This window comes from Drosophila ananassae (assembly GCF_017639315.1).
Source record: "Drosophila ananassae strain 14024-0371.13 chromosome 4 unlocalized genomic scaffold, ASM1763931v2 tig00000256, whole genome shotgun sequence".
In the NCBI taxonomy this organism is placed as follows: domain Eukaryota; kingdom Metazoa; phylum Arthropoda; class Insecta; order Diptera; family Drosophilidae; genus Drosophila; species Drosophila ananassae.
In genome coordinates, this window is record NW_025319050.1 from 249,874 (window position 1) to 394,052 (window position 144,179).

Below are 144,179 nucleotides of genomic sequence, written 5' to 3' on the forward strand. Positions count from 1 at the left end.
GTATTTAAGTTTAGGTTATTTGGTCCCACGAAAAAAAGTGTAAACAGAGGGAAACAATTTGGCGGAATTAGACCGATTTGCGCCATCACAATAAGAGGGAAGAGAAACTGCGGTAGGTTAAAGACTAAGTAGTTGTAAAGACATGTAATTAATGTAACTCTTCCAGAATAAAACCATCAACAAACACAGAACTGTTGTCCAGCACTAGTGTTTAAAGTGTTTAAAGGCATTCCCCGTGATCGGCCAAGCGGCGACATTTTCTTTTATTCGCACTCTGCAAGAAGCATTTGCCTCGGCGGAGCCCCAGGCTGGAAGCCTCGAGCCCCAGGCTGGAAGCCCGGCAAGCTCTGCGAATGTGGCTGGTGATCGGCAGCGGCCACAGACTCCGAAGGAAAGTGGAACAGCCGCCAGGAAAGCGGCAAGTAACCTGCAGCCCGAAGCAACGGGGCAGATTACAGACCCCACAACTGTACAAGTGGCGGCCCTGATGGAAAGGATCGCACGTCTCGAGTCGGAGCTCGAAAAGGCAAGGGCAAGTTGAGGACAAGCAGAGGCCGCCAGGAATCCCGTTGGAATCGGGGCACGCGGCGTTGGAGCGAGCGGTGCGACAAATACACCGCCATGTTTGAGTGGAATGCTGCCACGCAACAGCAGAGTTTTAGTGGAAACCTGCAAACGGAGCTTGGAGTGACGTCATCGCTGCAGTTGCCGGCACAATTGAGTGCAAGTTTGCCGCCACAATGAGTGGAAATTTGGCGCCGACGCTGGGCGGCCATTATGCAAACGGGCAACCTGTCACACGAACATACACACCAACAACAACAGTGGGCTATTCTCTGCCATTTTGTGTGACCGCCACGGCGCAGCCTGTGCTAGGTTATGTCCATCCGCCACGGGAGCCGACACACAATTTGGAGGTATCTGTACCATCGCACCTGTCATATGAAGTAGCGACGGCGAGCATACCTGGATGGACGCCACGTAGATTGCCTGATCTTCGCGACTTCGAGGGTCAGCCAGAGGAATGGCCAATATTCCTGTGCGCGTTCACGGAGACAACGGCAGCCTACCGGTGTACACAACTGGAAAACAACCAGCGGCTAGTGAAAGCCCTGGAAGGCGACGCCCGAGACACAGTGAAGTCGTTGCTCATCCATCCCAGCAACGTAGAAGCCGTTATGGAGCAGCTTCAATTTCGGTATGGACGTCCGGAGCTACTCATCCGTAGCCAACTGGATAGCGTGCGCGATGTGCAGCCAATTCAGGAGGCCAACATCGCAAGGATCGTCCCGTTCGCAACGAAGGTGAGCAACCTGGCAGCGTTCCTGCAGTCAACCACGATCGGCAGCCAGCACCTAAGGAACCCAACCCTAATGGAGGAGCTGATCGCCAAGGTGCCGCTGAGCAAGAGGTTGGACTGGGCGAGGCACGCGGTCACGATACAACTGTATCCGACAGGTGTGCACCTGAGCGAATGGCTTCATGAATTCGCAAGACTGGTGTGCACTGTCACGGACGTTGGAGCCAAGGAGCATCCGAAGCGAAGGATCCTGCACGCGAATAGTGTTCGCGAGGAGGAGCGGTATGCCGACCGCCCTAGATGTTGCCCTATATGCGAGGGACAACACCAGATCAGGGACTGCAAGGAATTCAACGGCGTTTCTACGACGACGCGGATCGAGTCAGCGAGGAAGTTGAGGCTATGCTTCTCGTGTCTGGAGCCCGGACACATGTCCCGGTTCTGCAGGAAGAGCCGCGGATGCAACGTCCACGGATGCCAAATGAGGCATCACTACCTTCTCCACGTCACCTGGACATCCTAGACAGCCGTACGTCGCAGAGGGAGGCCGCAGGAGCGACCAGAGAAGCAGCAGCAAACGGAGTGGAATGCCACGACCAGTGGATTCCAACGAGAGGAGCCGTCCCACGTCAGCCGCAGTTATAGACGCGGGGCGTGAGCAGGATGAAAGGCGATCCTAGACAGCCGTACGTCGCAGAGGGAGGCCGCAGGAGCGACCAGAGAAGCAGCAGCAAACGGAGTGGAATGCCACGACCAGTGGATTCCAACGAGAGGAGCCGTCCCACGTCAGCCGCAGTTATAGACGCGGGGCGTGAGCAGGATGAAAGGCGATCGACGTGTGACCGCCACGATTTGACGCACCGAAACCTGAGCTGCGTTGATTCGATTGGATGCCACCTACTATTCCGGATTCTACCCGTGACGTTGTACGGGGAGAATACGCAGGTCGATACCTATGCACTGCTGGATGAAGGATCGTCTGTCACGCTCATCGATGACGAACTCATCCGCAGCCTGAACCTGAAAGGCGAGAGTCGCCAACTGAACGTGCAATGGTTTGGTGGGAAATCTGCCAAAGAGCACACGAAAGTGGTCAGCCTGCTGATCAGTGCAGCGGGCAAGCCTAAGCGCCATGGGCTGAAGAACGTGTACGGAGTAGCCAATTTGAACCTTCCGATGCAGAGCCTGCGTCGGGATGATGTACAGGCAGTGGAGGCGAATGCGCGCCTGCCTGTGAAGCCGTACAACAATGCGACGCCGAGGATCCTAATTGTACTGGATCATGCGCATCTTGGAATACCCCTCAAAACAAGAAGCAATGGATCTGGAGGACCATTTGCAGCAGCCACCGCACTTGGATGGGTGGTGTATGGACCGGTGAGCGGAAAGGTGAGCTCACCGCTTCAGAGTTCGTGCCTCCTTGCCGTGCCCCAGGATAATCTTCTGGAGAAGATGGTCAGCCATTATTTCGAGATCGAGAATTTCGGAGTAAAGCCGGCACAGCCAGTCGCAGCTGGCGGAGTGGAGCTGGCGCCGTCAGTCGCAGATGGCGGCGATGCACGGGCCCTGAGAATCCTGGAGGAGACGACTAAGCGAGTAGGTCGACGATATGAAACCGGGCTGCTATGGAGAGACGACGAGGTGAGACTGCCGGAGATCTACAATATGGCGCCCAAGAGACTCGTCCACATCGAAAAAAAAATGAGGCGCGACGTGGACTTCGCGCGGGCCTTTAAAGGATTGATGGATGATTACGTGAAGAAGGGGTATGCACGACGACAGGAGCCCCAGGAAGTCCAGAGGTTCCAGGAAGGCAAGTTATGGTACCTGCCGCATTTCGGGTGGAAAACCCGAACAAACCTGGAAAAATCCGGCTGGTCTTCGACGCGGCTGCCAAGGCGAACGGAGTGTCCCTCAATTCAGCGCTACTGAAAGGCCCACAGCGCTACAATCCACTCCCTGCAGTGCTCTTCCATTTTCGGGAAGGAGGAGTTGGGGTTTGTGCAGACATCAAGGAGATGTTTCATCAGGTACTGATGCAGCCACAGGATAGAGGTTCCCAGAGGTTGCTGTGTAGGAACGGAGATGACCAGCGGAAACCGGACACATACGAGATGCAAGTGATGACGTTCGGAGCAGCTTGCTCACCATGTTCGGCGGACTATGTGAAGACCTTGAATGCCTCGCAGTACAGCAGCACAGACCCGCGAGCATCCCTGGCCATCAAGGTCGACAGTTTCACCTGTGAAGAAGAAGCTATCGCCGTTTCGACACGGGTGAGAGAAATTCACGCAGATGCAGGATTTGACTTGTGTCGATTTACTTCCAGTTCGGAAAGTGTGGTCAGAGCGTTGAACCCACTTGAATCCATCGCGTCAGATGGACCGAAGCTGAGGAGAAGGTACTAGGAATGTACTGGCAGCCGGCTACAGATGACTTCAAGTTCGGCATCAAATATCATCGAGTCCCGAGAATCGTGATGACAGGGGAACGCGTTCCGTGATGACAGGGGAACACGTTTGACCCGATTGGATTCCTGAGCTGCTACATGGTGACTGCCAAATTGCTAATGAGGGAGATTTAGCGGAAAGGAGTCAACTGGGACGAGCCGCTACCAGCTGATTTGGCCGCAGCCTTTGAGGATTGGCGGCAAGAAATGAGCAAGATCGAAGAGTTCCGATGTCCGCGCCACTACTTCGGCGGTGGACGCATGCAGATGCTACAGCTGCACATCTTTATGGACTCCAGTCAGTCGGCGTTCGCAGCAGCGGCCTATTGGCGGGCCACTTACGAGAACGGAGACGTGCAGGCGCATTTCATAAGCTCCAAGACGAAATGCGCTCCGATGAGGACTATGTCGATCCCGCGACTGGAACTTCAGGCAGCAGTATTGGGCACGAGACTGATGGACACCGTCAAGCAAGAGCACGGTGTGGCGATCAGCAGCTGCGTATTATAGACGGACTCTAAGACTGTGTTGCACTGGATAAGCAGCACCCACCGGAGATACAAACAGTTCGTCGGTAATCGAGTGGCGGAGATCTTGGAATCCACGGAGGCGTCCCAGTGGAGATGGATTCCGTTTGGCGAAAACGTGGCAGACGACGCGACGAGGCCGCGCAAGGCCATGGACCTGAGCATCGGTTCGAGATGGCTAAGCGGTCCACCATTTCTTCGAGGACCAGAGGAGAGCTGGCCAAGATCGAGCGAGGGGTGGATCCCTCCGACGCCCGACGAAGAGGAAATGAAATGTGTAGAAGTTCTGGATTACAAACTTACGGAGGCTGCTACGAAGGGTAGTGAGCAAATGCAACGTTTGCAAGCTGCGAAGGGCACGACCAACTCAGCCCGAGATGGGTCCCCTACCAGAGGACCGGCTGGAGGCCAACGGATGGCCCTTTAAGTTCACCGGATTGGACTATTTTGGACCGCTATTTGTGACGGTTGGACGACGCACGGAGAAGAGGTGGGTGGCACTGTCCTGGATGTGGTGAATGCGGCTGCTTCACGGGGGTGGGGATGTCGCGGAACGGATTAGGGTTATCGATAGTTAGTTAAGTTTAAACTCAGCGCCGCAGTATTATTTGTGTCGATAGCTTTGGTATTTAAGTTTAGGTTATTTGGTCCCACGAAAAAAAGTGTAAACAGAGGGAAACAATTTGGCGGAATTAGACCGATTTGCGCCATCACGATAAGAGGGAAGAGAAACTGCGGTAGGTTAAAGACTAAGTAGTTGTAAAGACATGTAATTAATGTAACTCTTCCAGACTAAAACCATCAACAAACACAGAACTCCAACTGTTGTCCAGCATTGGTGTTTAAGGTGTTTAAAGGCATTCCCCGTGATCGGCCAAGCGGCGACAGCAATGATAAACCTTGTTAAAATATTTAAAAATCTGAAATAGAATTATACAATGAACTACAAATTGTTATCAAAGAATTAAAATAATAATATTTTTCTAATATTGAAGAAAAGAAATTTATAAATTTAATACAAAAGCAAATGTACACATATACATAATATACAGTCCGGTATCTGGTGTTATCAAAGGACAATATAATGAATCTAAAAAATATAGAAATGTACACCTTTTTTGTTGCTCCATGCAGAATGTATTGAACACGATAAAAATTCCAAAGATAGAATGTCAAGAGATCGGACCCATGGGAATACCTGATTAACAGCATGGTTTAAAAATGATCTGCAGTCTAAACAAATATGGGCACTTGAAGCACTTAAGAAAGGGTCACATAGCATGTCAGCGTGCAGTACGTTGATAAGCAGTTTTAAATAGATTTAAGATTTTCATGTATCTTTCTTGTAATATAATTGTATTAAATAAACACAGTTTTAAAACAAAACTCATTGGAGTAACACCATTATTATAAGGGGCTCTTCTTAACAAACATTATGAATTTGGAAACTTAGTACACTAAAAAGAAAGTTTTGTAGCGCAAGCAAGTTCAGTTGCACGAACTTCCACGAATTCGGATGTGAACTCTACATGAACATTTGTGAATGTGGTCAGGCTGAGGTTGATGTGCGGGAATGAGGGTTGAGGTCCTGTTGACTGGCCTAATAAGTTTCAAATGACCGATTTACGTGAATTAGACAAATTATGCAAAATAAAGTAATGGCATAAAAATTGATTAAGTTGATGGAGTCATTCGGCAAATTTTAAAAATTGAGAAAATTTTGACAAAGTACAAGTTAGACTATACAGCTCTGCAAGCTGAAGAATTATGTAATGCATCGCATAGAAACTTCATTGGCTATTTAATGTACATTATATACATGGCCCGACTTAGGTACTTCAATAAATATTCTAAGCAGATATACAACTAACAAGAATAATGAACTATAGCAATGCCTTAAGAGAGTCCTTAGATACCAGATGATCGTTTAACCTCAAGCTTAGATTCACGAAAGAAACTAATGTTAATAATATTCTTACAGGATATATAGATTCCGATTGGACTGGAAATGAAACTGTGAAGGAGAAGGAGACAAGCATGCCCGTCTGTCTGTCTGTCTGCATCGACTTGAAGCTTTGGTTTCATAAGGATCTCATAAGGATTTCCGGTCTATATCCTATAGCTTCCATGTAACTGAACGATCGGAAGTGGATTGTGCATTGCAATTTTTTAAGATGCTTGGGGCTATTTTTAACATGTTTATGATCCAACAGGGTGCTTAGCAGTGCCGGGTGATAACTCCTCCCCCTCTAAAAGTCTGCGTCCCGCAGATCAATTGGCAGACTGGTGAGTTGTTGTCGATGTCTTCTTTGGGTTTTCCAGGTCCTCGATTATAACCATCGTGGTTGGTATTCCTTTGGTGGAGGTCAACTTCCTCCAGATGATAAACAGTATCGAGAAGACTACCATTGTTAATGAAGCCTCCAAGACAAAGGCGTAACCTTTTGCCTCGTGAAACGCCAGACACCATCTGTAAATTTTGGGCGTTTTGATAAGCGAAGGTCGATAGCCGGTTACTGTTATGTTTTTCAGTACTGGTGGTAAGGCCATTGGGTGGCTTGCAGTATAGGCAGTGAATTGTTTGTTGCGGACTGTGATGGTTTTGCTGTTAAACTGGGCAATAAACTGGGCAATAAATGTTCCTTCCAGTTGGTAATTTTTTTCGGACGTTGTTATTGAGCCATTATAGTTGGAGAGGAATAGTGTCCCATTCTTGACCAACTGCACGACCTCTTCATTACTCCGAAGGTATGAGCAGGATGCATGGCCGCCCTTCAGGAGCCGAGGGATGCATGAGTTTTCCTCTAGTCTCGTCAAATCCTTTTCGGGGCAGAGTTTTGATAAGGGAGGTTGTTGACTTCTGCGAGTATCTTTTCGATTTCCTCGTGATCCAGGAGGTTTGTATTTGCCACTCCAGTTTTGGCAAGTTGGCATGCCCTTGTGACTTCCGCTACCTGGTCAGCCAGGATGATTGACTTGTGTAGTGTTGCCGTAACTGCATAAAGTTCGCCGTCTATTTCATTGTAAAAATAAGTCGACTGGTTTTTTGTACGTCACTGTACGTTATTCACATAACTCGATTTCCAATGTCTGAAGGTAGTTTTATAGTTGGGCAAAGGAGACCTCATTCGTCATCAGACACTATCATTCTAGGCACCGTAAAGTAATGTAGGGCCTCTAACAGAGTTTCGCGGAGGTGGATTGACGCCTTGGAATGTAGGGGGAAAAGTTTGACGAATTTAGTAAATTTGTCAACACAACTTAGATAAACCCGTCTTTCTAGGCTGACTACATCAATATGCTATATTTCACATGGGTAATTTGGGATGGGTGTCGGTTGTAACTCTGGTTTGTTGGGATGACGCTCATACTTGAATCGTTTGCAACAGTCACACAATGATAACTGAGCACAAATCGTGCTCAACATTCTGGGAAAACAGAATTTCTCAAGAATTTGGATGGGGACTTCTTTCGAACCTCTGTGTGCTCTGCGATGATGCTTTTCTTATAGCCTCAAAAATCTGCTCTGAATCCGAAAAATCTTTCATCAATCTCTGCGTTATTCGAATTTTATCGAGCTTAAAATTTTCAAAGCATGTGGATTGGAAGAATGGAAGGTAGGTTTCGGCAATCTTTACCCCATTAATTATGGAGGGTTTAAGATATTTTCCGAGTATACCTATTAGATCGGACATAGTCTCATTGTTAAGTGGAATTAAGTGACGGACGTAAACAACTTACGGGTGCTCACATGAGTACTCAGTTTGGTTTTCGTCGAAAACCAGTTAATTTCTAAACGCATTGATCAGCGCTTCTACATGTGGTATCAGTTGGGAAGCATCTTCAAGCGCGCTGTGAACGGGTGCCATAGAGTCATAGAAGGGTGGATTAAACGTGAAAGGGAGAAGGTAATGGGAGGTAATCGCCGAAGTGTTTAACTTGTTGCCATTCTTCGTGATGTATTCTATGTATGGCACGCTGGATAGGCGTCTGTCATAAGGGGTTTGAACCAGGCGCGGTATTTGAGGACCTATCATCAGAGTCGTTTCTACGGCGTACGCCAAAGCCGGACTGATAAGACTGGCCACACCGGTTTGACCCAACTTAATGGCTGGTCGTGGTCCTTGGAATCTATTGAAACCTCGAGTGTTACCGAATGAGTTATCGTTAAAGTTCATGCCCGCCGGTGCTCTTATCGGTGATTGGAACGAAGACGAATATCGTGGGAATGTTATTGGGGACGCATAGCGTGATACGCTTGTTGGGTAACGGGGTTGAAGAAATGGGGTGAACCTATTCGTGTGTTCCGTACGTACATTTTCCTTGACCGATACGTTCTGCAGCTCTATGCAAAACGAATATGCCTCAGGCAAATTTTTCGGACCTCGGGTAATCAGTAACCTAGAGGCATCGTCGTTGAGCCCCCTTACAAAAACATCCAACGCCTTGTCTCTATACATTTCAATTAGGACGCTGGCCACGTTAGGAGCACGATCTGATTGTTTTAATTTATTCAGAATCAAGAAAAAGTGATTATTGACCTCGTTATAAAATTGTTCCAGGGTTTTATTTGTTTGGATGTCTCGCTTGCCTTGCGCCCTGTTAACCCAGGATAAATATGTCCTGGGCTCCCCCTCAAAAGTATGGAGTAGATGTTTCTTTAAGCTCGTATTCAGTGCGGGTTCAGGAACGGGTTGGGTTAACTCCTATTACTTGGTCTAATAGGGTCTTAAGGCTTTCATCGCATTTTTGTAAGGTGGATTTGATTCTTCCATTCCAGGGAGAGAGGGGAAATAAATTGTATTCGGAAACTTATAGAATCAGTTCCAAGGAGAATGACGTGTAAAATTGTATAAAAATAGGGTAATTCAATTCTTTTAAATTTTTAGTGATTTAATTCAGTATTCGTAACTTTAGTTATTATTGTTAAAGCGAAAAGAATTTTCAATCTTTATTTAGTTTGACTTGAGGGAAAAGGGAGGAAGCGCTTTACTCACCCTTTACAAGGTATAGGTGTATGGATTGTGTTCGGGTTTGTGTTCGTCTTATTTAAATTCTTTTGATTATGGAGGAAAAAAAAGATATTTTAATTACGAAGAATAACAGAATGTAATATTTTTTAATAAGTGTAGGGTGTAAAGTGAACGTGTGTTATGGATGCTATTTTGTTGCATATTTTGATATATTCTTTTACTTTTTTCTGTTGCATATTTTTAATTTTACCTGTGTTGCATATTTTTAATTTTTTCTGGGTTGCGTACTTTTAGTTTTTTCTGTGTGTGTATTTTGTGAGTTTGGTTTTTTATGTTCTTTTTATACCCTTGCAGAGGGTATTATAATTTTGGTCAAAAGTGTGCAACGCAGTGAAGGAGACATCTCCTACCCTAAAAAGTATATATATTCTTGATCAGGATCACCTCCTGAGTCGATATAAGCATGTCCGTCTGTCCGTCGGTCTGTCTGTCTGTCGGTTTCTACGCAAACTAGTCTCTCAGTTTTAGAGCTATCGAGTTGAAACTTTGCAAATATCCTTATTTTCCTTGCAGGTAGTACATAAGTCGGAACGGCCGGGATCGGTCGACTATATCCTATAGCTGCCATATAACTGATTAATCGGAAATGATATAACTTCGTTGTTTTTTAAGATAGAGGGTTGGGACTTTCCACACATGTTATATTTGACCAACATATCTTATGTACAAAATTTCATAAGGATCGGCCGACTATATACGATCTTCTATATATCTAATAATATAATATGCGTTGCGCTACCTAGCGGACTGCGAATGAACTGCAAGGGTATATCAACTTCGGCTCCGGCCGAAGTTAGCTTTCCTTTCTTGTTTTTGTTTTCGATTTATATTTCTTGCCACTCGCGAATGTCTTCACGGTGGTTTTCTTATTTTTATACCCTTGCAGAGGGTATTATAATTTTGGTCAAAAGTGTGCAACGCAGTGAAGGAGACATCTCCGACCCTATAAAGTATATATATTCTTGATCAGGATCACCTCCTGAGTCGATATAAGCATGTCCGTCTGTCCGCCTGTCCGTCTGTCCGTCGGTCTGTCTCTCTGTCGGTTTCTACGCAAACTAGTCTCTCAGTTTTAGAGCTATCGAGTTGAAACTTTGCACACATCCTTATTTTCCTTGCAGGTAGTACATAAGTCGGAACGGCCGGGATCGGTCGACTATATCCTATAGCTGCCATATAACTGATTGATCGGAAATGCCATAACTTCGTTGTTTTTTAAGATAGAGGGTTGGGACTTTCCACACATGTTATATTTGACCAACATATCTTATGTACAAAATTTCATAAGGATCGGCCGACTATATACGATCTTCTATATATCTAATAATATAATATGCGTTGCGCCACCTAGCGGACTGCGACTGAACTGCAAGGGTATATCAACTTCGGCTCCGGCCGAAGTTAGCTTTCCTTTCTTGTTTTTGTTTTCGATTTATATTTCTTGCCACTCGCGAATGTCTTCACGGTGGTTTTCTTATTTTTATACCCTTGCAGAGGGTATTATAATTTTGGTCAAAAGTGTGCAACGCAGTGAAGGAGACCTCTCCGACCCTATAAAGTATATATATTCTTGATCAGGATCACCTCCTGAGTCGATATGAGCATGTCCGTCTGTCCGTCTGTCCGTCTGTCCGTCTGTCTGTTTCTACGCAAACTAGTCTCTCAGTTTTAGAGCTATCGAGTTGAAACTTTGCACACATCCTTCTTTCCTTTGCAGGCAGTATATAAGTCGGAACGGCCGGGATCGGTCGACTATATCCTATAGCTGCCATATAACTGATTGATCGGAAATGCCATAACTTTGGTGTTTTTTAAGTAAGAGGGTTGGGATGTTGGGATGTCACACATGTTATGTTTGACCAAAATATCTTATGTACAAAATTTCATAAGGATCGGCCGACTATATCCTATAGCTGTCATAGAACGATCGAAATTGGCATAGCTTTGGTGTTTTTTAAGTTAGAAAGATGGGATTTGGTACAGATTCTATTTTGGGAAAAACAATCTGATCTGCCAATTTTCATAAGGATCGGCCGACTATATATAACTATATATATATATATATATATATATATATATCATATATATATAGTCATATATATATATATATATATATATGACTATATATATATAAGATGCGTGGCGCCACCTTGCGGACTGCGATTGAACTGCAAGGGTATATCAACTTCGGCTCCGCCCGAAGTTAGCTTTCCTTTCTTGTTTCTTATGAAGCAATATTTTAACACTCGCGGATATGCCATGGTGGCAAGCCGCCGCAGTGCATAGTTGCTTCATTACTTTTATTTCAACTCAAATTTTATTTCATTTTTCCTTTCATTATGCAACTTTTCATTTTTACCATTTCATTCGCACTTTTATATTCTCTTCTCTTTTTAACCTATTTTTATACCCTTGCAGAGGGTATTATAATTTTGGTCAAAAGTGTGCAACGCAGTGAAGGAGACATCTCCGACCCTATAAAGTATATATATTCTTGATCAGGATCACCTACTGAGTCGATATGAGCATGTCCGTCTGTCCGTCTGTCCCACTGTCCGTCTGTCCGTTTCTACGCAAACTAGTCTCTCAGTTTTGAAGCTATCGAGTTGAAACTTTGCACACACCCTTCTTTCCTTTGCAGGCAGTATATAAGTCGGAACGGCCGGGATTGGTCGACTATATCCTATAGCTGCCATATAACTGATTGATCGGAAATGCCATAACTTCTTTGTTTTTTAAGATAGAAAGTTGGGACTTTCCACACATGTTATATTTGACCAACATATCTTATGTACAAAATTTCATAAGGATCGGCCGACTATATCCTATAGCTGTCATACAACGATCGGAATTGGCATAACTTTGGTGTTTTTTAAGTTAGAAAGATGGGACTTGGTACAGATTCTATTTTGGACAAAATAATCTGATTTGCCAAATTTCATAAGGATCGGCCGACTATATACGATCTTCTATATATCTAATAATATAAGATGCTTGGCGCCACCTAGCGGACTGCGACTGAACTGCAAGGGTATATCAACTTCGGCTCCGCCCGAAGTTAGCTTTCCTTTCTTGTTTATTCTCTTATTTATTTTTTTCTTTTTCTTTTTTCTGATTTGTGAAAAACCTTTGTTAACACCCATAATTCACATTCACTTTACTTATCTGCTCGGGCGCCAGTTAAGGTGTCCATCCATTGATCACCTGATGATGAGTAGTCGGGTCATTTTTTTATATCGTTGGAAATACAATTTTATTCTTAAAGTCACTTAAATTAACATTTAATTCGGAAAAGTTCCTTAATTAAAAGATGAAAAAGTAGTTTAATATAACAATTCCTTGTGGGGAAGTATTTTTGGGAATTTTAGAGAAGTTTCAACTTGACGTTTTGATGGTCCAAAATAGACTGACTGCACTGAGTTGTGGCCCTCCGGTCGTTAGTTCAATATTGCTCGATTTGGTGCCTTTTAAGCTAGAATGATGGGACTTTCTACGGATTCTATTTTGGGCAATGTAATTCGACCTGCCAAATTAAGGGCCGACTATAGGATCGGCCGACTATATCCTATAGACGACATATAACTGAACGATCGGAAATGGAACAACCTTAACTGCAAGGGTATATCAATTTCTCTGATTCTATTTATATTCAATTTAAGGTCCTTTCTTTATAGCTCTTTTCTTCATTTTCTTTTATAGCATATATAGAGTTTAAATGATAAATGTTTATTATTATAACTGACAAAGGTGCGTCTAAATTTAGCCTTTTTCAACATAACAGTACTTTCTAGTTTTTTCTTCGACGACTTCATTGACCGACTTGCCGCATTGCTGATCCACGACACTCTATTCAAACATGCTCGCCTCTCTAAAGATTCCGATGCAACCTCAACACACCAACGGGTGCATTCGAATCTGCATAATGTTACTACTTTTCATTCGACCATCCTTATCATAATCAGACCCAGATGACAAAATTTTTTCGTTTTCTGCTGCATATATCCACAGCTTCATATTATCACAACTGGTTAATGTGACATTAGGACCTTCAGCATATGCGACTTTTCACACATCGTATCTCTCTTAACGTTTGTTGCCTCATAAGAACAACAAAACTGACTAGCTAGTTTGTGTTCTGCAACGAACTGCGTCCTTTGGATAGCTACCAGATCATTCTTATCGTAATTGCGCTCCAAGCCTCCTGCGCCTAAAAAATGCGTTATTTCGTCAGGCACTATCTGCAACTCTAAAGGACATAGCTTGACCCTACTCCATCATTTTTTTCGATCATTTTCTTCACAACTTGACGAAATTGGAAGAGAGCTTCAAAGGGTGAGGATTCCACAACGTTATACACATTTGCCCGTGACTTTAATGGTACAAGATCCATCTCCTTTGGTAAGAACATACATCTTTCTGCATTCACCAAAAGGCGACAGTTCTTTAATGAAACCATGGCCCAATAATGCGTCTATATAATGCCCAATATGACTCATGTCTGTGTGGCGAACTACCAAGAAATCATTCTCTGCTTTGATTTCATTGACGTTAGCTTCGGCGAAAAAATATCCAATCGGCTGAGTTTCTTTATTTCCCAGACCTTGTAGTACTTTTTGACTGCTTTTTATGTCGACTTCTTCATTTTTTGGGTTATGTGCTGTTTTATTTTTGACAGTTCCGATCGAGTGTCCACCAAGCATAACACGTCCATGTTGTTTTTGTTTACCATCTTAAAGGAGTTTCGATCAGAAACTACGAGCAGAGCTCCCACTCTGCTAGGACAGCTATGCGAGATATGCTAATGCACTTTTTATTTGCCGAACAATTTTTTGGCATGTGCTCATCAGATTCGCAGTTAAAACGGCGATTCTTCTTTTTTCTTTCCTCTTCTTGCCCTGACCCTCCTCTTTTAGCTTCTTTAGGCACTTGTAGCGCATTTTTGTACGCCCTGTAGCAACATCATGTATAAAAACTATTTATAATATTTTTTTACCGTTGTTGAAATGGAAAAAAACAATATTTGAACTTTTAGTTCCAATACTAATTATTCAATGAATTTTACATACTAACAATTTTGGTACCAGTCATAGAAAATATCATTAAGTGATAATTATATAAATTATAATTTTTCAATTTTTTACTTTTTTAAATTCTCTGATAATATACATACTAATAAAATCATCAAAACCAAAAATTCGTACGCCTTTTCATTAATCTACAACAAAAATACAAAGCTAGCCTCATTTTTGTCCGTAATGAGGAAACCCTTAAGCATTTTTAGTAGCGACGCTCTTTTTGTCCGATTGTTCATCGCATTCACTTACAACATCCTCAAACGCTTCCGCTGCCATTCTTGTTTGCGTTTCTCGTTTTGCTTCCCATTCCAATTTTAGGGCAACCAATTCCATAACTGCTCTATTTTCTTCTTTATTGTCGCCCTTTCGTTGTGCACACTTTTTTTCTTCTGCGGCTTCATTGTCGCTTTTCAAGCTAAGCTGAAGTTCCATCTCGCTCTCTCGTTTTTGCCGGTTCCTATTCTGACGCCTTCATGGCTCCATACTCTCTGGCTTACTCTCTCTTGACGACGGAATCACAATTGCGCCATTTTTTTGGCTACTGTGGTGAATCCTTTAACGGCATTTTCCTTTAACGGCTGGTTCGGACGAGCCCTCAAATGCAGAGCTCATTTCTAAATTATAAATGTTTATTATATTAATAGACAAAGTTCTGTACCCATTCAGTCAATTTAAACTTAATAGACAGGTCGGTAGGAGGGGCAACAACTGGGGCGAAGAGTTTCGCACGGCCGTGCACGGAAGCAGAAGAAAGCAAAGACGACGCGAAACGTAACGGTACTCGGAGGGTCAGCACGGAGACAGCGTGGAAAGTAACGGTTCCCTGAAGCCGCGGTGTTTAGAAAGTTCGAAGGAAGAGAAACTCTATCGGAAGGGAAGGGGGTACGGAGTGGGGCGATCCCTGGAAGGGGCTTCCGTGCCCCGCGTAGCAACTGCCAAAGAGCGTGTGGCGTTATTCTGGAAAGAAAAATTAACTGAAGGGATCTCTAACGACCGGAAGGGACATCAAGGAGGTTTAACGTCCGCCACTGGCGCTATATAAGGAGGATCGCTAGGCGATTCGAGACCGACTATTTTAGGGAAGCTGAGTTGGAGTTGGAGGACCACCTTTAGAGAGTCCGACAATCAAGCAGGAAAGCGTTCTTGGGAGAATTAGAAGTAATAGGCTAAAAGACCCCCGCGGTAGACTTACCGCGTTGGACTCAACAGTGCGAGAATAAAATCGAGTGCGAAAGGATCTGTGATCCGTGGTGCAAGGATCCCTCGTGGAAAAATCCGGCAGCCTTAGAGTTGAGCGCGAGTATAAGGAAGTGAGTGCGGATCTTAAAGGATCCGTTATCATTGGCTGTAACGAACTGTTTTTGCTATATTTTGTTCGCAACAAATGCCGCGACTACCTCACAGAGGTTGAGGGTACGTTCCACCGAATTTATGGATTCGACGTGATTGCCCGAGCCCAGAAATAACACGGAATGCTTCGTTTCAATCAAATCCCCTTTATTGTCTTTACTTTACAACGAATAAAAGAATCTTACCGGCTGTTTGGCTCAGCCGACCGACCGCTCGCCCTCCCGTCGATCCCTGATCCCCGCTCCGGGTTGGTGCCAATACACACGCCCTCCCAAAGCTTGCGCCCGGCAGGTCGTGTGGTCTTGGTGCCTGGCACCGAAACGGCTCACGGTTCCCTTCGTTCGGACTCACGGACTCTGGTTGCGGGGCCTGTGTTGTTGCTGCCGTCTTCTGCGCTGGTCTTCCGCTGCCGCTGCTTGTCCGTCGCCGCCGCTCCCTCGTCATCGCTGCTCCTCTGACGCTGATGCTCCCTCGTCGATGCTGCTGCTTCCTTGTTGTCGGCTCTGTTGTTGCTGCTCCTCCTTTATGGGTGCCGTGGACCTCCGGAAACTTTGGCTCGCTGCACTTGCCCTTTCGCCGTGGCCGGCACCTAATCCGTGTTAACAGGCCGAGTGGCTCACCTCCCAGGCATACGCCGGGCAGGATATGCTCCTCGCTGCTTAGCGGCCGGATCAGGGCACCTACCTACCGCACAGGACACGCCCCCGGTCGCGTTCGCCACTCGCCTCCAAACACCTGCGTGCCTACGCCCCGCAGGATCTATGGTAGACCAGAGGTTTGGGCGTCGCGTCTCCTTTGACTCCAGGTGATACGCTGTGCATATGCTCCAGCGCCTGGATCAGGATTCTCTTGACTTTCCCGGGGTGTCCCTGCGTGGTTTTACTGTTGGGCTTGAGTTCCCGAGCTGGCTATCCCTCGCGTTACAGGATCACACCTGGATCGAACGGTCTGGAGCAGGCAAGGCGTACGCCAGGCTGATCCGTCGTTGCCGCTACTACACCAGGATACCTGTTGTGTCCGGGAATAACTCCACCCGACTCGTTTACCCTTGGGCCTCAGTTTGCCGCGGATCCTTGATCCTTTCCCCTTACTCCTTGCTGGTTTCGCGTACCGCCGCCGGACTTACCCACAGGGGGTCCTTGAGCTATTGGTCGAATATCCTTGCTCACTCGCTTAAAAGCCCGCACTTAAGACTGTCGGACTTACCCACGGGGGGTCCTGCAGCCTGTACTCCTAATTCCTCTAAGGAAACTTTCCCGCTTGAATGTCAGACTTACCCACGGGGGGTCTTTCACTCAACTCTTCCAGCTTCCCTAGAAGACTCGGTCCCGATTTGCTCCAGGGGCCATCCTTATATAGTGCCAGAGGCGCCCGTTAATCCTTGCAAATCTACTTCCTGCCGTTAATCCTCCGCTCATTTACTTTCTCCGTTAGCTTTCTCCAATCCCGCCGTCTTTCTATCGGTGGGCTTTCTTTATTTTCCCTCCCCCGATTGCCCTGCTTGGTCCTCCGATCCGCATTGTTTTTGTGCCGGTCATCGGACTTCATCCCGATACCCCGCGATCCCCCCCTGGACATTCCAAATGCACTTCTGTGTTTTGTGCATTTTGTAAACACAGCTGCGCCGGAACCGTTACGTTCCACGGTGATTCCTCCTCCTTCTTTCGTGCGCGACGCCGTGCGAGTGCCTCTTGCCCCCGCTGCTGCCCCCGCATGCCGTCTGTGCTCGACGCATTTCTCCCTTTCCGTTTTTCTAAACACAGCAGCGCTGGCCCATCCGACGCTGCCGTGCTGACTTGCTTGCTCCCCCCCCCGCTGCTGCCCCTCTTGCTACCTGTCTTGGCGTGTGGGAGATCTAATCTCCTCACATGGCGTAATTAAAGTCCAGGGAAAAGGAATCGGGTTGGGTCATTGCCAAGACATAGCAGGTAACCTGGTACCGAAGCATAGAGATGGTTCGGTCTGTCTCTTGACCGCAACGACCAAGCGTGATCCTGCAAAGCGAGGGCGGCCATGTCGGGAACTAAAGCCCAACAAAAGAACCAATTGGGGGAACCACGTTTCAATCCAAAGACTCCTGATCCAGGCTCGCTGGGGCGTATGCACAGTGATCACTGAAGTGAAGGCGGCGCGACGCCTAATCACCAGTCTGTCACAACATCTACAGAGCGTATGCATGCCGGTGTGAGGCGACAAGTGGCAAACGCAACCGTGAGTGTGTCAGGCACCAAGAACCGAGCATAAGCAACCGGAGGAACAGGAGGAGGAGTCGACTCCGGTAAGATCCACAATCATAATCTGAACATTTGTAATCAACCAAGGATTAGAATAAAGGGGAAATTATTGTAAAAAATGCTATTGGTGTTATTTCTGCGTTCTGGGTTATTTCTGGTGTTATTTCTCGAATCAATTAATTCGGTGAAACGTTTCCACAAACTCTGTGAGCTAGCCGCGGCAATTGTTGCGAGCACAAACTAGCAAAACAGTTCGTTACAACTTCCTTGACCCACTTGCTTCACTGCTGATCCACGACTTTCTCTTCGAACTTTCTTGCCTCTCTAAAGATGCCGATGCAACCTCCACACACCAAAGGGTGCTTTCGAACCTCCATGATGTTACTACTTCACATACATATATATATTTTGTGTATTCGACAACACAACTTATTAATTATTTCGTTCTCCCACAATATACAAAAAAAAAAGATTTTACCAAAATGGATTTCATTCGCTCATTTAAATTCAAGAATAGTTTCGTGTTTTTTACATATTTGGAGTTTACCCTCTTCTATTATCTTTTTACACTTAACTGTGCTATTTTTTAGCTCTTTCGATCTCTCTTCTTTACTAACTTTTGCCTCTATTTACTTTTTATTAACCGTATTTGTAGAGTTGATCCACGCGCAATGATGCAACCACTCGTTTCCATTGCTAGCTCTCAAAAAACGCAAAAAAAAATTCGGCTCCCGAATTAGCCGTTAATGAGCAAACTTCGTCCGCCTTGACCCTCATGGCATCACTCCAAATGATACCAAGGAATCCCCTAGAACTAACCCCCTTAGCATCTACTTAACAGGATAACCCACTGCCCGTAAACCTGGACTGATGTCGCGGTATTACCGACGGTGGCACCAAAACGTGATCCCACACGTGATCCCACCTTATAGACAAATATGTGCTTTTCGCATTTTACCCTTCACGATAAGTGTGCCTATGTCGATGTTTGCGACGCTATGTACGCCTAGCTTCTAGTCCTCTGGTCGTACAAATGAATCAGCCGAGTACGGTTAAGAAAAAACATTCTAAGCCTGTTGGAGTCAAGCTCCCAACATCTGTATGATTTTTCAAAAAACTTACAAGTTCTATCAATCTTACCTGTCAGAATTTTAGGGGCTTATGAAGTAAGTAGGGGCCTCTAATCTGGTAGACTTTCTTCTGTGTCACAGACAATAACGTGTCTTTACCAAAATCTGGTAAAAGCCGGAGATCGTTAGCATTTTTAGCACTTTTGGACGTGACCGACTTTTGATTATATTCTGGCATGCACCGATATTAAAATAGCACCAAAGGAAAATATTAGCCCGGTATTATAGGATATTCGCTGCTACCGGATTCCGTTCGCTTAGGATCCGAAACAGTTTAATAAATTTGTAATCACTAAGCGTATATTTACGTAAGCAAATATTTTCGACCTATTTTACGTATGAAAATTCATATGCAACCGCCGATCAGACCATTCCCGATTTATTCGCAAAATTTGTACAAACAACTTATCTCCATCAACTACCTAATTGGAAGAACACAAAGAGTTTTATTAGAAAATGTACATTCCCGCTTAGTTTGTGCTACATGTGGAGTCCTCCAAGGAAACCATCTCGGCCGGTTACTATATGCTCTTTTTATTAATGACTTGACTCCAGCTTTAACATAGTAATTTACGACTTTCAGATGATGATAAGCTTTTTCTGCAATACAAATCCTCTTCTGCCCAATGCAAACTTCAATCCGACCTCGATAATTTTCACAAAAATAGTGCTTGGTTGATGATTTAATACTTAACGGAAATTTTCCTACCATTTTTCTGCGCGCGGTTCCAGCTGCAAACTTATTTTTTCCTAAGGTACACCACTTTTAGACGTGACCGAATTTTGATTGGTCCAATATTCTGACAAGCACCCACCCAAAAATAAAGCGTTAAGGATAAAAGGTTTTAGGTTATACATTGAGCAAACTGATAAGATATGGAAAAGACCATTGTAGTCCGATCATAATACCCTAAAGGGATCGTGTTGGACATATGTTTCTAGTCTTTCTAATATGAACGTTATGAACGTATGTACTTATAAGAAGCGAATGATTAACAGAGTCAAATGCTTTACTGAAGTCAGTGTAAATTCTGTTTGTATTTTGTAATTCCCATTCCAGAACCCATCCGTGACAAAAGATGTTAGCTTCAATGAGTTAGTCGCTGTGAAATTGTTAACAATTTAGAGATGCCACCATAATGAACAGCGTCGGATTTTTTTCCCCTTTTATGCAGAGGAATAATGAAAGATTTCACATGAGTGGAAAGATCGAAGTCTCCATCGATAAATAAATGAGTTTGAAGAGCTGTTTGCACAGTGCCTCAGCGTAGTTCTTCAGAACATAGCCTAGTACTCCTTTGGGACCTTAACAAGATCCAATTAAGATCCACATTTATCGACCATTACCTGATCAGTTTTCGCATATGAGTTTTTAAACATAAGTAAGTAAGATACGTGTTTACTCTTAGTTTTTACAAAGTTATAAAACTACTTCGGATCCCGAGTAAACTGAATACGGCAGCAGCGTATATAACTCCAATAACATTCTGGGTTATGCACGGTAAAATTGGACCGAGCTTCTAAATATCTTAAAAAAATTAACTGTACAGTCAGATAATTGATGTTTATGGAAAGCAATGTAACATGCCAGTTGGTCGGAGAAGTCAAAATCCAAAATCCACCGAATTGCGGCGTTGATCGGGAACGGTGACTAAGGATTATGTTGCATCCTTATGTTGCCGCCCTTATCAAAGGGAACATCCATGGAACAAAGGTGCAAAACAAGACTGAAGAGCACTTCCGAACCGTGTCCAAATATATGGACAATGCTTAGGAAAACTGTTACACATACCAACTGAAAAGCAGCAAGGGCATACAAGAGGTAGTAAAGGGAATCGAACCCGATGTTACCGCCGCGGAAATAAAAACCGACCTTAAAGAAAAAGGCCTCGCCGAAAAAAATATTATTAACATTCGAAAAAAAAATAAAAAGCCACAACCCCTTTTCAAGGTCGAGCTCGAGCCAGAAAGCAGGTCGCTGAAGAAGAACAAAGTCCACCCAATCTACAAGCTGCCATATCTTTTGCATCGGAGAATCACAGTTGTAGAGCCACATAAACGCAAAGGTCCAGTGCAATGCACTAACTGCCAAGAGTATGGACACACTAGGTCATAATGCACACTTCGGGCTGTCTTTGTAGTCTGCGGGGACGCCCATAACATCCACTCACTGCACTACATGCAATGACAGTACCGTGAAGAAATGTGGAAGCTGCGGAGGCAACCATACGCCAAACTATAGAGAATGTATGGTGTACAAAGAATTAAAGAGTTCGGTCCCCTCAACACCATCAACGGCTTCTCTTATGCCGATGCCCTATGATCTGGAATGGAAAATCCAATTCAGCCTTACTCACAAAGTGCTCAACAGGCCCAGAACAGCCACATAGCAAAACGGAAACTAAAATGCTTTCCCTCCAACAAAGCATGATGAAGCTTAGTCATTCATGAAAACGACCATGCAAACACTTGTTCAAAATCAGAACATGGTAATACAGCTGCTCGTAGCACAACAGTTTAAATAATTTATGCAAACTCTACGAATATCAATGTGAAACGCCAAAGGGTCTCACGGCATAAAGAAGAATTGTCACGATTATTGATCGATTCCTCTATTGACGTTATGCTACTGGTGGAAACGCATCTTACAAGCAAATGCAACTTTCAGATAAGAGGCTATATAATCTACCCCACAGATCATCCAGATGGGAAAGCACACGGCGGAACTGGAGTTCTAATCAGAGAACGTTTAAAACACCATTTTCCCAAAAGGTTTGCAACAAACTTCTTGCAGGCCACATCGAGACAAATTCAGTCAAGAAACGAGAGCCTTTCAATCGCGTCCGTTTACTGCCCTCCTCGTTTCTCAATCTCGGAAGGACAATTTATGGACTTCTACAATTCACTTGGTGATCGTTTTATAGCCTCAGGAGACTACAACGCCAAACATTCGCACTGGGGACACGTCAAATGACTCCCAGAGGAAGGAAATTGTACAATGCAATTATAAATGTGAAAAATAAACTGGACTATGTTTCCCCTAGAAGTCCCACATAGTGGCCAACCCACCCACGCAAGCTCCAGACCTTATTGATTTTGCGGTGACAAAAAACATACCTTGCAATCTAATAAGTGCCAAAGCAGTCTCGGACTTATCATCAGACCCCTCGCCTGTGTTTTTAACACTTCTTTAAAGCCCAGAAATAACCGAACACCCCCTCAGCCTGAAATCGCCAAAAACGAACTGGCCTAAATACGAAAAGTACGTGAGTGCCCACATAGAACTCGCCCCGAAGTTTAACATGGAATCGGACATCGACTACACTACGAGCGCCATGGAAGAAGTACTCGTTGCGGCAGCTAAAATCTCTACTCCTCAAGGGAAAGAAGTAGACCGAAACAAATACTACAAATCCAATCAGCAAATCGAACAGCTCGTGCGAGAAAAGAGGCGCACGCGTCGTGATTGGCAAAACAGCAAATCACCAGCATCAAAGCAACGCCTTAAGGAAGCAACACGATCACTCGACGAGGCTCTTCACCAACAGGAAGAAAATGCCCAGCTGAGGTACATCCAGAATCTTTCACCAACAAGCACAAAGTATCCCCTGTGGAGGGCCCACCCGAATCTTAGCGCCCCAATCGAAACGACCACCCGATAAGAAACTCTTCGGGACGCTGGGTTCGCAGCGACGAAGACCGAGCTGAAACATTCGCTACACATCTCCAAAGTGTCTTCCACCCATACCCTGCCTCAAATTCATTCCTCCTGCCAGTCATTCAGCCAGAGGCTACCCCACAGCCAACTGCACCTTCACTATCAAAGTCGTCTGCAAACAATGGTATCATTAATCTTGGCTATTTCCCAAAAAGTGGAAGAAATCCATCATTTTAATGATACCGAAGCCTGAAAAAGACCACACAACTCCGTCAGCGTACAGCGAGAACTGGGCATCCTTGCAGTGAAAGACGAAATCCAAAACAAAAAGAGTCCGACAAAGAAAAGCTGTCCTCGCACCCAAATTTCCTCGCTCGGGGATTGACCCGGGTTTCTAGCGGATCCCACCTGCGACGCAAAGACCTTCCAACCCAGCAATCGATTTTTAGGGCCATCGAACTCTATATCAGGTAATATGATTGTAAGATAAATTAAAACTATAAGATTTGATACACCTCTTGTTAGTCTCGCAAAGAGAAGATTTAGAAAATAGAAGCAACTTAAAAAAAAAAAAAAAAATATAGCGGAAAAATGTTGCCAGTATGTGGGCGGCTCGGACGAAAGTGGTATATAGGAACAGGTAACAAAAATTTAAGCAAGTTTCTGTAAAGACTATAATATGGGATGCAAAGGAAAAACTATCAGAGTACAGTTTGGGAAGTTAGCTAAAAACTAACTTATCTAGTTAGTAAAGAAGATAGTTTTTTCATTCAGTGGATGTAACATGTGGGTGCTTCACTCCCACGGACGAAACATCTGCACGGACACGCGTGTTTTGAAAGATGACGTGTGCCTGGTGTAGGTGTATTTCAATTAGGTAATATCTGCCAACTTTATGTCAGCATTTGTTTTGTCTTTGATGTAAGCCAAGGTATCAATCTCAGATGTGTCAAGGGCAAGCCGAACAACAAAAATATTTTTCAATGAAAGGGTTTTATTGTCGCAGATACTAAAACTGAAGCATCAATTTGTACCGGGGGTCCGGACGGCTGTTGACTGAGTAGGCTGAAGGCTTACGCTTTGTAGACTCGTTTAGTAGCTAAAGACTACTAGGAAGAGTTGGTCATTGATTTTGCGTTTTTGAGAGCGATTAGTATGGTTTATTAAAACTGAATTGACAGAATAATGAATAGAATAGACATAAGAATCTCTAATGAGCTACAATCGACGCAATACAGAAAAAGATGAAGAAGCAGAGCAGAGCTCTTAATTTGCTTAGAAGAAAATTTATAAATTTATTGTTTTACCCCCAATGCACACCCGAAGCAATAAGGATATTTAAATTATATCAACATTTGAATATAAATATTAATATACATAAATAAGCACCGGATTTTTAAAGACTAATAAAAGAATAAATAAAAACGCAGTGAGCAAAAAAAAACACGTCCATTCACTTTAAGAAAAAGAGAAGAAATGACGCTTCAGTTACCGATCGTTTTCGGGAGCTTTATTTAATTTACCAAATCTAGGCTTTAAAAAAAAAAAACTTAATCTTCTACATTAATTCTACACCGGCCCCGTTGAAGGCCTCCATAAGGCTTCAACCACTGGCAACCTCGCCAGCTTGTGGACTGCTCTCCTGAAGACTGCTCCTGCACTAGTCCTGACGTCGGCGACCTTGACCCTTCCGTCCGCGCCGGCGTGAGTCTCGACGACCCTGGCGGTGATCCACTGTTGGGGCGGCTGGTTGTCCTCGGCGACCAGGACCAGATCGCCCTTCCTGGCGTCCTCCTGCTCCCGCTGCCACTTCGACCGCGCCTGTAGGCCCAAGACGTACTCCCGGGTCCATCGCTGCCAAAACGTTTGCTTGATTAACGAGACAAGCCACCATCGCCGCAAGCACGTTAGACCCTGCTGGTCCGGGGTCCGCGGTGCTGGTGGGGCGATTAGCGGCCCGCCTGTCAATAGGTGCCCGGGAGTCAACGCCTCGCCATCGCTTGGGTCCTGACGGAGGGCGCCCAGGGGCCTCGAGTTCAGGACGGCCTCGACTCCAACGAGGACGGTCTGCAGCTCCTCTGCGGTCAACTTCGCGCCCACCGCTCGTAGGAGTAGGTGCTTTGCAGACTTCACACCTGCCTCCCATAGTCCGCCCATGTGCGGAGCCCGCGGCGGTATGAATGCAAATACGCATCCTTTTCTTGACGTTTTGCCGCAGCTCGACCGCCTCGTAATCGATTCACTGCCGCAGTGCCGCGAAGTGGCGACTCGCTCCGACGAAGTTCGTCGCGTTGTCGCAGTGCACGATCTGCGGACATCCTCGGCGCCCAACGAACCTTTGGAAGGCCAATAAAAAGGAATTAGTTGACAAATCGGAAACTACTTCTAAATGTACTGTCTTGGACGCAAAACAAACAAAAAGGGCAATGTAAGACTTGTAGGGTGGTCTACAACGAATTGTCAACGTCGTTTCAATAGGGCCACAGAAATCCACGCCACATATGGAGAATGGGCGGAGAGCACGGATTTAATCTAAGGCTAAATCTCCCATGATTTGAGTCATCAGATGAGGCTTGCATTTGAAACAACGTATGCATGACCGCACTATCTGACTGCAGACTTCCTGCGCGTTTACTATCCAAACGCGCTGTCGCAAAAGACTCACTCGTGCAAGTATCGGACGTAGCTCTGAACAAATTAAGAGCGCTTCGTCAACAATACTGGAAACTTGGCATCGTACGAAATAGGAGGGCTCGTTGGCCACTTATCTTCCGGCTCCGTTAAAAACTATGGACCTGTGAACCAAATTGATTCTATCGTTTCCTTTACGTCTCCACCTCTTGACACAATATCTGCCGGGTTCTGTTTAGTTGGTACATGCCGCCACGTGCTATCCTCTGACCACTCTTGAATCTCAGCAACTCTATTTGATACGAACGTTGACAACGACGATGGATGAGAACGAATCCAATGAAGACAAACTTCCGAATCTGATCAATATACACTTCGTTCGATCGGTGCTTTGATAAGAGGTTTTATTTTGAGCGGCGCTACTTTCGACTTTTCAATCAACAATGAGACTTTACTACCTTCTGCAGATTTGCAACGGATATAGACGCAGGCTCCATAGGCTCTCATCGATGCGTCAGAGAAGGCATGAATTTCAATTGGTGACATTGGCTCACTCATGACAAATCTCGGTATTGAGATCTCTTCTAAATGTGACAAGGCAAGCTGAATTTTGTTCCATGCGGTTTCCAAGTGCAGTGGAATGGACTCATCCCAATCTAGCTTATTAAGCCAAAGTTTCTGTAACAGGATCTTTCCTTTAATAAGCATCGGGCTTAATAAGCCAAGGGGGTCGAAAAGCTTTGATGTCACCGAAAGAATATTCCGCTTAGTAGCCCTTTGACCCATGACTGACATATCAATTTCGAATTTAAACACGTCATCTTTAGGAATCCAAACGATTCCTAGTGTTTTTGTCAGCTCTGAGTCCGAAAGTGTTATTGGCTTAACCGTGCTCTCGGATGCAGTAACTTCAGGCGAGTTTGAAAACCACTTACTCAATTCAAACCCAGCGTTTTGAAGAACCTGAGTAACTTCAGACTTAATTGTTTTTAGCTCCTCCACGCAACCAGCAGCTCGAGGGAATTTATTTTTCGCGGATTCACTCAACCTCTTCAAACACCTTATGGCCAGGAATGAGGCTGGTGCAGTGCCATAAGTAACGGTGTTGAGCTTGCACAATTTCAAGGACTCAGACGGGTCTTTTCTCCACACTATCAACTGGTATCGTCGATCTGCTTCATTTACCATCACTTGACGATACATCTTTTTTATGTCGGCTACCAGAGCGAATTTGTTTAGCCGAAATCTAAGAAGAGTTGAGTAAAGCTCTTCCTGAATTGTTAGACCCACCATCAACAACTCATTTAAACACTTCTGTGTGGATGTCTTGCAGGACGCATCAAAAACGACTCGGAGTTTGGTCGTTGTACTTTGAGGCCGTAAGACACACTGGTTTGGAATAACGTAGTGTGGAGAAGCAAGAACGTCATTGCTTGCAGGGGACATATGGTCTAGGGATTCTTATTCTTCCATAAATTCCAAATACATTTTCTTTAAGTTCGGATCTCGAGATAATCTTCTCTCGAGCGACAGAAATCGGCGTTTGGCTATCTCGAATGAATTGCCCAAAACGCTTGGATCCGACTTAAATGGAAGTTTAACTTCAAATCGACCTGAAGACATATTCTTGTAGTCTTCCGATAATGTTCCTCACATAGCTCTTGTTCTGGCGTCAACATCTTTTTAGAAGATGGAACTTCTTCCAACGACCAGAATTTTTTCAAGTTTTTGTCTTTTGACTCTAATATTTCCTCTTGGCAATTCAGACTAGAGACCGGCTGTGGAGGAATTGAGGAATTTGCCAGATATTTTCCCGATACTATCGACCCAAGGAGAGTTTTTTGAAGGATGGGATGGTTCGGACCTTGTTTAATTTGGCCAACGGACAACAGTTCGAAAAATGACTCAGCTCCAATTAGCATGTCTATCCGCTGAGGTTTGTAAAAATATGGGTCCGCTAACGGCAAGTTCTTTGGTAGGGTCTGTTGGCACCTAGTGCCAAGACCTACTACCCTATTTGCACACTTGGTAATTTGATCCAATCAATATGCATCAGCATGTCGCAATATAAATATCCACTAACCGATTTTCTCACCTATAAACAATTAGTAATAAGCATAAAACTATATCCAACCTATTAACCCAGCACTAGTAGACGGCGCCAAAAGCAGAAGCAGCATATCAGCGGGAAGAATGACCGACTGACCGATGCAAGTAAAAACCAGCCATCTAAGCCGAAATGCGCAAGCAGTACATGAACAAACAATCTGAGTCAGCAGACTCAGAGGTGGGTGACCCTGGCATTAACCTTAGTTTAGCACGTCCAGAACTTTGACCTTTCTTAGATTTAATGATGTATAATTTAGCATCTTATATAAGAGTTATTCTTTTGAAATAAAGACAGTTCCGAAATCAGAGTCAATCGTCTCGTTACTCAGTGTCTGAACCACGGCACTTAAAATCAACCTACTTCTCGTGATCCTGTGTAAAACGGTTCACGAGTTGGTCCCGCGGCATACCAGTCTACTTCGAGTGTTGCTCCCGTGAAACGGACCGCCAGTAGACCCCGCGGTACCTAACTACTCCAAGTGTTGCTCCCGTGAAACTGACCACGAGGAGACCCCGCGGCATACCAGTCTAGCTCGAGTGTTGCTCCCGTGTAACGGACCACCAGCAGACCCCGCGCTATCTAACCTACTTAGAGTGTTGCTCCCGTGAAACGGACCGCCAGTAGGACCGGCCGATAAGGAATCAGCCGAACCACCATACCACCGGTACTTGAGGAAAACCACCCCAGGACTTCAAGCACATCAACTCCTGCCTGATCACAGCAAGCGTCTGGCCAACCCGAGCAGTCCCTTGCAGAATCCAGGTAAATTTAGTCAGGACTATTTACGGTTTTGACTACGACTCCGGGACCTACCGTTACTCCCGTGAGTTCAAGTTTGACGTAGTTGCCGCATAACGCTCTACGGACGAACATTTGGTGACCCCGACGTGATCCTTTAGGATCACAACTTGAACACAAACCTCAACGCAATTTAACTCAACGAAAGAAAAAAAAAAAAAAAAAAAAAGGGAGAGAGGAGAGATACATTGCAACAATGGGATCAGAATCAGACCCCGTAATCCAAATGCTCATTGATGAGCAAATTGAAAGCAACATAGTCATCCAAAGGCTAATAAGAAACTTCACTAAGGACTCCGCAGAGCGTAAACTCAAGGGAGGATACTTCGAAGAGAAACTCAGACAGCTCACTCACTCATGGACCCAGTTTAAAAAAAATGATGCCAAGCTCAAGGAGCTAGCACTAAGTCCTGAGAATGAGTATTTCACAAAGGCCAAAGCGCTAGAAGAGCTTGTGAAAAAATATGAAGCAATATTTTCGGATGGAATCCCATCAGTGTCAGGCCTGTCACAAAGGCCCCGGAAAACAGGCGAAAATCTCGAGCCAAAGGCACAATCATCACGAGGAAACGAAGGAGAAGACCTTCGATTAACATCATTAAAACGAAGACATGAAGGACGATTAGACGATATGGAAGACTTGCTGTGCAACCGCACCGAAGGACGGGAAGTGTCCACACACGTCAGACAACACATGAAGGAGCTATGGAAGGAAATCGTCACGGGATACCATGATCTCATCGACCTGGAACCAGCCATAAAAAATGATGGACACACCGATGACAGATTTCAGGTTGTACGAGCAGAATATTTTTCGTTTTTGAGCGAAGAATCGAAATCAACTTCAGCATCAACATAAAAACTCGCGATTGCACCTCCGTTTGTAATACCACCAGTAGAAATTCCAAAGTTTGACGGAGACTACCGGCATTGGCTACGATTCTACGAAATTTTTACGGAATGCATCCACGATCAAGACTACAGTGATGCAGTAAAATTCCGTCATTTGGAGAATCATGTAACAGGTGAAGCACAAAACCTAATCGCAACGTCGATTGGCGGACAGACCAGTTACCAGGATGCATGGCAACGACTAAAGAATCGATACCACAATGAACGGCTGTTGATTAAATCCGCGATTCAAGAGCTTTTCGGACACCCCAGAACAAATGGATCAGCGGACCAGCTGCGCAGCTTACATGATACCGTGCTCCGAACGGTCGCCACTCTCGACGCACTCAAAGTGTCAACAGACAACTGGGACCCAATCTTGATACACATCATTGAGGAAAGATTGGATCCACACACGCTGTCAGCTCTAGAACTAGCCGTCAACGATCCAACCAATCGACAATCTCTGAAGCAGATGTTAGAAAACCTTGAGCGTCAGGCAACCAGTCAAGTAACAATGCAGAAAAATACGTCGGCGGCTCCACTTCGATCCAGTTCATCACGATGGGTGTGTTCAGCCACAGCCCTGCTTACAGATAAGCCCACCGTTCTTTTACCAACCGCCCAAGTGGCAATACATGGCCCAGCCGGAACCCATCAGCAATGCCGCACACTCCTAGATTCTGGATCACAGATTAACATAATCACCAGAAGGATGGCTGATACACTTGGACTACAATTGGAGCCATCAGCCCTGAACATTGCTGCACTGGGAGGAACAACAACAAGATTAGGAAAAAAGGTTGTGGTGACCCTATCATCGTTAACCACTGACTTCGAAGATCAAATCAACGTCGTTGTACTACCGGAAATAATGCCCAATCAACCATCCCACCCTATTCAAGCGCCCAGAAATATCTCACCTCAGTTGCGCTTAGCCGATCCTGAATTTACGCAGCCCCAGAATATTGATCTGTTGTTGGGCGCCGAAATCATCTCCCAGCTTATGAGGCCACAACAGACATATTTGGGAGAAGGACAACCACTACTAAAAAATACCGCGCTTGGATGGATTGTGATGGGGCCAGTGCGACCGGAATCAGCTCCTAATGGCAAGGCAGAACAAGTCGTCGGTAATACGACGGCTTGGACACCGGAAGCTAACGAGCCACGACATAGTTTAATTGCATGCATCGGCAAGGAGCAAATAGTAAAATCCGGAAGAGTACATAGTTCCCCACTCATTGCGGATCAACAAGAAGCTAACGAGCCACGACAAGATCAACAAGGAGAGCCGCAGACGGACCCCAATCCACAAGCCCAAGGTTGTCAACTCACAACTGAAGAGCACAGAGTAAAAGGGCCAGTAACCAAGGAAATTCAAGGAGTAGAAGTCACCTCCTATCTGGCATGGGTAACATGCATCTCCGAAAGGGAGCAAGAAGCAAGGTCAAGAGAGGACCAAGAGTCCTGTATGCGCACTGACCAACCAGAAAAAAGGTGTAGTACTTCATGGGATGCCCAAGGAGAATGGTTACGAGGGCGCGCAACAAGGCGAAGGAGACAACAGGTCGGATAGAATTATCGTTGGTAGAGATCTCACCCACATGATTCAAAAATTTTTTTTTGTAGTAACTTTAGATTTTTAGTAATTAGTTTTAAGATACACAATATTTTCTATCGCAAGGGTACACATCGGTTCACTAAGACGGTCCAACAACAACGCACAGCCCCTATTATTGAGTACCTCAATGGGGGGGGAGAATGTTGGCACCTAGTGCCAAGACCTACTACCCTATATGCACACTTGGTAATTTGATCCAATCAATATGCATCAGCATGTCGCAATATAAAAACCCACTAACCGATTTTCTCACCTATAAACAATTAGTAATAAGCATAAAACTATATCCAACCTATTAACCCAGCACTAGTAGACGGCGCCAAAAGCAGAAGCAGCATATCAGCGGGAAGAATGACCGACTGACCGATGCAAGTAAAAACCAGCCAGCTAAGCCGAAATGCGCAAGCAGTACATGAACAAACAATCTGAGTCAGCAGACTCAGAGGTGGGTGACCCTGGCATTAACCTTAGTTTAGCACGTCCAGAACTTTGACCTTTCTTAGATTTAATGATGTATAATTTAGCATCTTATATAAGAGTTATTCTTTTGAAATAAAGACAGTTCCGAAATCAGAGTCAATCGTCTCGTTACTCAGTGTCTGAACCACGGCACTTAAAATCAACCTACTTCTCGTGATCCTGTGTAAAACGGTTCACGAGTTGGTCCCGCGGCATACCAGTCTACTTCGAGTGTTGCTCCCGTGAAACGGACCGCCAGTAGACCCCGCGGTACCTAACTACTCCAAGTGTTGCTCCCGTGAATCTGACCACGAGGAGACCCCGCGGCATACCAGTCTAGCTCGAGTGTTGCTCCCGTGAAACGGACCACCAGCAGACCCCGCGCTATCTAACCTACTTAGAGTGTTGCTCCCGTGAAACGGACCGCCAGTAGGACCGGCCGATAAGGAATCAGCCGAACCACCATACCACCGGTACTTGAGGAAAACCACCCCAGGACTTCAAGCACATCAACTCCTGCCTGATCACAGCAAGCGTCTGGCCAACCCGAGCAGTCCCTTGCAGAATCCAGGTAAATTTAGTCAGGACTATTTACGGTTTTGACTACGACTCCGGGACCTACCGTTACTCCCGTGAGTTCAAGTTTGACGTAGTTGCCGCATAACGCTCTACGGACGAACAGGGTCCAATCTTTTACGTTCACTGACTGGTCAGGGTGATAGCCTGAAATGGTTTTCAAAACCCAAAAATCGAACGGAAACTCGCTACCATTGACTCTCGACTTCACCACGGTGTGTATCTTCTTCTTGACTTTTGAATTAGTTTGACCAATTCCAAGCAAGTTGATGCACGATTCCTCCCTACGGATCTGTAAGCGTTGAGCAAGATCTTCTGTAATAAAATTCATTTGTGACCCAGAGTCAAGTAATGCTCGGGCCAATATGTGCTCACCATTTTTTGTTCAAACGCTTACGATCGACGTTGCTAACAAAACCCTTTCTACAGACGACGCATGCAAAGCATGTGAAGTAGAAGGGCCATCATTTGTTAACGCTGGAGGAGGACTTTGTATGGGTGGTGGTAACGCTAAGTTTCAGTCACTGTAAATCGGTGCAGAAGTTTATGGTGCGATCTTGCACAGATTTGACACCTGGTCGATTTGCACTTCGCTACCATGTGACCTTTTCGCAGACAATTCAAACATAGGGAGGCTGACTTAACAAACTCAAAACTTTGCATTACAGCAAGGCGAGCGAACGGACTGCACTGGGCCAAAAAATTGTTGTTAGCATTACAATAACTGCAAGCTGGTTTGGCGTTGGTATTAGAACAAGCCAACGAGGTTCTATTCAGCTGCTTGCTGAAACCAGTTTTTTCTTATTTTGGGTTGCCAGTCTCTTCAGCGGACAGATGCTGGTATCTACGATTTAGTATTTTTTCGAAATCAGACCACAGCGGCAATTCCTCATAATCCAGTGACTCTTCCCATTTTTGCTTGGTCACTGGATCCACTCTACTCAAAACTAAATGGATAATCATTGAGTTTGCAATTTTAGTACCATCTCCTATGGATAATAGTGATCCATAAATTGATGACACAGTGTCGATGAGACCCCTTAACAACGACGCAGACGGCTGGGAAATTTTCAGAAGGCTAAACAGTTGACGTATTTGGTTCGCAAAGATGAGACATTCGTTATCATAAACTCTTTTTAGACTAGCGATAGCTTTGTCGTAATTACTCTCGGTGACTTGGAATGCTTTGATAGTTTCTAAGGCTTCACCAGAGAGGCAAGAAATTAAGTGATTAAATTTCTTACCAACAGGAATGTTTACATCATTGTCAACTAATGTCTCGAAAAGACTAATGAAAGTTTTGAAATCCGAATAATTTCCACTGAATTTTGGCTATGCCAAACTGGGAAGTCGAGCTCGAGCTGGGGCTGCAGAAATTGCAGTAGCTGGACGGGAGTCTTCAGCTGAATTAAAGGCATTACATAAGGACATAATCCTTGCATTGGTAGTTATTCATAATTCTTCCAACTCGGCTCCGAAATCATCCAATTCATCTATTTGCTCGATCTGGTCTTGCAACTCATTTGCTTTAGAAATTGCCTCATCTAAAACCTGAAGCCTGTACTCTAGCTCGGTTTTGTTTAGAGCAAGTGATCCATCTTCCAAACGTTCCTCCAACCGGCGAATGCTTTTAACTTTGACATTTAATCTTCTCTTTAAGTCAATCAGAGTTGTGGAATTAAGTTTTTGTTTAGTACTTTCCATTATAAATAATTTATTTTTTCAATACAAAAACGAAAACAATGCAAATTTAAGTGTCGTCTCTCGGGTGGGAGGTGCCTTCAACATACGGCGGCGATGGAGCAACCCGACTCTAAAACACAAACCAATGTGTATGCGTATAACGTATGTTTTATTCTAATGGGGATTACATGTTAGAGTAAGAAAGGGTGATAAAATTACAAAATCTTACCGCAGTTTAACCTCCCACACTCTATGGCATCGACGACAAATTCACCACACGCGCCATTATTTTCTATCCTCGTGTGCCGAATCTCCTCATGAGTGCACAATAACAAAATTCTAATTAAATACTAAATATCGATAATCGATCCGCGACTTTGAAGCGGGGCGCATTATCCAGCGAGTCCGATCTCCATCCATGATCCTAACGCGGGCTCGTCTGACCTCACCATCCGTTCCAGCAAAGGTCTCCTCCACGACGCCTTTCCGCCAGTCTCGACGCGGAACGGCTGAATCGGCTTCTCTCTGCGGCACCACTTCTCTCTCCGTGTCAGCGTGGGTAGGTACTCCAAGACCCACCTCTTCCAGAATCGGTTCCTCAACATCCTTGCCACGCGCCACTGCTTTCGCGTAGCTCCTTCCTTGACGAGGCCTCCATCTAGGCCGGGGGTATCCGGTGGGCAAGCTGCTCCATTGAGGAGATCATTGGGCGTAAGAGGGGCTTTCTGGTCCGCACTCACTGGCAAATGGGTGAGCGGACGAGAATTAACGAAATTCTCCGCCTCTATCAGGGAACTCTCCAGGACGTGCTCCTTCGGCGCCACTTCCTTAACTGTGTGGCGTAGCACCCTCTTCACGCACTGCACCATTCGGTCCCAGACTCCACCTTCTGACGGGTTCGCTGGGCAGTTGAAGATCCATTCAATTCCCTTGCTTGACAGCTCCGACTGGATCCTCTCGGGTTCGAAGATCTCCGCAAATCTCTTGGCCTCTCTGTCTGCTCCAACGAAGTTCCTGCCATTGTCGCTGCGCAGTCTATGTACAGGCCCTCGACGGCAGATGAAATTCCTGATTGCAAGTATGCAGAAATCAGTCGACAGGTCATGTGCCAGTTCCAGATGAATCGCCCTGGTCGTCAGGCACGTAAAAGCCACCCACCGTTTCTCTTGGTGCCGAGCGGATCACTGGCCTCCTGGCGCTGTACGGTACATAGCGCCGCATCGATCCTGCCATACGCTCGCAGGACTCCATTGCCATCTAGGTATGGCGCCAGTCCACATATGTTCCTTCCAAGCCCTTCTCTGCGGCCTGCATCTCATCGGGAAACGCCTCACGTTGTGCTCTACGGAATAACAAGTCCTCAGCTGCTTCATACTCAGCTACATTGATGCCGTAGTTCTCCAGCTCATCTCGTTGTCCACGGCATCGACGTATGAACCTTAGGACCCAGGCCGTAGTCCTCAGCAATCGCCTGTAGCTTGGGAATCTCTCCAGCGATATAAACGGGTCGCTCGCGCCAACAAGCACGAACTCACTCGGCATCTCCTCTTCGTCTTCTGCATCCGCTTCGTCGGTGGGTGCAGTTCCTGGCCAGCTGTCCGCTGGTCTCCTCAGGAATGCCGGTCCTCTTAACCAGCGTGACTCCTCGCTTAGGTCCACGCTGCGTTGCGCCCGAGTTGCCTCATCTGCCACGTTGTCGGCGGATGGTAGCCATCTCCATTGGGCCACCTTCGTTGACTCCAGAATCTCGGCTACTCTGTTCCCTACGAACTGCTTGTAGCGCCTGTGTGTGGGTGGTGGTTGCCGCCAGACACATGGTTCCAATATAGCAAGAGCGGATGAGGTTGGTCGGTGCCATTGCGATTGCCTTAACTGTAGCCGGTGTCTGGGGTTGCTTGTCGTTTGTTTACATTTTGGGGGTTTCCCAAAAGTCTTTGCACATACCGAAGGCCGTGCGTATGAGCGGAACCACCCCATGCGCCATGTGGCCCAGAGTCAGTGCGCCAATATAGGTCGGTGGTGACTCTGGTGCTCTGGGTGTGTTCTGCTGTGAGCTGAGCTCAACTGAGCCTCGGTGGTGATTCATTTTGTTTATAAACATTGCGCAAAAACAGCTGATTTTCGGCCATCCCCCATGTGGTGCTCGTCTCGTGCTCTGCATTTCGCTAGCCATCCATCCATCCATCCCGGCCAGCTCCAAGCTGTAAGCCACAGAAACTGCATCACCTGCATGCCGAGTACTTACTCGGATCGGAGCTCGGCCAAGCAGCTGCCAGCTGGCAAGGCGCAGCAGGCAGCAGTAGACCATTAGCCCCGACAGATGTCGGGTTGTGGAATGCAGGGGATACAACCATGTGTATGTGTGTGTGTGTAATCTAACGAATTGCAGCCGGCCGGCCGGCCGAGCCATGAGGAATGGCTGAAAGGACAGTACCCGAGTCTAGCTGGCCTGCTGTTGCATTGATTATGACTGTGTTGCCGGGACATCTGGCTAGGTAGGTCGTTGTCCCTATATGGCATGTGCCATGGAGTCTCCAAGTTTAAGATCCAACTTGGATGCTGGCCAGCTGCTCCTCGTATTTCAATTGTACGACCCCCCAAGATACCTTGGCCTGGTCCTGGGCCCAGCATAAAACACAGGTTTTAGAACCAAGAGCAGCTGAAGAAGTCTGGCAGCGGTATTTGCGCAGGCGTGCATTGAACCCTGCTCCTTGGCTCCTTGGCTAGTCGGTCGGGCAGGTAGAAACCCAAAAGAACTCAGACGAAACGGCAGATGTTCTCTTTGTCGCAGGTCAGTTGCTTCCAGAACTGGAAGGATTTGATTTCTGATGTCCTGTCGCAGGAGCAAAGATCGAGGGCGCGTCAAAGGCTTCTCAAACATTTGCTTACCTTTGTTTGATTAGACGAAGTCATTATGCCCTGGCTGTAGGGCTGGAGGAAGGGCTCTAAAGTCGCAGCTGTCGTGGAAACAAGAGCACGGTTTGAGTTTTCAAATCAATGAACCCCTTTCTTTTGAGTATTTCTGTTCAGCAAGCTGCATTTTATGTATATATGTGGATATACCATCTAGGTTTGCCTTTAAAAGCTATTCCCAAAGTGTTGTCTACATTAAAGGTTTCTAAGCAAGGCGTTCAAGAAGTGATGTCTTTTTGGGACAGAGTTCTGAATTCCTTGGGAGTTCATAAGAGATATGATTCTCTCTTGTAGGATAGTAGATCCATATTTTTATAGAACCTAACCTATCTATAGACTTTCTTTCTCTCGCTCTGCAAAAACATAGCATAGAAAAGTGAGTATCTGCACTAGAAACTAGTAACTACTTGAGTTTCCAACGCAATTTGACTAAAATATCTGAACAAGGGGAACCCCAGAGCTCTCTTAAAAGTCCCAGACCTAAAAATAAACTTCCCAAAAATCTCTTCTAAAAACCCCAATAAGAGTCTTCTATCACTTAAATTTTAAATAAAAAATAGTTAATTTTGTAAAAGCTACCAATTTCATAAATATGACTCATTAAAGTCCAACCCAGAATAGTTTCCCAGAAAAGCAGCCACTTTTACACAATTAAACCCAAAAACAGCCCCCACCGTGGATCATAATGACAGTTTTCCAATCAGAACTAATTGTTACAACGCTCATCTATTCAAAAAACAAAGGACGCGGCGGCCCTTGCTTGTTTTACAAGTTAATGCAATTAATTCTAGCCCCGGCCAGTAACAAAGTGGGTGGCAGGGAGGTTTCGCGCAGTGAAAAATCGATTTTACAAAAGTTTTTCGCTGCAGCGAGTCGCCCTATTGGCCAAAAATTTACCCTTGGCGGTCCAAACGGTGGTGCGGTGGTCCAAAGCTGAAGGCTGGTACCTGTTTAGGTACCTGTACCCGCTTAGATGCTAGGATCACATATGCTGGTGCGAATCGGCAGCCACCCACACCAATATTAGATATTAGATGCGAGAAACTCGGCGGCGTACGTGACCGAGAAAATGTGCCCAGACATGTTCACCCTGCAGCTAAAAGATTAGCTGCTAAAAGATTAGCTGCAGGGTGAACATGTCTGGGTGCGCCTTTGTTACGCTGTTGTTTTAAATGTAATGGGGAGAATGGCGAACGCTCGACAATGGTTGTTCACACTGCTATGGAGCCATTCTTGGCTTGGACACGGCAAGGGTTTTTGGGGGTCTGCTTATCAGACGCTCCTCTGCTGTACAGGCACTCGCGAAGAGTTTACATTGGCACGGGCCCTCAAATTAGGCACCGCGCGGTATGACGTCTGTTCTTTTACGGTGGCAGTAGGGTTTCCTTATTGAATTGTCATTTTGTAAGCTCAAAGCACAATTTACATTCGTTTTTGGAGCACTTTTTCGCAAAAATTATACTCTGATGCAAAAACAATCTAACGACAGGAGTGACCAGCTCATGGCACACTGCTACGCAAAATTATCGATATACCGTATTGCAATTTCGAGTTGCCAACTACAAAGGTCGAAGGATCTTACTGCAAAGCTTAAAAACTTATTTCAAAAATGATGTATTATCTTTGGATAAAAAGAAAATTATATATAATATAATATATATAATAATTTCTTTAATCACATATGTAATTTAAATATTTAACATATCTGCCGTAGCCTGGCAACCCTGGCTCAAAAGTGCACACGTTTTACCCCAACTTCAGTCCGACTGCATGTGAGTAATCAACATCTGGGAGTTTCATCAGTTGATTGATTGTTGCACCAGCCATAACATAAAGGAACTCCTGCGAGATGCCAGAGCCAGAGCAGCGGAATGAAGCTAGTGCTCCCGAGGGAGCCGGCGAGCCTCCCAAGACTGCCAAGCAGTTGGAGAAGGAGCGCCTGAAGGCGGAGAAGTTAGCTAAGCTCCAGGCTAAGCTGGACAAGAAGGCGGCTGCTGCCCCTGCCGCAGGTGAAAAGAAGGAGAAGCCAGAGGTGAGTACTAGTAGAGGGAACACCACTCTCTCTCCTCCTCGGCACTCAAAACGAGGGTATGTGGCCAAGTGAATGGAAGTAATTGCTCCCGGAGAAAAGAAGGACCTGAGTGGCCCCCTTCCCGATGCCTACAGTCCGCGCTACGTGGAGGCCCAATGGTACAGCTGGTGGGAGAAGGAGGGTTTCTTCACCCCAGAGTATGGAGTAAGTTGTGGAAAGAGCAATTTAAAGAAACATCCTAACCAAAGTCTTTCAGCGACCATCAATCGATGCTCCCAACCCCAACGGAAACTTCGTGATGATCATCCCTCCGCCGAATGTGACGGGATCCCTGCATTTGGGACACGCCCTCACGAACGCCATTGAGGACGCCATCACGCGCTACCACCGCATGAAGGAGCGCACCACCCTGTGGGTTCCCGGATGTGATCACGCCGGCATTGCCACCTAGGTGGTGGTGGAGAAACTCTTGTGGCGTGACGAGAAGTTGTCGCGTCACGATCTCGGCCGTGAGAAGTTTATTGAACGCATCTGGGATTGGCTGGAAAGGGCGGTCGCATCTATGAACAGCTCAAGAGCCTGGGATCATCGTACGACTGGACGCGGGTGGCCTTCACCATGGACCCGAAGCTGTGCCGCGCCGTCACAGAAGCCTTTGTCCGCTTGCACGAAGAGGGAAGCATTTACCGCAGCTCCAGATTGGTCAACTGGTCATGCACGCTCCGGTCGGCGATCTCGGACATCGAAGTCGACAAAGTGGAGATCCCCGGACGCACGTTCCTGCCCATACCCGGCTATGATGAGGAAGTAGAGTTCGGCGTTCTGGTCAAGTTCGCCTATAAGGTGGAAGGCAGCGACGAGGTGGTCGTGGCCACTACTCGTATTGAGACAATGCTCCGCGACACGGCGGTGGCAGTGCATCCACAAAATGAGTGCTACAAACATTTGCATGGCAAGTTCGTCGTTCATCCGTTTTCCACACGACGCTTGCCGATTGTGTGTGACGAGTCCACGATGGCTTTGACTGCTCTGGGATCCGAATCCAGGAATCGCTTGGCATTCACTGTCTTCACATGATGCGCCGCACTCGGTGAGCTTGCAGCTCCAAAGGTCATCACGCACATCTCGTAGACGTCGGGGTCCCGTTGGTCATTCCCATCTCTCCACAGAAATCGTTGCGCACATCTATCTTCGGGTCGGATCAGCACCTGGTGAAACATCTCTTTAATGTCGCTGCAGACTCCGACGGCACCTTCCCTAAAATGGAAGAGGATAGATGCCAAGGCCTTACTGTGTTGCGGCCCCTTGCTCAGCGCAGATTTCAGAGATACTCCTCCAACTCGTGCCGCTGCGTCGAATACTAATCGGATCTTCCCTGGCTTGTTGGGATTCTCCACTCCAAAATGTGGCAAGTACCATGTTCTATCGCTTCCCGTAGCGATCTCCTGTCGTTCCAGATGCCGAGCGTATCCCTTGTCGACATAATCATTGATAATCCGTGAATATTCTTGTGCGAACTGCCCATCTCGCTTTATTTTCTTCTCGATGTTGATCAATCTATTGTATCCATATCATAACTACGTGGCAGCACAAAGTTATCCGTTTTCCACAATAACCCCGTCTGGTATCGGCGGCCAACTCGCACCGTAGTATCCTCCAAGATCTTCTGGGCCCTCACGTCGTCTCTCGAAGTTCTCGATCTCGAAGTAGTCCTCGACGATCCGTTCCACGTTATCATCCAACGACGTGGCTAGCAGACAAGACCTCGGGGATGGCGTGTCTCGTCGTCCTTCTACAGGCCCAAAAACAACCCATCCTAATTCGGTTGCGGCCGCGTACGGTCCCTCGCTGGCAAACCGTCTCGTTCTCAATGGCAGTCCTAGATGCCCATGGTCCAATCCAATAAGCAGCTTCGGCACTGAATTTTCGTAGGGCTTCATTGGTAATCGAGCGTCCTTGTTCACGCTCCTAACGTCCCTTCTGTGCAGGCTCTGCATCGGCAGACTCAAGTTCGAAATGGCATAAACGTAGGAGGAGGACTTGCCTGCTCCACTAATGTGCAGACGTACCACGTTAGTAGGCTCTCTTGTGGCCCTGCCTCCGAACCATTGAACATTCAGCTGATGACACGGAACAGAAGTCGTTCTCGGTCCTCGTCGACACAGCTCCAATTTCTCTCCGGCGTAGCAGAAGCATCCACGGATGAGGCTGCTCCTTCATTTACTCGGACGCCTTCCCTCGGTCCGACTGCCTGCCGGTTGTAGCTTCTCCAATTGCAGCCTCGCTGTGGCGGTCTCCTGAAGCCTTCATTGTTTGCCTCATGAAGAAGACGGTGGTGCTTCCTCCTGCATCCATTCACGGGGCACTCTCCTGACGCAGCGCAGGATCCAGTCATATGCCCGCTTTGCAAGCACATGAAGCATAGGCGATGTCTTCTTGCGAGTCTCCACCTCTCTGTAGGTGTGGCTCCAATAAATCGGTGGCAGTCTCGAAGTGCATGTTGTCCAAGGCCTTCACATATTGGAAAATTCCTGCGGAAGCTCTCCTGTTGCTCGTCCTGCTCTCGGTCGATGCTGGCATGAAGCAATCGACGCCTTGGCTCCTTTCCATCAATGTCCGCCACCACGCAGACCACATTGGCTAGTTCCGTCAACCACGAACTAAAGTCCACAATAGTCGGATAGGGCTGAATAGTTGCAGCGTGCCTTGCCCAGTCCACTCGTTTGCTTATTGGGAGCTTGGCCACAAGGTCTTCCATCAGCATAGGGTTACCCAGGTGCTGCTCTGCCTTCGCTGACTGTAGGAAAGCCTTGAGGTTGCTGACATGTGTGGCGAATGCGACGAGCTTTCCTAGATTGTGCTCCGTAATTGCAGGCACATCTCGAATGCTGTTGAGCTAGCTGCGTATTAGTTGCTCCGGTCGGCCGTATATGAAACGCAGCTGCTCCACCGCTGCATTCGCATTGCTGGGGTGAATCAACAACGACTTCACCGTCTCACTCGCGACGTCCTTTACCGCCTTCAGTAGCCTTTGGTTGTTCTCCAAGTCCGTACAACCATACGCTTGCGTCGTTTCCGTAAACGCGCAATAGAAAATGGGCCAGTCCTCTGGCTTCCCTCCGAACGTAGGCAGTTCAGGAAGCTTTCGTGGCGCCCAGCGTGCAGTTCCTCCAATACTCGTCGGCCATGCACCGTCTCCAGGAGAAGGCGCTCGTACCGATGTTCCGCCGGCCACTTCATTGTGTAGCCCGAAACCATGCGCTGGAACCGTAGGGCCGGTAGCGCAAAATAGCGATGCGTGATTAATCCTCGTGGTACTGTTCTGCGAACACGGTACCGTTTGAGATCCGCTCCATGATGGCGGTCTCTCTGATGCCGCATGATAAACACTTGTTGGGTTGGGTACGGTCAGGCCGATTGCAAATGGCGGCTGACCTACCCCAACCTCACTCGACATACCGGGGTCAGTGCGCTCCATATTAGCGCTGCGAGCGCGTTCCAACTCCTTCTCCAGCTCGGCAATCCTCTCCATGAGGTCGGCCGCCTTCGGTTTCCTGGCGGCTCCAGATGCTGCCGGCTGAGCTGATGACGCCGGGGCTTCACTGCCGGCTTGCGACGCCCCTACACTCGGTTGCGGGGCCAAAACGCTGCCATCTACTTGTGTTGCGATATTCTGTCCCTCGTTTAGTCGGGGACTCCTTCTGGGCGAATGCTGCATCATGTCGTCCAGGCAAGATCGACCCTTTCACCAGGGTGCTGTTTCAAAACAATGTCGCCAGTCGCCTGACTGCGAATAAAAGCTTCTGTCGTCTCTCGGGTGGGAGATGCCTTCAACATACGGCGGCGATGGAGCAACCCGCCTCTAAAACACAAACCAATGTGTATGCGTATAACGTTTGTTTTATTCTAATGGGGATTACATGTTAGAGGGTGATAAAATTACAAAATCTTACCGCAGTTTCACCTCACACACTATATGGCATCGACGACAAATTCACCGCCATTATTTTCTATCCTAGTGTGCCTAATCTCTTCATGAGTGCACAATAACAAAATTCTATTTAAATAGTAAATATCGATAATCGATCCGCGACATTAAGATTTAATATTTTCTTTAAATTTTGTTAAATAAATTTTATTAAAGATTTATTAAAGAATTTTATTAAAGATTTTTCTTTTTGTTGAATTAAATTAAATAAATTTTAATTTGATATCAAGAAAATGCGAAAACGAAAATAATTAATTAATCTTATTTAAATATAATAAATAACACTGTGCGACAAAACAAAAAAAACGAAATACACTTGGGAAACGAGATAGTGTAGGTTGTTAATCTGGTCGAAGAGAACTCAAAAATATTTTTTTTATATTTTTGGAATCCTCCAATTTTTATTTATTTAAAAAAAACCGTTTTTCGGGACTTTTTTGCGCTTAAAAATTCCTGAACGCGTTTTTTTCAACCGATTTCAAAATGTTTGCTGTTTTTCAATAGTTAAATGTTGTAGCTTTTGAAAAAAAAAAATATATCTTTGATTTTGTTGAACAAAAAGGACAAAATTTTTACACCTGAAACTGAAGTTTTCGACTTTTATTCGTGTTTTTCGGATTTTGATGCCAGTTTTTCGGTACAACTTACAAAAAGTCGGCCATTTTTGATAGATATCAATGTTGTCTCATTCAAAAAACAAAAAAACAAAAAAATCTAAATTGATTAATTAATTGATAAACGAATTATTTGATAGTCGGGGCACAGAGTATCCAAAAAATAGTTGGTCGCCAATGACACCGAAACCAATATGCACAATCAAATTGTAGGGGAGCGCGTCACTTGGCGTTCCGTTAAACTATTCGCGCCAAAATGTGCATATACATACATACATACAGCAGCGGATAACGGTGGGAAACGAAAACGAGAATATTATCGCTGCATCTATTTGTATGTATACCAAATATATATGCACCTTTATTTTATCTGTAATAAATAAAATAATTTTTGGCTGCTCTTTAGTATTTATTTGGAAGATTTATACAATCGGGAACGAGGGGTAGGGGGCGACAGTGATTGCTAATAATATATATATATATTCTGTTTTTTTTTTCCTCAGGCAGTACATGTAGGTTAGCACATATATTTATAATTAACTTTTTAGAACTTTTATATATGTTGTTATTTATTTTTTGCTCTAATATTTTTTCTACGTACGTATGCGCCAAGAATTGAAAGGAGGGTGCAATATTCCAGCACATGACGGATTTTAATTTGTCTTATCTCAACTATCAATTTTTTGCAAAAATACCTGGGGTTCGGATCGAATCGACGCAAGTGCAGTGCATGGGGACGACAAATCCTTCCAGTAGCAGCTCGATTGGAAAAGTTTGTTTCGCGACGCGGAGAATTCTTTGTATTTTTTTTTTTTAATTCACCACCACAACCGTCACGAGCAACTCTTTTTTTTTTTTTGAATATATGTTTGTTATATATTGTTTATATATGTATATTATGTCACTGTCACTGTTTTTGATGCTTTTTTATTTAATTATATTAACTACAGTCCACCCGGGGGCGCCAAAATGTTCACTGAGATTAGTTTATCTCGTCGCGAAAAACCGAAAGACAAAAAGGTGGCTGTAAAATTTAAATATAGCAATTACGAGAAATACGTGCACTCGTTTCAACTTTATAAATTCGATTATATTTCTATCAAAAGAACTTAAGCCTAGCTTATCTATTGCGGCGAAGCGGGGCGAATTCACGAGAGAGCGCAAGTGAGCTTTTCTTGCGCTCCCGCTCCGCCCTATACTAACTTATACTAGACTTCAATAAAATTCAAACTTAATCTTCTACATTAATTCTACAATTATTAATAAATACATAATAATATAATTATGTATTGTTGGGCCAAGCAGCCACCAAAAAATGCATTTAAAATAATCATAAAATGCTTAGCTGGAGCTGTTGTTATCAGCATATATTCTTCTCTGTTTTGTCTCCCAGTTTCGCATGCGCTTTATTGTTATTTGTAGCGAATGCGCTTTGGGAAGCTTTGATAGAGCTTCTGCGCAAGCTCTTGGTTTCAATTGTTATTCGGCATTGTTTTGGATCGGCCGCGGAATTTGTTTTCGGGTTAAATTGATCCATAATAAATTTAATATTATAATTGAACCTTGTCTATTAATTCGGTTGCTATCGAAACGCTGATAGCTCAACACTGGTGACCCCGACGTGATTTCATCCCGGTTGATTATTGTGATCAGCATTAAAAGTGCCAAGAAAACGCCCTTGTTGTTTTTGTTATAAGTTGCATTTTAATTAAATAATGTAGTCTGGAGCTGAGACTATTGGAGCTGCTGCCGCAAACCGGGAAAGGGTGCTGCGGAGAAGAGCAGAGGTGACCTGCCAGGAAATGGAGGCGCTGCATCATAAGGTGAAGGCTGCGGCGCGGACTGAGGATTGTACCATTATGGCGCTGGAGTTAGTGGAGAAGCGTTTGCGTGCGCGGTTCACCGCGCTTCAAGAAGAGTTGGAGGAGCTTAATTTTAGCGAGATCGGGAGTGATCTGTATTGGAGATTCTCGCAGCTGGCGACTGATGTGGAAGTGGAAATTCAGGTGGAGGTTGCCAAGCGCTCCATAAGAATCGCTGCCCACTCCACACTTCTCGACGGTGCCAGTGTTTAATATTTTAATATTTATTTATGAAATATTATATTTAGTTTAATATTTCAGTCTCACAGTAATGAGATCCTGCAGCTTCGTGTGGTCGAGCCAGGGTCTGTTGATACTTTGCGGGAGCTATCGGATCGGTTCAATGGACATATGCGGGCCCTTATGAGTTCCGGATCAGCTGCCGAGATCCAAGGATGCTTGCTTATCCAGATTATCCTGCAGAAGTTGGATCCTGCCACAAAGGCCAAGTGGGAAGACACTCTTTGGCGGCGTATCCACCAGCTAACCAAGTGGGCCGAGGTAGATCTTCGACTAACTGATCTTCGTGCTTGGTTATTAACTCCCGTCCTGCTCTATGCGCCCTGTGTGGTATTTCGGTGCACGAGCTTCCTTCTTGTTCAAAGTTTAGTTCTTTGCCAATTGAGGAACGGTACGACGAAGTGTTTTTGTAGCGTATGCGCTTTGGGAAGCTTTGATAGAGCTTCTGCGCAAGCTCTTGGTTTCACTTGTTATTCGGCATTGTTAAATTGATCCATAATAAATTTAATATTATAATTGAACCTTGTCTATTAATTCGGTTGCTATCAAAACGCTGATAGCTCAACACGTATAATAATATAATTATGCATTTATTATTTATTCTATGTATGATTTCTATGTATTTATTTTATTTTAAATATTTGGTTTATATATAGAACATATGACGTATGTATGTGACTGTCTACGGTTGAGGACCGAAATAGAATTAAAGACGCGGGAGTGCGGCTCAACGCTTGATGCTGCGGACCGAGAGATACCGCGAGAGAGCGAGACAATATAGTGCATGACGGCAGATGCATGCGGCCGATCGAATGCACGAGAGCGGACGACGCGAATAGAAATAAAGATAAAGAAAATATAAACAAATTCAATAAATTATTGCCTGCCAAACTTTCCGGCGGTTGCTTAACCCGACGTATGTCGGGGAGTATTCCCCCAGTTGGAAGATGAGCTTTCAACAGCATCATGAAGGGGCAGCAGTCACAATTTGTTGACTGCCCGCCTTTTAGCTCCGGACGCCGTCCTCAGCAGCCCACCCGACACACCCCGTCATCATCGTCTTTATCATCGCTGTCACTGCAGCTGGGCGATGGCATCTCGGCTTCACATCCACGCTGGGTAATATATGACCTATCACACTAGCCAACACTGTGCAGATCCTGGCCAGACGCTTCTCCAAAAGCTGCTCGAAGTGACGACGGTGTCTCAAATACTTCTCCTTCTTGCTGAGCCCCTTGCGGACGCGCTTCTTCTTTGGCTTGGAAACACAACTGCGATGAGGCTCCACCTTCACCGGCTCCGACTGAGGCTGGACGATCAACTCTGACTGCTCAGCTGCCATGAAGACCTTCCCGTTGTCAGGGCCTCCGCCTCCACAAATAATCCAACGGAGCCGAGTTTTTTGGATGGAGGGCAAACTAGGAGACCGATGAATTTTCCCCACACAAATCAGCTCGTAAAATAATCCAGCTCCAATTAGCAAATCAACTGACTCCCAGGCACTTACGGTATAACTCCAATCGCCTAACATCGCCTAAACGATCCTCAGGCGACAAACTTAAAAACCTTGGGCAGGAGTTTATTACGTGAGAATGACCATCACAGATCATGCATGCGGAAGAGTTGGTAATCACAAACGCAGAGTAACCTAGATGAAAGGGTCTACGTCGTCCTACCGCAAAGTTTGGTGCATGTGATGTCGTCGGCAAATTCATGCTCTCCAAACTCCGGCATCTCTGCTCAAGGAAACTGGCGATAGACTCCCACATTGGAATGGAATTCAAGGAATCGAAGTCAGCTTGCATTTCCTTCTACTTAGACTGAGTGGTATCATCAACCTTCTGCAACAGCACTTAGATTATGATGCAGCTAGCAATCTGCTTCGTTGTGCCCATGCTTGACAGGGCTCGCCTATGCGAATTAAATTTATCAAAAAGCTCGCGAAGCCTCGTCGGCGATGCGGATTCTACGGCCCCCAAATGCATTATCTCATTAACATGAGCTTGCAAAATAAGCCTGCGATTACTAAACCTTTTGTTTAGCAGCTCTAATGCGACGTCATAATTTTTGTCTGGAAGCTCCAACGATCGAACAGTCTTAAATTCAGATTCACGAAGGCAGGACCGCGTAACCTCGCGTACTCTGCGTAACCTCCACTAAAAGAGGGAAGTGGCAGTGGGGGCAAAGCCTGGAAAATTCTTCCGAACGACGCATCTAAATTGGTGGCAGAAGTAGCGTTGATCCGTGCCGAACTCCGTGCCGGTCCTGCATAAATCGTGCCTCCTTCGCCGCATCGTTGAAGTTGACGCGCAGATCGCTCCTGAGTTCTGAAACATCCAGCTCGGACAGCTCCTTGTGTGCGGTCTTGAAATCCGCGACGATGCTTTCCAATTTGCTAAGCCGCACATTTATCATCGCCTCCGGAAATTTCTCCACTTCTTTCAAGGAGGACAGCAATCCTTGAAGGTCCTCAAAAAGGACAAGTGCACTTTGGCTCAGGAATTTTTTCTTTCCAGGAGAGGCACAATCGAAAATCGGATTCATTTTCGCAACAAAAATATTATTTTAGATCGTTTATTTATTGTCAGCTCACGACCCACTGTGCAACTTCTATATACCGGGGTAATATATGTATGAGCGATTGTAGCACTCTGCAAACAGCGTATGTATGTCTGTCAACAGATGTTAATATTACACAATTCACAAACCGAATACTATTTTTCAATGTTTTAATTTGTTTATGTTTAAATATTTTAAGCGGCGCATCTCAAATTTTCAAATCCTAAGCACAATCCCGTCGGGGTTCAGTTACCGAGCGTTTTCGAGAACTTTATTTAATGTTAAAAACTAGGCTTTAATAAAAAACAAGCACCTTTAGATTTCTATGTATGATATGATTACAATTTATTTAAATGATTTGGTTTATATATAGAACATATGACATATGTATGTGATTGCCTAGGGTTGAGGACCGAAATAGAATTAAAGACGCGGAAGTGCGGCTCGACGCTTGATGCTGCGGAGCGACCGAAAGATACCGCGAGAGAGCGAGACAAGATAGCGCAAGACAGCAGGTGCAGGTGGCCGATCGAATGCACGAGAGCGGGCGGCGCGAATAGAGACATATAGTTAAAGAAGAGACGAACAAATTCAATAAATTATTGCCGGCCAAACTTTCCGGCGGCTGAAGTTGCACTGCAGTGCATTCGCTGCGCACAAGTATTCATATATATATATACATTTCACAACTCAATGTACGGTTCTGAGCGCACAGTGGAAAAAATCGTGTTTGCCGCGTAGAATTATATTTAAATATAATAAAACAAAATAATTTATAAAAATTAAAATTTTGAGCGTAGTTCTGTGAAGAGATTAGTACTCCCAAACGCCAAGACAGGTGACAAGAGGGGCAGCAGCGGGCGGGGAATAGGCAAGCTAGCACGGCGGCGTCGGACGGGCCAGCGCAGCTGTGTTTAGAAAGTACGGAAGAAAAGAAATGCGTCGAGTGCCCCATGCAGACGGCATGCGGGGGCAGCAGCGGGGGGCAGAGGAACCAGCAGAAAGTGCAGACACGCATAAATGCATTGGAAATGCCCCAAGGGGGGAGCGCGGGGGTATGCGAACAAAGTCCGGTGACCTGCATAACAAGGCGGCCCAAATGGGGCACACGGGGGCAAAAAAGAAAGCCCGTCAATAGAAATGCGGCGGGTATTGGAGAAAGTTAACGGCGAGAACAGAGAAGCGAAGAATTAACGGCAGGAAGCGAGATTTGCAAGGATTAACGGGCACCTCAGGCACTATATAAGGAGGGCCCCTGGAATAAATCGGGACCGTGTCTTCTAGGGAAGCTGGAAGAGTTGAGTGACAGACCACCCGTGGGTAAGTCTGACATTCAAGAGGGAAAGTTTCCTTAGAGGAATTAGGAGAATAGGCAGAAGGACCCCCCGTGGGTAAGTCCGACAGTCTCAAGTGCGGGATTTAAAGCGAGTGCCCAAGGTTCTGCGATCAGTAGCTGAAAGACCCCTTTTGGGTAAGTCCTGCGGCGGTACACGAATCAGCCAAAGAGTAGAAATCAAGGAGCAAGTGGGAAAAGGATGAAGGAGCCGCGGCGGAACTGAAGCCGTGAAGCTCGTGAAGTAAAACGAGTCGGGATGGGTTATTCGCGGACACGACAGGTATCCTGGTGTCATAGCGATAGCGACGGATCGGCCTGGAGTACGCCTTGTCTATTCCTGATCGTTGAGACCAGGTGTGGTCCTGTAAAGCGCGGGGTAGCCAGCTCGGGAACTCAAACCCAACATTAAAACCACACAGGGACACCCCGGTAAAGTCAATAGAATCCTGATCCAGGCGCTGGGGCGTACGCACAGCGTATCACCTGGAGTTAAAGGAGACGCGACGCCAATACCTCTGGTCTGCCATAGATTCTGCGGAGCGTATGCACGCAAGTGTTTGGAGGCGAGTGGCGAATGCAACCGGGGGGTGTCCTGCGGAGTAGGTAGGCCCTTCGTGCCCTGACCCGGCCGCCAGGCACCGAGAAGCGTATCCTGCTTGGCGTATGCCTGGGAGGTGAGCCTATCGGTCTGCTAACACGGATTTGGTGCCGGCCACGGTGAAAGGGCATTCCCAGTGAGGATACCGTAGGTCCACGGCGCCCACAAAAGAAAAGCAGCGAAAGGATCAGCGACGGAAGAAGCAACGGGAACAGCGAGAGGAGCAGCGGCGACAACGGGAGCAGCGAGAGGATCAGGATCAGGAGCAGCGGCGACAACGGGAGCAGCAAGAGGATCAGGAGCAGCGGCGACGACGAGAGAGCAGCGACGACAGGAGCGACGACAACAACAGCGACAGCACAGGCCCCGCAGCTGGAGCACGTGAGTCCAAACGGAGGGAACCGTGAGCCGAATCGGTGCCAGGCACCAAGACCACACGTCGTGTTGGGCTCAAGCTTTGGGAGGGCGTGTGTATTGGCACCAACCCGGAACAGTGATCGGGGATCGACGGGAGGACGAGCGGTCGGTCGGCTGAGCCAAGCAGCCAGTGAGATTCACCCTTTTGTAACTTTATCGCAATAAAGAAGATATTTGAAAAAAGAAGCACCCTGGGCTCGGGCAATCAAGTCGAATATATAAATTCGGTGGAACGATCCCCCAAACTCTGTGAGCTAGCCGCGGCATTTGTTTCGAGTAAAAGTTAACAAAAAAACAGTTCGTTACACCTGGCGCCCAAAACTGCGTGATTGCTTTAGAGTCTAGGAGTAACACAGCTTCAAGATGGAGAGAAAGAATTGGATTTACGCGCTTTGCAAGGAGGAGTTGTGCGAAGTGTGCAGAGAGCTCGGTCTCCCAGCGGAAGGAACACGAAGGACGAAGGACGACGAAGTGATGGCGGTCACTCGTGTATTCGAGGAGAAGTACGCGCAGAGGTCCACGCCGAGACAAAGAGCGGTGAGCGAGTCGGAGAAGCTCATTCAAAGTCTTGCAGTACCAGAATTGAAAAGTATAAGGAGCATGGAGCCACGGAAAAGGAGATCCTCTCGAGTTCGTGGACCGAGTAGCATGGTCCGCTAAAACTTACGGGTTGAAAATAAACACAATCCCGCGGGCGATGCCAGAACTACTCCAAGGCAGAGCGCAAAGATGGTTCATAATGTAAGTTGAGGTGTGCCACAGCAAGCGAAGACGTGGAGAAATGGCACCATTCATAAGCGCCCACAGAAATGGCCAGAGTACGTAGAAGAGGCAACCCTGGTTTACCGACATGTTCCGCATAGAGCCGGAAGCGAAGAAGTAGCATCATGGAAGCTGTGTGTGCCGATGGATATGAGGCAGCAAGTGCTACAGGAGAACAACGACGAACCGACAGCGGGACATCTAGGCAGAAGGAAAACAATTGCAAAAATAGTAGCAAGGCAAGGCGACGGTATGTGCGGACTTTGTGGGAGCGTTGCCGAGGTCCAAGCAAGGAAACACCTATTGGTAATGATCGATCGGTTTACAAAATGAACAGAAATGGCCCCAATGCGGAAAGCCACAACGGAGACGCTGCAGAAGGCAATTCACGAAAGGATCGTCGCGAGTTACGGGATGCCAAAGGTGATGGTGACAAACAATGGTGTCCAGTTCACCAGTAGGAGTTTCCAAAAATTTCTCGAGGAGCTCGGAGTTTGTCATCAGTTTACCGCACCATACACGCCGCAGGAAAACCCTACAGAAAGGGCAAACAGGACGGTTAAGATGATGATCGCCCAGTTTGCAGGCAATGACTAAAGGACATGGGACGAACACTGGCCAGAATTAATGCTGGCAGTGAACTCTAGCGTGTCAGACTCCACGGGATACTCGCCATGCTTCGTAATCCAAGGCAGAGAGCAAAGAATGCCAAAAGCACTATATGATAAGGAGGAGGAAGAATTATTGTAGCATAGTTCAATATACAGGGGAACCCACTTTAGCTCAGAATGCCATTTTAAAATTCAAGGCGAAGGGTATCCTCAGGGATTTGAAGAGGATCCAAGGAGCCCTCCAGCCAGTGTCCAAGGTGGAGGATGCCATGCTCAATGTGCGTCATGGCCAATTAATCGCCATGTACGAGTACTTAAAGGCCATCCACGGGGAGCTTGAAAAATTGGATATTTTGGAGATCAGCAGCGACTTACGATGGACCGTCTCTGAGCTTGTAGCGACGATGCACATCGGCTGCATCATTGTGCAGGAGCTCCTTCAAAGGTTGGACCCAGTTAACCAGGCCTCGAACTGAAATTTTATCCCTACTTGGGAGTCGATGGCAGAATTTTTGCATGCCCCAGATTTCCGTTAATGCCCCCTGAGAGCCGTCGTACATGGCAGTGTCTTTCATTGGCACTAGACTTGGGGCATATGTCTCCAGTCCCGTCTAGTGCACGACCAGACAATATTTCCTACCGCATCACTGTGTTTTGAAGGAAGGCAGTTCAACAACCAAGCTCAGGGTTGTTTTTGATGGTTTGGCTAGTTCTAGTTATTCGTTAAATGACGTGTTGATGTCTGGTCCAGTTATCCAACCAAAGCTGCTGCACATTCTTCAAAGGTTCCGTTGCCATCGAGTGGCCATCACAGGAGATATTTTATTGAGATTATTGCAGTTTGTGCATTTTTGGGATGACATAAAGGCGCTTCTTAATTGAACAAAGATCTCGTTAGCCAGAACACTTGCCTCATCCTCTCCTGTTTCGAGGTTGGATTTTGATAGTCGTCATCCACTTGTATTGCCATGGCTGGCAATATGGCTTCTATCCAGTCACTCTGGCCATAATTGTTGATTTCCATGAGCGGAATCTACACACGGGGCCTCGTGCTCTGTTATCTATTATTTGATCCAAATACTGGTTAATCGGAGGGAGGAAGAAGGCCATGAAGGCATTGCACAAATGTATCCGATGCTTCCGAACCAAGCTTGGTTGCTGGAGCACATAAGCACAAGATTTCGCTCAGCCTATATTCTAAGGTGGGCTCTCTCTTTCCCTTAATCTCAGTGCACACGCATCATAAATTGGAGCTTTTGTCTTACTCCATTTTCATATGCGCCCATGAATAAACAACATTATAACGTTTTAAAAATAATTAATTCAGTGTTATTATTTGGATTAAACGTCATTGAAAAATATCAATGACCAAACAGTTATCTTTTAAATAATTTTACGTATGCAGTAAAACAAAATGCAACTGTTGGTGCTGATTCATCGTCTTTTGAATTTCGAATATATTTTCAGGATCATCTCCTGAGTCGATATGAGCATGTCCGTATGTCTGTCGGTTTCTACGCAAACTAGTCGGCCGGGATCGGTCGACTATATCCTATAGCTGCCATATAACTTGCTATTTTTAAAGATGTATGGAGACTTATATGCTCCAAATAAGTATAACCACGTTGGTTAATAACTATTAATATTTATTAAAGATAACTGCATGAATAGTGTGGATACAAAGATTTTGTTGAATGTATATGTTGCCAATGTTAAGATGATTTCTTGAAGAGTGAAGCTTCTTGTAGCGAGTAGTCTTTTAGTATGCCCAAAGGGATTTTAGATACTATGGCGAAAAATAATTTATTCGTTGCAATTTCAAATTGTGTCGATTAACTCGCCACAGTACTCCCCCCTAGACTTCATGGTGCAAAGCGAGCAGGGAGTCTAATTGTACGCCGGGGTCTTGGAGGTGAGGTTGTTTCCGGTGACTCACCAAGAGCCTGTAGGTCTGGTCCTTTATTTGGTGGTTCCAGCGTTGAGCTTTTGCCTGTTGGCTGTTGCATTATTACGAAGGCGGGCTTGAGGCGGTCCACTGATACTTTGACTGCACGTCCAGCGACGGATAGGGTGAAGTGTTTATCATTCCTTTCGATGACTTCAAATGGACCGTCGTATGGAGGTTGAAGTGAAGTCCGTACGGCATCATTTCGTAGGAATACATGTGAGGTGGTCTCCAATTCCTTAAATATAAATGGTTTAGAGGTGTCATGATGAACTGTTTGTGCTGGACTTCATGACTTCAAATGGACCGTCGTAAGGAGGTTTAAGTGAAGTCCGTACGGCATCATTTCGTAGGAATACATGTGAGGTGGTCTCCAATTCCTTAAATATAAATGGTTTAGAGGTGTCATGATGAGCTGTTTGTGCTGGACGGATCTCTTGCATGATTTTTTCCAATTCTTTGGCATATTCCGTTTGGGATTGTATGTTGTTTGATTGGTGGAAAAGCTCTCCCGGCAATCTGAGCGTAGTTCCGTATACTAGCTGTGCCGGTGTTGCTTGAATGTCCGGTTTGTAAGCTGTGCGAAGTCCTAAAAGAATTATTGGTAGTTTCTGTGGCCAATTCAACTGGTTTTTGCACATGATGGCAGCTTTTAAAGTTCGATGCCAGCGTTCGATGATTCCGTTTGCTTGTGGATGATATGCGGTTGTACGTAGGTGATCGATTCCCAGTAGCCTTGATAATTCATTGAATAGCCTCGATTCGAATCGAATTCGAATTGTCTGCCTTGATCCGTTGTGATTCGAGCCGGTATGCCAAATCTGGAGATCCAGGAGCGAATGAGGGCGGATGCTACGGTATCGGCTTGCATGTCTTCAATAGCGATGGCTTCTGGCCACCTCGTGTACCGATCTATAATGGTGAGGCAGTATCTGTAAGGGCCAGATTGTGGAAGTGGTCCAATAAGATCCAGATTGATGTGCTCGAATCTTTGGTATGTGAAGTGTTGAAGAGGTGAACGAACGTGGCGGGTGATTTTTGATTTTTGGCAAGGAATGCAGTGTTTTACGAACTCGGAGATTTCTTTGTGCATGGAGGGCCAAACGAATCGTTGTTTTAAAAGTTTAATAGTTGCCCTAATTCCACCGTGTGCAATGTTGTGTAGCTTCTCAATGATTTTGTTTCTAAGTGGCTGTGGTATGAAAGGCGGTACGCTAAAAGTAGATACATCGCAAATTAGTGAGTGATGTGTAGAGGAATATTTACTGCTTTTAACTGAAGCGAGCTGGTGTTGGAATTGAGTAGTTTTTGGAGTTCTGGGCAGCGTAATTGCGCATCGCTTATTTCATTATAATTAATGCAATTGTCTGCAGATACGCATAATTGTGTTAATGCGTATCTGCGGTTGTATTTTCGTCTCCTGCTACGTGTGTTATAGATGTGATGAATTGTCCTATGAAATCCAATTGGCGAAGTTGTCGCGGGGACGCTTTTTCGGGTTTTTGATCGAAGGCGTATACTAAGGGTTTGTGGTCTGTACGGACGTGAAAAACCCTTCCTTCTAGCATGTGGCGGAAATATTTAATTCCGAGGTAAATTGCTAGCTCCCGATCGTATGTGCTATATTTTCGTTGTGTTTCTGAGAGCTTAATGCTGAAGAATCCCATTGGTTTGTATTTCGAGTTGATGACTTGATGTAGGTCCGATCCCACTGCTATGTTGCTCGCGTCTGTGCTTAGCGAAAAGTTTGCGTTCGGTGCAGGATGTGCCAATAGTGCAGCTTGTGCTAAAGAATTTTTGCAACTGTTGAATTTGTCGATTGTTTCTGTTGTCCAGTTGATTGGGGTGGAATCGTTTTTCTTATTGCCTGGTATAAGCTGCACCAGTGGAGCTTGATGTTGAATAGCATTGGGGAGGAATCGTCTATAAAAGTTGATCATTGCGAGGAATCTTCGTAATTCTTTGGCCACCTTGGGTAAGGGGAACTTTGTAATGGCTTTTACCTTGGTTTGTATAGGAATAATACCCTGGTGGTTAATTTTATGTCCTAAGAACTCAATTGATTCTTTTCTGACACTACATTTGCTGGGGTTTATCGTGAGATTGTACTCCTGCAGTTTCTCGATAACTTGGCGCAGATGGATTTGATGTTGTTGTATGTTGGCCGATGCGACTGCTATATCGTCGACGTAAACAAAGACAAAGTCTAAATCCCTGAATGCTGTATGCATATAGCGTTGAAATGTTTGAGCTGCGTTACACAGTCCAAATGTCATGTGTGTGAATTCAAACAGACCAAATGGAGTTTTTATGGCCGTTTTAGGGATGTCTTTAGGTTCTATATGGGTTTTGATTGTATGCGCGGTTGAGATCGATCTTGGAGAAAATAGTTTTTCCATAGAACACGTGTGTGCAATCTTGTATGTGTGGTAGCGGATACCGGTCCGGTATGGTTTGCGAATTGAGGGCGCGGTAGTCACCGCATGGTCTCCATTCACCAGTAGGTTTTCGTACCATGTGTAAAGGTGAAGCATATGGGCTTTTAGAAGGTCTGCATACTCCCATGTCCTTTAAATATTGGAACTCGTTCTTTGCTGCTCGGAATTTCTCGGGGGTCAGTCTTCGTGGTCGCGCGAAGGGTGGTGCTTCTTTGGTGTCGATGACGTGGGTGACGCTAGTCGTTGACTATGGACGATGTGTGATTGTGTTAAATTGTGTGATGTCTTTAAATTCCCCCAACAGTTGAGCGAATGTGTTGGATGTGTTGAATGTTTTAATAACAGATGAATTTTGATGTGTGTGGATACCACAGCATGTCAAGCGTGTTTTGGCATCAACTAACTTAGCCTCCTTGATGTTGACAAGGAGGTTGTAATGGGGTAGAAAATCGGATCCAATGATTGGAGTATTGGTATCAGCAATAACGAAGTTCCAAGTGTAAGGACGACGTAGTCCTAGGTTCAGTGTCAAGCGGATGGTGCCGTATGTTTTTATTTCTGTGCCGTTCGCTGCAAAGAGTGTATGGCGATTGGCGTTTTGTATATTCTTGTGAATAGTACTGTATGGAATGATCGAAACGTCGGCTCCTGTATCGACTAAAAATTTTCTACCAGATTGGGCGTCTGGTACGAAAAGTCGGTTGCAGTAAGAAATTCTGTGAACATTGATTTGAAATGCTTGATGATAAGAAGAGGCGAAATTACTTAATCCGTCAAGGCTGCCTCCTGATCCTCTGATGGTTGCATTTGGTTATTTTGGTCGTCCTCGTTGAACACTGTAAAGGAGCATGGTTGGCTGCAACGCTGTGCATCTCTGCCGTACTTGTTGTGGTACCATCACAGTTGTTGGGACGATCTATCGTTAGAAGGTGCATTGTTGCGGTAGTAATTTTGGGGTCGCTGATTATTTCTTCCACGCGTTTGATTGTGATTTAGTAACTGTCCTAGTTTCTTGTTGATCTGCTGCAGAGCCTTTTCGTTATCATCGAGTCGTTTGGTCAGCGTTATGACGCGTTCTTCTTGATGAGACTGCTGTTGTTTGTTTTTAGAAAAAGCATATACGTGGTCAGCCGTATCGTCGTTTAAGGAGTCCATAACTGCATCGGCTGCTTTTGCCAGTTGTGAGAGTTTGGTCTGCGGTGAGCTTCCTATCATGCCGACAATTACCGCGCGCACGGGAGGAGGCATACGTTTGATCCAGTAGCGTCGTACTACTGATTCGTCACAGGTTGCCTTGGTTTGTTGCAGTTGGCAGAGTAAGTGGCTTGGGCGGCTGTCACCGAGCTGAATTCCAGTTGCGAGTCTGTCCAAACGTACCATTTCTGAATCCGTAAACTTTGAAAGGATCGCTTCCTTTAAGGTGGAATAAGGGGTTGTTTCGGGTGGATTGTTGACAAGATCGTGTACTTGTTCAAGGTACTTGGGGTCTGCGTAGGCGATGACTGCAGCGAACTTTTCCTGTTCTTTTCGTGCACCAAGTCCTTATAGTGCGAACCAACTTTCTAACTTCGTGAAAAACACTTCTATGTTTGTGATTGATCGTAAATTTTGGGAACGGCATCCTTCCAAATACGGATTGAATCATGGCTGTGCTAGTGAATTGCGCAGCGTCTTGCGCGTCAGCGAAGTCTTCGTTTTCGGCCATGTTGTGAAATACTTGTGTGTATGTACTCCAGACTTTGATGTGATGTGAATTGTTCTAGTTGTCGAGGGTCACCAATTATGGAGACTTATATGCTCCAAATAAGTATAACCACGTTTGTTAATAACTATTCATATTTATTAAAGATAACTGCATGAATAGTGTGGATACAAAGATTTTGTTGAATGTATATGTTGCCAATGTTAAGATGATTTCTTGAAGAGTGAAGCTTCTTGTAGCTTCTTGTAGAATTTATTCGTTGCAATTTCAAATTGTGTCGGTTGACTCGCCACAGATGCTTGGGGCTGTTTCCAACATTTTTATTCGAAAATTGATTATCAATTATCGAATTTTTGTTATCGAATTAGAATAATATACGTTGCGTCTAAAAATCACCATTTCGTTACTGAATTCGCTGGCCCTGAAAGTCAGCTGTTCGTTGATTAGAAACGTAGACTTTTTGCCACGCAAATAATAGCAAATTTTAAAGTAAGATTTCAAAAGTTATACTTAACATTTTAAATCGAAGTAAAATGGAAAATATTAGGGAAGGTGTGTAAATTTATGTGTTTAAAGCAATATTTGTTTAATGTGATGTGTCCCACACAAGAGAATATGTGCTTTTGTAAATTTGTATACGAAGGTTGCTATATATATTTCTGGCCTTATAATGAAAATGCGAATATTTATGATTAAAAGATTAAGATTATTATTTTTCAAAGTTTTCTCCAGCAAGACGTATACACTTTTGCATGCGCTTAAACCAATTGTCGAAGCACTTTGTTCAATCCGATTGAGACACCTCCAAAACATGGTTTTGCATCTTCTGGCGTCGAAAATCGTTGACCACGCAATTTTCTCTTAATGTGCGAGAATAAAAAGAAGTCATTGGGTGCCAAATCAGGGCTGTATGGCGGATGACCCATCAATTTGACATTTTGGCCGGTCAAAAAGGCGCTGGTTAGAGCTGATGTGTGAAAGCTCGCATTGTCTTGGTGCAGAATGATCCGCCTTCTCTTGTTCATTTTTCGAATTTCTCCGAAGATTTCAGGTAAACAAATTGTGGTGTACCACTCAGATTTGACCGTCCTACGTTGCTCCAGCGGAACAGTCGCCACGTGACCTGTTTTTCCAAAGAAACAGGCCACCATTTGCTTCGAAGTGCTTCTTCCACGAGCAACTTTCGTTGGATTTGGCTCGTCTTCGAAGACCCACACGGTCGATTGCTGTTTTGTTTCTGGCTCATAAGCATAGATCCATGATTCATCACCTGTGACGATCTTATAAACGTCTTTTAAAACACCGCGATTGTATTTTTTCAAAATTTTTTGCACTAATCCACGCGAGCCTTTTTTTGAGCGATTGTCAAATTGTGCGAGATCCAACGAGAACAAATTTTTTTTTTACGGCCAAGTGTCCATACAATATCAAATGTATGCTAGTGGAAGAAATGCCCAAGGATCTTGCATTATCAGTTCATGCACGGCGTCAATTTTCTCTAGAACAATGACTGTTTTTGGACGACCTTCATGACCTTCGTCTTCGAGCGAGCGTCGGCCACGATTGAATTCATTATAACAGGTTTTTGCAGTGCTATAAGATGGTGCTCGATGCACTCTTGAAACCGTGAAAAATGATTGCGCGAAAATGTTCACGAGTTAATTCCATTTTCTGCCAAATTGATTTTTTCAAGTCAAGTGTGTAAACAACCCAAATTATGGCCGTACGTCAAAACGTACGTCTGAGCACGTTTCTGCTAAAACATGTCAAACTTCCCAATGAAAACGTCAGATGGCGCCAGGCAATACTTAATATGGCCTAGGCCAGAAATATATATAGCAACCCTCGTATTAACCTATCATTTTAAGTGTTTCGTGAAATAAAAGTAGGTAACTATTATATAAAAACTATTTACGCAGTTTTGCTTCATTATGCAAAAAAAAACTTTTTGCTAGACAATATACACCTAAGTTACGCAGAAATGACACAGTATTGGCTGGCACATGGACGCGAAACCGAATTGGAAACTTAAAGCAAAACATAGAGGATCCTTTGAAAAAGAAGATTAAAACTTTGTTGTTTATGTTGACACTGGAATAAAAAAATGCTCTGTACATAAACTACTAGCTCATGGGTCCAAATCGTTTGCCGCATCTTCCCTTCCGTTGGATGCCTAGGCGAAAATGCGTCCGAAGCTCGGAACAAAATTTATAAAAATAATAGACGTTCGCATGCTGGCTGATTCCGTATCGGCCGGTCCTACTTGTGCTCCGTTTCACGGGAGCAACACTCGAAGTAGGTTGGGAAATTCGGGCTCTACTTGTGGTCCGTTTCACAGGAGCCACTCGAAGTTTATGAGAGTCCTACTTGTGGTCTGTTTTACATAGGATCACTCGAAGTAGGTTAGTTTTAAGTGCCGTGCCTTGACACTGAGTAACGAACCGATCTACTCTGTATTCGCAACTATCACTGTGGACGGAAGTCCATTAGGTGACGAACTGCATGCCTTGGCGTGCGCGAGGAAACTCTATATATAGCCGAAGAATTAAAAATTTTCTGTAGGCAACCGATCTAAATGAATTATATACCAATCGAAAGGTATTGTTTCAATTAGATAATTTTTGTCGAAACATATTCCAAAAGTTATTTGGTTTGGGAGAAATTAGGGTCTTTATTTCAGAAGAAAAATTCTTATATAGGATGCTGAACTATACAAGTTAACTAAAGTTAACCGCGCAACGGCAATGTCCGATTACTTAAGAGCTCGCTCTGGCCAAACTGCTGACACAGCGTCTGGCCGGATGCTAGTGTATAGCCGGCGAACACTGCATATTTGCGTGGCCGCTATGAAATACATGTGGGATTGGGACATATTAGGACTTATAGAAAAGGCCACACTTAAGAAAATACCAATTTGCCAAACACCAATCCAAAGACAATGATACACTACACTGTCGTTTGGGAAGAAGAAGAGAGTTGAACGCAGAAAAGAGAAGACGCGGAAAAAAAGCTACCGAAGCCCATCGAGTGCGAAAGTCGCGATTATTATTAAAAAGAACATTCATTTTTGTATACGTTACCCAAAGAATTTAAATAAACTATAATTTGTTCAACCCTACATACATTTCTGTTAGCTTTATGTTTCAGTTTGCACTTGAGTCTCACACAATAAAGAACTCCTTTACCAAAACTCCGGCACAAGCCGTAAGATTCAATTCACTTGTTAAATTGGTTACTAAGCCTTAAGGGCGGTAACAACGGAGTTAGTAACTCCCAACATAACTTCCAGCGAGAAGGAAGAACCCTAGGCAACCGCCAGGGATATTACATCGTCCTATACTGAAAACATCCTCTCCAGCAACGGACATACAACTGTACCTACCCCTCAATTTAATTAATTGGCGCCCATCGTAAAATCATGTAAGTGAGCACTTTCACCCATAATTCCTTCACGTCTTCATTGGTTTTATGTTAAATAAAAAATAAACAAGAAAGGAAAGCTAACTTCGGGCGGAGCCGAAGTTTATATACCCTTGCAGTTGAGTCGCAGTCCGCTAGGTGGCGCCACGCATCTTATATTATTTGATATATAGCGGATCGTATATAGTTGGCCGATCCTTATGAAACTTGGAAAATCGAATTATTTTGCCAAAAGAGGAATCCATTGAAACTCCCATCCTTCTAACTTGAAAAACAACGAAGTTATAGCATTTCCGATCAATCAGTTATATGACAGCTATAGGATATAGACGGCCGATCCTGATGACATTTAGCAGATCATATAAGTTGGCCCAAATTAGAATGCACAGAAAGTCCCATCCTTCTAACTTGAAAAACAACGAAGTTATAGCATTTCCGATCAATCAGTTATATGGCAGCTATAGGATATAGTTGGCCGATCCTTATGAAATTCGACAAATCAGATTGTTTTTCCCAAAATAGAATCTCTACCAAATCCCATCTTTCTAACTTAAACAAGAAAGGAAAGCTAACTTCGGGCGGAGCCGAAGTTTAAATACCCTTGCAGTTAAGTCGCAGTCCGCTAGGTGGCGCCACCCATCTTATATTATTAGATATATAGCGGATCGCATAAAGTCGGCCGATCCTCATGAAATTTGGCAAATCAAATTCTTTTGTCCAAAATAGAATCTGTACCAAATCCCATCTTTCTAACTTAAAAAACACCAAAGTTATGCCAATTCCGATCGTTCTATGACAGCTATAGGATATAGTCGGCCGATCCTTATAAAATTTTGTACACAAGATATGTTGGTCAAATATAACATGTGTAGAAACTCCCAACCCTCTAACTTAAAAAACACCAAAGTTATGGCATTTCCGATCAATCAGTTATATGGCAGCTATAGGATATAGTCGGCCGATCCCGGCCGTTCCGACTTATATACTACCTGCAAGGAAAAAACGGATGTGTGCAAAGTTTCAACTCGATAGCTCCAAAACTGAGAGACTAGTTTGCGTAGAAACCGACAGACAGACGGACAGACGGACAGACAGACAGACGGACAGACGGACATGCTTATATCGACTCAGGAGGTGATCCTGATCAAGAATATATATACTTTATAGGGTCGGAGATGTCTCCTTCACTGCGTTGCACACTTTTGACCAAAATTATAATACCCTCTGCAAGGGTATAAAAACACCAAAGTTATGCCAATTTCGATCGTTCTATGACAGCTATAGGATATAGTCGGCCGATCCTTACGAAATTTTGTACATAAGATATTTTGGTCAAATATAACATGTGTAGAAACTCCCAACCCTCTAACTTAAAAAACACCAAAGTTATGGCATTTCCGATCAATCAGTTATATGGCAGCTATAGGATATAGTCGACCGATCCCGGCCGTTCCGACTTATATACTGCCTGCAAAGGAAAGAAGCGTGTGTGCGAAGTTTCAACTCGATAGCTTTAAAACTGAGAAACTAGTTTGCGTAGAAACAGACAGACGGACATGCTCATATCGACTCAGGAGGTGATCCTGATCAAGAATATATATACTTTATAGGGTCGGAGATGTCTCCTTCACTGCGTTGCACACTTTTGACCAAAATTATAATACCCTCTGCAAGGGTATAAAAACAAGAAAGGAAAGCTAACTTCGGGCGGAGCCGAAGTTTATATACCCTTGCAGTTGAGCCGCAGTCCGCTAGGTGGCGCCACGCATCTTATATTATTAGATATATAGCGGATCGTATATAGTTGGCCGATCCTTATGAAACTTGGAAAATCGAATTATTTTGCCAAAAGAGGAATCCATTGAAACTCCCATCCTTCTAACTTGAAAAACAACGAAGTTATAGCATTTCCGATCAATCAGTTATATGGCAGCTATAGGATATAGTTGGCCGATCCTTATGAAATTCGACAAATCAGATTGTTTTTCCCAAAATACATTTTTTATACCCTTGCAGAGGGTATTATAATTTTGGTCAAAAGTGTGCAACGCAGTGAAGGAGACATCTCCGACCCTATAAAGTATATTTATTCTTGATCAGGATCACCTCCTGAGTCGATATGAGCATGTCCGTCTGTCCGTCTGTCTGTTTCTAGGCAAACTAGTCTCTCAGTTTTAAAGCTATAGAGTTGAAACTTTGCACACACCCTTGTTTCTGTTGCAGGCAGTACATAAGTCGGAACTTGGCTGACGGTTTAGCATTGTATTTTTATACCCTTGCAGATGGTATTATAATTTTGGTCAAAAGTGTGCAACGCAGTGAAGGAGACATGTCCGACCCTATAAAGTATATATATTCTTGATCAGGATCACCTCCTGAGTTGATATGAGCATGTCCGTCTGTCCGTCTGTCTGTCTGTTTATACGCAAACTAGTCTCTCAGTTTTAAAGCTATCGAGTTGAAACTTTGCACACACCCTTGTTTCTGTTGCAGGCAGTACATAAGTAGGAACGGCCGGGATCGGACGACTATATCCTATAGCTGCCATATAACTAATTGATCGGAAATGCCATAACTTCGTTGTTTTTTAAGATAGAGGGTTGGGACTTTCCACACATGTTATATTTGATCAACATATCTTATGTACAAAATTTCATAAGGATCGGCAGACTATATCCTATAGCTGTCATACAACGATCGGAATTGGCATAACTTTGGTGTTTTTTAAGTTAGAAAGATGGGACTTGGTACAGATTCTATTTTGGACAAAATAATCTGATTTGCCAAATTTCATAAGGATCGGCCGCCTATATACGATCCGCTATATATCTAATAATATAAGATGCGTGGCGGACTGCGACCTAGCGGACTGCGACTCAACTGCAAGGGTATATAAACTTCGGCTCCGCCCGAAGTTAGCTTTCCTTTCTTGTTATACAAATTTTTGTATAAACAATTTTCAGGCGAAGGGAAATTGATTGCTGGGTCACACCCAAGGAATCCGCGAGTTCTTGTTGTGTTTGACAAGAACCTTCATCCAGTAATGCCTCCAAATCCGCGTCTTCAAACTTTTTCACAGGACCCGGTCGATCCTTGTCTTCCACGTCATACTCGCCATTTTTAAACTTTGCAAACCATTCTCGACACGTTCTTTCACTTATACACGACTAATCATAAGTTTGTACGATCATTCGACGCGCTTCAGCTGCCGATTTTTTCGAATTGAACGCGAAAAGCAAAATCTCCCGCAAATGACGCTTATTCGGTTCGAATTTCGACATTTTCGTGCACCAACAAAATGATAGAAAATAAGAATACACGAACGAGACAATGGAGAGTTGTTAACCGATACTTTAGCTCGCCATTTGGCGTTCCCGATCAAAATTTCTCACCGTTTTGTGAAGATGCCACCACCTAGTCGAAAACGGCGATTTTCTACTTGTACACCTAATACAACAACGCAAAATTTGCAGAATAGAAAATTCTTAACCAAAACAAAAAGTCACTAACTCAAAATTTAATTTCCAATCAAAAATAATTCATATAATTGTGTGCATTTAATTCAGCTTTTATATGTCTCTTTTGTTACACAAAAATTCTTGGTATTAGCTGCACAGTCTTGGTTATTTATTTTCCCTTTCCGTTTTGTTTCCCCACTCCATTTTTGGGAATACATACGGCCGCGCATGCAGTGTGTGGCACTTTGTTATTTTTATTTTTATCTTTGTGTCATAGCGGAGGCTCAGTCCCCGCATACCCCTCACCTTGCCTCTAATTGGCAAAGCAATAGTGCAGTTCGACGAGCCCGCACACATAACTAAAACGACGGCTCAGCCCTCGGGAGCCCTCTCACCCTACCAATTACCTCTGTGGGTATGCAATTCGAGCATGAATTTGTTTTTTTTTCTCGGGTTTTATACATAACTACAGCTCCACATGAGCAATCCCTTCCGACGATATAGAAGCGTAAGACAATTCTCCAGTGATTCTGAGTCCGAGTCCGAAAGACCGGCCAGATCTTCCACCCCAAAAAGCGCAAACGCTAGAGCACTCATACACGCGAAAATGGCTTTAAGCATGGAACAAATGACAGCCACCATACAGGCGGCCGTTCAACATGCCGTTCAAGAAGCCAATATCGAAAGTCAACGTAGGGAAAACGAACTTCGCCTGGCTATACAGCGGCTGACCGAACAGGTCAACGCAGTGTAAATCGCTCCCGCGCAAGCGGAAGCTCCCAAAATCAAAACATATGAACCCATAGAAATCAGGGACAACGTCAAATGTGACGAGCCCCTAGATGCGTCAAGTGCCTGCCCGAATTTACGGGAAATTACGGCCACGTTTCCTGGCGGCATGCGGCGGTGGCTGTATATTATATTTTTAGGAACTATGTAAATAGCTCTCGCCATTATCAGGCCATCATAATTATTAGGAGTAAAATAAGAGGCCCTGCCGATGCCGTGCTATCCTCGTTTGGCACTGTGCTGAATTTCGACACGATTATAAATCGACGAAGAAGGAAGAAGCTGCAAACGAATTGGACGACGAGAAGAAAGAAGAAGCTGCAAACGACGAGACGACGAGAAGAAAAGCAGAACCATCAACGAGTGCAACGCGGGGTACCCACACGGGAAAGGAACTCCGAGAATCAATCCAACGGCGAGCAACAAAGAGCTCGGTGACCACATTTATTCCAAAGAAACGACAGACATCGACGAAGTCACCCAAATCCAATTGGCTTGGGTGAGCGAGAGAAAATCCAGAAACTCAATCAATACATTCATTTTTTTTTTGTTAAACGCTAATTTTAAGAAAAGAAATTTTGTAAAACATTGTACTTTTGTAAAATTCGTAATCATAAGAATTTTGTGAACGACTTAAACGCATTACGATGGATGCTGAGGAAATTTTAAGAATGACTGTGCAAAACTTAAGAGCAAAACTCTCTGAACTGAACTTACAAACGACAGGGTTAAAGAGAGCATTGCAAGATCGGTTGTTTGAGCATTTTGGACTTGAAGCAATGAATAACGTGGAAGAACGAAGTAACGAAGATGCAGAGAGCGTAAACTCGTCGGCATACCAAGATGCACCGCAGATGTTTAGTTCAAGGTTTACTTTAAGAGATGTGCAGGACAGTGTTTCGTCGTTTTCAGGGTCGGAACAAGAAGACGTAAATCATTGGGTGTCTGAGTTTGAAGACGTTGCATTTACTGTTGGCTGGGATGAGCTACAAAAATTTATATACGCGAAACAGCTCTTAGCTGGGGCTGCTAAGCTTTACATTAAGAGTCAGACGGGTGTTAGAGGTTGGATTAAACTTAAAGAGGTGCTACAAGATGAGTTCGGCAAAAAGTTGTGCGCTGCCGAAATTCATAAGATTCTAAAGCAAAGACAGAAGCAGGCAAGAGAAACATGTATCGAATACCTTTACAGCTTAATGGAGATAGGCAAGCCGATTAAACTCGATGAGGAGAGTTTAATATCCTATTTTGTAGATGGAATACCCGATGGGAGAATGAACAAGGCAGGATTATATCGGGCAAAAACGATTAAGGAGCTTAAATATGAGATCACAGTATATGAGAAGATAAGAAATAAGACGACTAATTATAAAGAAAGTAAACAGACTCAAGGGAAAGACTCAAATTCTCAGAAAAAGTGTTTCAAGTGTAACAAAGAAGGCCATATTGCCAAGGACTGCAAGGGGGAAGTAGTGTGCTATAACTGCAATAAAAGGGGTCACAAATCGAAAAACTGTGAACAGAAAATGCCAAATATTTCCATTAAGAATGAACCGGCTAATATGCTAAGAGTTAGAAGATCAGAAGGATTAACCTACAAGAAAGTAACAGTGGCAGGAGTAGTTTTCACGGCCATGATTGACTCGGGATGCGATTTATGCTTAATAAGAGAAGACATTTTTAAAACTCTCGACGGTTTAAGCATAAAGCCAGAAGTGAGATATCTCAAGGGTATCGGTAAGGGCGAGTTACGGACGATAGGATCTTTCGAAACCAATTTAGAGGCAGATGGAGTTTGCTTCCCTGTAACTTTTTCCCTGCATTTGTAAAAAGTTCAAAGTAGTGACAGATTGCAGTGCTTTTTCGATGACAGTAAAAAAAGAGAAAATACCACCCAGGATTGAAAGGTGGATTATGGCCTTACAAGAATTTAAATTTACCGTAGAACCGAGAGCTGGTACTAAAATGCGACATGTTGATGCTCTTAGCCGCCTTTCGTGCCTTTTAATTGAAGATTCAACAAAATCTAGAATAATTAAAGCACAGGATAATGACAAGTGGATCAAGGCAGTAAAAACTATTCTGGAAGGTGGGAATGAGTATGAAGACTATTTCCTTAATAATGACATACTATACAAGGATACAGTGAAGGAATTGTTAGTGGTACCCGATTCAATGCAGGACGAAATAATCAGTATGGCACATGGCGAGACATGCTAGAAAGGTTTTACTTCATACCAGAGATACAGAAAAATGTCGAAAGAATTGTTAAAGGTTGCGTAGAATGCCTAATAGTTGATTCAAAAAGAGGGAAAAAAGAAGGTTTACTGTCACCAATCGATAAAGCTCAGGAACCTCTGGGAACATATCACATTGATCATGTTGGACCGTTAACGGACACGAAGAAAAAATACAATCATATAATAGCAATAGTGGACGGATTTTCTAAATTTACTTGGCTTTACCCGACGAAGTCGACTGGAACAGACGAAGTAGTAAACAAACTTGAGAAACAGGCAGCAAATTTTTGGTAATCCTCGTAGAATTGTTACAGACAGAGGTACAGCGTTTACATCAGGAACATTTCAGGAGTACTGTAGCCGCGAAGGCATTCAATTGCTTCACATAACCACAGGGATGCCCAGAGGAAACGGTCAAGTAGAGCGAATCCATAAAATCGTTATACCAATGCTAAGCAAGTTGTGTCAAGACATTCCAGGGAATTGGTATCGCCATGTAGATAGAGTTCAGCAAATAATAAATAACTCGCCACCTCGAACTACAAGATTCAGCCAATTTCAAATACTGACAGGATTAACAATGAGAAAGAAAGACGGCGAGCTAAGAAAACATTTGAAGAGATGCAAATTGAAGAGTTAAACGATAATAGGGAAGATATACGTCAGTAGGCGCAACAAAATATTGAAAAGGTTCAGCAAGAAAACAGAAAATATTTCAATGAGAAAAGAAGGGAAGAGTCGAATTATAAAGTAGGCGAGTTAGTAGCTATAAAAAGGACACAATACGGAACAGGCATGAAGATTATACAACACTGTCGTTTGGGAAGAAGAAGAGAGTTGAACGCAGAAAAGAGAAGACGCGGAAAAAAAGCTACCGAAGCCCATCGAAAGTCGCGATTATTATTAAAAAGAACATTCATTTTTGTATACGTTACCCAAAGAATTTAAATAAACTATAATTTGTTCAACCCTACATACATTTCTGTTAGCTTTATGTTTCAGTTTGCACTTGAGTCTCACACAATAAAGAACTCCTTTACCAAAACTCCGGCACAAGCCGTAAGATTCAATTCACTTGTTAAATTGGTTACTAAGCCTTAAGGGCGGTAACAACGGAGTTAGTAACTCCCAACATAACTTCCAGCGAGAAGGAAGAACCCTAGGCAACCGCCAGGGATATTACATCGTCCTATACTGAAAACATCCTCTCCAGCAACGGACATACATCTGTACCTACCCCTCAATTTAATTAATTGGCGCCCATCGTAAAATCATGTAAGTGAGCACTTTCACCCATAATTCCTTCACGTCTTCATTGGTTTTATGTTAAATAAAAAATAAACAAGAAAGGAAAGCTAACTTCGGGCGGAGCCGAAGTTTATATACCCTTGCAGTTGAGTCGCAGTCCGCTAGGTGGCGCCACGCATCTTATATTATTTGATATATAGCGGATCGTATATAGTTGGCCGATCCTTATGAAACTTGGAAAATCGAATTATTTTGCCAAAAGAGGAATCCATTGAAACTCCCATCCTTCTAACTTGAAAAACAACGAAGTTATAGCATTTCCGATCAATCAGTTATATGACAGCTATAGGATATAGGCGGCCGATCCTGATGACATTTAGCAGATCATATAAGTTGGCCCAAATTAGAATGCACAGAAAGTCCCATCCTTCTAACTTGAAAAACAACGAAGTTATAGCATTTCCGATCAATCAGTTATATGGCAGCTATAGGATATAGTTGGCCGATCCTTATGAAATTCGACAAATCAGATTGTTTTTCCCAAAATAGAATCTCTACCAAATCCCATCTTTCTAACTTAAACAAGAAAGGAAAGCTAACTTCGGGCGGAGCCGAAGTTTAAATACCCTTGCAGTTAAGTCGCAGTCCGCTAGGTGGCGCCACCCATCTTATATTATTAGATATATAGCGGATCGCATAAAGTCGGCCGATCCTCATGAAATTTGGCAAATCAAATTCTTTTGTCCAAAATAGAATCTGTACCAAATCCCATCTTTCTAACTTAAAAAACACCAAAGTTATGCCAATTCCGATCGTTCTATGACAGCTATAGGATATAGTCGGCCGATCCTTATAAAATTTTGTACACAAGATATGTTGGTCAAATATAACATGTGTGGAAAGTCTCAACCCTCTAACTTAAAAAACACCAAAGTTATGGCATTTCCGATCAATCAGTTATATGGCAGCTATAGGATATAGTCGGCCGATCCCGGCCGTTCCGACTTATATACTACCTGCAAGGAAAAAACGGATGTGTGCAAAGTTTCAACTCGATAGCTCCAAAACTGAGAGACTAGTTTGCGTAGAAACCGACAGACAGACGGACAGACGGACAGACGGACAGACAGACAGACGGACAGACGGACATGCTTATATCGACTCAGGAGGTGATCCTGATCAAGAATATATATACTTTATAGGGTCGGAGATGTCTCCTTCACTGCGTTGCACACTTTTGACCAAAATTATAATACCCTCTGCAAGGGTATAAAAACACCAAAGTTATGCCAATTTCGATCGTTCTATGACAGCTATAGGATATAGTCGGCCGATCCTTACGAAATTTTGTACATAAGATATTTTGGTCAAATATAACATGTGTAGAAACTCCCAACCCTCTAACTTAAAAAACACCAAAGTTATGGCATTTCCGATCAATCAGTTATATGGCAGCTATAGGATATAGTCGACCGATCCCGGCCGTTCCGACTTATATACTGCCTGCAAAGGAAAGAAGCGTGTGTGCGAAGTTTCAACTCGATAGCTTTAAAACTGAGAAACTAGTTTGCGTAGAAACAGACAGACGGACATGCTCATATCGACTCAGGAGGTGATCCTGATCAAGAATATATATACTTTATAGGGTCGGAGATGTCTCCTTCACTGCGTTGCACACTTTTGACCAAAATTATAATACCCTCTGCAAGGGTATAAAAACAAGAAAGGAAAGCTAACTTCGGGCGGAGCCGAAGTTTATATACCCTTGCAGTTGAGCCGCAGTCCGCTAGGTGGCGCCACGCATCTTATATTATTAGATATATAGCGGATCGTATATAGTTGGCCGATCCTTATGAAACTTGGAAAATCGAATTATTTTGCCAAAAGAGGAATCCATTGAAACTCCCATCCTTCTAACTTGAAAAACAACGAAGTTATAGCATTTCCGATCAATCAGTTATATGGCAGCTATAGGATATAGTTGGCCGATCCTTATGAAATTCGACAAATCAGATTGTTTTTCCCAAAATACATTTTTTATACCCTTGCAGAGGGTATTATAATTTTGGTCAAAAGTGTGCAACGCAGTGAAGGAGACATCTCCGACCCTATAAAGTATATTTATTCTTGATCAGGATCACCTCCTGAGTCGATATGAGCATGTCCGTCTGTCCGTCTGTCTGTTTCTAGGCAAACTAGTCTCTCAGTTTTAAAGCTATAGAGTTGAAACTTTGCACACACCCTTGTTTCTGTTGCAGGCAGTACATAAGTCGGAACTTGGCTGACGGTTTAGCATTGTATTTTTATACCCTTGCAGATGGTATTATAATTTTGGTCAAAAGTGTGCAACGCAGTGAAGGAGACATGTCCGACCCTATAAAGTATATATATTCTTGATCAGGATCACCTCCTGAGTTGATATGAGCATGTCCGTCTGTCCGTCTGTCTGTCTGTTTATACGCAAACTAGTCTCTCAGTTTTAAAGCTATCGAGTTGAAACTTTGCACACACCCTTGTTTCTGTTGCAGGCAGTACATAAGTAGGAACGGCCGGGATCGGACGACTATATCCTATAGCTGCCATATAACTAATTGATCGGAAATGCCATAACTTCGTTGTTTTTTAAGATAGAGGGTTGGGACTTTCCACACATGTTATATTTGATCAACATATCTTATGTACAAAATTTCATAAGGATCGGCAGACTATATCCTATAGCTGTCATACAACGATCGGAATTGGCATAACTTTGGTGTTTTTTAAGTTAGAAAGATGGGACTTGGTACAGATTCTATTTTGGACAAAATAATCTGATTTGCCAAATTTCATAAGGATCGGCCGCCTATATACGATCCGCTATATATCTAATAATATAAGATGCGTGGCGGACTGCGACCTAGCGGACTGCGACTCAACTGCAAGGGTATATAAACTTCGGCTCCGCCCGAAGTTAGCTTTCCTTTCTTGTTATACAAATTTTTGTATAAACAATTTTCAGGCGAAGGGAAATTGATAGCTGGGTCACACCCAAGGAATCCGCGAGTTCTTGTTGTGTTTGACAAGAACCTTCATCCAGTAATGCCTCCAAATCCGCGTCTTCAAACTTTTTCACAGGACCCGGTCGATCCTTGTCTTCCACGTCATACTCGCCATTTTTAAACTTTGCAAACCATTCTCGACACGTTCTTTCACTTATACACGACTAATCATAAGTTTGTACGATCATTCGACGCGCTTCAGCTGCCGATTTTTTCGAATTGAACGCGAAAAGCAAAATCTCCCGCAAATGACGCTTATTCGGTTCGAATTTCGACATTTTCGTGCACCAACAAAATGATAGAAAATAAGAATACACGAACGAGACAATGGAGAGTTGTTAACCGATACTTTAGCTCGCCATTTGGCGTTCCCGATCAAAATTTCTCACCGTTTTGTGAAGATGCCACCACCTAGTCGAAAACGGCGATTTTCTACTTGTACACCTAATACAACAACGCAAAAGTTGCAGAATAGAAAATTCTTAACCAAAACAAAAAGTCACTAACTCAAAATTTAATTTCCAATCAAAAATAATTCATATAATTGTGTGCATTTAATTCAGCTTTTATATGTCTCTTTTGTTACACAAAAATTCTTGGTATTAGCTGCACAGTCTTGGTTATTTATTTTCCCTTTCCGTTTTGTTTCCCCACTCCATTTTTGGGAATACATACGGCCGCGCATGCAGTGTGTGGCACTTTGTTATTTTTATTTTTATCTTTGTGTCATAGCGGAGGCTCAGTCCCCGCATACCCCTCACCTTGCCTCTAATTGGCAAAGCAATAGTGCAGTTCGACGAGCCCGCACACATAACTAAAACGACGGCTCAGCCCTCGGGAGCCCTCTCACCCTACCAATTACCTCTGTGGGTATGCAATTCGAGCATGAATTTGTTTTTTTTTTCTCGGGTTTTATACATAACTACAGCTCCACATGAGCAATCCCTTCCGACGATATAGAAGCGTAAGACAATTCTCCAGTGATTCTGAGTCCGAGTCCGAAAGACCGGCCAGATCTTCCACCCCAAAAAGCGCAAACGCTAGAGCACTCATACACGCGAAAATGGCTTTAAGCATGGAACAAATGACAGCCACCATACAGGCGGCCGTTCAACATGCCGTTCAAGAAGCCAATATCGAAAGCCAACGTAGGGAAAACGAACTTCGCCTGGCTATACAGCGGCTGACCGAACAGGTCAACGCAGTGTAAATCGCTCCCGCGCAAGCGGAAGCTCCCAAAATCAAAACATATGAACCCATAGAAATCAGGGACAACGTCAAATGTGACGAGCCCCTAGATGCGTCAAGTGCCTGCCCGAATTTACGGGAAATTACGGCCACGTTTCCTGGCGGCATGCGGCGGTGGCTGTATATTATATTTTTAGGAACTATGTAAATAGCTCTCGCCATTATCAGGCCATCATAATTATTAGGAGTAAAATAAGAGGCCCTGCCGATGCCGTGCTATCCTCGTTTGGCACTGTGCTGAATTTCGACACGATTATAAATCGACTCGACTTTACGTACAGTGATAAGCGTCAGATTCACGTGATCGAGCAGGAAATGGGTACTCTCAGGCAGGGAAATATGACGCTACTGCAGTACTATGACGAGGTCGAGAAAAAACTGACCTTGCTCACCAACAAAGCCACCATGTCGTACGAAGCCTCGGCGGCAAAGGTTTTGTGTGACAAATTCCGGGACAACGCACTTCGAGTATTTATCTCGGGACTTGACCTGCCTTGACCTGTTAAAACAGTCAGGGGCATCGCTTTGCCTAGCTTCCGGACACCTCAAATGGGGTTCCGAAATAGAAAAGCTAGAATTCCAAGCATGCCCCAACGTAAATTTTACTGAAGTGGACTGCTCCAGTCACCACCTTTAGTCAGAAAAGCATTTTCAAAAATGCTAAGCGACAGAAAAAATGCCTTCGTGAACCCAAATGAGACGTTACCTTACAACACTTCAGTGGTTGCCACCATTAGAACAGTTGATGAGGAGCCCTGTTCGTCCGTAGAGCGTTATGCGGCAACTACGTCAAACTTGAACTCGCGGGAGTAACGGTAGGTCCCGGAGTCGTAGTCAAAACCGTAAATAGTCCTGACTAAATTTACCTGGATTCTGCAAGGGACTGCTCGGGTTGGCCAGACGCTTGCTGTGATCAGGCATGAGTTGATGTGCTTGAAGTCCTGGGGTGGTTTTCCTCAAGTACCGGTGGTATGGTGGTTCGGCTGATTCCTTATCGGCCGGTCCTACTGGCGGTCCGTTTCACGGGAGCAACACTCTAAGTAGGTTAGATAGCGCGGGGTCTGCTGGTGGTCCGTTTCACGGGAGCAACACTCGAGCTAGACTGGTATGCCGCGGGGTCTCCTCGTGGTCCGTTTCACGGGAGCAACACTTGGAGTAGTTAGGTACCGCGGGGTCTACTGGCGGTCCGTTTCACGGGAGCAACACTCGAAGTAGACTGGTATGCCGCGGATTCTACTTGTGAACCGTTTTACACAGGATCACTAGAAGTAGGTTGATTTTAAGTGCCGTGGTTCAGACACTGAGTAACGAGACGATTGACTCTGATTTCGGAACTGTCTTTATTTCAGAAGAATAGCTCTTATATAAGATGCTAAATTATACATCATTAAATCTAAGAAAGGTCAAAGTTCTGGACGTGCTAAACTAAGGTTAATGCCAGGGTCACCCACCTCTGAGTCTGCTGACTCAGATTGTTTGTTCATGTACTGCTTGCGCATTTCGGCTTAGCTGGCTGGTTTTTACTTGCATCGGTCAGTCGGTCATTCTTCCCGCTGATATGCTGCTTCTGCTTTTGGCGCCGTCTACTAGTGCTGGGTTAATAGGTTGGATATAGTTTTATGCTTATTACTAATTGTTTATAGGTGAGAAAATCGGTTAGTGGGTTTTTATATTGCGACATGCTGATGCATATTGATTGGGTATGGACAAAATGGGTAGTAGACAAAAAAGGCACCGACGAGTCTGGCAACCGTAAGATGCGGCTGGTATTAGATTTTCGAAAGTTAAATGAGAGGACAATACCGGATCGCTACCCCATGCAAATTATCGCTATGATACTAGGGAATTTAGGCTAGGCCAAGTATTTCACAACGCTCGATTTGAAGTCTGGCTTCCACCAAATTACACGGAACTTGACCGTGAAAAAACTTCCTTTTCCGTAAACGGGGGAAAATACGAGTTTCGCCGACTGCCATTCGGGTTGAGGAATCCTGCCAGCATCTTTCAGCGAACCATCGACGACATACTGCGAGAACAGATTGGCAAATTTTGCTATGCTTATGTCGATGATGTTATCGTCTTCTCAGAGGACGAAAACGCCCACATTCGGCATGTAGACTGGGTGCTAAAGAGCCTGCACGACGCCAACATGAGAGTGTCGGCGCAGAAATGCCTCTGCATACGGCATTGGCGCAGTGTTTTCCCAAAAGGGACAACCCATTACTATGATCTTTAGAACCTTAAAGGACAGAGAGGTGAACTATGCTACCAACCAAAGAGAGCTGTTAGCCATAGTTTGGGCACTAGAAAAGCTTCGTCACTACCTATATGGGGTCAAAGACATAAATGTCTACACTGACCCCCAACCGCTGACCTACGCAGTGTCGGATTCTAATCCGAACACGAAAATTAAAAGGTGGAAAGAACGCATCGACGACTGTGGTGCCAAGGTTCATTACATGCCTGGCAAAGACAACCTCGTTGCAGATGTCCTCTCGAGGCAACAACTCAACGTTGTAGAAGAGGAAGAGGTCACAGGTCTGCCCAAGAAAACGTGAAGCAGGTACTCTCCGAGTACTACTTCCTAAAAATGACCAAAATGGCGAACGAAATAGTCGATTCCTGCAGGACTTGCGCCAAGGCTAAATACGACAGACATCCAAAGAAACAGGAGCTTGGCGAAACACCAATCCCATCTCATGTAGGAGAAATGCTACACATACACATCTTCTCCACGGATAAAAAGTATTTCCTTACGTGCATCGACAAATTCTCGAAATTTTCCGTCGTCCAACCGGTCCCTTCTAGATCCATAGAGGACCTCAAACCAGCGCTACTACAGCTGACGAACATTTTCCCTAAGGCAAAGGTCATATATTGCGACAACGAACCATCGTTGAACTCGTTAGGATTTCAAATGCTCCGCCCCTCCACTGTGTCTCAAACGGACAAGTGGAACGCTTCCACAGCACTCTGGTAGAGCTTGCTAGATGCCTTAAAATCGACAAAGGCATTAGCGATACCGTAGAGCTGATCCTAATGGCTACAATCAAATACAACAAATCTATCCATTCGGTCATCGACAAGAGGCCGGCTGACGTGGTTCAATCAAATGAGCCACAATACGAAATACGAATAAACTAAGTCTAGGGAAGGTCAATGTTATGAACGTGTTAATGCCAGTGCCACCCATCTCTGAGTCTGCTTACTTAGATTGCTTGTTCATGCATTGCTTGTTCATGCATTGTTTGTATATGCATTTGGGCTTAGATAGCTGGCTTTACTTGCTTCAGTCAGTCGGTCATTCTTCCCGCTGATACTGCTGATTTCCGCTTCTAGCGCCGTCTACTAGTGCTGGGTTATTAAGTTGGATATTGTTTCATGCTTATTGCTAATTAGGTTAGCAATAATTAGGTTAGTATGCCAATAGGTTAGTGGTCTGATTATTGTGTATTGCGACATGCGGATGACCATTGATTGATCAGATTACTAAGTGTGAATATAGGGTAGTAGGTCTTGGCACTAGGTGCAAACACATATAGTGTGCCAAGTCTGTAGCTTCATTTTTCTAGTTTATGCAAGAATATTGGGCATTGGGAGCAGTGTGCAATCATACACAAAACAGCTATCTAATATAAATAAAAAGCTAGAAATCTCACTCCCCGCTGTTTATAAAGTTGTTTAGCATAAAAAAGTCAGATTTTCCGGAAACATTAGTTACGATATTCCGACATATCTAAAATGAACAAAATACATATATGTGAAAAATATCGATATATTTATTTGTTATATTTACACCGATAAGTATACATCCAAAAAAATTGAGATATTTCTCGCATCCCTATTTTGCAATACGGTATCCAAAAATCCTATAATGGTATAAATATTTGTGATGAAAATGAAGAATTAAATAAGAATATTATTTGCGTTTCGGAATGTAAAAAGTATACGTATATAATTACTTTGAACCTATGCAAGTACTTTTGTTGTTTTTCGCATTTGAAAAAGACGAGATAACCATCTAATTATTCAGTTATACATACAAAATGAAAAACAATATCCCGGATATAACAAGTTGCCAGTTAATTTTAAAGGCAAATTCATTTTAAAATAACTTTTTAACGATAAAAACGCCGTTTCAACACAAAAATGCGGGTATTAATATTTGTTGTATATATCTATATTATCCATAGGTGCATATAAATTGCATATGTATTTTAAAATTTTAATTAAAATGAAGTTTTTGAAATTATTTAATTGGTTTCTCTATAAAAGGGGCGTGGTAAGCTATCGTATGTTGTTAATTTGAAACTTTAAACTATTCACATGTAGTGTATGTATGAACGTCATTGTCGATATGCATAATTATGTATGTTTCTACAAAAATAACAAATATACATACATACAAAATTTGATCTATGTATATTTATTGCATTTTACTTTCTGTACATAGTTCATATGTTGTTTATGTTTAGTAGCGTATAAGGACAGTAGAGTTAAAATTATACAATATATTTTTTTTTAGAACTAAACAAGAAATATACAAGATGAATTCATTTTCGTGTACAAGTTGGGCGCTGCCCCTTAAAAGTAAAATACATACAACATATACATATACGTACATAATTTATACATACTTAGGTAATAAAGTAATTATTCATACAATTGATACAAAAAAAAATTCAGAATCGAATTCACATAATCGTTCCTTTTTTTTACATATATGAATATATATGTATGTATATACATAGTTTTTATACACTTCCAGAGGGTATTATAATTTTGGTCAAAAGTGTGCAACGCAGTGAAGGAGACATCTCCGACCCTATAAAGTATATATATTCTTGATCAGGATCATCTCCTGAGTCGATATGAGCATGTCCGTCTGTTTCTACGCAAACTAGTATCTCAGTTTTAAAGCTATCGATTTAAAACTTTGCACACATCCTTCTTTTGTTTGCAGGCTGTATATACATAAGTCAGACCGGACGGGATCGGCCATATACTTATATCCTGTAGGTGCCATATAACTGAACGATCGGGATTAGCATAACTTTGATGTTTTTTAAGCTAGAAAGATGGGACTGCGGATTTCATTTTGGGTCTAATCCCATCTGCCAAATTTCATAAGGATTGCCGACTTTATACGATCCGATATATATATAATTATATTAGCTGCAAGGGTATATCAACTTCGACTCCGTCCGAAATTAGCTTTTCTTTCTTGTTTTTGGTAGAGACATCTCCGACCATATAAAGTATATATTTTCATGATCAAGGTCACTTTATTAGTCGATATAGACATGTCCGTCTGTTGCTACCCAAAGTAGTCTCTTTGATGTAAAGCTATCCACTTGAAACTTTGCACACATCCCTCTTTTGTTTTTATCTTCTTTTAACCTTGCCAATTTAAATATTCTTGGGGCTGCTTTCTACCTTTTTATTAGAAAATTGATTTGATGGTGAAATTCTTATAAGGACAAATATACACGATCCGATAATAATATTAGCTGCAAGGGTATATCAACTTTGACTCCGCCCGAAGATAACTTTCCTTTCTTGTTGTGGTTTTTATTAGGCCCAAACTATTATGGTAGGCCTCTTAGATTTCATAAAACGGAAAAAAAATTTTCAAGCCATTGACAAACTCATGAAAATTTTTTATAATTTCATTGCAAATACATGAAAACAAAATTTGATCAGGAAACTTGTAGTTTCACATTTAAGTCTTTAAAGCCCATTATTTCATTAACTATGCGCCATAAAATAAAATCATTTGAATCATAAAATTATACTTTGCTAGGGTCTGAAACACTAGAGCAGATTCTTTGTTGCGATAAAACGCAGAAATACCTAATGGATCTAAAACAAAAAATTACATTTATTTTGAAGTGAATGTTCAAGGATTATATTGTCTTAAAATAAAATTTACCAAAAAATCCATGTAAAAGTGTGTTTTTAATATCCTTTTTTAACGTGTAGGCCTATTTTTTTCAGAGGACGGTAATAAAAAGAAACTATCCCTGGGTTGGAAGGTTGTCCCGAGTCAATCATCTAGCGAGATAATTTGGGTGCGCAGATGGTTTTTCTATGTAGGAGACTCTTTGATTCTCGCTTTCGTCAAAATAGGAATGAACAAAAACACATACATTTTTTAAATGTTTTTAACCCTCTAAGCCTCAAAAAAAAAGGAAAGCTAACTTCGGGCGGAGCCGAAGTTGAAATACAATTGCAGTTGAGTCGCAGTCCGCTAGGTGGCGCCACGCATCCTATATTTTTAGATATATATCGTATATAGTCGGCCGATCCTTATGAAATTTGCCATATTTTTTTTATTTTCCCAAAGAGGAATCTGTACCAAGTAGAGTCTTTCTAACTTAAAAAACACCAAAGTTTTTTTTAAGACACCCGACTCAGGAGGTGATCCTGATCAAGAATATATATACTTTATAGGGTCGGAGATGTCTCCTTCACTGCGTTGCACACTTTTGACCAAAATTATAATACCCTCTGTAAGGGTATAAAAACAAGAAGGTTTTGTTGTGACGTTTGTAGACGAAATCCGGTCGTTCATGAGACAGACTAAGAGTGGTTTTAAAGAGTTTATCAGCGGTTTTAGTAAAATTAATGACTAACTCTGTGCGCTATCTATGCACCTCTTTCAATATTTTCACCTCCTGAGTCGATATGAGCATGTCCGTCTGTCTGTTTCTATGCAAACTAGTCTCTCAGTTTTAAAGCTATCGAGTTGAAACTTCTTGTTTTTATTTCAATACCGTGAACCACCACATTAAAAAAAAGTATTTAATAACAAGAAAGGAAAGCTAACTTTGGCCGGAGCCAAAGTTTATATACCCTTGCAGTTAGGTTGTAGCTTATATTATAATATACAGGGGCGAGCACATGTGGATACATGTTTGTCACTTCTGAGTTGCAAGTGTTATAAAAAAGTATTATTAATAAACTTACCCTCCTTAACAAATCGTAGAAATGCTGGGTGTCGTTTTCCTACACGACCTTATTTATGGTGATGTCATAGATAGCCAGCACTTACTAACACGCTTACAGTTTAACGTTCCGAATAGAAGGACTAGAAACTTTAGTCCTTTATTCTTAAGCCATTGTAGATCGACATATGCACAGCATGATCCCCTTAGGATTTTATGTTGGGCGGGAGGAGGGCTGTACGTATGCAGTGGGAACCGCGCGAAAAAAAAAAAATAAAAAAAAAAAAGATTACTAATTATGGTGAATACACATTTTATTAAGCAGATAATTAACAATGTATCCAAAACGCAAACAAAGTTGTGCTGATTTGTTTTCTTAGGAACAAAAGAAGTGTACCCTTTATTACGATCAGGCTAATGTCTTAGTTTTAAGACAAATTAATATACTGTCTTTTATTACATTATTCAATAAGAATAAGAGCTATATTTTTTTAAAAACAAATGGTGACCCTATTAGTAGGACCTAATTTTATTTTTATTAGAATTAAATTATATTTTCTTTATTTAAAGTATCAGTTGGCTGACTCTACTTATTGATATACTCATGTGTGATATTCGATTTATTAAATTTACTGAGTAAATAAATTTTGGTAAGTTACCAAAAACAAAATTTCCAATTAAATATATGACTAAATTTACATGGATTCTGCAAGAGACTGCTCGGGTTGACCAGGTGCTTGCTGTGATCAGGCTGGAGTTGATGTGGGGTACTTGAAGTCCTGGGCTGGTTCTCCTCAAGTACAGATGGTATGGTGGTTCGGCTGATTCCTTATCGGCCGGTCCTACTTGTGGTCCGTTTCACGGGAGCAACACTCAAAGTAGACTGGAATGCCGCGGGTTCTACTTGTGGTCCGTTTACACAGGAGCCACTCGCAGTAGGTTGGATGAAGCGGGGTCTACTCGTGGTCCGTTTCACGGGAGCAACACTCGAAGTAGACTGGTATGCCGCGAGTTCTACTTGTGAACCGTTTTACACAGGATCACTCGAAGTAGATTAATTTTAGTGCCGTGGTTCAGACACTGAGTAACAAGACGATTCACTCTGATTTCGCAACTATCTTTATTTCAGAAGAACAACTCTTATATAAGATGCTAAATTATTCATCATTACATCTAAGAAGGGTCAATGTTATGGACGTGCTAAAACTAATGATAGTGCCAGGGTCACCCACCTCTGAGTCTGCTGACTCAGATTGTTTGTTCATGTACTGCTTGCACACGCATTTCGGCTTAGCTGGCTGGTTTTTACTTGCTTCGGTCAGTCGGTCATTCTTCCCGCTGATTCTGCTTCCGGCGCCGTCCACTATTGCCGGGTTAGTAGGTTGGATATTGTTTTGCGCTTATCGCTAATTTATTACTAGATGTGCCAGTAGGCACATGGGTCTGATGCTTGTATTTTGACATGCTGATGCATCTTGATTAGATCAAATTAGGGTAGTAGGTCTTGGCAATAGGTGCCAAAATTCTCCCCCCATTGAGGGACTCAATCCAATGCGGCTGTACGTTGTTGTTGGACCGTCTCAGTGAACCGATGCGTACCCTTGCACTAGAAAACATTGTGGATCTTAAAACTAATTCTTAAAAATCTAATGTTAGCACCAAAAAAATTTTGATTCATGTGTGTGAGATCTCCAACACTGATAAGCTACCAACGATAATTCTATCCGGCCTGTTGTCTCCTTCGCCTTGTTGCGCGGCCTCGTAACCATTTTCCTTGGGCATCCCATGTAGTACTAGGCCTTTTTTCTGGTTGGTCAGTGCGCATACAGGACTCTTGGTCCTCTCTTGACCTTGCTTCTTGCTCCCCTTTGGAGATGCATGTTACCCATGCCGAATAGGAGGTGGATTTCTACTCCTTCAATTTCCTTGGTTACTGGCCCTTGCAGTAATGCTCTTCAGTTATGGATCTTCAGGATGGATTGTAAGCTTTTAGTTGTTCCTCCCAGTGCAGCGATGTTCAGGGTTAATTGCTCCAATTGTAGTCCTAGTGTGTGAGCCATCCTTCAGGCGATTATGTTAATCTGTGATCCAGAATCTAGGAGTGTGCGGCATTGCTGAGGGGGTCCGGCTGGTCCATGTATTGCCACTTGGGCGGTTGGTAACAGAATGGTGGGCTTATCTGTAAGCAGGGCTGTGACTGAACACACCACTCGTGATGAACTGGATCGAAGTGGAGCGGTCGATGTATTTTTTTGCATTATTACTTGACTGGTTGCCTGACGCTCAAGGTTTTCTAACATCTGCTTCAGAGATTGTCGATTGGTTGGATCAGTGACGGCTAGTTCTAGAGATGACAGCGTGTGTGGGTCCAATCTTTCCTCAATGATGTGTATCAAGATTGACTCCTAGTTGTCTGTTGACACTTTGAGCGCATTGAGAGTGGCGATCGTTCGGAGCACGGTATCATGGAAGCTGCTCAGCTCGGTTGATCCATTTGTTCTGGGGTGTCCGAAAAGCTCTTGCATCGCGAATTTAATCAACAGCTCATAATCATCATTTTGGTATCGATTCTTAAGTCGTTGCCAGGCATCCTGGTAACTGGTTTCTCCGACGATTGACGTTGAGATTAGGTTTTTTGCTTCACCTGTTACATGATTCTCCCAATGATGGAATTTTACTGCATCGCTGTAATCTTCATTGTGGATGAATTCCGTAAAAATTTCGTAGAATCGTAGCCAATGTCGGTGGTCTCCGTCAAACTTTGGAATGTCTACTGGTGGTATTACAAACGAAGGTGCGATTGCGGGTTTTTGTGTTGATGCAGAAGTCGATTGCGTTTCTTCGCTCGGACACGAAATCAGTCATCGGTGTGTCCATCATTTTTTATGGCTGGTTCCAGGTCGACAAGATCATGGTGTCCCCTAACAATTTCCTTCCATAGCTCCTTCATATGTTGTCTGACGTGTGTGAAAACTTCCCGTCCTTCGGTGCAGTTGCACAGAAAGTCTTCCATATCGTCTAATCGTCCTTCATGTCTTCGTTTTAATGATGTTAATTGAAGACCCTCAATTAACCTTCGTTTCCTCGTGATGATTGTGCCTCGAGATTTTCGCACTGATGGGATTCCATTCGAAAATATTTCTTCATATTTTTTCACAAGCTCTTCTAGCGCTTTGGTCTTTGTGAAATACTCATTCTCAAGACTTAGTGCTAGCTCATGGAGCTTGGCATAATTTTTTTTAAACTGGGTCCATGAGTGAGTGAGCTGATTGAGTCTCTCCTTGAAGTATCCTTCCTTGAGTTTTCGCTCTGCGGAGTCCTTAGTGAAGTTTTTTATTAGCCCTTGGATGGCTATGTTGCTTTCAATTTGCTCATGTATTGTGCGATGTATCTTTTTTTTTCGATGAGTTAAGTTGCGTTGCGGCTTGTGTTCAGGTGTGATCCTATAGAAAATGATCACGTCGGGGTCACCAAATGTTCGTTCGTAGAGCGTTGTGTGGCCATTACGTCGAACTTGAACTCGCGGGCATAACGGTAGGTCCCGGAGTCGTAGTCAAAAGAACGTATAAAAGTTCTGATAAAATTTACCTGGATTCTGCAAGGGACTGCTCGGGTTGACCAAGTGCTTGCTGTGATCAGGGTGGAGTTGATGTGGTGTACTTGAAGTCCTGGGCTGGTTCTCCTCAAGTACAGATGGTATGGTGGTTCGGCTGATTCCTTATCGGCCGGTCCTACTTGTGGTCCGTTTCACGGGAGCAACACTCGAAGTTGGTTGGGTAACGCGGGGTCTACTTGTGGTCTGTTTCACGGGAGCAACATTTGAAGTAGATTGGATACCGCGCGTTCTATTTGTGGTCCGTTTCACGGGAGCAAAACTCAAAGTAGATTAGATACTGAAGCCTTACTTGTGGTCAGTTTACACAGGAGCCACCCGAAGTAGGTTCGATGATAAAAGTTCTACGGTGGTCGGTTTACACTGGAGCCACGCGAAGTAGATAGCTCTTCAGTCCTAACTTGTGACCCGATTTACACAGGATCACTCAAAGTAGGTGGATTTTAAGTGCCGTAGTTCAGACACTGAGTAAGGAGACGATTCACTCTGATTTCGCAACTATTTTTATTTCAGAAGAACAATCGAACAACAATTCTTATATAAGATGCTAAATTATACATAATTAAATCTAACGAAGATCAGTGTTATGGACGTGTTAAAACTAATGTTAATGCCAAGGTCACCCACCTTTGAGTCTTCTGACTCAGATTGCTTGTTCATGCATTGGTTGTCCATGCATTTCGGCTTAGCTAGCTGATTTTTGCTTGCTTCGGTCAGTCGGTCATTCTTTCCGCTGATAATGCTGATTTCTGCTTCTGGCGCCGTCTACTAGTGCTGGGTTATATTGGTTGGATATTGTTTTATGCTTATTGCTAATTACACAGCCACACAAAAAAAAAAACTATTTTTTCGGGTCTGGAGGTCAGACCATGTTTACTATATGTTTTCGGGGTCGCTGAATCCGAATCCGAGGTCCAAAAAACCCCAGCACGTCAGGGTTACGACATAACCTCAAAAACTTGATAAAACTTTTATTTTCATATTCATTTTATTTTCTATCCTGACCCACAGAACTGATAGAAACAGGATGGAAAAATATTTCAAAGGAAATGTTGCAGAATTTGGGTGAAAGTATGCCTAGGCGCATTAAAAATTTCATTAAATCTAAGGGTCTTTGGATAAAGTACTAATATTTGGAAAAAACCACGAAAAACCACAAACTTGCAAAAGTGGATACATTGACTTTTTATACCCTTACAGAGGGTATTGTAATTTTGGTCAAAAGTGTGCAACGCTATTATATTATAATTTTGAAGGAGACATCTGCGACCCTATAAAGTATATATATTCTTGATCAGGATCACCGCCTGAGTCGATATAAGCATGTCCGTCTGTCTGTCTGTTTCTACGCAAACTAGTCTCTCAGTATTAAAGCTATCGAGCTGAAACTTTGCACACACCCTTCTTTTTGTTGTAGGCAGTACATAAGTCGGAACAGCCGGGATCGGTCCACTATATCCTATAGCTGCCATATAACTGATTGATCGGAAATGGAAAAACCTTAACTGCAAGGGTATATCAACTTCGGTTCCGCCCGAAGTTAGCTTTCCTTTCTTGTTTTATTTAAGATAACACTGGGCCAGATTTTACGCACCGCAAGATAACAATTTTTTGAAGCGACTCCGGCCGACTGCCCGTCATGGGATAAATAATAATTATTTCTTTAAAATAAAAATTCCTAGATACTCTCCAAATATAGCCATTTATCGAGTAAAAAATTGAATTATATATATACTGAAAATTATATTCACTCAGAAATGAAGAAAAAATCGCAAAATCTGTTGTTTCAGCATCGAAAACCCTTAAGTAAATATGTATAAATAAAAGTACGATTCAAATTTTACGGCCTCGCCAAGATAATGACTAATTCTTAGTGACTAACATTATTTATTAAATATTTTTAAAAACTTACATAGAAGAATAATGCATCAACAAATACCTTTTATTTCTGTCTTTATTTTTAGATCATATGATGGTATCGGCCATATCAATAACACTTACATACAAATTTGAGTAGAGCTCAATTATTTAAAATGGATAATCATTCAATTTGAATCTGTGGATTTATTACGAAAATAAAATATCCATAACAACACAAAATTTAAACTTTGGTTTAAATCTTTATATTACCGCTTTGCATAGTCCAGAACAGTGAAAAAATTCTATATTGACCATAAAATCTGTATTACTTGCGTGAAGAATATCGTCCTATTTAAGGAGCGCTTGTGGAGATGAATTTTTTTCTAAGCGTACTGCTAATAGCAACTCTCGAAAAAAAATATGATACACAAGTACTGGCAGCAAATTTATGGCCCGATAGATCTTCTGTACAAAATGAATTGGTCAACTTAACTGATGCAAATGAGACAATAAAGGTTGGAAAAAACCTTAGTAATACTATTACCAATATAGCAAGGTTTGACACCAAATTGAATCACTTACTTGTGGACACTATTACAGGGCGTGTTTTTATTGGTGGCGTTAACCGTTTGTTTCAACTTTCGCCTGATTTGGAGCTTTCTGAAACGGTTAAAACGGGCCCACAAAATGATTCAGTGGAATGCAGTATTCTCGATTGTCCATTGAATGCTGTTCGCAGTCCGACCGACAACCATAACAAAGTTCTACTGATCGATCGTGCTACTTCTCGACTTATTGCCTGTGGGTCGTTATTTCAAGGAACATGTACGGTTCGTAATCTTCAGAATGTGAGTATAATTGAACACGAAGTCCCAGATGCGGTTGTTGCAAATGATGCCAATTCATCAACTGTGGCATTCATAGCGCCGGGACCTCCACAGCATCCGGTAACAAATGTTATGTACGTTGGTGTTACATATACAAATAATTCCCCTTATCGAAGCGAAATACCGGCTGTAGCGTCACGATCTCTGGAAAAAACGAAAATGTTCCAGATTGCTTCGTCGGCTGTAACAACAGGAACGAGAACTTTTATAAATTCATATGCACGTGAAACATATTTTGTTAACTACGTTTACGGATTTAGCTCTGAGCGCTTTTCTTACTTTCTTACCACCCAGTTAAAACATAGTCACCATTCATCGCCTAAAGAATATATAACGAAACTTGTGCGAATATGTCAAGAAGACTCCAATTATTACTCGTATACCGAAATACCAGTAGAGTGTATAAGTGAAGCTCAAGGTGGCACTAAGTTTAATTTGGTTCAAGCTGGGTTCCTTGGAAAGCCTAGTTCGGATCTAGCTCAGAGCTTGGGTATTACTATTCAAGATGATGTACTCTTTGCTGTATTTTCGAAGGGCGATGCAAACACACCGACCAATAATTCTGGTCTGTGCATTTACTCCCTAAAATCGATACGCCGGAAATTTATGCAAAACATCAAATCATGTTTTAATGGAAACGGAATGAGAGGCCTTGACTTTATATCTCCAAGTATGCCATGTGTATTGACGGTATGTATGTAGAGTTTTGAGTATAAGGTAGTTATTATTATTTAATCAACAAAAGAAAGTGTTAAATTTGACATTATGCAGCTCAACTCAAACTGATCTCTTTTCTATTCTCTCTCGTTGCGAGTCTTACTCCCTCACACCAAAGACTTTATTCGTATGCCACATTGATGTACTTTTTACTCCATCAGCTTAAGCAACTCGTTACCGTGAGCTTGCTTCAGGCTAATGAATTATTCTGACGTCACACACAATCAATCTTTTTTCGGCTAAGACATGTTTCATGTGCCTGTCAGTTCGGTTCTCGTTTGCACATAATCCCGTAAATGAAACAGCTACAAAAAACTTTTATCGGCAAATTCAGCTTGTTTTTGACGCTTACAATCAACATTACAATCTAAATTGAAGTTATCCCAAAACATACGAACCTTTAACCTGTAGAAAGAAGCTAGGTCGTTTTGATTCAGCTTCCGATGTTATCTTGCTTTAATAGTAAATTGGATGCAAATTGACAACTTCTGTAGTAAGACCGGTACAAATTAATGTTTAGCCGCGTCAGAGGCAGTTCTGTTGTATCCCCTTGCCTAAATATGCAACTTAGGCTCATTTACCAGCGCCTTTTTATACCCTTGCAGAGGGAATTATAATTTTGGTCAAAAGTGTGCAACGCAGTGAAGGAGACATCTCCGACCCTATAAAGTATATATATTCTTGATCAGGATCACCTCGTGAGTTGATATGAGCATGTCCGTCTGTCTGTCTGTCGGTTTCTACGCAAACTAGTCTCTCAGTTTTGGAGCTATCGAGTTGAAACTTTGCACACACCTTTCTTTCCTTTGCAGATAGTATATAAGTCGGAACGGCCGGGATCGGTCGACTATATCCTATAGCTGCCATATAACTGATTGATCGGAAATGTCATAACTTTGGTGTTTTTTAAGTTAGAGGGTTGGGACTTTCCACACATGTTATATTTGACCAAAATATCTTATGCACAAAATTTCATAAGGATCGGCCGACTATATCCTATAGCTGTCATAGAACGATCAGAATTGGCATAACTTTGGTGTTTTTTAAGTTAGAAAGATGGGACTTGGTAAAGATTACTCTTTGGGCAAAATAATTCAATATGCCAAATTTCATAAGGATCGGCCGACTATATACGATCCGCTATATATTTAATAATATAAGATGCGTGGCGCCACCTAGCGGACTGCGACTGAACTGCAAGGGTATATCAACTTCGGCTCCGCCCGAAGTTAGCTTTCCTTTCTTGTTTATATGTATATCTCCATCGACTCTTCTGCAGATCCATTATCTATTTATTTTTGGACAACATATCTTATCTACAAAATTAAATCAAATCATAAGGCCACCTATATCATATAGATGTCATATAACTGAATGATCGGAATTGGCTAAACTTTGTTCTTTTTATGCTATCTATCATAAGGCATTCTACGGATTCCATTCCTAAACCGATCTGCTAAATTGAAATTTTCAAATGTAGTATTTAACTGAACGATCGGAAATAGCACAACCTTGTTGTTTTAACAGACGGTAGGGCATGAGCGTTTGAAGTTAATTTGATGAATTCTCATAAGGATTGACAATTTTTATACAATATATATACTAATATAAGCTGCTACCTAACTGTAAGGGTATATCAAATTCGGCTCGCTACCTTTCCTTTCTTATTATTTATTAAGTAAGTCAATTACTTTATTGAAGTTAAAAAGTTATGACACTGTCTAGCAATGCCGGAGTTATAGAATTGATAGTTTAAGCTTGGGTGTTAAAACTCTGTTAAGTTAGCCGATATGCTGACACCATAAACTGGATCCGATCAGTAGGAAGGGCCCCAGTAGATAAAATGTCGGCTGGATTTTGCGACTTAGGTACAAAACGCCACTCCAACGCCACACGTGGTTGGCCGGCTCATTTCGAATACACGATAACACAACTGACAAGACACCAACAAACATACTTTCCTCTATAAGAGCCTAGACTATGAACCTCTGCCATCATTCTCGCCAACAACACAGCTACAGCCAGCTCCAACTTCGGCTCAGTTATCGCCTTAAGAGGCGATACATGAGACTTCGCACATGGGAGTCGGGCCTCAGCCCCTGGCGACCTGGAAACTACGTAGAAACACGGTCTGTAGGTTTCAATGGTGGCGCAACAGCAGCCATGAATCTCCACGAGAGCTTCAGAAGCGCCAGCCGCGGAAATCCTGCACGTTGGATGTGACCACGGTTGCCATTCCAAAAAAATTTTTTGTACCAAAATTTTGAAAAAATGTACCAATTTGGGCAAAAATGTACCACAAATTTTTCTCGGTATTTTTTAAAACTAAAATTTCTTAACGTTTTTTTAAAATGATCTTTTATTATTTCACGTACTTATTATTTTATGTATTTCACAATTTATAACTGTTTACGTAGTGATGGACCTTACGTTGGCGCATACATATTTTCTTAATTTGAGACGGAACATCGCAGATCGACTGCATGCGATATTTTTCAGTGTTAGTAATGGTTCCATTTCTAACTGATACAAAATTTGTGCTTGGTGGAACAGAGCCATTTGTTAAAATAATATGTGTGAACATAAAATTTTTTGAAAAAAGACCAGGCATATTGAAAATGTACCAAAATGAAAAAAAGTGATCCAATGTACCAACGCATAAAAAATGTACCAGTTGTGGTACATTTGTACCAAAAATGGCAACCGTGGATGTGACTGAAGCTCCGTTAGATTTCCTGCCACTCCGTGTAAAAAGCCTGAGGCCACTTCGTGTAAAAAGCCTGAGGTAAGCTTTCGGTCCAAGAAAGCTGGTCCCGACACAGCTTCTACAAGAATATTTTCGACTTAGTAATAACTGGACCAACTAGGCCAACGGTCGACCAAACCTAATAGGAGTGATGCTTCCGCCAGAGGGACCGCCAGTAGGACTAGTTCGTTACGTAATAGTAGTAATGTTATGGCATTTCCGATCAATCAGTTATATGGCAGCTATAGGATATAGTCGACCGATCCCGGCCGATCCGACTTATATACTACCTGCAAGAATGTGTGCAAAGTTTCAACTCGATAGCTCCTAAACTGAGAGACTACTTTGCGTAGAAACCGAAAGACAGAAGGACATTGCTCATATCGACTTAGGAGGTGATCCTGATCATGAATATATATACTTTATAGGGTCGGAGATGTCTCCTTCACTGCGTTGCACATTTTTTACCAAAATTATAATACCCTCTGCAAGGGTATAATAAGCCGGCCTTTACTGAAAATTTTGTTTAGCAGCAACGTTATAGTTTTTGTCCGTCAGCCAAGGCCGAATCGCGAAGGTAGGACCACAAACGCTTCTCCACCCGGCATTTAAATTTGTGTCCACCATGGTAAAGAACAGTGACTGGAATTCAAGCCACTCCGCATAACCTTCACTAAAAGTGAGAAGCGGTAGTGGCGGCAAAGCCCGGAAAGTTCTGCCAAATGACGCATCAAAATTGGTGGCGAAAGTAGCGTTGATCAGCGTCGAGCTCGCAAGCAACAAACTGGAGCCCCGAATAATCTCCTGGTCCAGGATGAATCGCGCCTCCCTCGCCGCATCGTGGAAGGTGACGCGCAGATCGCTCCCGAGTTCCGCAACATCCAAATCAGGTAGCTCCTTGCGCGAGCTCTTGAAATCCGTGACGATGCCTTCGAATTCGACAAGCCGCACGCTTAGTGTCTCTACCGCTTTTAAGGAGGGCATAAACCCTTGGAGATCCTTAAAAAGAACATCAGCAGTGTGGCACAAAAAAAGCTTCTTACAGGAGATGCACACTCGAAAAAGGGATTCAATTTCGTAACAAAAAATTTATTTTATTTGTTTATTTATTGATAGTTTACGACCCACTCATTTGTGCAACTACTATATAACGGGATAATATAAAAGGTTGTCAAATATCTCCCTTCCGCCTTTTTGTCTTTTGAATTTCGCGGCTATGTACATTATACATCGAGTTAGACCGGCATTTGGCATCTCGTGACATCGCCCAGGAGATGGGAGTTAGTCACCAAACCATTTTAAACCATCTGCAGAAGGCTGGATACAAAAAAAAGCTTGATGTTTGGGTGCCGCATGATTTGACGCAAAAAAACCTTCTGGACTGAATCAAAGCCTGCGATATGCTGTTGAAACGGAACGAACTCGACCCATTCTTGAAGCGGATGGTGACTGGCGACGAAAAATGGATCACATACGACAATATCAAGCGAAAACGGTCGTGGTCGAAGGCCGGTGAATCGTCCCAAACAGTGGCCAAGCCGGGATTGACGGCCAGGAAGGTTTTGCTGTGTGTTTGATGGGAGTGGAAGGGAATCATCCACTATGAGCTGCTCCCATATGGCCAGACGCTTAATTCTACCATCTACTGCGAACAACTGAACCGCTTGAAGCAGGCGATCGACCAGAAGCGTCCAGAATTGGCCAACAGGAAGGGTGACCACACACTTCGTTGATGACTCGTCAAAAGCTACGGGAGCTCGGATGGGAGGTTTTATCGCATCCACCATATAGCCCGGACATAGCGCCAAGTGATTACCACCTGTTCCTGTCCATGGCGAACGCCCTTGGTGGTGTAAAGTTGAACTCAAAAGAGGCTTGTGAAATGTGGCTGTCCGAGTTCTTCGCAAATAAGGAGGGGGGCTTCTACGAGGGAGGTATTATGAAGTTGCCGTCTAGATGGAAACAGATTATCGAAAAAACGGCGCATATTTCAACTAAATCCGATCACTGTAACACTTTTTATAAAGCATTGAATAAAGAGCAAAAAAGCGGAAGGGAGATATTTGACAACCTTATATGTATAAACGATTGTAGCACTCTGCGAACAACCGATGCAATAGTCATTTTTATGTAAATAGATGTTTGCATTTCGCGCACAAATCACAATCCAAATAACGTTTATTAATATTATCTTTTAGGCCTCTGAAATGTTTAAAGGGAAAAAAATTTCAAATAATTATTTTTCCGCGCTCAATAGCGTCGGGGTTCACAAAATGTTAAGTTACCGAGCGTTTTCGGGTAGCTGCAATTATAATTGTTGTTCAGAATTCAAGTTTTTAGTAAATTAAAAATTCTGTTCGATTTAAACATGGGCGTTCGTTTATTACATCTGATTTGATACAATGACGCATGGGTGCGGCTTAACGCTTGATGCTGCGGAGTGACCGAGAGATACCGCGAGAGAGGGAGACAACACTAGCGCATGACGGCAGATGGAGGTGAACAATGGAATGCACGGGAGCGGGCGGCAACAACGGTTTCCAAAAGGCGGTGGAATCGAGGGACGTCACGGGTGTTAATGTCGGCCAGCTTTTCCAGCATTTGCTTGACCGGAAGAGTTGCTTTACATTATAAACTCATAAATCGGAGCGCCCGCTAGTGCGAAAAACACACTATATGACCCACTATTTTTTTATCTTATCAAAAAAAATAAACCCCTTACATCAATATTAATGACAAAAAAATTCAATACAGGTATACAAAAAAAATTGTATGATACAAATTATCTAATTAAAACAAAATCTTTGATTGGTGTATCATTTATTCAAATTGGACGCAAGCAGAAAATTTTTAAAATTTTTTCGGACATATACAGTGTCCTAAGCTAAGCATGCTGTTCGTCACCTCGTGGACTGGCACAGTTATATGAAATTTTATGATTAACATATATATTAAAAGGATAACTGATATATGCAATATATATCTTAGCTTACACGTCATCAATTACCTTCAAGGGTATGTACAGCTGCGAAAAAAATAGCACCACCAGCAGCTTTTAGCTTTAGGAAAACGTTTCATATGTTTTTTTTTAAATTGAAGACCCTAAAGAATATACAAATGAACAAAAAAACTTCGATGGTTTGGTATCAGTTAGTGCCTTCTTAACGTCGGACCACAGATTCCCTATTGGATTTAGATAGGGCGACAGCATAGGCCACTCCAAAACTTTAACTGCAATTTTGGAGAACCACTCCTTTGCCTTTTTGCTTGTATATTTCAGGTCGTTATCCTGCTGGAAGACCCAAACAAGAGGAATTTCATCCTCTGCTAAGGGTAAAATTGCAGTTTGCAAGATATATATAGACGTATTGATCCATAATAGTTTTAATCCAGTGTATGAACCTACTCCATTGTATGAAAAACTGGCCCATACCGGGACGCTGCATCCTCCATGCTTTATAGTCTTTATGGTGTACTGAGGCTTGCATTCAGAATTTTTGGGACGTCTGACATACGATTAGGATCCTTTACCACTATACATTACTACCTTGCTTTTATCTGACCATAAAATATTTCTTTATTGCTGGAGCACCCAATTATAATGCTCTTTAGAAAACTTGATACGGTTAGCAATATGTCTGGCATTTAAAAGTGGGACTTTTCTTGGGTTGCAGGAGTTCAGATTATGTTTCTGAGATATGTGCGCACTGTTTGATCCGTTGCAGCCAATATTCAGGTTCTTTTTCAGGTCTGTAGCAGGGATTTAAAAGGGAAAAATTCCCTTTTAAGCTTCCCTTAAAGCTAACTTCGGGCGGAGCCGAAGTTTATATACCCTTGCAGTTGAGTCGTAGTCTGCTAGGGGGCGCCACGCATCTTATATTATTAGATATATAGCGGATCGTATATAGTTGGCCTATCCTTTTGAAATTTGGCATATCGAATTATTTTGCCCAAAGAGGAATCCATTGAAACTCCCATCCTTCTAACTTTAAAAACAACGAAGTTATAGCATTTCCGATCAATCAGTTATATGACAGCTATAGGATATAGTCGACTGATCCCGGCCGTTCCGACTTATATACTGCCTGCAAAGAAAAGAAAAGTGTGTGCAAAGTTTAAACTCGATAGCTTTAAAAGTGAGAGACTAGTTTGCGTAGAAACGGACAGACGGACAGACAATTTTGGTCAAAAGTGAGGAATTTTGGTCAACGCAGTGAAGGACACATCTCTGACCCTATAAAGTATATATTCTTGATCAGGATCTGTCCGTTTCTACGCAGTCTCTCAGTTCGTCTCAACACATTCTTCTATATGCAGGTAGTATATAAGTCGGAACGGCACGGATCGGTCAAATATATCCTATAGCTGTATATCGTCCAACTATATACAATCCGATACATATATAATTATATAAGCTGCTACATAACTGCAAGGGTTACTACATAACAAAGAGCTGCTACATAACTTCGGCTCCGCCCGAAGCTAGCTTTCTTTTTTTGTTTATAAGTATTATTGATTTTCTATTTGTACTTATTTTCAGAAACTTCAAACTATAGGCGAAGATTTTTGTGGCCTTGATGTAAATTCTCCATTGGGAGGAGAGACTCCTATAACTTCTGTTCCCGTGGCTATGTTTAAAACCAGACTTACTGCTGTTGCTGCTACCAGCACAAGTGGATACACTGTTGTCTTCGTCGGTACGTCAGATGGATACCTAAAGAAAATTGTAATCGAGTCTTCATTAATTGCTAATGAGTATGCTAGCTTTTCTGTTGATTTAGGGTCATCTATTAATCAAGATATGCAATTTGACAATCAGAATCTTTACATTTATGTTATGTCTGAATCTAAAGTGTCAAAAGTTAAAGTATTTGATTGCACTGATTACAAAACGTGCGGAGATTGTTTAGGAGCAAGGGACCCATATTGCGGGTGGTGCTCTTTGGAAAATAAGTGTAGCCCTCGTTCGAGTTGTCAAGACGACGCAAACGATCCATTATATTGGGTCAGTTACAAAACTGGCAAATGCACAACAATAACTAGCGTGGTGCCCCATCAGTTGCAACGCACAACGGCTCGCACATTAGAACTGATAATAGATCATTTACCCCAACTAAAAGAGAATTTAATTTGTGCTTTTACTACCGAAGACAAGGCTCTATTTACCAATGCTACGAAAAAACGAAATGGTGTAAACTGCACAACGCCGCGAACTGATATGCTGCCCCAAATTGAACAGGGGAAACATCACTTTACAGCAAAACTATCTGTGCGCACCAGAAATGGTCCTGATTTAGTATCAACGGACTTTACATTTTTTGATTGCAGCACCCATTCATCATGTACACGTTGCGTGTCATCGGAATTTCCATGTGATTGGTGCGTGGAGGCTCATCGATGCACTCATGATACTGCTGAAAACTGTCGAAACGATATTTTGGTTACAGGGGTTAGCAGAATAGGACCAAGTTATAGATCCGGGCCCGGATTTTGTCCTACAATAAATGCGACAGGTGACGGAAGTGAAGTACTTGTTGCAGGGGGTACAAGCAAATCTATAAAAGTTAAAGTTCACATAATTGGACAGTTTATAGTTCAAACTAGATTTGTTTGTCAATTTAATATCGAAGGTCGAGTAACTAGTTTAAATGCTCAACTATTGGGCGACACCATCTACTGCGACAACATGGAATTTCAATATACTTCTAGATCGCCAAATTTAACCGCTACTTTTGCTGTCATATGGGGTGGTTCTAAACCTTTAGACAATCCCCATAATATTCATGGTAAGCCAAATTCGATCAATAATTTTTTTTGTTGCATTTTTTAATCTTTTTTTTTCAGTTGTTATTTATCGGTGTCGAGAAATGGCCGACAGCTGTGGAATTTGCTTAGCTCTACCTGAAAAATATAATTGTGGCTGGTGTTCATCTACAAATTCTTGTGAAGTAGAAGAACAATGCAATAAAAATAAAGAAGGTAAAACCGATTGGCTAAATCGAAGTGAAATTTGTCCCAACCCAGAGATCCATTCTTTTGAACCCAAAACTGGACCTTGGGAAGGGGGCACAAATATAACAATACGTGGTATTAATTTGGGCAAGAATTATAATGATATATATTCAGGAGTTCGTATAGCCGGAATTAATTGCATGCCATTTCCCCAATACTATATCGATACAAAGCAAATTGTATGCACTGTAGATAGCCCTGGGGAACAGATATATAGAAATGGTAAAATTGTTGTTCAAATAGGAGACTATCGTGGAGAGTCCCAGGAGGACTATGAATTTGTTGACCCGAAAATTTTGGATTTCAATCCAAAATTTGGTCCTACGTCCGGTGGAACTGAAATACATATAACTGGAAAGCATTTGAATGCTGGTTCTCGAATACAAGCATCTATAAACGATCACTTAGCTTGCAAAATTTTAAGCGCAGATTCTACGCAAGCAATATGTCGTACATCACCTTCCCCTGGTATAATTGAAGGAAGATTAAAAATGTCCTTTGATAATGGACCTCGAGAATTCAATGACTATAATTTTAAATATGTACTGGACCCCACCGTCGAATTTGTAAGTTCTGGACCGAGCGGGCAAATAAAAGTGCCAAAAGGTATTCCAGCTGGTGGAATAAGAATTTTAGTAATTGGTACACAATTTACAAGTATACAGAGTCCAAACATTTATGTAGTGTATAATAACGAGATGTATGCAAGTCCATGCCGAGTTCAATCAGATATAGAAATGGAATGTTCCTCTCCCGTTATTGATCTGGACGGCAAAATTATAGATGCAGAAAAACCAATTCTACTGGAATATGGATTCCTTATGGATAATGTTTTGCGTGTCCAAAATTTATCGAAAATTAACAATAACAACTTCGAACTTTATCCAAATCCTGAGTACTTTGCGTTTGAGGAGAAAATTAAATATTTTAAAAGTGAATATTTAACAATAAATGGTCGGAATCTGGATCGCGCATGTAAAGAAACTGATGTGGAGGTTAGAATTGGAAACGGATTTTGCAACATAACATCATTATCACGACAGCAACTTACGTGTAGGCCCCCTCCTGAAGCAACGGCTACCAATAGTATGAATGGACCCGAAGTTGTGGTTCGTATTGGATCTGCTTTACAGTTTCGCATTGGAATCCTGAGTTATGAGTCATCAAATATTATTTTAGATTGGGGAGAAAATGTAATATTTGCAGTTATTGCTACCATTGTAATCTTATTGTTAATATTTGTTGCTTTGCTTGTTGCATATAAGAAGAAAAGTTCTGAATCTAATCGAGTTCTTCGAAACATGCAAGAACAGATGGATATATTAGAATTACGTGTCGCTGCTGAATGTAAGGAAGCTTTTGCTGAGCTGCAAACGGAAATGACAGACCTTACAGGAGACCTTACATCAGGAGGAATTCCATTCTTAGATTATCGATCTTACGCCATGAAAATTTTATTTCCCAATCATGAGGACCACATAGTTTTGCAATGGGAAAGACCTGAACTTCTTCGTAAGGAAAAAGGGCTGCGAATATTCGGTCAACTTATAATGAATAAAACTTTCCTGCTTCTGTTTATTCGAACCTTAGAGTCTAATCGTTACTTCTCAATGCGTGAAAGAGTTAACGTGGCTTCATTGATTATGGTAACACTACAATCAAAATTAGAATATTGTACAGATATCTTAAAAACGCTGTTAGGAGATTTAATAGAAAAGTGCATAGAAGGAAAGAGTCATCCTAAGCTTTTGCTACGGCGAACAGAGAGTGTGGCTGAAAAAATGTTAAGTGCTTGGTTCACTTTTCTTCTTTATAAGTTTTTAAAAGAATGTGCTGGAGAGCCTTTATATATGCTTTTCCGTGCTGTTAAAGGACAAGTAGATAAAGGACCCGTTGATGCTTGCACACACGAAGCACGATACTCCCTAAGCGAAGAGAAACTTATACGACAGTCTATAGATTTTCGACCTATGAACGTTTACGCAAGCATCATACAGCAACCAATATTTTGCAATAATTTGGATATGTTACCTTCGCATACCGAAAATGTATCAGTTAAGGTTTTAGATTGCGATACAATTGGACAAGTAAAAGAAAAATGTTTGGAAACTATTTATAAAAATATTCCATCCAGTCAAAGACCCCGCAAAGACGATTTAGATTTGGGTAAGTTCTATTTCTTAAACATGTATGATTAATTACGCAGGTTATCATATTCCGAAAAATTTGTTCATTAACGATTAAACACTTGCTTCTTTTGCATTTTAGTTTCCTTACCATCACCTTATATTCATAATCAGAATGTAGTCTGGTTTTCTTGCAATTAGTAGAGCCAAAAATGAAATCAGTAGGAAGTAGGTAGTCTAGTCAACAAATGTATTCCGTTAACAAAATGACAGATTGTGAGTGAAACGGTATTGACTAACAAGTGTTTTGTTATCCCTTCATTTCGCTTAGTATAATAAAAAGACACAATGTTCTTTATAGTTTAATTTTTAATTCGAAAATATTCGCTGCTTTTTTTTGGAAATTGTTTTTATACCCTTGCAGAGGGTATTATAATTTTGATCAAAAGTGTGCAACGCAGTGAAGGAGACATCTCCGACCCTATAAAGTATATGTATTCTTGATCAGGATCACCTCCTGAGTCGATATGAGCATGTCCGTCTGTCTGTTTCTATGCCAACTAGTCTCTCAGTTTTAAAGCTATCGAGTTGAAACTTTTCACACATCCTTCTTTTGTTTGCAGGCAGTATATAAGTCGGAACGGCCAGGATTGGTCGACTATCTTATGTAAAAAAATTCATAAGGATCAGCCGACTATATGATATAGCTGTCATAGAACGATCGGAACTTTTTTGTTTTTTAAGTTAGAATGATGGGACTTTCTTCGGATTCCATTTTGGGTGATCCTATCGCGAAATTTCATCAGGATTGGCCGACTATATCCTAAAGCCGCGACTGAACGATCGGAAATGGCACAATCTTAACTGCAAGGGTATATCAATTTCGGCTCCGCCCGAAGTTAACATTCCTTTCTTGTTTTAGTTGGTATACCTACTAAAAAGAATACATACATACTGTACTAAAAAGAATGATGGTCAACGCAATTATACGGCCTAAATAATTCAAGATAAGATTTTCAGCGCGGAAACAATCTTGCATTTCATTGAGCTCTGAAATTAAGGTTTGAATCAGGACTGATTTCGAGACAATTTTCACTCTTGAATCCGGATTTGGAATCAGGGCAGATTCATGCCTGAAATCAAATTCAGGGCCGAGAGTATGAAATCAAATTCATGGGTGTATCATAGGTGACTGGTACTGCTGGGTAAAAGCACTAACCATACAACATATAGACTTCTCATTTCATACAACGAAAATAGACGCAAAAATTTCTTGCGACAGGCCCCAGTTACAAAAATCAAAAATTTTAGCTGACTTCAAAACGAAGTCGAACGCACACACATGAAACCGTGTAGGTGAATGCGTGAGCACGCATACATATAAAGATCAGTTTAACCGCGGAGCGGTTATGGTCCTTTTTCGTTGTATGAAATGAGAAGTCTATATGTTGTATCGTTAGTGGTAAAAGTCATGGGCAAAAATTTAAATCCAAATATGATTCTTACAATTTTATGCCACATTAATTTTAAATTTATATTTTTATAGAATGGCGTACAGGGGCTACAGGCCGAGTAATTCTCTATGATGAAGACGTAACATCTAAAACGGAAAGCGAATGGAAAAAACTTAATACATTGCAGCATTACAATGTGCCAGATGGTGCAGGACTAAGTTTAGTACCAAAGCAAAGTTCAATTTATAACTTCAGTATATTATCTGATAAAAATGAAAAATCTCACAAGTAAGTATTTATTGTTAACAATGATTTTTTTAATCATAACTTTTCTTAATTTTAGGTATGAAACTCTTAATATATCAAAATACACATCCTCCTCTCCGACATTTAGTCGCGCTGGCAGTCCTTTAAATAATGACATTCATGATAATGGCGTAAGGTATTGGCATCTTGTGAAACATCATGATAGCGATATGCAAAAAGAAGGGGAAAGAGTAAACAAATTAGTATCTGAGATTTATTTGACACGATTATTAGCGACAAAAGGAACTCTTCAAAAGTTCGTTGATGATCTTTTTGAAACCATATTTAGCACCGCTCATCGTGGATCGGCGTTGCCATTAGCCATAAAATATATGTTTGACTTTTTAGACGATCAAGCTCAATTACATGGAATTACTGATCCAGAAGTCGTACATACTTGGAAAAGTAATAGTCTACCATTGCGGTCCGTATTTTTAATCTATTAACATAATCAATATCTTCTAACGTAAAACATTTTTTTTCAAAATAATTAGATTTTGGGTGAACTTAATTAAAAATCCGAATTTTGTTTTTGACATACATAAGTCAAATATAGTGGATTCTTGCCTGTCAGTGGTAGCTCAAACATTTATGGACTCTTGTTCAACATCTGATCATAGATTGGGTAAATAACAATTAGAGAAACAAAATATTTTTTTAACTCAATTATATTACAGGCAAAGACTCACCAAGCTCAAAACTTTTATATGCTAAAGATATTCCGGAGTATCGCAAATGGGTAGATCGATACTATAGAGACATTCGAGATATGTCTCCGATATCGGATCAAGATATGAACGCAATGCTTGCCGAAGAATCAAGGGTAAGTTAGCTTGCTGTCTATAAAAGAATGTATTCAGATATTACATAGTTATAAACTTTTTCTAGCTGCACACCACGGAATTTAATACAAATTGTGCTCTGCATGAACTGTATACTTATGCTGTAAAATACAATGAACAGCTAACCGTAACTCTAGAGGAAGATGAGTTTTCACAAAAACAGCGTTTGGCTTTTAAATTAGAGCAAGTTCACAATATAATGTCGGCTGAATAAGTCATAACATACGTGGTTAATAAAAATAATTGAGTGAGCTCTTATATGACATTCTCAATAAACAATTCATATTTCAAAAAATTTAGCTTATCATCGAATTATTTCCACCTATAGTATTTTCTTAATGTTTGCTTTAATGGCGATATGACATTTTATAACGAATATAGATATTCTTATATTCTTTAGAATAACACTTCAGATCTTTTAATGTTAAATAAAACTGTTTAAAGGAGAATTTCATTTTTATAGTTGAAATCAATAGAATATTCAATACTTTTATATCTTTTTTAAAGACCTGATCCAAACTGAGAAAATAAGTCATTTTAAATTCAATAGAGATAATCAGAAATCAGTAAAGAGATAACCCAATTAATAATAAAAAAAAAATAGATTCAACGTTGAACAAAATTGTATGTTCGTTTATACTTTGTAAAACCCCTGCCGACCATTAATTTTCTCATTCATTTATAGGCAATTCCAAACATTAATTTCTAAAACATTTATATAAAAAATGTATAATATATGTAAAGTTTATTTAAAAATGTGAACGATTTTAATGTAATTTTTACAATCAATAATTTTTTTTTTGTCAATTTCCGAATAAATGTTAGGCCCGGCAGAGTGATTTTAGAGAGTAAGTTTTAAGAAATTTCCAAATGAAAACTATGATTTTTTAAATTTTCCTTAAGGAAATTTCATACGCAATTTCCTATGTAAAGAAAGATTTTTAAAATTGACTACATGTTTAGTTTTTCTAGATTTACGAAAATCAAACAACAATTCCTTACTCGTCTTTTGGAAAGCTACAACAAAGGAAAGCTAACTTCGGGCGGAGCCGAAGTTTATATACCCTTGCAGCTTTAATTATTATATATATATCGGATCGTATATAGTTGGCCGATTCTTGTCAAAATTTCTTTGATTCGATAATCAATTTTCGAATAAAAATGTTGGAAAAAACCCCAATCATCTTTAAAAATAGCAGGGTTGTGCCATTTCCGATCGTTCAGTTATATGGCAGCTATAGGATATAGTCGGCCGATCCTTATGAAATTTTGATCGAATCGGATTACTTTGCCCAAAATGGAATCTGTACCAAGTCCCATCTTTCTAACTTAAAAAACATCAAAGTTATGCCAATTCCGATCGTTCTATGACAGCTATAGGATATAGTTGGCCGATCCTTTTGAAATTTTGTAGATTAGATATTTTGGCCAAATATAACGTAAGTGGAAAGTTTTAACCCTCTTACTTAAAAACACTAAAGTTATGGCATTTCCGATCAATCAAGCTGCCATATAACTGCTATAGGATTTAATCGAAGGATGTGTGCAAAGTTTCAACTCGATAGCTCTAAAACCGAGAGACTAGTTTGCGTAGAAACAGACGGACATGCTCATATCGACTCAGGAGGTGATCCTGATCAAGAATATATATATATTTTATAGGGTAGGAGATGTATCCTTCACTGCGTTGCACACTTTTGACCAAAATTATAATACTCTCTGCAAGGGTATAAAAAGGAGATGAAAAGGAATATTGAATGATTTTTGTATATAAGAAAATAAATTTTTTAATAAAGTTTTTAATATATTTGAAAATAATATGGCTGTGCCAATTTTTTTTTTAATCCAATTATAAATAATTTGAAAAAAAAAGAAGAAGCGGTGCCAATACCACACATTCTTATAAAAAATAATTTATAAAGTTTCATTGAAATGTCATGTATGTCTCTGCTCTCATAATGATAAAAAAAAAAAATTATTGTATGTATGTATTCGATGTAAGTAAATTTATATACGATTTTATAGTAAGTATAGTAATCAAATACAAATCGACTGAATTTAATTTAAACTATTAATAGTTTCCTACATATACATAAAAAATAGTAATATCACATTCCTATTGTTTCAATTTGTTTTACCATATTTTTCGAATATTCGTGAATTTAAATAATAAAGTTCATTGCAATGTTTAACGAAATCTAAATGTCAGTTTAGGAAACAAAATGTGTATTTTTCTAATTTTTAAAATAAGTATTACTTAAAATAACATAAAATCTAATTTAAAAAATAATCGCTTATCCTTTTATTTCATAAGCATTAACAACTCAGTAAATTCACCATCGTGCATAAATTATGGAGATGTAATAATATTAAAAACAATTTATTTTAATAGAATTATTTGTAAATAAAGAATCGTCCATTGGAGGAACTGTTCGAATGTATAATGTGGTTCCTCCATAAAGGAAAAGATTTTATGTAAATTGTTTCATGAAATGTAAACCATAATAAAAATGATTTTTAATGTTTATTTTAATTTTACTGCGAATCTTGACTGTTAATTAATGTGACAAATAATACTAAATACTAATACTATTTTTCCACATTTAACCTGGTCAATTGAACAATTTTTAAAAAAAAATTTTGCCAATACCTAAATTACTTTATTCGTACGATGTGCACATGAGCATTTAAATTTTATGTTTGAGTAACTATTACAATTAAATGGTGTATTTACTGTACATATTTACTGCTCAAAAAGTGTAATAGAAACAAATTTAATATAAAATAAGTCGAATAACAACCCATCCAATTACTGTGGAATCAAATATTCTAAGAAAAGAAAATATGCCCACCAAATCGATATCCCAATGCAAAAATAATTGTATACAAAAATATTTCATTACATAAAGAATGTATACCCTTGCAAATATAAGAAATTTAAAAAAGTAAACACTTTTTCCTGCATCTAAGTTGGTACTTCGATTGTTGTATTACAAAATTTATGTTTCTTTCCCTACACAGATTTGAAAATTTTGTATTATTTCGTTATGATACATACATACATACATACATTTGTATGACTTTAAAATATTAGGATAGTCTCATAACTTATGAGTCATAAGAAACAAATTAAATACTTTTTTGTGTTTCAAATTGTAAACGTTCTTAAAAGGTTAAATAAAAACCTTTTATGTACATATCAGTTAAAAGTATGAGCGCTTGGAGTGTTAAGTCCTACCTGTATGGCTTAGGGGGCAGGATGGTTTCAGAGGCTGAAAAAAGCAGATTTTTGCGATTTTTTTTTCATTTCTGAGTGAATATAATTATTCAATTTTTTTACACGATACATGGCTATATTTGGAGAGTATCTAGGAATTTTTTGTTAAGAAATAATTATTATTTATCTCGTGAAGGGCAGTCGGCCGGAGTCGCTTTAAAAAAATTTTATCTTGCTGTGCGTAAAGTCTGGCCTGACAGTGTTATTGGAAATAAAAAAATTGAATTGATTTACTTAAAATATTAATTTCTTGTGAGGACCATTTTGAAAAATATGCGATTTTGAATTTTTGGCGCGGTTGTAAAGTCGGAGGTACCATTTTTACATAAAACCAAGAAAGGAAAGCTAACTTCGGGCGGAGCCGAAGTTGATATACCCTTGCAGTTCAGTCGCAGTCCGCTAGGTGGCGCCACGCATCTTATATTATTAGATATATAGCGGATCGTATATAGGCGGCCGATCCTTATGAAATTTGGCAAATCAGATTATTTTATCCAAAATAGAATCTGTACCAAGTCTCATCTTTCTAACTTAAAAAACAACAAAGTTATGCCAATTCCGATCGTTGTATGAGAGCTATAGGAAATAGTCGGCCGATCCTTATGAAATTTTGTACATAAGATATGTTAATCAAATATAACATGTGTGGAAAGTCCCAACCCTCTATCTTAAAAAACAACGAAGTTATGTCATTTCCGATCAATCAGTTATATGGCAGCTATAGGATATAGTCGACCGATCCCGACCGTTCCGACTTATGTACTGCCTGCAACAGAAAGAAGGGTGTGTGCAAAGTTTCAACTCGATAGCTTTAAAACTGAGAGACTAGTTTGCGTAGAAACAGACAGACGGACCGACGGACAGACGGACCGACGAACAGACGGACATGCTCATATCGACTCAGGAGGTGATCCTGATCAAGAATATATATACTTTATAGGGTCCGAAATGTCTCCTTCACTGCGTTGCACACTTTTGACCAAAATTATAATACCCTCTGCAAGGGTATAATTAGCCCATTATTGCCCGTAAAAATGGTAAAAAAAAATTAAAAAAAAAAAAAGCGATCGTTCATCCGTAAAAATTTATTGTATTAAAGATGTGTGAAAAATTTTATTTAGATCCGAGCATTACTTTTTAAGTTACGTTACGCACCGACTTGAAAAAGTTTTTTTGAGAAAAACGCGTCTAAAGTTTCAAAAGCAATTGAAAGTATATGGAGAGAAAGAAACTAGAAAATCGGTATCTCAGCAAGCTTTAGTCCGATCGACATGAAACTTTCACAGGATATTCCTGAGATAATGTTTTATTATATGACAAATTTCTGAACAAATTTTTTTTTTAAGTCACAAACCATCCTGCCCCCTTAAATTTTTAGAGCATACTTTCAATATTCTAGTCAATATTTTCTACGTCTTTCGTCCCGTCAATATTTTAAGGTTTGAGTCTCAAATACATATATACTCACATACATAGTTTCTAAGAAATATTTGTTTATACCCTTGCAGAGGGTATTATAATTTTGGTCAAAAGTGTGCAACGCAGTGAAGGAGATTCTTGATCAGGATCACCTCCTTAGTCGATATGAGCATGTCCGTCTTTCCGTCTGTCTGTCTGTCTGTCGGTTTCTACGCAAACTAGTCTCTCAGTTTTGGAGCTATCGATAGCTTTAAAACTGAGAGACTAGTTTGCGTAGAAACAGACAGACGGACCGACGGACAGATGCTCATATCGACTCAGGAGGTGATCCTGATCAAGAATATATATACTTTATAGGGTTGGAGATGTCTCCTTCACTGCGTTGCACACTTTTGACCAAAATTATAATACCTTCTGCAAGGGTATAATTATTTACTACTATATATGTAATAGCCATATAATGCATAACCTGACCTGGGGAACATAACCAAAATGGTGAGTCCCATGCAAGAGATTATTGCCTTGTCAATTACACAAAACAAAAGTAGGTGTTAACACACTCAGTTTCAGCGATCCAATATATACTGCATAACCATGTATAGAATTATGAAAGCCGTGCTAGTATACCGCCATTTTTTCTGCAAAATAACAAAGTTTTTTTTTACCGTATAAAATTTAATTGACAGATTTACAAAACTTTGGCTCATATCCTTCTTTTATTAGCAGGCAGTATATATAATACAAACTATGTTATTAACTATTCAGCTTAACACAATGGGGAGTTTACTGTTTCAGTAAGTATAAAATGAAGTGCTAAAAAAGCCCTTTCGACTTTCCCTGGGTGGCATGACGAGCATTAATCCAAAAGGTTATCATTGAGTGGTAAACGTTTGTGTGTAATCATAAAGTTTTCGGATTCAGAATATAATTTAAGTTTGTCTTAAATAGGCGCATCTTTAATTATGAAAGTGCCTGCACTCCATCCAAGTATGCAGAAAAAAATTATTCACATTTAATCCATGACTTGAACATTTTCGTCAACATCCTAATCGTTGGCTTATTTATTGACAAGGGAAAAGGTTTAATGTTATTCTCTGACATAATTAATTGATGCTCTGATTATAAGAAATTCATGCGATACTTAAATTCTTATGAGGAACTATATCCGTTAATTTCGATATATCTGACCGATACATAACTTATAATATACATACAGCAATAGTATATTAAATTCCACTTATATACGATCCGATATATATTTAATAGTATAAGCTGCTACTTAACTGCAAGGGTATATCAACTTCGGCTCCGCAGATCATTATTATTTATTATCCAGAAGTAAGGCATTATTACGAACTTGCAGAGGGTATTATAATTTTTGTCAAAAGTATGCAACGCAGTGAAGGAGACATCTCCGACCCTTTAAAGTATATATATTCTTGATCAGGATCACCTCCTGAGTCGATATGAGCATGTCCGTCTGTCCGTTTGTCTATCTGTCCGTCTGTCTGTCTGTTTAATATTTCTGTCTGTTAAAAATTTAACTAACTTTTTTATCCCAATTTTTTTTTCCAAATAAATAAAACTTGTGATTTATTTTTATACTCTGAAATAAAATTCCATGACATTTTGAAAAATGAGATTTTAAACTCCTATTTAATTTGAAAAATGTTTTGAAATAAATCAAAGAGGCATGAAAGTAAATGTATAAAAATATTGTAATTGTTAGAAGCCTTCTTTAATTTAATTTGGTATAAATACCTTTCAAAAATGATATCTACTAAAAAAAGATGCGCTTAATACATAGACCGTGTAATAATTTAATATATTAAAAAATTTTATCATTTTCTTTTAAATGTACCGCAGAAACTGTGGGTGATGGATCCTGAGTGTGGGTTATGGATCCAGGCATACTAACTACCGGATCTTCAATGATTCATATTTCTGAACATACAAAGAACGAATAAAATAAATGTATCATGTAGTTAAGATGTACATATTTTCTATGGTTGTGAAAAACTTTTAACAAAAGTGACTTTATTTAAAAAAATCAAATTTTTGAACTTATAAATTTGACAATGTTTAAGTAAATGTGACACTTAATAAAAAACACACTAGCCAACCTATGAGAGCACACCTATCCTAACAAAAAAAACATATAAAGTATAAATATATAAACTAAATTTCATATAAATTTATGTTAAATTGCATCTTTGATCAGCCCATACTAATGCTTTTATCCGTTTAAATTTCTGTTATATGTTATTCAAAGTCAGTATATTTTTCTCGAAGTACATATGTACATACATATGTATATAATAGACTTCTGCAGGAATGTACTCATTTGTAGCATAACAGATCTGTACAGTAGTGTAGTGTTCTTGAAAATACTGCACTCATTCTTTACTGTACAGTACACTCCATAGGTCACAAGTTATATTATTGTTATAGTTGTATATATAGTATATATATATTATATATATATACTATATATAGTATATATATTCTTGATCAGGATCACCTCCTGAGTCGATATGAGCATGTCCGTCTGTCCGTCTGTCCGTTTCTACGCAAACTAGTCTCTCAGTTTTAAAGCTATCGAGTTGAAACTTTGCACACACCCTTCTTTCCTTTGCAGGCAGTATATAAGTCGGAACGGCAGGGATCGGTCGACTATATCCTATAGCTGCCATATAACTGATTGATCGGAAATGCCATAACTTTGGTGTTTTTTAAGTTAGAGGGTTGGGACTTTCCACACATGTTATATTTGACCAAAAAATCTTGTGTGCAAAATTTCATAAGGATCGGCCGACTATATCCTATAGCTGTCATAGAACGATCGAAATTGGCATAACTTTGGTGTTTTTTAAGTTAGAAAGATGGGATTTGGTACAGATTACTCTTTTGGCAAAATAATTCGATATGCCAAATTTCATAAGGATCGACCAACTATATACGATCCGCTACATATCTAATAATATAAGATGCGTGGCGCCACCTATCGGACTGCGACTGAACTGCAAGGGTATATAAACTTCGGCTCCGCTCGAAGTTAGCTTTCTTTTCTTGTTTTTTTTTAACACTGTACGCTTGTATGTCAACTGTGTACAACTGTGCATATGAGTGAAGTACAAATCGGAACAAAATTGGAACTTAACAAACACTCTAAAAAGCTACTGTCAAACTCTTTGGAATACTAAATTTAACATCTTGAAGTCGTTTGAGTTAAATTGAATGGAAATTTCTCAGATTTTGGTAGAAAAAATGAAATATCTAGAACTACGGATATAAATTTAATTATTATTAGCGAAATGGGTTTCACTCACTGTACAGTAAATCAAATGCACATTTCATATGCCGTTTTGGATGCATTCATGCAGAAGTCTAGTATATATGTAAATCGGTTCGGCTATTATCTAAAATGGAAAGTGACTGGAATGCTGGAAGGAAATGAAACGGCCTCAACAGACATAAACTTTGAGGTATATCCATATTTGTTATTAAAGAAAAGTTACACCATATCCATTAAGATCTGCTACTATCTGTCAAATATATGAACGATCAGGATTGCCAAAATTTTCGTTTCTGTTTTTGCCTAATGCCAACCATATCCTATAGGCTTGGCTACTACTTGGTACTAGTCTTGGCTCCACCCATAGTTAGCTTTTATTACTTGTCTTTAAACACTTTTCAAATAATTTACATTAGTCCCTTTATAAATTTTAATGTTTTTATTCAATTTTAACAATGTTTAGGCTTAAAAAATAAGGAAACAAATATAAGAAATACATTTTTTCCGTAAGCCAAATGCAAGTTAATAATATCTACATACTTACTTTCAATATTTTTTTATTTTTTACGTTTATGATTAAAATTGTTTTTATGGTCCTATTTTATGGAACAAAAATTAAATTGTTTTATCATTATTTTCTGTTAAAGAAATTTTTTAAAGCTTAGGTACATTAATAATTATTATATGCAAGGGTATTCAAAATTTTTTTTTAGAAAAATAAATTTCTTTAAATATTTATTTATTCCAATGGTAGTTTATGAAACAACTATTATGAAACAACATGATTCGTACGAGTTACTACAATATTCTCTAATATTTATATTGAGTATGATACTTAAATATTTGTGTGTATACGTGTGCATTTAAAAAAATATATATGTATAAACTTATCTGTGAACACCCGAGAGTAAACATTGGTTACTTTGCAGCTCTACTAAAATAATAATAATAATAATAATAATAATAATAATAATAATAATAATAATAATAATAGTAATAAAAGTAAACATGTAAAGAGAACGAGTCTAATCGTTGTGGCGTACATGAAAATAATATGGGTCGAGGTGTTTGGATTATAAATTGGAAAATTTTACATTATTGGCAGCTCCTGCAAATATTGACAAATATCCTAAAAGTAGGATTTTGTACGCCTCTGCTTGTTAAAAATGTTGAAGTTTGCTTTCCTTCATGGTGGTTAAGGCGTTGCTGGCATTGATGCCTTTCATCTGAGCTTACTTTTCTTTGTCTAACACCAGCATATGCTGCTGCGACGTCGTAGGCGTTTTCTTCTGATATCCCAAATATTGATTTGCTGATTGCCCCAGCGCCCCAGCGAGGAAATTTTGTGTGCGCAGATAGTTTTTCTTTGTAAGAAACTTTTTGATTATTGATTTTGTTTTCCACTACGTGTATGCCAGGGTTCCTATCCACAGGAACCGTGAACTGCGAATACAGTGAACTGCGAATAACTATGGTACTCCAGTGATAGTTTCAAAGATTGCCGATTGTGTGCGCTTTATGATGTCAATTTTGCTGCTATTCGCGGTCGACCACATATTAGACATCTGCATGAGTGGCAAAAAACACACATTCAAATGTGCTATAAATGAGTTGAGTTCATTTGAGAGCAAAGCCAACATGATGTGAAAGGGTTGGCTCTCTTACGCTTATTCATTTGCATAAAGATCAGGTAGAAGGAAACGAATTGAGTGAATTGAGATCGTTGAAAACAGAGACTTTTCATTCGAATGATTCGAGTTGCAAATGTAAATAAAAGGAAATAAAAATAAATTAAATGCAGTGAATTTTCTTCGAGTCCGAAAAGGCTTTATATTTATGTTTTTTTATTTTATTTATTTCTAAATTAATGATTATAAATATTTTTAATTTGGAATGCAAAAACATTTTTTTGTTGATATTTTCTGAGTTAGTGGCTATTTGACAACGCTTCTCTGTTATTAAATTTCTTGCTTTTGAAAAGGTCCGTTCCGCTGGAATGCAAAATATTTTGCAGCTTGTTTTGTGCAATAGCGGGAAAAATATATACATACAAGCTCGTCGGCTTCTTTTACAAATTGATTGTCCATATTTCCGTCTTTTTGCTGCAGCTCTCAGAAAGGGAATGTGCCCAAATCATAAGAAACAACTCGAATGATTCGAGAATACAAGACATTGCCAAACCAAATCTGTCATTTCACTTTTCGTTTCGTTCATTCTCTCTCATTTCGTTTGACGTCTCAAATTAAGAAAGGAACACAGGCTTGCACTCATACAATGTCATTTCATTTCCATCATTCCACTTACTCCATTCTATTCGATTCAAATGTACTCATTTAGACGTATGTTATGAATGTAATCATGCAGACGTCTACCACATATAGAAGCCATACGTCAAAGTGAGAGAGTTGAATTAATTTATCAGTTGAACTGCAGGGCAGAATCGTATAATCCAGATTGAGTGTTTTTAATACAGTAAAGGCGGCTTGCTTTTAGTTTTAAGGTCGCCTTCGAGTATTCGATGCGACTTCGCCAGTCTCGTCTTGTCTCGAGTCTCGAGACAGGTTGGTAAACTATGGATCATGGAAACTGTGTAGCTTACCAATTGGGTGCAGGCGATCACGACATTTTGTTCGCTTCATTATCGCTGGTTAAGAAGTAAGAGTAGATGCAGTTTCTTAAGATTGCTTTATAATTATATTTGTCGCTTATTTGAGCTATTTGGCATGGCACTTTTTATTTTGTACAATTATTCATGTTTTATTCATATCAGGGTTTGAAGGGTTGACGACCGAAAGAAGAATTAAAGTAAGCCCGGGGGCGTGGTACAATGCATAATGGCAGATGCAGGTGGCCGAACAAATGCACGAGAGCGGGCGACGCGAAGTAAGATATTGAGAGCAAACGAGAGTGGACGGAGAGACAGAACAAGAGACACGGATGTCTATTTCAATAAATTATTACCGGCCAGACTTTCCGGCGGCTTTTTGACAGTACAGCTGGCTTTATACGATATTGGCGTTGGAAATCGGATCCGATATCTATTACTATATAAAGTGCCTCTTAGCTGCAAGGGTATATCAACGTCGACTCCATCCCATCTTGTTTTTTGTTTTATATAGCTTTAATTTTGATACTTCTATAATTTGTCCCGGAGCTCGCCAAAACATTCCCAAATCCGTTAGGAAATGCTGGATGGAACTAGTAAAAATTTATTGAGGAGACCAATTTAATTAAAAAACAAGAAAGGAAAGCTAAGTTGATATACCCTTGCAGTTCAGTCGCAGTCCGCTAGGTGGCGCCACGCATCTTATATTATTAGATATATAGCGGATCGTATATAGGCGGCCGATCCTTATGAAATTTGGCAAATCAGATTATTTTATCCAAAATAGAATCTGTACCAAGTCCCATCTTTCTAACTTAAAAAACACTAAAGTTATGCCAATTCCGATCGTTGTATGACAGCTATAGGATATAGTCGGCCGATCCTTATGAAATTTTGTACATAAGATATGTTGATCAAATATAACATGTGTGGAAAGTCCCAACCCTCTATCTTAAAAAACAACGAAGTTATGGCATTTCCGATCAATCAGTTATATGGCAGCTATAGGATATAGTCGACCGATCCCGACCGTTCCGACTTATGTACTGCCTGCAACAGAAAGAAGGGTGTGTGCAAAGTTTCAACTCGATAGCTTCAAAACTGAGAGACTAGTTTGCGTAGAAACAGACAGACAGACAGACAGACGGACAGACAGACAGACGGACAGACGGACATGCTCATATCGACTCAGGAGGGGATCCTGATCAAGAATATATATACTTTATAGGGTCGGAGATGTCTCCTTCACTGCGATGCACACTTTTGACCAAAATTATAATACCCTCTGCAAGGGTATAATAAAGAACAAAAACCGTTGCAAAATCGAAATTATCACAAAATAGTCTTAGGATTAAACCAAACAATTTGTTCATCCGTAGAGCGTTGTGCGGCCACTACGTCGATTTTGAACTCGCGGGCATAACGGTAGGTCCAAGTGCCGTAGTCAAAGAACGTATAAAAGTTCTGACTAAATGTACCTGGATTCTGCAAGGGACTGATCGGGTTGACCAGGCGCTTGCTGTGATCAGGCTGGAGTTGATGTGAGATACTTGAAGTCCTGTGTTGCTTCTCCTCAAGTACAAGCTTCAGCTTCTCCTGATTCCGTATCGGCCGATCCTACTTATGGTCAGTTTCACGGGAGCAACACTCGAAGTAGGTTGGATAACGCGGGTTCTACTTGTGGTCCGTTTCACGGGAGCAACACTCGAAATAGATTAGATACCCAATGTCTACTTGTGGTCCGTTTACACAGGAGCCACTCGAAGTAGATATTTTTAAAGAGTCCTACTTGTGGTCCGTTTTACCCAGGAGCAACACTCTAAGTAGGTTTGTTTTAAGAGAGTCCTACTTGTGGTCCGTTTTACACAGAATCTCTCGAAGTAGGTTGGTTTTAAGTGCCGTACAGTGGTCATTTTTACTTACTCACAGCTTGTTTGCTTTTTCAAATTTTTTTTTCGTCTGCTATTTTTGGCGAATACAACAACTTCTTTTTTTTCTATTGCTTCTAAAAATGTAATTTGTTTTTTTTTTTTTTAAGTTTTTTCAAGAGCCACTTCTCGCCATGAGTTCCGCTGACTTCGTGGCAGATGCCGCCATGGTGGCAGTCAGGTGACTTGGTACTAGCTACCCCTAATCCACCCTGACGTAGATTCATGGTACCGGGAAAGACGTTTTAGAGCAGGGGGTTAGAAGCTACCCCAAGTCCTCCATTAGAGACTGACAAATTGTATATCCCGGGCCCCCAGCCAGGCTCACTCTCGGCATGGGTCCAGTAACACCTTAGTCCGGCTCGGGGCCAATGGTGTTTGAGATGGAAAGTTGGTGGTAAAGTTGGAAAGTAGGGCGAATTTTACGGGGCCCCCAACGTTCGTAAGCCCACCCCCTAAATGATGGCTATCTAAATCTCCATTGATAAGGTTGTGTAGGAAAACGATACCCAGCATCATTATATGATTTGTTAGTATTTGCCTAATGCGGCCTTGATGAACCCCATAGTGGGGACTCCAGACACATGAACCTATGGAGACTTATATGCTCCAAATAAATATAACCACGTTGGAGGTGAGGTTGTTTCCGGAGGCTCTCCCAGAGCCTCCCAGTTCCAGCGGTGAGCTTTTGTCTATCGGGTGTTACATTATTACGAGGGCGGGCTTGAGGCGGTCCACTGATACTTTGACTGCACGTTCAGCGACGGATAGGGTGAAGTGTTTGTTGTTCCTTTCGATGACTTCAAATGGACCGTCGTATGGGGGCTGAAGTGGAGTGCGTACGGCATCATTTCGTAGGAATACATGTGAGGTGGTTTCCAATTCCTTAAATATAAATGGTTTGGAGGTGTCATGATGAGCTGTTTGTGCTGGACGGATCTCTTGCATGATTTTTTCCAATTCTTTGGCATATTCCGCTTGGGATTGTATTTTGTTTGATTGGTGGAAAAACTATCCCGGCAACCTGAGCGTAGTTCCGTAAACTAGCTGTGCGGGTGTTGCTTGAATGTCCGGTTTGTAAGCTGTGCGAAGTCCTAAAAGATTTATTGGTAATTTCTGTGGCCAATTCGCCTGGTTTTTGCACATGATGGCAGCTTTTAGTGTTCGATGCCAGCGTTCGATGATTCCGTTTGCTTGTGGATGATATGCGGTTGTACGTAGGTGATCGATTCTCAGTAGCCTTGATAATTCATTGAATAGCCTCGATTCGAATCGAATTCGAATTGTCTGCCTTGATCCGTTGTGATTCGAGCCGGTATGGCAAATCTGGAGATCCAGGAGCGAATGAGGGCGGATGCTACGGTATCGGCTTGCATGACTTCAATAGCTATGGCTTCTGGCCACCTCGTGTACCTATCTATAATAGTGAGGCAGTATCTGTACGGGCCAGATTGTGGTAGTGGTCCAATAAGATCCAGATTGATGTGCTCGAATCTTTGGTTGGGTAGTGTGAAGTGTTAAAGAGGTGAGCGAACGTGACGGGTGATTTTTGATCTTTGGCAAGGAATGCAGTGTTTAACGAACTCGGGGATTTCTTTGTGCATGGAGGGCCAAACGAATCGTTGTTTTAAAAGTTTTATAGTTGCCTTAACTCCACCATGTGCAATGTTGTGTAGCTTCTCAATGATTTTGTTTCTAAGCGGCTGTGGTATGAAAGGCGGTACGCTAAAATAGATACATCGCAAATTAGTAAGTGATGTGTATGAGGAATATTTACTGCTTTTAACTGAAGCGAGCTGGTGTTGGAAATGAGTAGTTTTTGGAGTTCTGGGCAGCATAATTGCGCATCGCTTATTTCATTAAAATTAATGCAATTGTCTCCGATGGCTTCGATGCGGGAAAGCGTATCTGCGGTTGTATTTTCGTCTGTTTTTGGAGTTCTGGGCAGCATAATTGCGCATCGCTTATTTCATTAAAATTAATGCAATTGTCTCCGATGGCTTCGATGCGGGAAAGCGTATCTGCGGTTGTATTTTCGTCTCCTGCTACGTGTGTTATAGATGTGGTGAATTGTCCTATGAAATCCAATTGGCGAAGTTGCCGCGGAGATGCTTTTTTTTGATCGAAGGTGTATACTAAGGGTTTGTGGTCTGTACGGATGTGAAAAACCCTGCCTTCCAGCATGTGGCGGAAATGTTTTATTCCGAGGTAAATTGCTAGGAGTTCCCGATCGTATGTGCTATATTTTCGTTGTGTTTCTGAGAGCTTAATGCTAAAGAATTGGTTGGTATTTCGAGTTGATGACTTGATGTAGAACCGCTCCCACTGCTATGTTGCTCGCGTCTGTGCTTAGCGAAAGGTTTGCGTTCGGTGCAGGATGTGCCAATAGTGCAGCTTGTGCTAAAGAATTTTTGCAACTGTTGAATTTGTCGATTGTTTCTGTTGTCCAGTTGATTGGGGTGGAATCGTTTTTCTTATTGCCTGGTATAAGCTGCACCAGTGGAGCTTGATGTTGAATAGCATTGGGGAGGAATCGTCTATAAAAGTTGATCATTGCGAGGAATCTTCGTAATTCTTTGGCCACCTTGGGTAAGGGGAAATTTGTAATGGCTTTTACCTTGGTTTGTAGAGGTTTAATACCCTGGTGGTTAATTTTATGTCCTAAGAACTCAATTGATTCTTTTCTGAAACTACATTTGCTGGGGTTTATCGTGAGATTGTACTCTTGCAGTTTCTCGATAACTTGGCGCAGATGGATTTGATGTTGTTGTATGTTGGCCGATGAGACGGCTATATCGTCGACGTAAACAAAGACAAAGCCTAAATCTCTGAATGCTGTATGCATATAGCGTTGAAATGTTTGAGCTGTGTTACACAGTCCAAATGTCATGTGTGTGAATTCAAACAGACCAAATGGAGTTGTTATGGCCGTTTTAGGGATGTCTTTAGGTTCTATAGGGATTTGATTGTATGCGCGGTTGAGATCGATCTTGGAGAAAATAGTTTTTCCATAGAACACGTGTGTGCAATCTTATGGGTCCGGTATGGTTTGCGCATTGAGGGCGCGGTAGTCACCGCATGGTCTACATTCACCAGTAGGTTTTCGTACCATGTGTAAAAGTGAAGCATATGGGCTTTTAGAAGGTCTGCATACTCCCATGTCCATTAAATATTGGAACTCGTTCTTTGCTGCTCGGAGTTTCTCTGGGGTCAGTCTTCGTGGTCGCGCGAAGGGGGGTGCTCCTTTGGTGTCGATGACGTGGGTGACGCTAGTCGTTGACGATGGACGATGTGTGATTGTGTTGAATTGTGTGGTGCCGTTCGCTGCAAAGAGAGTATGGCGATTGGCATTTTGTATATTCTTGTGAATAGTACTGGATGGAATGATCGAAACGTCGGCTCCTGTATCGACTAAAAATTTTCTACCAGATTGGGCGTCTGGTACGAAAAGTCGGTTGCAGTAAGAAATTCTGTGAACATTTAAGAAGAGGCGAAATTACTTAATCCGTCAAGGCTGCCTCCTGATCCTCTGACGGTTGCATTTAGTTTTTTTGGTCGTCCTCGTTGAACACTGTAAAGGAGCATGGTTGGCTGCAACGCTGTGCATCTCTGCCGTACTTGTTTTGGTACCAACACAGTTGTTGGGACGATCTATCGTTAGAAGGTGCATTGTTGCGGTAATAAATTTGGGGTCGCTGATTATTTCTGCCACGCGTTTGATTGTGATTTAGTAACTGTCCCAGTTTGTTGTTAATCTGCTGCAGAGCCTTGTCGTTATCGTCGAGTCTTTTGGTCAGTGTTATGACGCGTTCTTCTTGATGAGACTGCTGTGGTTTGTTTTTTGAAAAAGCATATACGTGGTCAGCCGCATCGTCGTTTAAAGAATCCATAACTGCATCGGCTGCTTTTGCCAGCTGTGAGAGTTTGTTCTGCGATGAGCTTCCTATAATACCGACAATTACCGCGCGCACGGGAGGAGGCAAACGTTTGGTCCAGTAGCGTCGTACTACTGATTCGTCGCTGGTTGCCTTGGTTTGATGCAGTTGGCAGAGTAAGTGGCTTGGGCGGCTGTCGCCGAGCTGAATTCCAGTTGCGAGTCTGTCCAATCGTACCATTTCCGAATCCGTAAACATTGAAAGGATCGCTTCCTTTAGGGTGGAATAAGGGGCAGTTTCGGGTAGATTATTCACAAGATCGTGTACTTGTTCCAGGTATTTGGGGTCTGCGTAGGCGATAACTGCAGCGAACTTTTCCTGTTCTTTTCGTGCACCAAGTCCTTGTAGTGCGAACCAACTTTCTAACTTCGTGAAGAACATTTCTATGTTTGTGATTGATTGTAAATTTGGGAACAAATACGGATTGGATCATGGCTCTGCTAGTGAATTGCGCAGCGTCAAATAAATATAACCACGTTGGTTAATAACTATTAATATTTATTAAAGATAGGGTGGATACAAAGATTTGGTTTAATGTCTAGGTTGTGAATATTACGACTTCTTGAAGAGTCAAGCTTATTGTAGCGAGTAGTCTTTCAGTATGCCCAAAGGGTTTTTTGATACTATGGAGAAGAAGAATTTATTCGTTGCTATTTTAAATTGTGTCGGTTGACTCGCCACAAACCGTATTCTATTTGAATTTATTTCTGACACCACCGAGATGCCATTTAGAAGTCTATCACCTAGATATAATAGTCTGAGAGACTGCAGGGCTGAGCATGATGATCGAGTAAATCGATTTAATAGCCGCTTGGATATTACTGTATATATTGACCTCGCTGAATATCTCTTACTGAAGAGAACTTACTCGGTTTTTTAGTTGGTTTGGGTTTGTAGTTTTGCACCCTGCGGGAATCCTCTGCTAGGTTTCCGTGTTAGGGATAATGTGCTTAGTGGAGACGTCACTGTGCTGCTAGTTAGCAATTGATCAATAAGTCCCATCTGGGCTATCTACCCTGTCAGGGCGTTGTTATGGTGTTTGGGAGAAACACCAAACACCAGAATCACCGGTTTGTCTGCTTTGGGTATTCACATAATCCGTTAAAGCCGATATTTAAGAGCCAGTCGCTCTTGTTGGATTTGTGCAGGTATGATTTTTTCGGGATCAGTTGCTTTGTAGGGCTTAAAGCTACGTATGACCCAGTATCGGGGTTTTTGGTAAAAATATGGCTTTAAGTTTTGTGGGAGATCCCTCACATGTGTTGGAATAGATGCCATCTGCTTTTTTAAGATAGACTTGGGTTTTGGCTGATTGGGATACGATTTTTCTATCCGCAGCCTTGCAGCTTGGGCAGACCTATATATCTATGATCATATCCTTGCAAAAAGAGTTCCATGGAGAGCGATTTGTTTTTCGGATGATTTTTTTGTGAGGGTGCTTGACAGTTTCTTCCTCCTCTTCGTCCCTACAGCTGAGGGAATAGTCGCTGTGCAGTGAATTCATTCGGCTAGCATGTTTTCCCACTAGCCAGTACCCTGAGACAAAGATGAAGCTTATGTCATCAGATGGGCCATCTCGTGAAGAGATGATCTACTGTGTAAGACCGTTTTTGGGTTAATGGTGATCGAGTTAATCGATTTTAACGCTAGCTTTACATTGGCGGGAATCTTCCAAGAACTGACATCCAACTCAAAATTGGCTGAAGGAGGCTACGATCGCAGTTAATAGCGCCGACTAGTCCGAGCATAGTGACTGCAAGCAGACTTCCACAGAAAACCATCTATAGGGAACACTGCGTCACCGGCAAATAATCATAAATGCAGAGCTACCTGGATTTAAGGGTCTATGTCGTCCTTCCGCACGGGTTGGTGCATATGACGTCGTCGGCAAATCCATGCTCTCCAGAGTCTGGCATCTCTGCTCGAGGAAACTAACGATGGACTCAACGTTGGAATGGAATCCAAGCAATCCGAGTCAGCCTGTATTTCATTCCATTAAGATTGTGTGACATCATCAACCTTCTGCAACCTCCTGATTATGATGCAGCTAGAAATCTGCTTCGTTGTGCTCATGCTTGCCAGGGCTCGCATAAATTCGCATATTTATTTAATTCGCATAAATTTATCCGAAAGCTCGCGAAGCCTCGTCGCCGATGCGGATTCTACGGCCCTCAGATGCAGTATCTCATTAACTTGAGCTTGAAAAATAAGCCGGCTGCAAAGCCTGGAAAGTACTGCCAAACGACGCAACAAAATTGGTGGCGGAAGTAGCGTTCATCAGCGTCGATCTCGAAAGCAACAAACTGGAGCGTCGAATAATCTCCTGGTCCAGGATGAATCTCGTTCCACCGTAGCATATAGCCTTTACAGAAACTTGGTTAATGCTGGATATCTTAAGCCCCGAAGTTTTTTCCAAGTAAGTTCACTTCTTTTAGACGTGATAGAATACAGTCAATCATCCACCTTCGTGGAATTTACCTACAGGACATAAATTATTTGGCTGTACAGTTAGTTTTTCAAGATACTTAGTAGCTCGGTTCAATTTAACCGTGCTTAACACAGAATGTTATAGGAGTTATATTCGCTGTTGCCGGATTCAGTTTACTCAGGATCCGCAGCAGTTTTATAACTTTGTAAACACTAAGACTAAACACGTATCTTTTGCTTAAGTTTAAAAACTCATAAGCGAACACTGATCAGACAAAGGCCGATCTCTTTGCACAGTTTTTTCAAACAACTTGTTCATCCAGCACCATTTCATCTCAGTCTTACAACCCTATACTTATCTCATCTTTTGATAAAAGTGGTGTGATCTTTTTAAGGTCAAGCCAGGCCAGGCCCCTATGGAGTACCAGGCTGTGTTCTGAAGAACTGCGTCCAGGCTCTGTGCAAACAGTTCCTTTATCTCTTTAATCAATTGCTGGAGACTTCGATCTTTTCCTTTATGCGAAAGGAATCATATATTATTCGACTACATAAAAAAGTGAAAAAATCCGTCGCTGCAAATTATAGAGGCATTTCTAAATTGTCAGGTCTTCCAAAGCTTTTTGAAAAACTTATCACTTCATATTTGCAACACCTATGTAGTTCAATAATATAATATCTCCAATAATATCTCCTGAATATCTCCAGTGACCTCAGTAAAGCATTTGACTTTGTTAACCATCCGCTTCTTATAAGTCAGTCTTTTGGGAATCCCAAGCTGATCTACCTCTGAATTATACCTCTGGAGCTTGAATACCTCTGGATTTCAAGCTACTGATCTGGACTCAACGTGTCTTCTTGAAGATGTAACCTTGCATTTAGTCCGCACCACATCTGCCGTACCACAAGGAAAAATGGCTTCCTTACCCTTACCCTTACTTTTTACACTGTTTATTAACGACTTGCCTCTTGCCTTAATTGATTCACTTGTACTTCAACACTCTTCCTCGTGATATTTACTACTTTTACTATCCCGGATCTATCAGCTATAGTAAGTGTGCAAAGATACTATACTTCTGGAAGTTTTTTTCAAATCAATTTTCTAATAAAAATGTTGAAAACAGTCCTAAGCGTAAAAAAATCAAGCTTGTGTCATGTTTGATCGTTCCGATTGCAGCTATAGGATATAGTCAGCCGATCCTTAAAATTTGAAATATTGGATTAGTTTGTCCAAAATAAAATAACTTTAAAGTTCAAATCGACCAGCTTAAATCAAAGTTATGGCATTTCCATAAGACTCCATAAGATTATTTCCATATCACTTATGTATATGGCAGCTAAAAGATGTGTGCAAAGTTTAAATTTAAGATAGCTTTAAAACTGAGAGGCTAGATTCCTTAAAAACAGACAGACGGATAGGCTTATCGACTCAGGAGGTGATACTGATTAAGAATAAATATACTTTATGGTGTCGGAGATGTCTTCTTCCTTAGATGCTTAATGGAATGATGGAATGGATGGATGGATGGATTGGATTAATGGATGGATGGAAAATCCAAGAAAAAACTTTTTTCTGAAAGTGATGTACGGAAAATAATAATGGGTGATTGAATTTTATAAGCATATGCCCTATCTAACAATTTAGGAAATAAATACGTTGTTTAAAAAAATTTGCGAATAAATCGACGTTGGCCCGATCAGAGGTTGCAAATGAATTTTTGAACGTTTACGCAAAGAGGAAGAAAGGATAAATATTTACGCTTAATATTTAAAAAATTATAAAATTGTTTCGGATCTTGAGTAAAATGAATCTAGCCGCGGCGAATATGCTGTGGAATTGGACCGAGTTACCAAGTATCTTGAAAAAATTATACTTCTGCAAGTTTTTTTTATAACCTTGCAGAGGGTATTATAATTTTGGTCAAAAGTGTTCAACGCAATGAAGAAGACATCTCCGACCATATAAATTATATATATTCTTGATCAGGATCACCTCCTGAGTCGATATAAGCTTGTCCGTCTGACCGTCTGTCCGTCTGTCTGTTTCTACGCAAACTAGTCTTTCAGTTTTAGAGCTATCGAGTTGAAACTTTGCACACATCCTTCTTTTTTTTGCAGGCAGTATATAAGTCGGAACGGCCGGGATCGGTCGACTATATCCTATAGCTGCCATATAACTGATTGATCGGAAATGCCATAACTTTGGTGTTTTTTAAGTTGGAGAGTTGGGACTTTCAACACATGTTATATTTGACCAATATATCTTATGTACAAAATTTCATAAGGATCGGCAGACTATATCCTATAGCTGTCATAGAACGATCGAAACTGGCATAACTTTGGTGTTTTTTAAGTTAGAAAGATGGGATTTGGTACAGATTCTATTTTGGGAAAAACAATCTGATTTATTGAATTTCATAAGGATCGGCGGACTATATCCTATAGCTGCCATGTAACTGATTGATTTAACTTCGTTGTTTTTCAAGTTAGAAGGATGGGAGTTTCAATGGGGGTTCCTCTTTGGGCAAAAAAAAATTAGATATGCCAAATTTCATAAGGATCGGTGAACTATATACGATCCGCTATATATCTAATAATATAAGATGCGTGGCGCCACCTAGCGGACTGCGACTTAACTGCAAGGGTATATTAACTTCGGCTCCGCCCGAAGTTAGCTTTCCTTTCTTGTTTATTTATGTAAATGTAATATATTCCGTAAATATGAAAACTCAAGCGTGGGTTTATAATCTTCACAGTAGTGTGACGCTGTCCCTCTAATCGGTCGATTGAGGGCACCACACCTCCCTCCTACCTCCCTCAGAGTCAAAAAATCTGGCGTGCATATCCAGCACGTCAGAAAGACAATTATCATGTTACTGTTGCAAGGCTTCAAATCACGCGTTAAATAAATGTGAGGAGTTCCGCGCAAAAACAGTATCAGAAAGATTAAATTGGTTACAAAAACAAAAAATGTGTGTCAACTGTTTCAAGACCGACCACAAAGCAAAGAAATTTAAAGGAAGGGACTGTTTCAAGTGCGACAAGAAACATCACACCTTGCACCTGGAATCCACAAGCGTTCATTCCCCAACTGTCGGTGCCACGGCTAACAGAAATTACAACTTTCATGCAACAGCAAAGGTAGTGGTCCAGGTAGAGAACGGACAAGTAGCTAAATTGCGAGCTTTGCTAAACTCAGGATCACAGATCAAGTTGATTACTAAGAGATTAGCATCAATGTTGTCGTTAAAAAGACACGATACAAAGCTCCGCATTGAAGGCATTGGAGGACAACCAAAAATGAGCAGAGCAAGAGTAACTATTCTCGTTAGCTCTCTCCGAGGGGATTTCATTCAGCGCTTAGAAGCCTTTGTTCTTCCCCACATCATAGCTGACCAACCAGCTCAACCGCTTACTCATTGTGCATTAAAAATACCCAATGAGGGTCCATTAGCAGATCCTCAGTTTTATAAACCTGGAAGGATAGATCTACTAATCGGCACTGAGCATCAAATCAGCAGAAGATTGGAAGAGATGGTGCTATGTTACAAAACGAAGCTTGGATGGATTGTAGCAGGTCGAATTAAATCCAAAACTCAGTCAGCCATAGCTTGTGGTGTCGGAGTCGGTGAAGAAACTGACGCATTGATTGAAAGGTTTTGGAAGCTAGACGATTTTGACAACCAAACGCAACATCGGCTACCTACAGAGGTACATTGTAAGAAACACTTTGTAGAAACTCTAAAAAGAGCAGAAGACGGAAGATTTATTGTGAACCGTTCGCCGAACACACTTCAGCCCTGGGGGAGTCGAAAGATATTGCTATCAAAAGGTTCTTAGCACTACAGCGACGAGTAGTCGGTGATGTTCGGAGAGGGTATTCCGACTTCATGAAAGAATATGAAGCCTTGGAAGCCTTTGAAGCTTGTTCCAACAACACATGAACCCAAAAATCACTATTTCATACTACATCACTGTGTTCTGAAACCTGACAGCAGCAGCACAAAACTGAGAGTGGTGTTCGATGCTTCGCGCAAAACATCAAGAGGAAAATAGTTGAACGATATGCTACATACAGGACACACTGTTCAGAGCGAGCTATTGGAACTCAATAAAATATTACTACCACATGGTTTCAAATTTCGAAAGAGGGGCTCGAATAATGACGAACTACTGCAAGGAATACCCAAAGAGGATACCGTGTGCGATGTAAAATTGGGTGAGACCTTGGACCAATACAGTGTAAAAACCCTCGACCTCAAATGGATGCTCAATAAGGACCAACTTTGCGGACAAACGCAGAAAAGCGAAGCTCTGGTCATCACAAAGCGAGTGGTTTGCTCTGAGTTGTCACAAATCTTTGAACCAATAGGTTTGTTTGCGCCAGTTGTCGTCAAGGAAAAGATACTCATGCAACACTTCTGTAATTGAAAAATGGTTCGAGATAATGAACTGCCCTTAGAACTTCAGTCAGACTGGAAAAACTATCGTTGTGACCTGAAAAGTCTAAATAAATTGCAAATTGCAAGACATTTATTTGACGGAAAGGTTCCAGTCACGCAAGAGCTACACACTTTCGTGGACGCCTTAGAAAGGACCTATGGCGAAAAAATATACGTACGAGCAACGTATAAAAATAAGCAAACCTCGGTGAGACTGCTATGTTCCAAGTCAAGAGTGGCACAAACAGCGAAGCAATCCTTTCCCAGACTAGAGTTGTGCGCAGCAGTCCTAGGCGCTGAATTGACGCACAGCGTCAGACAAGATTTACGCTTGTCTTAAGACAAGGTCGCTGGGTTCTTTTGGACTGATTCATCTGTCGTTTTAGGGTGGATTAATGCAACGGCTTCCACTTATCACACGTTTGTGGCAAATCGGATAGCTAAGATTCAAGAAGTGACAGGATAGTCTCAATGGCCTCATGTATCATTCGCCAACAATGCAATGACGTCTTGTCCAGAGGAACAACAGCGAGCAAACTCTCAAGTAACAGTATGTGATTCTATGGACCCCTGTTCCTACATGGATTAAGGGAGAACTGGACAAAGTCTTCATCCATTATATCGACGAATTTAGAACAAAAAACAAAATTTGTCAGCATGGCGGCCGCTAAGGACACATTCGGAGGGGAGATATACAACTGTAGGTACAGCAACTTCTTTTACAAATTAAAACGGATTGTCGCTTACATGCTAAGATTTTGTAATGTCTGGGTACTAAGGCACTATGTCTGGGTGAAGTAAGCCAGGCACGCACCATTATCATGCGCACGATTCAGCAAATCGAATTTAAAGCGGAGTGCAATCAGCTGAAACGTTACAAAACAGTGGACAAGAAGAGTTCCCTTGTATCGTTGGCTCCCGTTCTTGGATCTGATGGGTTAATTCGAGTAGGAGGCAGACTCAAACATTCAAACCTATCCGAGGATGCAAACATCCAGTTTTGCTCCCATACAATGACACAATTGTAAAAATTATCCTAAGAGAACTTTATGAGACCAACATGCATTGCCTTGCAATACAACAACAACACTGGATCATCAATGACAAAACAATGGCGAGAAGCATTATACACATCTGTATACGATATACCAGAGTGAAACCCAAATTAATGAGTAAAATTATGGGAAATCTACCCGCCGAGCGAGTCACGCAGGCTCGCCCTTTTTTTAACTCTGGAGTAGATTACTGATGCCCTATATGGATTCATCACAAGATTCGTGGCAAATTACCTGAAAAAGCCTATATCGCAGTGTTATGTTGTTTCTCCACGAAAGCAGTTCGTTTGGAATTTGTAAGCGATCCTACAACAGACGCCTTTTTGGCTGCTCTCCGCCGATTTCTTGGACGTCGAGGTAAGTGCCAGACGATCCATTGTGATAATGCAACAAATTTTATTGGGGCCAACAATAAATTAAAAGAACTCGAAACCTCCATTTTTACAACCAATACGAGAGACACCATAGTTCAGCATTGCGACAAAAGAGAAATAGACTTCATATTCATTCCCCCACGAGCACCATCCTTCGGTGGCTGCGGTGAATTCCGCAAAACGGCTCCTTAAATCAGAACTCAACACTGTGGTCGTTGAAGTCGAGGCGATCCTCAATTCACGTCCTATCACTCCCATGTCATCAGACCCCACTGACGAATCAGCTTTAACGCCAAAACACTTCTTGATTGGAAAACCTCTGATTGCTCCTACTAATAACAACATCATCCCGTGCGGTAAACCATGAATAAAAAGATGGGAACTGGTATCACTACGTTGTACAATCTTCAGACAACGATTATAGCTGCCAACGCTCATAGAGATCGTTTTAAGGGTTTTAGTGAGGACGAATTCATTAGATGCACAATTATAAAAATTGATCAGTATATGTGTTTCAATCACTTAACGGCATACAATGTTGACAGTAGATGCGAGTTCCAGTTATTTAATAACAAGACTGGTACACTCTAGCATGGTATGGTTAAAAAATCACCAATCTAACCAATGGATCTTCGCAACCAAAGACCCAATCCACTGGTTGCACAGCACGCAATGTCAATATAAATCTGACTACGTTCGTTTCGGAAATATCCCATAAGGTAAATATAAGAAACATCAGAATCCGTCTTACGGGCTTCCACCCAATCACACAGTATGGACGACACAGAATTAAAGATTCTACAACATCGTTTATCCGATTTAAAAGGAAAATATGCACCGTATCAACTGGACCACCAGACAACCGCTTCGTACAAAGCACTGGCCATTTCAGTCGCCATACTGATACTGATGAGCATCCTCATCATGCGACACACACGGTCTATTTGGATCCCAAAATCTAAAGGCACTACAAAAAGATTAACTCCGGAACCTACCCCAAGACAGTTTTCTATAGAGCTGGACGACGGTTGAACACTTCAACGGGCGGGAGAATGTTAAGTCATGAGCATTTAATATTAAGTCACAAGAACACAAAAACACCAGCATATTAAATATATAATAAAGAAAATATTGGGTAATAGCATACATAAAGAACGATGAACGTTAAAGAATCAAACACCAAAGATACAACAAACTGAAACATAGCAAAACTGCTGACAGTACACTTTAATGCAATAGTCAAAATATTACACTTTTAATTGTTAATTTATCATTTTTACGTTTTTGCTATATTTCCATTAATTTCCACCTAAGCAATATTCATGTATCAAATTAGCTATAAATATGGAACTTTTATATTAATAAAGTCAGTCTCAGACAAACATTATTAACATCATTATTTCTTCACGTCCAATTTGTTCAAGTGCAAGTTGCGGCCATCTGATTGATCGGAAATGGCACTTTCCACACATGGTATTCCACACATTTTATATGACAGCTATACGATATAGTAGGCCGAACCTTATGAAATTTTCTAGAGAAGATATTTAAAATATACCATGTGTGGAAAGTCCCTCCTGAAAAACAAACAGGCGGACATGCTAATATTGACTCATGGGTGCCTGGTACTGATGGGAAGCAATGTATAAAAGTTGCGTCATCTCAAGGGCTATCTCCACGTGCAATATAAGTAAGACCAAATGAGCCAATTTAAAAAAAAAAATAATTATTTTTCTTTAAAAAAAAATTATTTTCGGTGTATTTTTTGTTGTCTATTATTAAGACTTTTGGTCTTAAAGAAAGTGATATAGATATTTAAAAAACCTTTTCAACGATGTAAAGAAATATCTCCCTTGATTATGAAGTTATTTTGTAACTAAAAAAGTTTTTTTAATTTTTTAACGTAAACTTAAGGTTTTTTAAAATGTTTTAGAACAAGGCTCATATGGTTAAATAGAGGGACAAACTGCCTTCATTTGGAATGAGCTGTAAAATCGAATTTCCCGAATAACTTCTGAACGAATTGTCGCATCGGGTCGGTTGATCTGTACCAATCGACGAGTCTTAAGGAGTAGAAAAAAGTTATATCTGGGGACTATAATGTCTCCTCCAGCCTTAAACTAAAAAGTATGCAACACAAAAAAAAATAAAAGTATGCAACAGAAAGAATTAAAAGAATATAAGAAAATATTCAACAAAATAGCATCCGTAACACACGTTTACTTTACACTCTACTAATAATTAAATAATATTACATTCTGTTATTCTTCATAATTAAAATTTTTTTTTTCTCTATCATCAAAAGAATTTAAATAAGACGAACACAAACACCACAATATCCATACACCTATACTTTGTAAAGGGTGAGTAAAGCTTCCTTTTCCCTCAAGTCAAATCTAAATAAAGATTGAAAAAATTTTGTTTTGAACCACAATAATCAAAATTACAAATACTGAATTATATTAAAAAAATTTAAAGAATTTAATTGCCTTATTTTTATACAATTTCACACGTCTTTCTCTTGCGGCACCCTATTAGACCAGGTAATGGGAGTTAAAGAGGATATTAGGAAAGTAGGGGCGAGGATAGCTACGCTAGAGCAGGATTACAAAAATCGTAACCTTACGGTAACCTAACCCGTTCCTTTGGCTCGTCCGCGCACTGAGTATGAGCTTAAAGAAACATCTACTCTGCCAGATTATGTGAAGGAACTTCAGACATTTGAGGGGGAGCCCGGGAAATATGTATGATACCTTGGGTTAACAGGGCGTCAGCCATTGTTAACTATTATGAGATCGTTATAGGCAAGCTTTTGTATAGGTCCATCATCCTTTACATTCGGCAAAAAAGAAGAGGTGATGCCGATTTGGCGCTTTGCTCTTATAATGTATATGATGATTGGCCGGAAATTTAAAGGGTTCTCTCACTTCACTATCGAATACCAACTAAGCTAATTAACACAAACAAATAAAACCCTGGAACAATTGTATAACGAGCTCAATAATCCTTTTCCTTGATTCTGAATAAACTAAAACAATCAGATCATGCCCCTAATGTGGCCAGTGCCCTATTTGTTTTTGTAAGGGGACTCAACGGCGATGCCTCTAGTTTACTGATTGTCCGGGGTCCGAAAAATTTGCCTGAGGCATATTCGTTTTGTTTAGAGCTGCAGAACGTATCGGTCAGGGGAAGTGTACGTAGGTCAATAACTCACGAATAGGTTCACCCCATTTCTTTAACCCCGTTAGCGCCCACAACACGAGCCTTGAGTATGATGTCCCATACCGTAAGGCCGATAATGAGAACGCTAACGAAGGGGCAAATTTTACGACAGACGCCTATCCAGCGTGCCATACATAGAATGCAACACGAAGAATGGCAACAAGTTAAGGTTTCTTATCGACACCGCCGCAACTAAGAACTTTAACAGCCAAAAACACTCCGGACACCCATCCCAAAACTACCCGTGTGAAATATTGCTTATTGATGTATTCACCTTAGAAAGACGGGTATATCTAAGTAGTATGAACAAATTTACTCAATTTGCCAAACTCTTCCCCCTAAAATCCAAGGCCAAAGAGTTCCTAAATTACTTTGCGGTGCCTAAAATGATAGTGTCAGACAACGAAAGAGGTCTCCTTTTCCCAACGGTACTAAACTACCTCCGGACATTGGAGATCGAATAATAATATATCATACTCCTACACAAAAGAGTGAAGTCAACGGGCAGGTGGAAAGATTGCATTCAACCTTCATAGAAATTTACCGGTGTTTGAAATGCGAATACCATAATTTCACGAGCGCACAGTTAGCACTGATCACTGTAGGCAGATTCTGTCAATTCAGTGACAAAAAAAAAAACCCGTCGACTTATTTTTAAACCGCGTATCACGCATCAATTATCAGAGATTATCGAGATTCAAAGAAAAAACACTTGAAGATGTTAGATCGAGCGAAACCAAGCTATGGCCAATTTAGGACATAATAAAAATAGGACGGAACCTAAACAGTACGAGTCGGGGGATAAAGTTTTCGTCGCTAGTAAACAAAATAAAACCAAGGAAAAACAATATTTTATACCAGAGGAGGTCCAGGAGAATCGCGGGGTGACGGTAAAAACTAGGTTAGGAAAAATGTTACATAAATCAGACTTGAGAAATTGAGGAAAAAGAATAAAAAAGCGCTTTACGAACCTCTCCATTTAACACACACAAAAAAACACTAAATCCTAAAACACTATTAATATAAGCACGAATAATATATACACAAGTCATTCTTTCTGGCTGAACAAGTAGCGGAAGTCACAAGGGCATGTCAACTTGCCAAAACTTGAGTGGCAAAACGATACACGGTGAGGTCAACCCTCCCGTATCAAAACACTGTGGAGGCAGTAGAATTTTCCCGGCCAACAGTACTTTCTAACCGCACGGCACTGCTGCACATCTTAGCCCTGCCCAAGGTATCTAATAAGAGATATGAACTCGTACATCTGTATCCAACGGTATCAGGCGGGAAGCAAATAGTGCTCGACCACCACAAGCTCGAACTAAACGAAGAGGAGACGTATGCAGAAGTGGCCAGCTGTTCCTCCATTGGCAACACCATAGTCTGCCCAGAAAAGGATTTGACTAGAAAAGGCTAGAGGAAAACTCATGCATCACTCGGGTCTTGAAAGGTGGCCATGCACCCTGCTCATACCTTCGGAGTAATGAAGAGGTCGTGCAGTTGGTCAAGGATAGGACACTATTCGTCACCAACTATAATGGCTCAAAAACAACATCCGAAAGAGATTACCAACTGGAAGGAACATTCATTGACCAGTTTAACAACGAAACCATCACAGTCCACGACAAGAACCGTCTATACTACAAGCCACCCAATGGCCGGTTATCGACCTTCGCTTGGACGACCTTCTGTCGTTTCACGAGGCGTAACCTTTTCCTTTGTCTTGGAGGCTTCACTAACAATGGTAGTCTTCTCGATACTGTTTATTATCTGGAGGAAGTTGACCTCTACCAAAGGAATACAAACCACGAGGCTTATAGTTGAGAACCTAGAAAATCCAAACAAGGCGTCGACAACAACTTACCATTCTGCCAATTGATCTGCGGGACGCAGACTTTTGGAGGGGGAGGAGTTATCACCCAGCACTGCTGTCTAATTTGGACACTCAGAACGTCAAGCCGATAAAAAATCTGGAAGAATTCCTTCATCCAAATACTTTTTCCAAGAAATTGTATACTTAAGATACTTTTCCAAATAAATTGTTACAATAAATTCTACTCTTAAACTACTTTTCCTGATAATTTGTTATTCTAACGTTACATTCGACCTAAGGAGATATGTCTCGACTCCTCATCATAAGGTGATCAATATAGGACACCTTAACTTGTATAATTCATTCAGATCGGATGCCTACAGAAAATTTTTAATTCATGGGCTATATATAGAGTCTCCTTGCGCACTCCATGGCATGCAGGTCATCACCTCGTGGACTGCCGTTCACAGTAATACCGAAGACAATATGCCTCGCTCAAAAATATAAAAATTTTTGTGTTTAATACTGTTTACCTATTTATATTTGCGCAGTTCCCATTGCATACGTACAGCCCACCTCCCGTCCAACCAACCGAGGGGCACTGCCGCGTAATGTACGGCTCAAGATAGTTCATGAGAAGAGTAGGAGTAAGATATCCTGAGGAAGTGTGTTGCACAGATAAGGCGTTTAGTATAAAGGATTTAAGATCGTTAGTAGAGCAAAGTGACAAGATTTGGTAGAGACCATTGTAGTCCGAACGTTAAGGGTCTTAACGTATAGTGTTGGGCATATCTAGAGGGGAGGTGAAGATTTGCATCACAATTACGTCCTATAAGGCCGACAGTCAGGAAGTTTTTTTGTACAGATTCTATGGGATCTCGGTATTGAGGACTCCTGACACACGATCCGTACTCAAGAATCGGACGGACCAATGATGTATATAACGTTTTAGTTACTGGATAGTACGGGTCATTAAATTCTTTTGACCATCTTTTAATAAAACCAAGCACACCCATAGCTTTATTAACCATGGTGGATATATGGTCGGTAAATTTAAGTTTCAAATCTAATAGGACACCCAGATCGTTAACCTGAGTTAATCGTTTTGGAGAGGTCTAGATCGAGAGGTCAAATGCTTTACTGAAGTCAGTGTAAGTGACGTCTTTTTGTAAGCCATTCCGAAACCAATCTGTGACAAAAGATGTTAGCTTCAATAAGTTGGTAGTGATGGAGATATTATTGAACTACATACATAGGTGTTGCAAATATGAAATGATAAGTTTTTCAAAAAGCTTTGGAATGGCTGACAATTTATAAATGCAGCGGAATAATGTAAGATTCCTTTCACATTAAGGGAAAGTTCAAAGTGTTTAAGGAGCTGTTTGCACAATGCCTCAGCGCAGTTCTTCAGAGCACAGGGGTATAATCCATAGGGGCCTGGCGAATGCACGGACTTGACCTTAAGAAGATCCGATAACACACCACTTTGATCGAAAGATGTGCAAAATATAAGGTTGGCTGATTGGATATTATAAGTGTAAGGCTAAGCTGGACTGCTGCTATGTGAATACGTTGTTTGAAAAAACTGTGCAAAGAGATCGGCCTTTGCCTGATCAGTGTTCACATATGAGTTCTCAAAAGTAAGCAGAGTAGGAAAATATACATGTTTGCGCATAGTGTTTACAAAGTAATGAAACTGCTTCGAATCCTGTGTAAACTCAATCCGGCGAATATAACTGGACCGCTACTAAGTATCGTGAATAACTAACTCTACAGCCAGATAATTTATGTTATGATAGTGAGTGAAGACATTAGTTTTTTGAAACTGAGGAAGATGAGGTATATGGCTGGTCAGTGGCTCTAAAATGTGGTAGTTTCACTCCCCAGGCTTGGACATTTTTTTTTTTTCACCTTATTTGGCTGATGTTCTTTGACGAAAATGTTCTCTGGCCAAAAGCTGGCGGGACAAATGGTCTTGAACATCTGCAAGGGCACTCGTATTTTGAACGTGAAGAACCTATCTGAAAAATAGCATCCTAAACTGAGGCAATTTATAAATGCAGCGTGCTTATACCTTCAAATATTAACTACGAATAGTACATTCAGCACATCTTCCTTTATTTTTTTTTGTATTATCGCATATACATTGTGAGTTACGATATCGGCCGTAGAAGCTGACGGATGGCTATCTCCAGAGAAAGATAAATTTTCCTTTTTTTGGCGGTAGTCCCTACATCCTAAGGAAAGCTCTCGTAGGTAGGAAGAAAAAGTTTGAGGAAAATAATTAACAATAATTGTCAAATTTATTCAATAAAACTTAATTAGAAGATGAAGACCGAGTAGAGGTTAATGGGAGGGTTAAGGAAAGGATAATGGGAAGGTAAGAGTAGGGGATTGAGGGAAAAAGAGGTAAGGGGCGGACGCGAGAATTCGCCAGCGTTCCGCTAAGGACAGGGAGGGCAGGCCCAGTTACTCCGTATTATCAGGAGTAGGACGGAGATCCCGTGATGATCAGGTTTATCAGGTCAGGTTTGCCGCCTTCAGGCTACGGAATACTTCCTTCAAATACACCATATGCTCCTAGCTTGTGCGTCCGATCACGATTATGTCATCCTGATACACAAATGCGTGCGGAGCCATATCCGGGCCTGTGACCTGGTCTAAGGCCCTTTAAAACGTTGCCGAGGCTGAGTGTAACCCGAACGGCATCACCTTCTACTGGTACACCTCTTTCCTTGGTACCGGAAAGGCCGTGTATTTCCTACTCCTTTCCTCCAGTGGGATTTGCCAATAGCCACCTTTAAGGTCGAAGCTTCTGAAAAATTTTTCCTCCCTCAATTGCTCCAGGATGAAGTTTATCCATGGCATCGGGTACGCGTCCTTTACTGACTTCGCGTTTATTTGTCGGAAATTCACTTTTTCTTCACCATGACGATGGGTGAGCTCTAAGCGCTATTTGAAGGATCGATGCATCCCTTTTCCAGCAGTTCTTCCACCTTTCCATTGATCTCCCCCTGTTTTTTGGGGTTCGTAATATCTTTGCTTTATTGGGATGTCGTCCTTTATCGTGATCCTATGCTGCGCTATGTTCTGTATGTAACAATCCTTCTGGTTTGTGAAGGCCGCTAGCTCCTCCTCGATGAACCTTTTGTCCCGCTTGCTCTCCCATTCCTCCGAGGGTCCAGCCAATCCTCCAGAAAGATGGAGCTTTCTCTTCTCGGGATCGTGACTTTGTGGCCTGCGCAGTTTCTAGTTGTTCCGAATTCTACGAGGAAATCCCATCCAAGCACTGCGCTGCCTCCCATGCCTGGCAACACTAACATATTCAAATTCTTTTTCTTGTTGCCAAAGCTTACTGTTATCTGTAGTACCATTTGTGTCTCCGTGTGGCTCCCGTTGGCCAACTTTATTAGTCTCCTTGTTGTTCTCCGGTCTCCGGCGATTCCCGGGTTCTCCGCTGGTTTTCTGAGATGAAACTAGCCGTTGCCCTGGTGTCAATCATGGCCTTCACTTCTGCACCTCCGACCTTGACGACCGCCGCCAACTGCTGATCGTCTCCCGATAAACCTCCAACTAGTTCTGAGAGGCAGCACTTCGCGATCTCTGCCTTCCTCTCTACGACTGAGATCGCTGCGCGTTTCCCGCTCATTGGCAGCATTCTGTGCTCCTCACCCCTTCTGCGCCGCACATCCTGTAGAACAAAATTCTGGGGTTCCTGCACACACTGGCCCTGCGCCGCCTGCGCTGGGTTTTTTTATATGTTCCTCTCAAGAAGTCACTGCCCTCTGCAGATTTGGCTGTCTTTGACTTTGGCTTGCAGCCCATCGTGACTGTCTGCTGTTGCCTTGGGACTGTCCATTGTTGCCTCACCTGCTATTGCTGCTGCATTTGGCATCGATCCTCAGGCTGCCATCTCTGCCCCCATCCCTGTCCTGGGGGGCTCTGTTGCTCCGCTGGTTTCTGGTGCAGTTCGTCTTTTGGCCACCTTCTGTCTACCGTGGAGGCTTGCCTATTAAAAACCTCTTCTTCCAAGGCCAGCTCCTCGAATTCCTCGGCTAGACCCATAACCTCCTCGAGCGATGCGCATGCGTATGGCCTCATGAACATTTTCATGCGCGGCATGCAAGCCACCAGCCTCTCAATTACCTCCTTCGTGGACTTTCCTAAAGGCTTCATTAGCGTCTGAACGCTTAGTAGCGGTTGAACGGTTCTCCTCGCTGCTGTTTCTGCTGCCGGACCTGGTCTGCCAGATTCTCAAAATATCCTTTCGGCAGGAAAAAGGCGTCGAAGCTTCTCTTAAAGTCCTTCCATGTGGGCCACTCCTCATCGTTCATTATGAACCATCTTTGCGCTCTGCCCTGGAGTAGTTCTGGCATCGCCGGCGGGATTGTGTTTATTTCTAACCCGTAGCGGTTAGCGGACCATGCTACTCGGTCCACGAAATCGAGAGATCTCCTGTTCCGTCGAATCGGAACGACCATTCCCGGACTTGTTTGGCCACTTTCGCATAGTCAACCTGCACCGGGATTGGCTTCCGCGCTTGTGACTCCATGCTCCTAATACTTTTTAATTCTGGTACTGCCACACTTTGAATGAGCTTCTCCGACTCGCTCACCGCTCTTTGTCTCGGCGTGGAGCTCTGCGCGTATTTCCCCTCGAATCCACGCGATCGAATCTATCCTCGAATCATTTCGTCGTCCTTCGTCTCGTCGACCCACCTTGCAACAAGTGCTCTCATGATCTCTACTGTTCCATCCGCTGGGAGACCGAGCTCTCTGCACACTTCGCACAACTCTTCTTTGCAAAGCGCGTAAATCCAATTCTTCTTTCCCATCTAAAAGCTGTGTTACTCCTAGACTCTAAAGCTATCTAAAGCAATAGTTTGGGCGCCAGGTGTAACGAACTTTTTTTGCTAATATTTGTTCGCAATAAATGCCGCGGCTTGCTCACAGAGTTTGGGGGATCGTTTACCGATTTTATATATTCGATGTGATTGCCCGAGCCCAGAAATAACTCAGGGTGCTTCGTTTAAATAAATGTCCCGTTTATTGCGATAAAGTTACTGTTGGGCCAAGCAGCCACCAGAAAGTGCATTTAAAATAATCATAAAATGCTTAGCTGCAGCTGTTGTTGTCAGCATGTATTCTTCTTTGTTTTGTCTCCCAGTTTCGCATGCGCTTTATTGGTATTTGTAGCGCATGCACTTTGGGAGCTTTGGCGGAGCTTCTGCGCAAGCTTTTGGGTTTTAGGCACTTGTAATTCGGCATTGTTTTGGTTCGGCCGCGGAATTTATTTTGGGGTTAAATTGACCCACAATAAATTGAATTATAAAATTGAACCTTGTCTATTAATTCGGCCGCTATCAAAACGCTGATAGCTCAACATTTGGTGACCCCGACGTGATCGCGCTCTAATTGATTTGTGATCATTTAAGTGCTTAAAGAAAATCTTGTAAAGGAAAACTTGTTGCTGTTGTTTCCATTACATTGCACCTTGCACAAAAACTAATTGAAGAATGGAGTCTGGAGCTGAGACTATTGGAGCTGCTGCCGCAAACCGGCAAAGGATGCTGCGGAGAAGAGCAGAGGTGACCTGCCAGGAGATGGAGGCGCTGCATCATAAGGTGAAGGCTGCGGCGCGGACTGAGGATTCTTCCATTATGGCGCTGGAGTCAGTGGAGAAGCGTTTGCGTGAGCGGTTCACCGCGCTTCAAGAAGAGTTGGAGGAGCTTAATTTTAGCGAGATCGGGAGCGATCTGTATTGGAGATTCTCGCAGCTGGCGACTGATGTGGAAGTGGAAATTCAGGTGGAGGTTGCCAAGCGCACCATGAGAATCGCTGCCCACTCCACACTTCTCGACGGTGCCAGTGTATCGCCAATGCCATACAAGCCAGCCCCCTCCTTGCCACCGTTGCCGATGCCAACATTCAGCGGCGGCTATGCCGAGTGGCCGGATTTCTGCGCCCTTTTTAAGACCACGATTGACAGCCATCCCCACCTAACGAAAACGGAAAAGCTCCGGTGGCTCATTTCATGCCTGCGCGAGTCAGTCTTGGATACGGTGAGAGCTCTGGAAATTACTGACGCGAACTACGATGTGGCCCTTGACCTATTGCGCAATCGTTTTGGTAATCGGCGTTTAATATTTCAGTCTCACATTAATGAGATCCTGCAGCTTCGTGTGGTCGAGCCAGGGTCTGTTGCTACTTTACGGGAGGTATCGGATCGGTTCAATGGGCATATGCGGGCTCTTATGAGTTCCGGATCAGCTGCCGAGATCCAAGGATGTTTGCTTATTCAGATTATCCTGCAGAAGTTGGATCCTGCCACAAAGGCCAAGTGGGAAGACACTCTCGCCGGAAGCAACGACAGCCTTCCGTCTTGGGAGTCCATGGCACGATTCTTGGAGCAAAGGTGCCGGACTCTTGAATGCGTCGACTTCTCTTTGGCGTCGTATCCATCAGCTAACCAAGTGGGCCGAGGTAGATCTTCGAATAACCGATCTTCGTGCATGGTTATTTTCTCCCGTCCTGCTCTATGCGCCCTGTGTGGTATTTCGGTGCACGAGCTTCCTTCTTGTTCAAAGTTTATTGCTTTTCCAATTAAGGAGCGGTACGACGAAGTGCGGCGTCTGGCTCGCTGTTTTGTTTGTCTGGAGGATGGCCATCTCGCTCGCGGATGCTCAGCTTCCCGCTGCTCGACGTGCAATCACCGTCATCATATTTTGTTGCACTTTAAGGTCGAAGCTTCTGAAAAATTTTTCCTCCCTCAATTGCTCCAGGATGAAGTTTATCCATGGCATCGGGTACGCGTCCTTTACTGACTTCGCGTTTATTTGTCGGAAATTCACTTTTTCTTCACCATGACGATGGGTGAGCTCTAAGCGCTATTTGAAGGCTCGATGCATCCCTTTTCCAGCAGTTCTTCCACCTTTCCATTGATCTCCCCCTGTTTTTTGGGGTTCGTAATATCTTTGCTTTATTGGGATGTCGTCCTTTATCGTGATCCTATGCTGCGCTATGTTCTGTATGTAACAATTCTTCTGGTTTGTGAAGGCCGCTAGCTCCTCCTCGATGAACCTTTTGTCCCGCTTGCTCTCCCATTCCTCCGAGGGTCCAGCCAATCCTCCAGAAAGATGGAGCTTTCTCTTCTCGGGATCGTGACTTTGTGGCCTGCGCAGTTTATAGTTGTTCCGAATTCTACGAGGAAATCCCATCCAAGCACCGCGTTGCCTCCCATGCCTGGCAACACTAACATATTCAAATTCTTTTTCTTGTTGCCAAAGCTTACTGTTGTCTGTAGTACCATTTGTGTCTCCGTGTGGCTCCCGTTGGCCAACTTTATTAGTTTCCTTGTTGTTCTCCGGTCTCCGGCGATTCCCGGGTTCTCCGCTGGTTTTCTGAGATGAAACTAGCCGTTGCCCTGGTGTCAATCATGGCCTTCACTTCTGCACCTCCGACCTTGACGACCGCCGCCAACTGCTGATCGTCTCCCGATAAACCTCCAACTAGTTCTGAGAGGCAGCACTTCGCGATCTCTGCCTTCCTCTCTACGACTGAGATCGCTGCGCGTTTCCCGCTCATTGGCAGCATTCTGTGCTCCTCACCCCTTCTGCGCCGCACATCCTGTAGAACAAAATTCTGGGGTTCCTGCACACACTGGCCCTGCGCCGCCTGCGCTGGGTTTTTTTATATGTTCCTCTCAAGAAGTAACTGCCCTCTGCAGATTTGGCTGTCTTTGACTTTGGCTTGCAGCCCATCGTGACTGTCTGCTGTTGCCTTGGGACTGTCCATTGTTGCCTCACCTGCTATTGCTGCTGCATTTGGCATCGATCCTCAGGCTGCCATCTCTGCCCCCATCCCTGTCCTGGGGGGCTCTGTTGCTCCGCTGGTTTCTGGTGCAGTTCGTCTTTTGGCCACCTTCTGTCTACCGTGGAGGCTTGCCTATTAAAAACCTCTTCTTCCAAGGCCAGCTCCTCGAATTCCTCGGCTAGACCCATGACCTCCTCGAGCGATGCGCATGCGTATGGCCTCATGAACATTTTCATGCGCGGCATGCAAGCCACCAGCCTCTCAATTACCTCCTTCGTGGACTTTCCTAAAGGCTTCATTAGCGTCTGAACGCTTAGTAGCGGTTGAACGGTTCTCCTCGCTGCTGTTTCTGCTGCCGGACCTGGTCTGCCAGATTCTCAAAATATCCTTTCGGCAGGAAAAAGGCCTCGAGCTTCTCTTAAAGTCCTTCTATGTGGGCCACTCCTCATCGTTCATTATGAACCATCTTTGCGCTCTGCCCTGCGGGATTGTGTTTATTTCTAACCCGTAGCGGTTAGCGGACCATGCTACTCGGTCCACGAAATCGAGAGATCTCCTTTTCCGTCGAATCGGAACGACCATTCCCGGACTTGTTTGGCCACTTTCGCATAGTCAACCTGCACCGGGATTGGCTTCCGCGCTTGTGACTCCATGCTCCTAATACTTTTTAATTCTGGTACTGCCACACTTTGAATGAGCTTCTCCGACTCGCTCACCGCTCTTTGTCTCGGCGTGGAGCTCTGCGCGTATTTCCCCTCGAATCCACGCGATCGAATCTAGCCTCGAATCATTTCGTCGTCCTTCGTCTCGTCGACCCACCTTGCAACAAGTGCTCTCATGATCTCTACTGTTCCATCCGCTGGGAGACCGAGCTCTCTGCACACTTCGCACAACTCTTCTTTGCAAAGCGCGTAAATCCAATTCTTCTTTCCCATCTAAAAGCTGTGTTACTCCTAGACTCTAAAGCTATCTAAAGCAATAGTTTGGGCGCCAGGTGTAACGAACTTTTTTTGCTAATATTTGTTCGCAATAAATGCCGCGGCTTGCTCACAGAGTTTGGGGGATCGTTTACCGATTTTATATATTCGATGTGATTGCCCGAGCCCAGAAATAACTCAGGGTGCTTCGTTTAAATAAATTTCCCCTTTATTGCGATAAAGTTACTGTTGGGCCAAGCAGCCACCAGAAAGTGCATTTAAAATAATCATAAAATGCTTAGCTGCAGCTGTTGTTGTCAGCATGTATTCTTCTTTGTTTTGTCTCCCAGTTTCGCATGCGCTTTATTGGTATTTGTAGCGCATGCACTTTGGGAGCTTTGGCGGAGCTTCTGCGCAAGCTTTTGGGTTTTAGGCACTTGTAATTCGGCATTGTTTTGGTTCGGCCGCGGAATTTATTTTGGGGTTAAATTGACCCACAATAAATTGAATTATAAAATTGAACCTTGTCTATTAATTCGGCCGCTATCAAAACGCTGATAGCTCAACATTTGGTGACCCCGACGTGATCGCGCTCTAATTGATTTGTGATCATTTAAGTGCTTAAAGGAAATCTTGTAAAGGAAAACTTGTTGCTGTTGTTTCCATTACATTGCACCTTGCACAAAAACAAATTGAAGAATGGAGTCTGGAGCTGAGACTATTGGAGCTGCTGCCGCAAACCGGCAAAGGATGCTGCGGAGAAGAGCAGAGGTGACCTGCCAGGAGATGGAGGCGCTGCATCATAAGGTGAAGGCTGCGGCGCGGACTGAGGATTCTTCCATTATGGCGCTGGAGTCAGTGGAGAAGCGTTTGCGTGAGCGGTTCACCGCGCTTCAAGAAGAGTTGGAGGAGCTTAATTTTAGCGAGATCGGGAGCGATCTGTATTGGAGATTCTCGCAGCTGGCGACTGATGTGGAAGTGGAAATTCAGGTGGAGGTTGCCAAGCGCACCATGAGAATCGCTGCCCACTCCACACTTCTCGACGGTGCCAGTGTATCGCCAATGCCATACAAGCCAGCCCCCTCCTTGCCACCGTTGCCGATGCCAACATTCAGCGGCGGCTATGCCGAGTGGCCGGATTTCTGCGCCCTTTTTAAGACCACGATTGACAGCCATCCCCACCTAACGAAAACGGAAAAGCTCCGGTGGCTCATTTCATGCCTGCGCGAGTCAGCCTTGGATACGGTGAGAGCTCTGGAAATTAATGACGCGAACTACGATGTGGCCCTTGACCTATTGCGCAATCGTTTTAGTAATCGGCGTTTAATATTTCAGTCTCACATTAATGAGATCCTGCAGCTTCGTATGGTCGAGCCAGGGTCTGTTGCTACTTTACGGGAGGTATCGGATCGGTTCAATGGGCATATGCGGGCTCTTATGAGTTCCGGATCAGCTGCCGAGATCCAAGGATGTTTCCTTATCCAGATTATCCTGCAGAAGTTGGATCCTGCCACAAAGGCCAAGTGGGAAGACACTCTCGCCGGAAGCAACGACAGCCTTCCGTCTTGGGAGTCCATGGCACGATTCTTGGAGCAAAGGTGCCGGACTCTTGAATGCGTCGACTTCTCTTTGGTCCTGCTCTATGCGCCCTGTGTGGTATTTCGGTGCACGAGCTTCCTTCTTGTTCAAAGTTTAGTGCTTTTCCAATTAAGGAGCGGTACGACGAAGTGCGGCGTCTGGCTCGCTGTTTTGTTTGTCTGGAGGATGGCCATCTCGCTCGCGGATGCTCAGCTTCCCGCTGCTCGACGTGCAATCACCGTCATCATATTTTGTTGCACTTTAAGGTCGAAGCTTCTGAAAAATTTTTCCTCCCTCAATTGCTCCAGGATGAAGTTTATCCATGGCATCGGGTGCGCGTCCTTTACTGACTTCGCGTTTATTTGTCGGAAATTCACTTTTTCTTCACCATGACGATGGGTGAGCTCTAAGCGCTATTTGAAGGCTCGATGCATCCCTTTTCCAGCAGTTCTTCCACCTTTCCATTGATCTCCCCCTGTTTTTTGGGGTTCGTAATATCTTTGCTTTATTGGGATGTCGTCCTTTATCGTGATCCTATGCTGCGCTATGTTCTGTATGTAACAATCCTTCTGGTTTGTGAAGGCCGCTAGCTCCTCCTTGATGAACCTTTTGTCCCGCTTGCTCTCCCATTCCTCCGAGGGTCCAGCCAATCCTCCAGAAAGATGGAGCTTTCTCTTCTCGGGATCGTGACTTTGTGGCCTGCGCAGTTTCTAGTTGTTCCGAATTCTACGAGGAAATCCCATCCAAGCACTGCGCTGCCTCCCATGCCTGGCAACACTAACATATTCAAATTCTTTTTCTTGTTGCCAAAGCTTACTGTTATCTGTAGTACCATTTGTGTCTCCGTGTGGCTCCCGTTGGCCAACTTTATTAGTCTCCTTGTTGTTCTCCGGTCTCCGGCGATTCCCGGGTTCTCCGCTGGTTTTCTGAGATGAAACTAGCCGTTGCCCTGGTGTCAATCATGGCCTTCACTTCTGCACCTCCGACCTTGACGACCGCCGCCAACTGCTGATCGTCTCCCGATAAACCTCCAACTAGTTCTGAGAGGCAGCACTTCGCGATCTCTGCCTTCCTCTCTACGACTGAGATCGCTGCGCGTTTCCCGCTCATTGGCAGCATTCTGTGCTCCTCACCCCTTCTGCGCCGCACATCCTGTAGAACAAAATTCTGGGGTTCCTGCACACACTGGCCCTGCGCCGCCTGCGCTGGGTTTTTTTATATGTTCCTCTCAAGAAGTCACTGCCCTCTGCAGATTTGGCTGTCTTTGACTTTGGCTTGCAGCCCATCGTGACTGTCTGCTGTTGCCTTGGGACTGTCCATTGTTGCCTCACCTGCTATTGCTGCTGCATTTGGCATCGATCCTCAGGCTGCCATCTCTGCCCCCATCCCTGTCCTGGGGGGCTCTGTTGCTCCGCTGGTTTCTGGTGCAGTTCGTCTTTTGGCCACCTTCTGTCTACCGTGGAGGCTTGCCTATTAAAAACCTCTTCTTCCAAGGCCAGCTCCTCGAATTCCTCGGCTAGACCCATAACCTCCTCGAGCGATGCGCATGCGTATGGCCTCATGAACATTTTCATGCGCGGCATGCAAGCCACCAGCCTCTCAATTACCTCCTTCGTGGACTTTCCTAAAGGCTTCATTAGCGTCTGAACGCTTAGTAGCGGTTGAACGGTTCTCCTCGCTGCTGTTTCTGCTGCCGGACCTGGTCTGCCAGATTCTCAAAATATCCTTTCGGCAGGAAAAAGGCCTCGAAGCTTCTCTTAAAGTCCTTCCATGTGGGCCACTCCTCATCGTTCATTATGAACCATCTTTGCGCTCTGCCCTGCGGGATTGTGTTTATTTCTAACCCGTAGCGGTTAGCGGACCATGCTACTCGGTCCACGAAATCGAGAGATCTCCTGTTCCGTCGAATCGGAACGACCATTCCCGGACTTGTTTGGCCACTTTCGCATAGTCAACCTGCACCGGGATTGGCTTCCGCGCTTGTGACTCCATGCTCCTAATACTTTTTAATTCTGGTACTGCCACACTTTGAATGAGCTTCTCCGACTCGCTCACCGCTCTTTGTCTCGGCGTGGAGCTCTGCGCGTATTTCCCCTCGAATCCACGCGATCGAATCTAGCCTCGAATCATTTCGTCGTCCTTCGTCTCGTCGACCCACCTTGCAACAAGTGCTCTCATGATCTCTACTGTTCCATCCGCTGGGAGACCGAGCTCTCTGCACACTTCGCACAACTCTTCTTTGCAAAGCGCGTAAATCCAATTCTTCTTTCCCATCTAAAAGCTGTGTTACTCCTAGACTCTAAAGCTATCTAAAGCAATAGTTTGGGCGCCAGGTGTAACGAACTTTTTTTGCTAATATTTGTTCGCAATAAATGCCGCGGCTTGCTCACAGAGTTTGAGGGATCGTTTACCGATTTTATATATTCGATGTGATTGCCCGAGCCCAGAAATAACTCAGGGTGCTTCGTTTAAATAAATTTCCCCTTTATTGCGATAAAGTTACTGTTGGGCCAAGCAGCCACCAGAAAGTGCATTTAAAATAATCATAAAATGCTTAGCTGCAGCTGTTGTTGTCAGCATGTATTCTTCTTTGTTTTGTCTCCCAGTTTCGCATGCGCTTTATTGGTATTTGTAGCGCATGCACTTTGGGAGCTTTGGCGGAGCTTCTGCGAAAGCTTTTGGGTTTTAGGCACTTGTAATTCGGCATTGTTTTGGTTCGGCCGCGGAATTTATTTTGGGGTTAAATTGACCCACAATAAATTGAATTATAAAATTGAACCTTGTCTATTAATTCGGCCGCTATCAAAACGCTGATAGCTCAACATTTGGTGACCCCGACGTGATCGCGCTCTAATTGATTTGTGATCATTTAAGTGCTTAAAGGAAATCTTGTAAAGGAAAACTTGTTGCTGTTGTTTCCATTACATTGCACCTTGCACAAAAACAAATTGAAGAATGGAGTCTGGAGCTGAGACTATTGGAGCTGCTGCCGCAAACCGACAAAGGATGCTGCGGAGAAGAGCAGAGGTGACCTGCCAGGAGATGGAGGCGCTGCATCATAAGGTGAAGGCTGCGGCGCGGACTGAGGATTCTTCCATTATGGCGCTGGAGTCAGTGGAGAAGCGTTTGCGTGAGCGGTTCACCGCGCTTCAAGAAGAGTTGGAGGAGCTTAATTTTAGCGAGATCGGGAGCGATCTGTATTGGAGATTCTCGCAGCTGGCGACTGATGTGGAAGTGGAAATTCAGGTGGAGGTTGCCAAGCGCACCATGAGAATCGCTGCCCACTCCACACTTCTCGACGGTGCCAGTGTATCGCCAATGCCATACAAGCCAGCCCCCTCCTTGCCACCGTTGCCGAAGCCAACATTCAGCGGCGGCTATGCCGAGTGGCCGGATTTCTGCGCCCTTTTTAAGACCACGATTGACAGCCATCCCCACCTAACGAAAACGGAAAAGCTCCGGTGGCTTATTTCATGCCTGCGCGAGTCAGCCTTGGATACGGTGAGAGCTCTGGAAATTACTGACGCGAACTACGATGTGGCCCTTGACCTATTGCGCAATCGTTTTAGTAATCGGCGTTTAATA

General features: G+C 42.4%; 2 protein-coding genes and 1 pseudogene across 4 annotated transcripts; 2 read left to right on the forward strand and 1 right to left on the reverse strand.

The window, feature by feature from the left end:
• Window positions 1–33,920: 33,920 nt before the first annotated feature.
• On the reverse strand, window positions 33,921–34,785 carry LOC123258143. Its single transcript, XM_044718022.1, has 2 exons — window positions 34,733–34,785; window positions 33,921–34,596 (listed from the first exon to the last, which is right to left on the reverse strand). Exons 1-2 carry the CDS (start codon window positions 34,783–34,785, stop codon window positions 33,921–33,923), a joined length of 729 nt encoding a protein of 242 aa, XP_044573957.1.
• Window positions 34,786–38,285: 3,500 nt separating this feature from the next.
• On the forward strand, window positions 38,286–39,657 carry LOC26515238 (annotated as a pseudogene).
• A 37,108-nt stretch (window positions 39,658–76,765) lies between these two features.
• Window positions 76,766–103,029, forward strand: LOC6504544 (plexin-A2). 3 transcript variants are annotated; one of them, XM_014903678.3, is made up of 9 exons: window positions 76,766–77,141; window positions 85,511–86,983; window positions 94,297–95,542; window positions 95,601–97,934; window positions 99,441–99,636; window positions 99,692–100,078; window positions 100,149–100,279; window positions 100,332–100,477; window positions 100,543–103,029. In XM_014903678.3, exons 2-9 carry the CDS (start codon window positions 85,778–85,780, stop codon window positions 100,708–100,710), a joined length of 5,814 nt encoding a protein of 1,937 aa, XP_014759164.1. In that variant the 5' UTR covers window positions 76,766–77,141; window positions 85,511–85,777; the 3' UTR covers window positions 100,711–103,029. The 3 variants fall into 3 exon arrangements, with proteins under 3 accessions (XP_014759164.1, XP_032312059.1, XP_001967432.2); XM_032456168.2 differs by having other exon boundaries at window positions 76,766–76,863; XM_001967396.4 differs by having other exon boundaries at window positions 77,140–77,268.
• Window positions 103,030–144,179: the final 41,150 nt, after the last annotated feature.

What these genes read in the sequence shown, in the direction of transcription:
- LOC6504544 (XM_014903678.3), top strand. Translation starts at nt 85,778, where the DNA reads ATGAATTTTTTTCTAAGCGTACTGCTAATAGCAACTCTCGAAAAAAAA. An exon ending in CAATCCCCATAATATTCATG is followed by an intron (nt 95,543 to 95,600) that starts GTAAGCCAAATT and finishes TTTTTTTTTCAG; the next exon opens with TTGTTATTTATCGGTGTCGA. An exon ending in AGTAATAGTCTACCATTGCG is followed by an intron (nt 100,079 to 100,148) that starts GTCCGTATTTTT and finishes CAAAATAATTAG; the next exon opens with ATTTTGGGTGAACTTAATTA.
- LOC123258143 (XM_044718022.1), bottom strand. Translation starts at nt 34,785, where the DNA reads ATGGCAATGGAGTCCTGCGAGCGTATGGCAGGATCGATGCGGCGCTAT. An exon ending in TCGATGCGGCGCTATGTACC is followed by an intron (nt 34,597 to 34,732) that starts GTACAGCGCCAG and finishes ACTTGCAATCAG; the next exon opens with GAATTTCATCTGCCGTCGAG.